Raw genomic sequence first — 144,179 nt, forward strand, 5'->3', positions numbered from 1 at the left:
TCTGCTCGCCTCGGCCTCCCAGAGTACTGGAATTACAGGCATGAGCCACTGTGCCCAGCCTGATTATTATATTATTAAATCTGTAATAGGCCTGGCATGGGTGGCTCGCATCTGTAATACCAAGACTTTGAGAGGCCGAGGTGGGCAGATCAGCTGAGGTTGGGAGTTCAAGACCAGCTTGGTCAACATGGCAAAATCCTGTTTCTTTTCTTTTCTTTTTTTTTTTTTTTTGAGACAGAGTTTCGCTCTTGTTACCCAGGCTGGAGTGCAATGGCGCGATCTCGGCTCACCGCAACCTCCGCCTCCTGGGTTCAGGCAATTCTCCTGCCTCAGCCTCCTGAGTAGCTGAGATTACAGGCACGCGCCACCATGCCCAGCTAATTTTTTATATTTTTAGTAGAGACGGGGTTTCACCATGTTGACCAGGATGGTCTCGATCTCTTGACCTCATGATCCACCCGCCTCGGCCTCCCAAAGTGCTGGGATTACAGGCTTGAGCCACCATGCCCGGCCAAAACCCTGTTTCTAAAAATACAAAAATTAGCCAGGTGTGGTGGTGGCCGCCTGTAATCCCAGTTACCTGAAAGGTAGAGGCAGAAGAATCACTTGAACCCTGGAAGTGAAGGTTGCAGTGAGCCGAGATCATGACACTGGAGTCCAGCCTGGGCAACAGAATGAGACTCCATGTCAAAAAAAAAAAAAAAATCTGTAATAGATTTTTGGTGAAAATAAATAATAATCCTTCAATTTAATACTTGATATGAATACTTACTTTAAAAATAAATTTTGACACAACTATACATTTTTTAAATAGCTACAAAATATGTACCAAGTTTATTTGCCTTTAAATTATACAATCAGAACAAACATGTTAGTCAAAATATTAAATTTTCTTGCATTTTACAGAAGAAAAAGAAACTGAAGTGAAACTGTAGGAAATGCTGAACTTCAGATAAATGTTTCTTCAAAACAAGAGATATTACTTCCTAAAAGATTCTTCTAAAGTTTCAAAAAAAGATTAAGAAAAACAGTAAGCCATTAGGTTATTACATTCTTAAAAAACTACATGTTTCTTAATGGACATATGCTTACATTTACAGATAGTAAACTTAGTTTCCTGTCTCATAAAATTCAGAAGACGCCACTGATGTCTAAACTAAGCAAAACAATAAAAGCCTCTTTTTCATATGAAAAAAACATTAAAACTAAATCTGCCTTAACATTATTTTCCATGAAAACTTAATAAAGAATGGCTAATCTGAAAGCAAAATGCTGTACAAATCAGTTTCAAAAAAGAAATACATTATGAGAGTATGCTTATAGCTAGTGGTATCAATTAAAACCCCAAATGATGACACATGAATTCATAGTATTAGCCGGTCCTCTCCTCCCTCCTGAATTACCTGACCAATGGAAGTTTGGCTTTGCTGTTTCAGAAAGCACTGTTTCTTACATTCCATTAGTTGTTCCAAATCACGCCACATTTTTGCTTGTTTCATATTTGGACCGTGACTTTCTCTCACAGCTTTTTGTTTTTCCCGAAGTTTCTAACATTAAAAGAACCAAGAATAATTAAATCTCAGTTACAGGGATTTGCCTCTATTGCTGTACTCAAAGGAATATGGTACATTTTGTACAGTTGATAAATAATAGCTAAACCACATACTCCTTTAATGTACCAAAACTAAGATTATAAAAGTTAACCAAGGCCAGATGCGGTGGCTCACATCTGTAATCCCAGCACTTTGGGAAGCCAAGGCAGGTGGATCACCTGAGATCATGAATCTGAGACCAGCCTGGTCAGTATGGCCCTTCTCTACTAAAAATACAAAAATTAGCCAGGCGTGTTGGGCACCTGTAATCCTAGCTACTTGGACAGCTGAAGCAGGAGAATCGCTTGAACCTGGGAGGCAGAAGTCGCAGTGAGCGGAAATCACGCCATTGCACTCCAGCATCAGCGACAGAGCAACACTCTGTCCCAAAAAACAACAAAAAAAAGTTAACTAATGTAGGACAGCTTGAAGTTAAAAAGAACACAAAACTGGCTAGGTGCGGTGGCTGACTGACGCCTGTAATCTCAGCACTTTGGGAAGCCAAGGCAGGTGGATCACGAGGTCAAGAGTTTGAGACCAGATTGGCCAAGATGGTGAAATCCTGTCTCTACTAAAAATAAAAAAATTAGCTGGGCACAGTGGCAGGCACCTATAATCCCAGCTACTTGGGAGGCTGAGGAAGGAGAATTGCTTAAACCCGGGAGGTGGAAGTTGCATGAGCGCCACTGCACTCTAGCCTGGGTGACAGAGCAAGACTGTCTCAAAAAAAAAAAACAACCAAAACCAAAACCAAACAAAACAAAAAACATAAAACTATAAAAGGAAGAGAAAGAAAAAGATAATTAGGAAAGTGGAACAGTATCATGGTGTAAAAAGAGGAATGTAGAGTTCGAAAGTCAGAAGTCTTCAGTTTTTTTTTTTTTTTTTTAAAGATGGGTTTTCACCATGATGGCCAGGCTGGTCTTAAACTCCTGACCTCAGGTGATCCACCCACCTCAGCCTCCCAAAGTGCTAGGATTACAGGCGTGAGCCACCGCGCCTGGCAAGTCTTCAGTTTTAATCTGGTTTTGTCTCCTCTAGTGGCAAGCAAGGCACTTAATTTCCTGGGACCCCCATTTTCTCAGTTACTAATTAAGGTTAATAGGCCAAGCATGGTGGCTCACAAGTGTACTTTGGGAGGCTGAGGTGGGCAGATCACTTGAGGTCAGGAGTTCAAGACCAACCTGATCAACATGTGAAACCCTGTCCCTACTAAAAATGCAAAAATTAGCTGGGCATGGTGGTGTCTGCCCATAGTCCCTGCTACTCAGAAGGCTGAGACAGGAGAATGGCTTGAACCGGGAGGTGGAGGTTGCAGTGAGCTGAGACTGTGCCACTATGAGACACTAAGTCAAACTGCTTGCCTTCCTAGTTCTCCAATGAAAACAAGCTTGGAGGATGTACATGACATATTACTCAAGAAGAATTATAGCTCAGACAGCTTTAACATAATAGCTCAGATAGCCTTAAAATAATTCATTTATTAGTGTAAGCCTGAGAAATGTCCACATTTTGTTTTAGAATTTCCATTTACATAAAAATTTCTCAAGAAACCAACAGGCTCAGTATATTCTATATACTAAAACCTAATTCTTATTTATTCAAGATATAATTATGGAGCACCTGTTATATGTCAGGTATGCTTGGAGTTTCAAGTGGAAAACAGAACTCATGCTATATAGTTGGGCGGATCACTTGAGGTCAGTAGTTCGAGACCAGCCTGGCCAACATAGTGAAACCTCATCTCTACTAAAAATACAAAACACAAAAATTAGCCAGACATGGTGGCACGTGCCTGTAATCCCAGCTACTCTGAAGGCTGAGGTGGGAGAACTGCTTGAACCTGGAAGGTGGAGGTTGCAATGAGCTGAGATTGTGCCACTGCACTCCAGCCTGGGCAATAGAGTGAGATTCCGTCTCAAGAAAAAAAAAATTAAGGATAATAATAGCAGGCTGGGGGCTGGTCGAGGTGGCTCACGCCTATAATCCCAGCACTTTGGGAAGCCCAGGCAGGAGGATCGCTTGAGCCTGGAAGTTCAAGGCTAGCCTGGGCAACATAGTGATGCCCTGTCTCTACAAAAATTAAAATTAAAAAAATAGCTGGGCATGGTAGTGGCACATGCCTGTAGTCCTAGCTTGTTGGGAGACTGAGGTGGAAGGATCACTTGAGCCCAGGAATTTGAGGCTGCAGTGAGCTATGATTTCACCACTGCATTCCAGTCTGGACAACAGAGCGAGATCCTGTCTCTTAAAAAAACAAAAACCAAAAACAACAAAAGAAAAAAAACAAGCAAGGCTAATAATAGGGGAAAACAAAAGTATTTACTTGATAAATTATTTTTTCAAATGACATATTGAAATAAGTCATAAATTATCATGTATTTTATATATTCTTGTTATTAAATGTTATATCTATTTGTGTGTGTGTATATATATATATATATATATATATATTTTTTTTTTTTTTTTTTTTTTTTTTTTTGAGACGGAGTCTTGCTCCACTGCCAGGCTGGAGTGCAGTGGTGCGATTTCCACTCACTGCAGTCTTCACTTTCCAGTTCAAGAGATTCTCCTGCCTCAGCCTCCTGAGTAGCTGAGACTACAAGCACATGCCACCATGCCCAGCTAATTTTTTTATATTTTTTTATTTTTAGTAGAGACAGGGTTTCACCATGTTGGCCAGGATGGTCTCCATCTCTTGATCTCGTGATCTGTCTGCCTCAGCCTCCCAAAGTGCTGGGATTACAGGCATTAGCCACTGTGTCCAGCTGTATTATATATATTGTTGTTATTAAATGTTACATATCTTAAAACAGTGTATACTCTATATATGTCCAAATAAATCAAATTGTATGCATATATACTTCAGGGAGAAGGCCCAGTGATTATAAAAATAGTACACTATTAAATAAACCAAAATACTTCTCAGAATTGTTTTTGTTACTAACATCTTGGACGGTCTACTTGCCAAAACTGTTACACTCATTGACTCTAAACTTTTAAACAGGGATAAAAAGATCTTCAATAAATTACAAAAATATAATTTGGTTCTATATTACGGGAGATTGAGGAAGGGTGACTGAAAGCAAGAGTAGATACAAAGTCAGAGACAACAAGTGACAAGGTAAGAAAAAAGAGTGAGAGAATCCAGCCTAGGCAACAAAGTGAGACCCCTGTCTCTACAAAAAATAAAATTTTTTTTTTAACTAGCTGGGTATGGTGGCACATGGCTGTGGTCTCAGCTACTCAGGAGGCTGAGGCAAGAGGACCACCTGAGCCTGGCAAGTCAAGGCTGCAGTGAGCCATGATTGTGCCATTGCACTTCAGCCCAGGTGACAGAGCAAGACTCTATCTCAAAAAAAAAAAAATTCTTCATAATCCCATGCTCTAGAGACAACTACAGTTGACATTTTGGTAGAGAAGGTAATGGTGCACATGGAAGGAAATGCAGCGTGTCAGAAATACCTGTACTGACACCAAGTGTGAGAAAATCACTAAAAGGGACAGAAAAGCAGAGACACAGAGGCAGCGTGCACAGGAGCATCCTCATCCTTTCCTCTTTTAGCAGACGGTCAATGTACTGGCTGATCTAAGACACAAAGGAGAATTCTGGTTGCTGATACTTGCCCAGATAAGAGGATTAACTAAGCTGAGGAGCAGATTCAAGCCACTCTTTAAATACTCCCCACCTGGCTATGCATAATAAAGGCAAAGTTCACAGCAAAAAGGAATAGAAAACAACACAAAATTTAAAAATATATAAATATAACCAGTAACTTTTTTGATGCAATACCTTGCATATTAACATATCGATTTAAGTTTATGTTACCAATAATGTCGCTTAAAACAAATATTTTGTCCTCATAAACTAAAAAGTATTTAGAAAGGCCATTAAGGCAGACCAAGAATTTTCAGACTTCTGCACATGATTGTAAATTAACCTGTAACTTTTCTTATATTATTGGAATAATTTCTTTGTTAAAAAATCCTAACAACCTATAAAAGTTATTTAGAGAACCAAAGACAGGATGTGGGCACTGCGTGTGTCAGAAATATTAAATTGAATTTGCTTTATAACCATGTGTGTTTGAAACCTTTAACTTTATGAGTGCAACTGATACTAATATGCAATATATTTTAAACCTTATTACCATTTAACACACCTTTGTTTACAGTTGCAATGTACAAAAAATACTAATCACAGATTTCATTGTTCTTTAAAGGAGGAGATGTTGGTATAGAAGCGGGGAATCTCAGTTGGCCTGAGGAGGTCTATGGTTGTCCAGTTTATATTGGCTTAGAGGGCTTAGACCAGGCGTCCCCAAACTTTTTACACAGGGGGCCAGTTCACTGTTCCTCAGACCCTTGGAGGGCCGCCACATACTGTGCTCCTCTCACTGACCACCAATGAAAGAGGTGCCCCTTCCTGAAGTGCGGCAGGGGGCCAGATAAATGGCCTCAGGGGGCCGCATGCGGCCCACGGGGCCGTAGTTTGGGGATGCCTGGCTTAGACTATACCATCACTTTAAATGGCTAGGTTCGTTCTGTTTGCTTTGAAAATTTAGACTGACTCTAAAGTTTGAGGATTAAGAAGCTTTGTGTCTTAAATGATATGGACTGACATTTGGGGAATGAGCTAGTCATTGGTTCACTTGCTTAAATATACTTGATGTTATATTGCCACTTTTCCCGATGATCCTGCAGGAAAACATTACAATGGATGAGGGAAAGAATAATCTTTAATCAGATTTGGCAATTAAGTTTGGGTTTTTGAAAGGATTTCAGGTTTGGGAAATCTTTCTGTATGTTCAGCATCCTTCCAGATACTTTAAAAAAAATAGAGAAATGTTTTCATATGAAAAAAGTACATTACTTAACATGAAATCTTTGGATGAAAGTCCATTTTGGGCTGGGTATAGAGGCTCACACCTGTAATCCCAGCACTTTGGGAAGCTAAGGCGGGCAGATCATCTGAGGTCAGGGTTTTGAGACCAGCCTGGCTAACCAGGTAGAAACCCTATCTCTACCAAAAATACATGAGAATCACTTAAACCTGGTAAGTGGAGGTTGCAGTGAACGGAGATCATGCCACTGCACTCCAGCCTGGGTGACTGAGTGAGACTCTATCTCAAAAAAAAAAAAAAAAAAAAAAAAAAAGATCCATTTTGACAATCATAATAAATCCTACAAATCCAAAAACCTCTAGTTAAAGTATTATACAAATGGGCCGGGCGCGGTGGCTCATGCCTGTTATCCCAGCACTTTGGGAGGCCGAGGTGGGTGGATCATGAGGTCAAGAGATCGAGACCATCCTGGTCAACATGGTGAAACCCCGTCTCTACTAAAAATACAAAAAATTAGCTGGGCATGGTGGCGCGTGCCTGTAATCCCAGCTACTCAGGAGGCTGAGGCAGGAGAATTGCCTGAACCCAGGAGGCGGAGGTTGCGGTGAGCCGAGATCGCGCCATTGCACTCCAGCCTGGGTAACGAGAGCGAAACTCCGCCTCAAAAAAAAAAAAAAAAAAAAAGTATTATACAAATGAATGTTTACAACTTGATTCAAATACATGCTTTCAAACATGAAAATTATTTCTATTCTTCTTTTTGAGTATGGCATGTATCCCACAAGTGAAACAAGGTACACAAAATTCACCATTTTTCTGGTAAATGGAGAAATCAGCTTAGAGAAAGCTTCCTTTTATTTTTTATTTATTTTCACTGATATAATAGTCATTTATTAATAAATCACAGGTGAACACTCTTTAGAGAAATGGCTGATTTCAGGTTCGGGACAGAAAGTGTACAGTATGAGATTAGAACACTTTGCCACACCAGAAAACAAAGAAGTCATCAAAGTCTACTAGGGTTTTTTTGAAAGGATTCAAAAGCTGACTCCAAGAGGCTTCCACTGGCCAAATTTGAGTACTAATGGGACTAATAATCGCAGCAGATTGAAACACATCAAGTATATTCAATCTAAAAGTCATAAGATTACTTTCGAAGGACGATAAAAAACCAACTCATCATTTTGAAAACCAGTAGATAAGTGAATCAAGAAGTTATTTTACCTTTCTTATACTAATGTAACTAAGGGAAAGTAAATAGTAGATAAGGAGAAGTTGCTCTTTATAGAATTATTCCAGCCAATAAACTAAGAAGGAATGATAGAATGTTAACACTATGCAACTTCTAATGAATTATGGATCTAGGAAATGCTTATCAATGGCTGCCTACATCATAAGAAGACAGTCTCCTGAGAAAAGCATGTATCACCATCTATGAAGTATTCTTGCCAAATATCAAAACATATTTAATCAAGCTTCTAGATCTATCTACCAATTCACAGGATATACTGGGAACAGAAGAACATGCTAATTGACGCCAACAGCAAAGTTTAAAATGTTGAAAAACCACTAGGACAAATAACCAGTTTTTTTTTTTTCTTTTCAACAAATAAATCTTAAGAAAAAATGATGAGGGAGTAACCTAAAGAAAGAGAGACCAAGAGATATACAAGCTAACAGTAATGTATAGACTCTTATTAGAATCCTGATTCAAACAAATAAACCATGGTAAAGTTTGAATACTGGGTATTGGATGTTATGTAATTATTGTTAAATTCTTTTTGGTAGGATAATGGTACTGTGGTTATGTTCAAAAAGACTGTTTATGATAAATACTGAAATGTGATGAGACAAAAATAATAAAAAGTCTGAGATGTGCTTAAAAATAATTTAGAAAAAAAATAACTGGGGGCAGGTACTGGATGAGACTATAGATAAAACATGGCTGGCCATGAGTTTAATGATTAGAGTTGGATGATGGGTATATATGGATTGATTAAAATATACTTTTGAAAATTTCCATAATAAAGGTTTTTTTTTTTTTTTTTTTGAGATAGAGTTTTGCTCTTGTCACCCAGGCTGGAGTGCTGCAACCTCTGCCTCCTTGGTTCAAGTGATTCTCCTGCCTCAGCCTCTCCAGAAGCTGGGATTACAGGTGCCTGCCAGCTAATTTTTTTGTATTTTTAGTAGAGATGAGGTTTTGCCAGGTTGGCCAGGCTGGTTTCGAATTCTTGACCTCAGCTGATCCACTCACCTCCCAAAGTGCTGGGATTACAGGCATGAGCCACTGCACCCAGTCTGTTTTTTTTGGTTGTTGTTAAGACATAGTTTCACTCTGTTGTACAAGCTGGAGTTCAGTGGCACAATCTTGGCTCACTGCAACTTCTGCCTCCTGGGTTCAGGTGATTCTCATGCCTCAGCCTCACAAGTAGCTAGGATCACAGGCATGTGCCACCATGCGTGGCTAATTTTTGTATTATTAGTAGAGATGAGGTTTTGCCATGTTGGCCAGACTGGTCTCGAGCTCCTGACCTCAAGTGATCTGCCTGGCTCAGCCTCTCAAAGTGCTGGGATTACAGGCGTGAGCCACTGTGCCTGGCCAAATTTTTTTTTTTTTTTTTGACAGAGTTTCACTCTTGTTACCCAGGCTGGAATGCAATGGCATGCTCTTGGCTCACCACAACTTTGCCTCCCAGGTTAAAGCAATTCTCCTGTCTCAGGCTAATGTGCCACCATGCACGGCTAATTTTGTATTTTTAGTAGAGATGGGGTTTCTCCATGTTGGTCAGGCTGGTCTTGAACTCCTGACCCCAGGGGATCCGCCCGCCTTGGCCTCCCAAAGTGCTGGGGTTACAGGTGTGAGCCACCGCACCTGGCCAGTTTTTTTTTTGTTTGTTTGTTTGTTTGTTTTTAAGTAGAGAACATATCACCTTTATTTACCAATTACTCCATTGTTTTCTATACCATTTGCTTTCTGAAGTTTATCTAGAATATTACTTATAGGTTTCTAGGAGCTAATTTATCCCTCAAGTTCAAGCACAGATAGACACACATATGTTTTTAATAATGACTCAAACCAGGAAAATGTAAATAAGACTGAATCACTTTGCCATCACCAAGTTACTGAGTTATACCGATAGCTAAACTATATTAATGCATAAAGGCTGAAATGAAGCCCTATTTTTTCATTTGTATTTTAAGAATGGACAAGTTTTGATAAATATTTAATTTACAGGTTTCAGAATATTTGAAAAATGAAATTAGACATCCATACATATTCAATATTTAAAAAAAAATGCAGCTAATCAATCCCTACCTATGATGCTACAAACCTAGAAAACCTAATAAGGTTGGGCACAGTGGCTAGTGCCTGCAATCCCAGAACTTTGGGAGGCCAAGGTGGATGGACTGCTTGTCTCAGGAGTTTGAGGCCAGTCTGGGCAACATGGCAAAACCCATCTCTACAAAAAATACAAAAAAATTAGCCAGGCATGGTAGTGCACTCCTGTAGTCCCAGCTACCGGAGATGCTGAGGCGGGAGGATTGCTTGAGCCTGGGAGGCAGAAGTTGCACCACCTCACTCTAGCCTGGGTGATAGAGTGAGACTCTTGCCTAATATATTGCCAAAATATAATATATTGCCAAAAAAAGAAAAAAAAAAAAGGAAAACCTAATACAAAGGCCAAGTGTGGTGTCTCATACATGTAATTCCAGCACTTTGGGAGGCTGAGGCAGGCAGATCACTTGAGGTCAGCCTAAGTGGTAGGATCATTTGAGCTCAGGAGTTTGAGAAGACCCTGGGCAATATGGTGAATCCTTGTCTCTACAAAAAATACAAAAATTAGCTGGGCATGGTGGCATGCTTCTGTAGTCTCAGCTATTTAGGAGGTAGAGGTGGGAGGATCACTTGAGCCTGGGGAGGCCAAGGCTGCAGTGAGCCAAGATCATGCCACTGTACTCCAGCCAGCCTAGGTAACAGAGTGAGATTCTTTTTTTTTTTTTTTTTTTTAAAGAAAGATTTTGAACACTAGGTATTGGATGTTACATAATTATTGTTAAATTATTTTTCATATGATGATGGTAAGAAACATTTTTTTTTTTTTCATTCTGTCACCCAAGCTGGCTGGAGTGCAATGGCATGATCTTGGCTCACTGCAGTGTTGGCCTCCCCAGGCTGAAGCAATCCTCCCACCTCAGCCTCCTGAGTAGCTGCAACTACAGGTGCATACCACCTCCCTCAGCTAATTTTTGTATTTTTTGTAGACATGGGGTCTTGCCATGTTGCTCAGGCTCATCTTGAACTTCTCGGTTCAAACAATCCTCCCACCTTAGCCTCCCAAAATGCTGGGATTACGAGCAGGTATGAGCCACTTTGCCTGGCCAGAAAACATAGTTTTCAATAGGGAAATTAAAGAAAAGAAAAAAACGGTGTATAGTGAAACACAGTCTTCACCATGCAATACGGACTTAAAAATCAGTGAAGATGATCTTATAACTCATCTAGGTAATTTAATTTTTAAAATTCTCATCTACCTATTTCAGTTTAAATATGAGGAAATGAGCTCTAAAGTGATTAGAGGGCTTGTTGAGAATCACAAGCCTAGGACTGAAGCCAAGCCACTTGATGACTGGTCATCTTTCCTCTGAATTATTAGTAAGTATAGTTTTTTCCCCTCTATGAATGCAAAGCTGGTGTCTTTGTTAAACTGATTGCTTTATGAAGTCAACTAGAATAACTAATCAGTTGGTCACTTAAGTCCTGATGGTCAAGACCATAACTTACTCTCTACCATTCCTAGTAGTGGCTCAGAGAACTAAGAACAATAACCATACAATCCTATTTCAGTTACCCTCAGATAACTGGCAGGTAGGAGCTGTTTGTATTAAATAAATCAATGTTTGTAAAGGACTTAGACCAGTGCCTAGATCATAATAAGAACTTGTGTTTATTAAATAAAGCAAATGAATAAATTTATACCCATCTCATAAACAGAGATATGTGAGAATATTTTTTTTTTTTTTTTGAGATGGAGTCTGACTCTGTTACCCAGGCTGGAGTGCAATGGAACAATACTGGCTCACTGCAACCTTTGCCTCCCTAGTTAAAGTGATTCTCCTGCCTCAGGCTATTGAGTAGCTGAGATTACTGGTGCCTGCCACCATGTCTGTCTAATTTTTGTATTTTTCATAGAGATGGGGTTTTACAATGTTTGCCAGGCTGGTCTTGAACTCCTGACCTCAACTGATCCACTGGCCTCAGCCTCCCAAAGTGCTGGGATTACAGGCATGAGCCACCAGCCTGAGGATAATGTGAAAACTGTAATGCAGAACATTATCATGAACTCTTTGTGATTTAAAAACAGATAATTTTTTCTTTCAAAAATCCATTGTGCCTTTATTTCTATAAAACTAAATTCTTAAGGAAGTCTTCCATCTTTAAAAAGAATGAACAATTTCCGCCAAAAAACTGTATTATAACCTTTTGAAAAAAATACAGTCATAAACCATGTACAGTACTGAAAGCCTGAATCAGTTAGACACATTTAAAAAAATAATAATAATTCTTACCTTTCCAAGGTTTTCTTGTTCAGCAATATTTTTGGTATACTGTTCCCTAGGGAGTCAACATAATGATTTCCTTTCAATTTACTTCAAATGAATTGCTCATACAAGTAAATTATAAATTAATATATCTATCTAAAATATATTAGGCAATATAGTTAAGGTTACTGGAGTCAGAATGAAACCCATTACCAAATTCTTTCTCTTTCTCCATCTATAGTTAGTTCTTCAAGTAAATAGTAATTTAAGGGGGGAAAAAAAAAAGCAAGCAAAACATTCCATAGGAAAGTAAGAGAATTAAAATGTTAAATACTATTTCTGGTTAATCTACCCTCAAAACAATGGCAACCCATTTACTTAAATTACACATTGTTTTGAAGGGGTTTGTAGAAAGGAGAAAGAATATACTTTTTATTTTTGGAGACGGAGTCTCACTTTATCACCAGGCTGGAGTGTAGAGGCGTGATCTCAGCTCACTGCAACTTCCGCCTCTTGAGTTCAAGCAATTCTCCTGCCTCACCTCCCAAGTAGCTGGGACTACAGGTGCACACCACCATGCCTGGCTAATTTTTATATTTTTAGTAGAGATAAGGTTTCACCATGTTGGCCAGGATGGTCTCAATCTCTTTACCTCATGATCCGCCTGCCTCAGCCTCCCAAAGTGCTGGGATTACAGGTGTGAGCCACTGCGCCTGGTGCTATAGAATTTAATTTCCAAAAATTTTTATTTTTTAAGAACAAATTTAACTTTTCTCATTTCTTATCAGTGGTCATATAGTTTTTTTTTTTGTTTGTTTTTTGTTTTTTTGAGATGGAGTTTTGCTCTTGTTGTCCAGGCTGGAATGCAATGGTTCGATCTTGGCTCACCACAACTCCTGCCTCCTGGGGTTCAAGCAATTCTCCTGCTTCAGCTCCCTGAGTAGCTGGGATTACAGGCATGTGCCACCATGCCTGGCTAATTTTGCATTTTTAGTAGAGATAGGGTTTCTCCATGCTGGTCAGAATGGTCTCGAACTCCTGATCTCAGGTGATCCACCCACCTCAGCCTCCCAAAGTGCTGGTGTTTGGGATTACAGGCATGAGCCACCATGCCCGGCGGCTATATAGTTATATGAACAAAGTTTACATTCAGTGGAAGAAAATGAATAAGTACATTTTTAGTTTAATATGTTGGAGTATTTAGAAAAAACACTGCTCTATTTTTACAACATTTTCAGTCTGGCTTGCATTCTAGTACATTACATTGAAAAAAAATATTCATATTCTGCAAGACACTATTTCTTAGATTCTTTTTTGTTTTTTGAGACAGAGTCTCACTCTGTTGCTCAGGCTGGAGTGCAGTGGTATAATCTCGACTCACTGCAACCCCTGCTTCTGCTGCCTGGGTTCAAGGGATTCCCATGCCTCAGCCTCCTGAGTAGCTGGGACTACAAGGCACCCACCACCACAGCCAGCCTCTTTTTATAACATTAATGTACATGCCACTCAAAATCTCAATGCAATTTAGAATAAATGTGAGTCCTATATTTTATCTGAATTTTTGCTGGATAGTAATAGCAAAACATTTAACATTTGAATTGTGATGAGGGGCAAAGAAAGCCTATCTTGTTCAATTGCTGCATTTTATCACAGCTAGCAATTCAACTATAAACGTATTTTTTTTAGGCAGGATTTATTGCAGTATGCCACAAGCTGGGATTGCAAAAAAATCACCATATAGGGACTAAGCAGTATTTATACATCCTTCTTGTTTTGAAGACTGGCACACGGCAATCACACAGTTTCCAGTTAAAATGTAGTCATCACACTGCACAATTAGCAGGCAGATGACTAAAGTCTAGGCCATATGGGACTTTAAAAAGAGACCAACTTCACTGTTTATGACAAAGCAATTATGAAATTACATATATTCCTGCGTGAAGGGGAATGAAGAATTACTGCTTAATGGTTACAAGCATTTTTGTTTGGGATAATAAAAAATTTTGTAAGCAAACAGTGGCAATGGTTGTACAATGTTGTGAATGTAATCAATGCCAATGAACTGCACACTTAAAAATGGGTAAAGTATACCCCAGAACCGAAAGTGCAATAAAAAAAAAATATATATATATATATATACACATACATAAATTTATTTATATATAGGCGTGAGCCACCTTGCCCAGCCCACTTTACCCATTTTATATATATATACATAAAATGGGTAAAGTGGGCTGGGCAAGGTGGCTCACGCCTATAATCCCAGCACTGTGGGAAGCCGAGGCAGGGGGATCTCCTGAGGTTGGGACTTTGAGACCAGCCTGACCAACATGAAGAAATTTCATCTCTACCGAAAATACAAAGTTAGCCAGGCATGGTGGCGGGTGCCTGTAATGCCAGCTACTTGGGAGGCTGAGGCAGGAGAATCGCTTAAACCCGGGAGGCAGAGGTTGCGGTGACCCAAGATCACGCCACTACACTCCAGCCTGGTGACAGAGCAAGACTACGCCTCAAAAACAAAAAAGAGAGCTTTTGCCGGGCATGGTGGCTCACGCCTGTAATCCCAGCACTTTGGGAGGCCAAGGCGGGTGGATCAGCTGAGGTTGGGAGTTTGAGATCAGCCTGACCAAAATGGAGAAACCCCGTCTCTACTAAAAATACAAAAAATTAGCTGGGTGTGGTGGTGCATGCCTGTAATCTCAGCTACTCGGGAGGCTGAGGCAGGAGAATCACATTACATTGAAAAAAATATTCGTATTCTGCAAGACACTATTGCTTAGATTCTTTTTTGTTTTTTGAGACAGAGTCTTTGAACCTGGGAGGCGGAGGTTGTGGGGAGCCAAGATCATGCCATTGCACTCTAGCCTGGGCAACAAGAGTAAAATTCCACCTCAAAAAAGGCAAAAAAAAGGCCAGGCATGGTGGCTCACGCCTGTAATCCCAGCACTTTGAGAGGCTGAGGGGTGGATCACAAGGTCAGGAGAGTGAGACCATCCTGGCCAACATGGTGAAACCCCGTCTCTACTAAAAATACAAAATTAGCTGGGTGTGGTGGCATGCACCTGTAGTCCCAGCTACTTGGGAGGCTGAGGCTACTTGTAGTCCCAGCTACTTGGGAGAATCGCTTGAACCAGGGAGTTGGACGCTGCAGTGAGCCGAGATCATGCCACTGTACTCCAGCCTGGTGAGAGACGGAGACTCTGTCTCAAAAAAAGAAGAAAAAAAGGGTAAAGTGGCAAATTTTATGTTTCATATATTTTACCACAATCAAAAAGTAAGCAAAAAAGAAATAAAATCTTATGCATTCCTACTTAGCAGGGCTGAAATATCTAGATGTTTCGCAAGATTTAGTACTAAATAATATATTAGTGTCTACTCCCTTACTCTAAATTTGTATAATTCTATCTTATTTATAAAGCTTTCATAGGTGAAAATATGAAGTATCTCAATATAAAAACAACAAAATTACTTGCCTAATTGCCTTTCTTTTTTCTTCTTGATCAGAAGAGATGTATGCCTTCATCTCATCAGTAGCACGACGAAGTTGAACTTCTAGGTTCTAAATAGAAAGACTTAAGTTTTAGGGAAGACTTTGATATAGAAAAAACTTCAGAAACGTTTTCGATCTACTTTGTCTTACCTTAATCATACAATTTGTATAATGGTATCTACTTTCTTCTTGAAGACATTCTTCACGGAGTCTTCTAACTTCCTATAATGTATAATTTTAGACATTATCGAAAGAATGAGACAGATATAGCGGCGATGACTTTAGATGTACAACAATAGACTACCATCGGAGTCATTTTCTCTTTTCTCTTTTTTTTTTTTGAGACAGAGTTCCGCTCCTGTTACCCAGGCTGGAGTGCAATGGCGCGATCTCGGCTCACCGCAACCTCCGCCTCCTGGGTTCAGGCAATTCTCCTGCCTCAGCCTCCTGAGTAGCTGGGATTACAGGCATGCGCCACCATGCCCAGCTAATTTTTTGCATTTTTAGTAGAGACGGGGTTTCACCATGTTGACCAGGATGGTCTTGATCTCTTGACCTCATGATCCACCCGCCTCGGCCTCCCAAAGTGTTGGGATTACAGGCTTGAGCCACCGCGCCCGGCCCAGAGTCATTTTCTCTTCTGTAATTTTAACTTTGTTTATTCTAGCACAATAGGAAATAATCTTTTTCTAGAGAATATTCATATCACCCTTTAACCTGCAAGTTCAATTGTATTTTTTGAGACAGAGTATCGCTTTGTCACTCAGGCTGGAGTGCAGTGGTGCCATCTTGGCTCACTGCAACCTCCTCTTTGCAGGTTCAAGTGATTCTCATGCCCTCAACCTCCTGAGGAGCTGGAACTACGCACGTGCCACCATGCCTGGCTAATTTTTGTGTTTTTAGTAGAGATAGGGTTTTACCATGTTGGTCAGGCTGATCTTGAACTCCTGGCCTCAAGTGATCCTCCCGCCTTGGCCTCTCAAAGTGCTGGGATTACAGGCATGAGCCATTACGCCTGGCCCAATCATACATTTATTTAGTACCTACTGTGTGTCCAGCACTGTCTTAAGTGCTAAGGAGACAGCAGTGAACAGACATGTTCCCTGCTTTCACTTAAGTAGAAGAAACCAACATAAACAAGGAAACACAATGAAGGTTATGTGAGATGGGGATAAGTGCTATGAAGGAAATTCAGCAGTAGAATGTGATAGAGGGACTGGGTGGGCCAGGTTGGGAAGGAGAGTGGGTAACATCAGGTGATGATCACAGATCTCTGAGAGGTGGTGACACTAAGGCTGAGACCTAGTAATGAAAAGGAGAGAGGAAGGCAGAGTTAGGAGCAGAGTGTATAATGCAGAGTGAAGAGCACATGCAAAATCCCACAAGTGAAAAAAGCTTGGCCTGTTTGAAGTTCAGGAAGAGGGTTGGAGTGGCTGAAGCTCGTAAGTTCATAAGGCAGGTGGGGCCTTACAGACCATAGTTTGGAGGACAGATTTTATTTTAAGTGCGACAGGAAGCCAGTGAAGGGTGGCAAAAATTTTAAACAGGTTTCCTAGGCTGCCCTATGAAGAATAAACCTTAGAAGAGCAACAGTAGAAGCAAGAGAACAGGTAAAATGTTACTGTGGGAGGCCAGACAGCAGATAATGAGACATGCACTTTGATGGTAGTGGTACAGATGGAAAATTCAGTGTGTACAAATTAAGTTTAAAGAAATAAAGATCTCTGGAGTTTAGGAGACAGACTTGGGAGATGATGACAAGGATTTGGGAATCTTTTGACATTAATGTAAATGTGTGTACATGGGCAGTATTTAAAACATTTTTTTTTAGAGACAGAGTCTTGCTCTGTTGCCCAGGCTAGAATGCAGTTGTGTGATCATAGCTCACCGTAGCCTCAAACTTGTGGGCTCAAGCGATCCTCCTGTTTCAGCCTCCTGAGTAGCTGGGACTACAGGTGTACACATGGGTAGTTTTTGCTAAATTGTTAAAATAAAAATTCTCTTCTTACCTGTTCTAATTTGGACCGATTGCTTTCGAGGCCTGCTGCACAGCTATCATACTGGGATTTCTTTTCATCACACTCCTGGGTTAGTTCCTGGTAGAAAAAGGGCAAATGATTGAATAAGTGAAAAATAAAGGCCCCAAACACGGCTCTGAAACAATGCATGCCCTTGTCAGTCTTGTAATTTAACTCTAAGCTTCTTGGCATACTTAAGAGTTATTTATACAACAACCAGACATTTGAGAATTATGATAGATGAGGGTGCTGATAAGAATAATAGCTACCATGTATTGAGCTGTGTGCCAGGTTCTTTGTTAGGAGCTGGAGCTGGGGAGACAACAGTGAATAAAACAGCCAAAAATTCTTCCTCTCAAGTAACGTTCAGACAAGTAAACAGGCTGCTGAGAGCTATGATAGGAACACACAAGGTGTTACAGAAGGACTCCCAGGAACCTAATGCAGGCTTGGAGATCAGTGGGGACAACTTCCTGGAGAAACTGATATCTAAGCTAATCACAGAGGATTAGTAAGAACATTTAGGTGGAAAATAAACAAGGGGAAGAGAGTATTTAAAAAAAGGGACACTATGTATAAAGGATTGGAAGCTACAGAGAATAAGAATAATTAAGAAACTTACAAGTAGTTTATTATGCTGGTTTATTTGTTTATTTATTTTGAGATGGATTCTCACTCTATTGCCCAGGCTAGAGTGCAATGGCGCAATCTTGGCTCACTGCAACCTCTGTCTCCCATGTTCAAGTGATTCTCCGGCTTCAGACTCCCAAGTAGCTGGGATTACAGGCATGTGTCATCACACCTGGCTAATTCCTGTATTTTTAGTAGAGATGGGGTTTCACTACGTTGGTCAGGCTGGTCTTTAACTCCTGACCTCAGGTGATCCACCCGCCTTGGCCTCCCAAAGTGCTGGGATTACAAGCATGAGCCACCACGCCTGGCCTATGCTGGTTTATTTCTGGGAAATGGTGAGAGGAGGCTGAAGACGTACGCAGGGGTTTAATTAGAAGAACTTCATAAAGCATTCTAGGGTGTTTAAAATGTACCACTAACAACAACTAAATCTCATAATACCACCATATAATGCTTGGAGAAAGTTCAGGGAGGCCAAGTACCTTGCCAAAGATTATACTGCTAAAAAAAGGTGGTGTCAGAATTTGAGTTCAGATTGTTTAAGTAGTTTCTTTATCAGGAGTGGGTGGGCAGGAAATTTAAATTTTAAGTGTTTCAAAGTTTCTTCTAATGTAATATTTTTAATGAGATAATTTGAAAATCTGCTACAATCACCTAGAAACACTGAAAGTACAGTCATGCATGGCATGATGGTTCAGTCAACAATGGACCACATATATGATGGCAGTTCCATATAATTACAACGGAGCTGAATAATTCCTATCACTTTAGTGATATCATAGGCATCATAAAGCCATAGTGCAACTAATTACTCATGTGTTTGTGCTGATGCTGGTGTAAACCAATCTGTCAATTGCACAGAAGTACAGCAATACAATTATGTACTGTATATAATATTTGACGATGATAATAAACCACTACCGTTACTGGCTTATGTATTTACTATACTATACTTTTTATTGTTATTTTAGAGTGTACTGCTTTTACTTATAAAAAGTAAACTGTAAAACAGCCTCAGGCAAGTCCTTCAGGAGGCATTCAGAAGAAGGTATTGTAATAGGAGATGACAGCTCCATGTATGTTATTGCTCTTGAAGACATTTCAGTGGGACAAGATGTTTCAAGGTGGAAGACAGCGATACTGATTATCCTGATACTGTGTAGGCCTAAGTGTGTGTTTATGTCTTAGTTTTTTAAAAATAAGTTTAAAAAGTGAAAAAAGACTTGGTGCAGTGCCTCACTCCGGTAATTCCAGCACTGTGGGAGGCCAAGGCAGGTGGATCACTTGAGCCTAGGAGTTCGAGACAAGCATAGGCAACAGAGCAAGACCCCACCCCTACAAAATAGATAAATAAATACAAATTAGCCAGGCTTGGTGGTATGTACCTGTGGTCCCAGCTACTCCTTAGGCTGAGGTGAGAGAGCTGCTTGAGACCAGGAGGGTGAGGCTTCTGTGAGCCATGATGTCACCACTGCACTCAGCCTGGGTGAGTAACACCCTGTCTCAAAAAAAAAAAAAAAAAGACCTTTTTTTAACTTTTTTTTTTGGAGACAGAGTTTTGCTCTTGTCAACCAGGTTGAAGTGCAATGATGGGATCTCTGCTCACTACATACAACCTCTGCCTCCCGGTTTCAAGCAATTCTCCTGCCTCAGCCTCCTGAGTAGCTGGGACTATAGATGTGCACCACCATGCCCAGATAATTTTGTATTTTTAGTAGAGACAAAGTTTCACCATGTTGGGTGGTATCAAACTCCTAACTTCAAGTAATCCTCCCATCTTGGTCTCCCAAAGTGCTGGGATTACAGGCATAAGCCATTGCACCTGGCAAAAATGTTTTTTAAATAGAAAAAACGTATAAAAGAAGGATATAAGGAAAGAAAATATTTTCATACTACTATACAACTTGTATTTGAAGCTGTTTTACAAAAAAGTCAATTCTTTTTTTTTTTTTTTTTTTTTTTGAGACAGTGTCTCACTCTGTCACCCAGGCTGGAGTGCAGTGGCGGGATCTCAGCTCACTGCAACCTCCACCTCCCGGGTTCAAGTGATTCTCCTGCCTCAGCCTCTTGAGTAGCTGGGACTACAGCTATGTGCCACCACGCCTGGCTAATTTTTTCTATTTTTAGTAGAGATGGGGTTTCACAGTGTTAGCCAGGATGGTCTTGATTTCCTGACCTCGTTATCTACCCCCCTGGACCTCCCAAAGTGCTGGGATTATAGGGTTGAGCCATCATGCCCAGCCACAAAAGTCAAATATATATATATATATATATATATATATATATATATATATATATATATGTTTTTAATTAAAAGTTTATAAAGAAAGGTTTTTTAAAAATTAAAAAAATTTTTTTTTCAAGACAGAGTCTTGCTCTGTCGCCCAGGCTGGAGTGCAGTAGTGTCATCTCGGCTTACTGTAAACTCCACCTCCCAGGTTCAGGCAATTATCCTGCCACAACCTCCCGAGTAGCTGGGATTACAGGCATGTGCCACCATACCCAGCTAATTTTTTTGTATGTTTTTAGTAGAGACAGGGTTTCACCATGTTGGCCTGGCTGGTCTTGAACTCCTGACCTTGTGAATCTGCCTGCCTTGGCCTCCCAGTGCTAGGATTATAAGCGTGAGCCACCGTGCCTGGCCAAGAAAGCTACAGTAAGTTAAGGTTACTTTATTATTTTATTTTATTTTATTTTATTTATTTATTTATTTATTTATTTTGAGACGGGGTTTCACCATGTTGGCCAGGATAGTCTTGAACTCCTGAACTCAGGTCGTCCGCCCACCTCAGCCTCCCAAAGTGCTGGGATTACAGGTGTGAGCCACCGCACCTGGCTGATTTATTTTATTTTATTTTATTTTATTTTTTTATTTTATTTTATTTTTTTTTTGAGATGGAGTTTCGCTCTTGTTACCCAGGCTGGAGTGCAATGGCGCGATCTCGGCTCACCGCAACCTCCGCCTCCTGGGTTCAGGCAATTCTCCTACCTCAGCCTCCTGAGTAGCTGGGATTACAGGCACGCGCCACCATGCCAGGCTAATTTTTTGTATTTTTAGTAGAGACGGGGTTTCACCTTGTTGACCAGGATGGTCTTGATCTCTCGACCTCGTGATCCACCTGCCTCGGCCTCCCAAAGTGCTGGGATTACAGGCTTGAGCCACCGCGCCCGGCCTTATTTTATTTTTTGAGATGAAGTTTCGCTCTTGTTGCCCAGGCTGGAGTGCAATGGAACGCTCTCAGCTCACCGCACCCTCTGCCTCTCAGGTTCAAGTGATTCTCCTGCCTCGGCCTCCTGAGTAGCTGGGATTACAGGCACCCGCCACCACCCTGGCTAATTTTGTGTTTTCAGTAAAGATGAGGTTTTTCCATGTTGGTCAGGCTGGTCTCAAACTCTCGACCTCAGGTGATCTGCCCACCTCGGCCTCCCAGAGTGCTAGGATTACAGGCATGAGCTACTGTGCCCGACCAGTTAACTTCATTTTTTTAAAAAAAATATTTTGGCCAGGCGTCGTAGCTCATACCTATAATCCCAGCACTCTGGGATGCCGAGGCAGGCAGATCACCTGAGGTCAGAAGCTCAAGGCCAGCATGGCCAACATGGTGAAACCTGAACTCTACTAAAAAATACAAAAATTAGCCAGGTGTAGTGGCATTCACCTGTAATCCCAGCTACTTGGGAGGCTGAGACAGGAGAACTGCTTGAACCTGAGAGGCACAAGTTGCAGTCAGCAGAGATCATGCCATTGCACTCCATCCTGGGCAACAGGGTAAGACTGTCTCAAAAAAAAAATTTCTTTTTACATAAATTTAGAGTAGCCTAAGTATACAGTGTTTCTAAAGTCTATCATAATGCATAGTAATGTCCTAGACCTTCACATTTATTTACCACTCACTCATTGACTCATCCAGAGAAACTCCTAGTTAGGCAAGCTCCATTCATGGTAAGTTCCCTATAAAGGTACACCATTTTAAATCTTTTTTTTGTTTTGTTTTTTTGTTCATTTTAAATCTTTTATACCATAATTTTACAGTACCTTTTCTATGTTTAGATGGGTGTAGATATATAAATACTTACCATCATGTAATAATTGCCTATAGTATTCAGTATAGTCACATACTGTACAGGTTTGTAGCCTAGGAGCAATAGGCTATCTAGTATATAGCCCAAATGTAAGCAAGCTATACCATCTAGGCTGGTGTAATTATTATTATTGTTGTTGTTTGAGATGGTGTTTTGCTCCTGTTGCCCAGGATGGAGTGCAATGGCATGCTCGAGGCTCAACGTAATCTCCGCCTCCCAGGGTGTTTGCACAATGATGAAATCACCCAATTATGCATTTCTTAGAACATATCCTCATCATTAAGTGATGCATGGGTGCATCTACAAATGATTGGTAAGACAGAGCAACATTCTTTCAAATCCAGAGCTGAACCAAACTCTCAAAGAAATAAAAAAAATTAAAAGGACTGTAAACAAAGCATAACATTATGGCTACCCTTGGTGAAAGGAATTGGGAATGGCCAGTCTTGGTAACAGTGATTTTACTGTTCAGGCAGTGCAGATGAAAAGCCTTAGGTCTGTGCAAAGTGGGAAGTTAGAACTGAGGACCACATAGTAAATCCTAAGTTGTTTTCAACCTGCGAACCTGTGAGTAAAGGGTTAACACCATCCTGAGAATGACCTTGCATGGTTTCACACAGCAGTTTCCTTAGAAATACGACAGTTAGGCCGGGCGCGGTGGCTCAAGCCTGTAATCCCAGCACTTTGGGAGGCCGAGGCGGGTGGATCACAAGGTCGAGAGATCGAGACCATCCTGGTCAACATGGTGAAACCCCGTCTCTACTAAAAATACAAAAAAATTAGCTGCGCATGGTGGCACGCACCTGTAATCCCAGCTACTCAGGAGGCTGAGGCAGGAGAATTGCCTGAGCCCAGGAGGCGGAGGTTGCGGTGAGCTGAGATCGCGCCATTGCACTCCAGCCTGGGTAACAAGAGCGAAACTCCGTCTCAAAAAAAAAAAAAAAAAAAGAAATACGACAGTTAGCATAGATGAGTAATGTGTATGCTGCTTTTGTTGTGTGGGACCGCATTGGGGTCACCAGTACAGAATAAAAGATTGCTGGCAGAAAGGGGATGTGGCTTCTATGTATCAAAGTACAGACATCCAAGGCTCTCAAAGGTGACAGTTACATCCAAAGTGGGAAAAGGAGTCACAGAGGCTATGTACTTAGGTGGCTGCTGGTCTCTCAATGATATCAAGATGCTGTAGTTGACAAAAGCCTTTCTTGGTTGCAAGTCTCATGTTCGAATTGATCACTATGCAGCTGTGATAGTGATCGCAGCTGTCCTTAGGCAGCTTTGGAGTTTGAATTTACCCTACCTACTTGGTCTAGGAACTTCCAAGCTGAGAAATTAACTCAATATTAGCTCCAACTTTGTGATATTTCTAAAACACCTGGCAGAAAAACTGCAAAACCACTCTAGAGGGATACACCCTCCATCCTGGCTGCCAGGATTCAAGACACAAAATTCTGTTAATGGAAAGCTCACAGTCCCAAAGTATAAAACATATAAGGGAAAAATCTATTCATTAGGAGTGAGAATCAGAAGACGTAAATAACAGGACTATACCTAAATGAACTTTAGATACTAGAGATAAGCTAAATAAATAAGTATGTTCAAAATAATAAAAATTATAAAGGAGAAACTGAAAACAAAAGATTACAAAAAGTGAGGCCAGGTGCAGTAGCTCACACCTATAATCCCAGCACTTTGGGAGGCCGAGGCAGCCAGTTCACTTGAGGTCAGGAGTTAGAGACCAGCCTGGCCAACATGGTTAAACCCGTCTCTACTAAAAATACAAAAATTAGCCAGGCATGATACGCATACCTGTGGTCCCAGCTACTCAGGAACCTGAGGCAGGAGAATGGCTTTAATCAGAGACACAGAGGTTCCAGTGAGCCGAGTCGCACCATTGCACTCCAGCCTGGGCAACAGAGCAAGACTCTGTCTAAAAAAAAAAAAAAAAGAAGAAGAAGAAAGAAAAAGTGAGAGAGAAAAAAAGACAGCCATTGAAATTAAAAATTAAGTGGCTGGAATAAACATAATATTAGACACCATTAAGGAAATCAAAGAATGAACTAAAACACAGATCTGAAGAAATTATCTAGAATTCAACACAGAAAGACAAAAATATGAAAGTGAGATTAAGTAACAGGGAACAGAATAAAGATCTCTAACATATCTCTAATATGAGTAGTTGGAAAACAGACCACAAAAAATGGGAGAGAAAATATCTGAAGGGATTATGTAGACTTTTTCCAAAATTAATGGAAGACACAAAACTCAAATTCTGGAAAAGTAAATAAAACTAAATATACACTTAAAACATGGTAGTGAAATTTGGACAACACCAAAGAAAAAGATAAAAATATGAAAACCAGTTACAGGGAAGATATTACCTAAAAATAAATGATAAACTGATAGCAGATCCTTCAACAAAATAAAAGAAAGCAATGAAAATATATACATATATATTTTCTGACCAAGCCATTATTTTAGAAGGAAAAAAAGATGGTTTCCTTATCATAATGATTCTTCACTGAGAACAGTAAACATAAACACACACACATGCACACACACAAAACGAGGAAATTGTATTTCAGGAAAAAGAAAACTGAGTCCAGAAGTAAGGAGTAAAATATAAGTAGTGATGGTGAAAAGTGCTAAATATATAGGTAATCCTAAACAGGAAATGATTATATAAAGTTGTAATTATAATGCTAACAACCACCATGACAACTACTTTTTTAGAGATGTAAAAATAAAGAAATAAAATGCCAGAGGATAACAACACACAGGTAAGATAGGAGAGAGTGCTAAATTATTCTAGGTTCCTGTATTGTGGAGATGTTAACAACTTTAGACTTTGTTAAGTGAGGAATATATATGAGATAAAAACCTAAGAGTAAATCATATAGGAATAGAAGATAAAAAGAAAAAAGGGAAAAAAGAGAAAACAAGATTGGTATAATGGACGGTAAAAAAAGAAAAGAAAAGAAAAAATAAACAGCAACAAAAAAAGCCACAGTAAATAGGATGTACAAAATAGAAAAAAATTCAAATGCTTCAAAAATCAGAGTAAACATAAATGGGATTAAACTCACCAATTAAAAGGCAGATTCTCAAACTGGATGTTAAGAAACTAAACCTACATGAAATACATCTACCTACCTACCTACCTAGTACTTACCTGCCTATCTACTTATCTACCTAGGGTCCAGGTCTTGCTTTGTCATCCAGGCTGGAGGCAGTGGTGCTATCATGGCTCACTGTAACCTAGAACTCCTGGGCTCAAGCTATCCTTTTGCCTCAGCCTCCCAAGTAGCTAAGACTATAGGTGCGTGCTACCATGCTCAGCTAATTTTTTTACTTTTTGTCGAGATGGAGTCTCGCTATGTTGCCCAGGCTGGTCTTGAAATCCTGGGCTCAAGAGAGTCTACTACCTTAGCCTCCCAAGGTGTTAGGATTACAGGCACGAGCAACTGCTGCCTGGCCCTATATGCTATTTATGAGATGTATATAAGACAAAAATAAAGACATAGGAAGCTGAAAGTAAACAGAAATAAAAAGCAATACTAAGAAAGCTGGCATATACACTTAGTAGTAGACAAAATAATACTCTAAGGCAAAAAGCCTACTTATTATACCATAATAAGGAATAAAGTTTAAAAATAAAGACAGAACATAAAATTCAACATTTTTTTCTTCTTTCTTTTTTTTTTTAAGAGACAGGGTCTCACTATGTTGCCCAAGCTGGAGTGCAGGGGCTATTCACAGGCACGATCCCACTACTGATCAGCACGGGAGTTTTGACCTGCTCCGTTTCTGACCTAGGCTGGTTCACCCCTCCTTAGACAACCTGGTGGCCCCTCACTCCTGGGAGGTCACCATATTGATGCTGAACTTAGTGTGCACACTCGACTGTTATAGCACACTATAGCCCAGAACTCCTGGGCTCAAGCGATCCTCCTACTTCAGCCTCCTGAGTAGCTGGGACTACAGGCATGTGCCACCACACCCGGCTCTTCTTTCTTTTTTTAAAGACAGGGTTTCACTATGTTGTCCAGGCTGGTCTTGAACTCCTGGGCTCAAGTCATCCTTCTGTTTTGGTCCCCTGAGTAGCTAGGACGATAAGTATGTGCCACTACCCCTGGTGTTTTTGTTTGTTTTTTAATCAGAAAGATTTTGTTTTCTCTTTTTTTGAGATGGAGTCTCACTCTGTTACCCAGGATAGAGTGCAGGGGTGCAATCTGGCTCAATGCAACCTCTGCGTCCCAGGTTCAAGCGATTCTGCCACCTCAGCCTCCCAAGTTGCTGGGACTACAGGTGCCACTACAGCTCACTAATTTTTGTATTTTTTGGTAGAGATGGCGTTTGCCATGTTAACCAGGCTGGTCTCAAACTCCTGATCTCAAGTGATCCAACTGCCTTGGCCTCCCTAAGTGCTGGGATTGCCAGGTGTGAGCCACCGTGCCCGGCCTGTTTTGTTTTTTGGTGTAATAAATACACATAACAAAATTTGGTATTTTAACAATTTTTTTTTTTTTTTTTTTTTTGAGACGGAGTTTCGCTCTTGTTACCCAGGCTGGAGTGCAATGGCGTAGTCTCGGCTCACCGCAACCTCCGCCTCCTGGGTTCAGGCAATTCTCCTGCCTCAGCCTCCTGAGTAGCTGGGATTACAGGCACGCACCACCATGCCCAGCTAACTTTTTGTATTTTTAGTAGAGACGGGGTTTCACCATGTTGACCAGGATGGTCTCGATCTCTTGACCTCGTGATCCACCTGCCTCGGCCTCCCAAAGTGCTGGGATTACAGGCTTGAGCCACCGCGCCCGGCCGGTATTTTAACAATTTTTAAGTGTACAATTTCGTTGGCATTAAGCACATTTGCAATGTTGGGCAACCATTACCATCATCCATCTACACAACTCTTCATCTGAAAAAGTTTCAGCGAAACATTTTACCCATTCACTAGGAAGTTTAGAACACGACTTTCATACGCCTGATTAGATGAACACATGGAGAATTCTATACTGAACAACTAGAAAATAGACATTCTTTTCAAGATCAAGTTACCAAAAAAATTAGATTGGCCTCAGATCTCTCCATAACTACATTTAACCCTAGAAGACTGTGGAGCTACAATTTAAAAAATCCTAAAGGAAAGAAAGCATGATCTAATAGTGAAACGGTTGTTGAAATGTTTAGGCAATAAACTAGAAGATACAATAACTCATCAGGGAATATTGCTCTTATGAGTCTTTTTTGAGGACTCAACTGGAAGACAAGTTCTAGGCAAGCAAAAGAGAAGTGAGACAAAGGGCAGTCAGTGGATTTTTAATGAGCACTGGATCTAGTAATTACAGGTCTAGAGCTGAAAACCAAAGTGAGACATAGAGTAATAAAGGAGAATGTAAATGTTATATGCAGTGACAAGACAGAAATGATACAACAAAGCCTGCAGGAAGGAGAAAGGGAAAAGGAGGTGGAAGGTAGAATAAGTAAGCTGGTTTCCTCATTTTTTTAATTGCTAGGGGTGGGTGGGGGAATGTCAAAGAATATCATTTAAAGCTAACAAGTCATAGTATAAGCACATTCAAAGTATTAACGGCAAACACTAAGACAATACAATCTACTAAAATCAGGTGCTAGAGGAGAGGAGAGGGAGGGAGGAGGAACAAAAAATATACCATTTCATGACTTCTCAAAGTGAGGATTAATAGATGCCATCTAAAGAAATAAATGATGAATAATAGAGTTAAAAGGCTAAAACTAAACCATAAGCTGGCACACACACTCACACACAAGGGAGGAAAGTAGGGGGATGAGTGAGGAGGGGAAAAAGGAGGAGAAGGAGTTTTTTTTTTTTTTTTTTTTTTTTTTTGAGACGGAGTTTCGCTCTTGTTACCCAGGCTGGAGTGCAATGGCGCGATCTTGGCTCACCGCAACCTCCGCCTCCTGGGTTCAGGCAATTCTCCTGCCTCAGCCTCCCGAGTAGCTGGGATGACAGGCACGCACCACCATGCCCAGCTAATTTTTTGTATTTTTAGTAGAGACAGGGTTTCACCATGTTGACCATGGTTGGTCTCGATCTCTCGACCTCGTGATCCACCCGCCTCGGCCTCCCAAAGTGCTGGGATTACAGGCTTGAGCCACCGCGCCCGGCCGAGAAGGAGTTTTTTTACAGGCTTTAGAATTGAAAGTCAAACATGAAGTAATACCACCAAAACCAAATATTTCTGTATAATAATAAATATATAAATTTATCTATTAATATAAACCTTTCAGATGATATCACACAGTAAAACCTAATTCAAGATCTATTCAAGGGACACAACAGCAACAAAATACTTTTTTTTTTGAGATGGAGTTTCACTCTTGTTACGTAGGCTGGAGTGTAATAGCGCGATCTCAGCTCACTGCAACCTCCACCTCCTGGGTTCAAGCAATTCTCCTGCCTTAGCCTCCCAAGCAGCTGGGACTACAGGCATGTGCCACCATGCCCAGCTAATTTTTGTATTTTTAGTAGAAACAGGGTTTACCATGTTGACCAGGATGGTCTCGATCTCTTGACCTTGTGATCCACCCACCTCGGCAAAATACTTTTTTAAAAGTGGAAAATATAAAGTGGGCAAGAAAGGTACAGCAAGCAAATGTCAAAAAAACAAAGGAAGCAGGTATTGTGACTTTGGTATCAGTTAAGGTTGGTTTCAGTTCTCCCACCTCCTGAAAAAAGCCTTTGTTTTTACAAAGTAGAAAAAAAGTGTGGAGAACAAATTTAAGGTAGTTACTAAATAATTATCTGTTCATTAATTCCCAGAAAATTTCTGGAAAATACATATGGAGCTGTTAAGTCATGTGCTGGGGGTGCTGAAAGAAATAATTTTTATTCTTTTCCTTAAGTTTCACTCTTGTTCACTCTTAAGTTTCACTCTTCCTTTTATTCTTTTCCTTAAATAATTCTATATAGTTTTAATTGTTGCTAAGAATATGATTTTACTTTTATATGAAAACATAATCAATAAATAATAGATATTTCAGTGAAACTAAAAATAATCAGATTGCATACTCTAAAATATAAACAGGCTGGGTGTGGAGGCTCACTCCTATAATCCCAGAACTTTGGAAGCCTGAGGTGGGAGGAATGCTTGAGCCCAGGAGTTTGAGACTAGCCTGGGCAACAGTAGACTCCATCTCTACTTAAAAAAATTAAATGAATAAAATAAAATATGAATATTTCAGTTTTTCCTACATATTAGCAATCATATATAATTATTCCATTTAAATACACAGAATTTACAGAACTGCTCCTAAGAAAATAAACATGATACTTTCAAGATGCTATTCTAATTTTAGGTACTATAAAAGATTTAGATAAATATAAGTTAGACATCTTTCATTGTTGATATGGTTTGGATCTGTGTCCCTCCCTGCCTAAATCTCATGTCAAACCATTACCTCCAATATTGGAGGTTGGGCCTGGTGGGAGGTGACTGGATCATGAAGGTGAAATTCTCATGAATGGTTTAGCACCATTCTCTTGGTGCTGTTTTTGTGATAGCGAGTGAGTTCTCACAAGATTTGGTTGTTTAAAAGTGTGAAGTGCCTCTTTCCACCCCCTTGCTGCTCTGGCCATGTGATATGCCTGCTCCCTCTTTGCCTTCTGCCGTGATTGTCAGCTTTCTGAGGCCTCCCTAGAGGTTTAGTAGATGCCTGCATCATGCTTCCTGTATAGTCTATAGAACCATGAACCAATTAAACCTTTTTTCTTTAGAAATTACCCAGTCTCAGGTATTTCTTTACAGCAATGCAAGAATGGACTAATACAGTTGTGATGCTCTAATACTCAAACAGCTGTTAATATTCAAATTTAGAAAAAAATTGCAAGTACCACGTAAAGGAAATATACTAACACTTCCCTATAAAATTTCCTAATAGTTGAGGGTTATCCATTAAAGTTAAGTACTATAAAGTATTTTTAAGTATTCTTGCTCTTTAAAAGTGTCATAATATATTTTTGTAGTTTCAAGTATTAAATATAGTTAAACAAGTTAAAAAAATAAATAGTAATAAAAACAGTGAACAACTGTTAGTGTCAAATGCCACCTGATCTGGATTTGTGGAGTGCATTTATCTTCTGACAATTTATCTTTAAAGCAGTGGTTAGAACTAGCTTCCAAGTAATGGCATTTCATCACTTCTTATAATCTATCATAGTTTGCTGTGCACCATGCCTCTCAGCAAAGCAAGTTCATTAATATAAAGTTAACTTGTCACTACTTGTGGGCAGACTCTGAGGTTTTACCTGGACACAGAAGAATGTGACTTCATATTTATAGCTCTGACATGCATATGCTTTAAAGGAAAAAATCTCCTCTGGCTGAATTTGCTGATTTCAGCTCACACTGCTTTTTCTCTTTCTCCTTTGCCCTCAATAATTTATGGCTAAATAAGCAGCATAAGTTAAACAAAAACCTTTGTAGGTCTTTTTTTTTATTCTTCTTTTTTTGCAGAGACAGGAGTACCGTGGCATAATCATGGCTCACTGCAATCTTGACCTTCTGGGCTCAAGCAATTCTCCCACCTCAGCCTCCGGAGTATCTTGGTGCATGCCACCAAGTTCAGCTAATTTTTTATTTTCTGTAGAGATGAAGTCTTGCTATTACCCAGGCTGGTCTCAAATTCCTGGGTTCAAGTGATCATCCTCCTGTCTCAGCCTCCCAAAGTGCTGGGATTAGAGGCATAAGCCACCACACCTGGTCTGTATGTCATGTTTTAATTCTCTTTTGAAGAATCAAATCAATATGATAATAATAATAGTCTTCCATATTACCCAAGTAAAATAGTCAGGGGTCTAACTAGAGCATCTGAATAAGATAGAATACTAAAGTATCATAAAATCAAATTCACTTACTTGACATTTCTGACGCAACTGTCGTAGCTCTTTTATAACTGAGACAAGAGCTGACTTCTTTTCAGATACCAGTGAATTCAGTTTTTTTACCTGTCATTTAAACAAAAAATATAACAACTAAAAAAAGAATTCAAAAGAAGAAAAATACTACATACATAAAGATATTTAATTCAGTGTTAAATATAAGAGTAAAAAACTATAAGCTACTTCAGTGCCAAACAACAGAGAAGTGCTTTAGTAAATCCTGATTCCTCAGCAAGGTGGAATACTATACTACTTAATCATTTAAAATGTCAGTTCTCGGGCCGGGCGCGGTGGCTCAAGCCTGTAATCCCAGCACTTTGGGAGGCCGAGGCGGGTGGATCACGAGGTCAGGAGATCGAGACCATCCTAGTCAACATGGTGAAACCCCGTCTCTACTAAAAATACAAAAAATTAGCTGGGCATGGTGGCGCGTGCCTGTAATCCCAGCTACTCAGGAGGCTGAGACAGGAGAATTGCCTGAACCCAGGAGGTGGAGGTTGCAGTGAGCCGAGATCGCGCCATTGCACTCCAGCCTCGGTAACAAGAGCGAAACTGTGTCTCAAAAAATAAAATAAAATAAAATAAAATAAAATAAAAAAATAAAAAAATAAAATGTCAGTTCTCAAGACTGTAAATCATTATGGGAAAATCTTTATAATTTCACATTGAATAAATAAAATAAATTACAAAATTGCCTTATACAACTATAATCCTGATGTATTATATAAAAATATATAATTATGTAGGCATACAAAATTACATAAATATAGATGGAGTGATATTCAAAATACTATAGTATGGTCCAAATAGTATTAAGTAATAATCCATCAGAATGGATACCAGTCAGAGAGACGAATGGATCTTTTTTTTTTTTTTTTTTTTTTATTTTGTGAGACAGAGTCTTGCTTGGTTGCCCAGGCTGAAGTGCAGTGGCATAGTCTCAGCTCACTGCAAACTCCGCTTTCCAGGTTCAAGTGATTCTCATGCCTCAGCCTCCTGAGTAGCAGGGACTACAGGCATGAGACACCATGCCTGGGTAATTTTTGTATTTTTAGTAGAGATGGGGTTTCACCAAGTTGGCCAGACAGGTCTTGAACTCCTGACCTCAAGTGATCTGCCTGCCTTGGCCACCCAAAATACTGGGATTACAGGTGTGAGCCACTGTGCCCAGCCTGAATAGGGTCTTAAATGCTAACCTTTTTAGGAGTTAGATTGTGATAAGATCCAGAGGGTTCTGGGGGAATGGCCAATGTGGACAAGGCAACTGGAGGTGGGTACTCTGAGGGTTTGGAACAGCCATTTACCAACAAGTAAGATAAGATTTCAATATTTTAATGCCTGGTGAAAGTGTGCTAGTACATTCTGATTGAATACCAGTCCTAAAAATGGAAAGATACTAAGAATATACACAGAAATGAAATAATTCTATTACGGTGGTATAATCTGGGAAAACTTATTTTCCTTCTTAAATATTTCTTTAATATTCTATAACTTTTGGACATAAAAAAACAGGAAATATATAAACTATTAGAATTTGAACAATCTTACTAGAACGGAAAAAATTCAAGAGACTGATAAAGACATATGAGGCTGGGTGCAGTGGCTCATGCCTGTAATCCTAGCACTTTGGGAGGGCGAGGCAGGTGGAGCACCCAAGGTCGGGAGTTCAAGATCAGCCTAGCCAACATGGTGAAGCCCCATCTCTACTAAAAATACAAAAATTAGCCAGAAATGGCGGCACACACCTGTAGTCCCAGCTACTTGGGAGGCTGAGGCATGAGAATTACTTGAATCCCAGAGATGGATGTTATAGTAAGCCAAGTTTGCACCACTGCACTCTAGCTTGGGCAATAGAGTGAGACTCTGCCTCAAAAAAAAAAAAAAAAAAAAGAAAGAAAAAAATGAAAGAATATAATATAATGTGCAGAAATTAACAGTTGAATGTTTCACAGAAAATAAAACAAACACAAAACACCTGCCTTCTAGCTACACAATAAAAGAAAATTTAAATAAAAGTATAATCACCATTTCAGACATGTCATCCAATGTTCGTCCTTTCATTTCATCAACTTCACTCTTCAGTGCAGATACTCTTTCTAGCTCTTCTTGGGTGTAGCTATATCCAGATACACCCTTTTTCTCCTCCATAGTTTCCTAAAAATAAAAAACAAAAAGGCCACAAAACAGCATCAAAATCTTGCTAGTTCCCATAAGAAATATACAAATTTCATACATAACAAAAAAAGGTAAATAGAATTAATTAGTTTAGAATCCTAAAGGGCAATCTTCATTGACTTCAATTATTTCATTCAATTACATGCCTTTATATATATTATAAACCTACAGTATCTTCAGGTGCATAGGAAGTATTTCTAATTGTAGACTTTATAATAATGTTATGTACTTAGCACAGAACCTAAAATGAAGGATACATTCAATACACATTTGATGAATGAGAATTATCAAGTGATTAGCTGTACTTGCATTTGTTCACTCATCCAATATTTATTATATCTTTAAATGTGCCAAGCACAGTTCTAGGAACCGCACCAGATATACAGCAGTGAATAGAACAGGAAAAAAAAAAAAATCCCTTTCCTCATAGAGCTTACTAGTAGTGGGATAAGTAATATGTAAATAAGCAAATAAATAAACATAAAATAACCACAAGGTAGTTAGAGAAGGTGATCCTGAGAAGATGACATCTGAGCAAAGCCCTGTAGGAAGTGAGGGAATCAGCAAGTGCAAAATCTGGGAGCAAACTTAGCCAGTTCAAGAAACAGTAAGGAGGTACAGTGAGAATAAAGTGGGGGTAAAGAAGGGATTACATGGGACTCAGCTGGTTTGCTAGGTCTCAGTGTACATCTATTGTCCCCTTGCACTCTCAAAAAGTATCCTAGTTTAGATAATAAATTATATTATCTTATTTTTAAGCTGATGAAAGAGCTTTGTCTTATTTAAAATGAGATGGGAGGCTGTCGAAGGGTTCAGAGTAGAGCAATTTTAAAATGATCACTTTAATACCTGTGGTGAGATCAGACTAGGTAGAAGCAGGGAGGCCAATTAGAAGACCACCTCAATAGTTCAAATCAGAGAAAATGATAGCATGAATCAGGGTGGTGGTGACAGTTGTAATGAGAAGTGGTTCTGTATATATTCTGAAGGCAGATCCAACAAGATATTGTGACAAATTAGATATAGGGATATGAAAGAAAGTAAAGGGCAAAGAATGAGTTCAAGGTTTCTGCCTTGAGAGACTAACAAGATGAAGCTTCTATTTGTTGAGATGAAGACCAGTTTGAGGAAGTGGTGCAGATCAGAAGTTTATTTTTGGACATGTTAAAAATTTGAAATACATATTAGATATCTAAACGGAGAGGTCAAGATGCTATATGTGCAAGACCGGAATTAGGCCAGGAGTGGTGGCTCACACCTGTAATCCCAGCACTTTGGGAGGGAAGAGAAGGGGAGGGAAGAGAAGAGAAGGAAGGAAGGAAGGAAGGAAGGAAAGACATAAATAAATAAATAAATAAATATTGGCTGAGAACTTTTCAAAAACAAAGACATCAAGCCACATATTCAAGAAACTTTACAGACCCTAAGCCAGGTGAATAAAATATAAAATCATACCTAGAAAAGTCATAGTAAAACCACTGAACAACCAAACACAGAGAGATCTTAAAAACAACTGGAGAATAACATACTACCTTAAACAAAAAACAAAAAACAAAACCAAGATGTACAGTTGATGTAACAAAATAAATAATGGAAGCCAGATGACAATGGGAATTAAATCTTTAAAGTGCTGAAAGAAAATAGCTGCCAACCAAAAAGTCAACATTCAGTAAAAATATGCTTCAAAATGAAGGTAGAATACGGGTGTCTTAAGAAAAACAAAAACTGAAGATTTCAGCAGACCTGAATTAAAGAAAATATTTAAGGTGAGCTCATTAGACAGAAACCAATAGAAGAGTGATGATGAAGGAAGGAAAGAAGAACAATGAAAAGAGTAAACATGTAGATAATCTAGAATAATATTGAATATAATATCATGCCGTATTTAAATTATATCTAGGCCCAGGCACAGTGGCTCACACCTAGCACTTAGGGAGGCCAAGGTAGAAGGATTGCCTGAGTCCCTGAGTTTGAGGCCAGCCTGGACAATACAGTGAGACTCCATCTCTAAAAAAAAAAAAAAAAAAAAAATATATATATATATACACACACACACACAAAAAAATTAGCTGGGTGTGGTAGTGCACACCTGTAGTCCTAGGTACTTGGGAGGCTGAGGTGGGAGAATCACTTGAGCCCAGGAGATTGAGGCTGCAGTGAGCTGTGATTGTGTATTGTGATCCAATACACTCCAGCCTGGGCAACAGAACAATATCCCTTCTCAAGAAAATTGTATTTAGAATTAAAAAAATATTATCAACAATAACACTAAATATGGGAAGGAGGCAAACAAAGTTAAAGTGTTTTAGGTTCTTGCATTGCCCAGGACACAGCAAAAGTAAAAATTTAGTGAAGACTGTAATCAGTCAAGGGTGTATATCATAATCTTTGGGATAAGCACTAGAGTGTGATCACTCACTGGCCGAATGGAACTAAGGACTCTATCACTGGTGGCAGGTAGAGTACTGATAGTCCCAGGCATGTTGCAGCAATGCAGTTGCAAAGACTTTCACTTGTGGTGAACTGGGGAGGAAGAATACAGGTGGATGGGGATTGTGGTGGCCAAAAAAATGTATGGCTCAGATTGCTTTCAAGAGAATCGGCTGGGAGGAGCAGAGCTGATTGACATTCATAGCTGCTGCCCCTCTGGGCCCATCATCATGTTTGTACCAAAGCTATGCTTCCCTGGAGCTGCTCTCATCCAATGACTGAGCACAGTATTAGTATTATTAGTACTAATATTAGCAGTATTAGTGTTAGCCCAGTCCTGCCTGACAAGGGACTCCTCTAATAGGTGACTGACTCAGGAACTCCCTTTCAACATGACCAAAACTTGCTCAGAGTTGTGTTGAAGTCTGAGGCTATTTCTACCCAATCTTCCTTCCTTTGCCCTCTCCCTTCACAGGTGTCAGACTTCAATCAGAGCCTGAAGGCTTTCCCTGCTTCTCCTACTCCCTTCCCTTTATCCTTCATAAATGTCTCCTTCAATAAATCTCTGTATATGTAATCCCATCTCAGTGTCTGCTTCTTGGAGGATCTGAACTGATACAAAGATGCACTAGATGGTGTAATGTTTTTGACATTTGAGGAGAAACAGTAACTATAAGGACTATGGAATTGGGGTGGCTATCACTAACCTTCTCTGATGGTTGAAGAGATAAAATAACAGGCTCAAATCTATTAATTTGTAATTAAAAGCAAAGTGATCAAATTATAGAATCTCCTTAAGGGCTTTAAAGAAATCCTCATTTCCCATGGCAACAGGGCAGAGGGAGCTGAAAACCAGGTGCAGGACTTAATTTTAAGATTGGCAAAACTCCAGAGAAAGTTGAATTGTTAGCCTAGGCAAATATTCTATGCCAAGGTCAGGGCCCTGACAGAGAAGAAAAAGGGTGGTGAGTCTGGGATGGGGGATCTGGATAGACCCACTTGAGAACCTTGAATCCTCAGATTATCCTGTATCCTCTGGGCAGTGGCAAATGGCTCAGCTTGTCAGTTAAGGGCCTGGAAGATGCAAGACTGCAAGGACAAGGAGGTCTAGGGAAGAGGCATATGGGTGAACCTATGGGAGTAGGCACCAAGTATAAAGATCTTTTCATTACATGGAAACCAGAGAATGTCCACTGCAGAAGAGGCACTAAACAACCAAGTGGAAAGGATGATTTGGCCAGCAGATGTCAGCCAGCCTCTGTCACTGTCCCACACAGTGCTTAGAAATGGACTCAAACAGAATGGCTTTGTTGGTAGAGGTGGAGGTTACATATGAGCCAAATAGCATGGGCTCTCTCTCACCAATGCTCATCTAGCTACTGCCAACATCAAACGTCTGACCTGCCAGCAACAGAGACCAATCCTGAGCTCTGGGTATGGAACCATCCCTTGAGGAAACCAACCCCCTATTTTGTGGCAATTTAATAACATCAGACCCTTTCTGCCTTGAAAAGGGTGAGATTTCATCCTTAATAGGACTGATCCATATTCTAGGTATAAGTTTGCCTTTCTTGCCCATTGAACTTCAGTCAGCATTACTTTACAGCATTCAGTCTACTCATGTGAAATCTCACATAATATCACCTCAAACCAAGGGACACACTTTACAGCAAAGGAAATATGATGGTGTTCATATGATCATATAATTCAGTAATTTTATCACATACTATACTATCTGGAAAGCTGATGGCCTAACAGAATAGTGGAACAGTGTCTCGAAGGCAAAGTCCCAGCTTGGAACTGATGGCCTGTGAAAATGAGTTCTACCATTAGGACACGCTGTACACCTTAAACCAATGCCCATGATACGGTGCTATGTTCTCAATAGAAAGCATAGGTCTCAGAACCATGAGATGAAAGTATAAGTGTCACCACTAACCATGATCCCCAATGATCCATTTTAGGGAATTATGCTTCCCTTCCAGACAACTTTAGGCTCTGTAGGTACAGATGCTCTAGCTGCAAGAGTGGGCATGCTTCCATCAGAAGACACATTAAGAAGCCCTTGACACTTAATGTTCTGACTACCATCTGGTCACTTGGGCTCCTCATGTCAACAGACCAGCAGGCAAAGAAAGCAGGACATCGTAAGGCTATATAGATGCTGCTATATAACAGAGATAGAAAGAAATACATTTGGGACTCAGATAATCCATGAGGGCTTATCTTTGCACTCCCATGCCCAGTTTTAACTATAAATGGGCAAGTACAGCAGTCATGGCCTGGTAAGGGCATGATTACTGGAGTCTCACACTTTTCAAGGATGAGGAACCAGGTCATCCCACCAATTAAGTCATTTAAGCAAGAGGAGGTGCTAGCTGAGGTGAGGGAACTCTAGAATGGATAGTAAAGGAAGGAGATGTTGAGTATCAGTTATGTCCTTGGAACCAAATGTGGAAAGGAGAGTTTCCATTTGTCACACTAATCTTTCTCCTGTAAGTTTTCCTAGAAATTGTGACCAACCAGAATCCTATAGAAGCTATAACTGAGTGGAGTAAATTTAACATGGCAAATAAGTAGAACCTACTAGTTCAAGGGGTGAACTGCAGTAGATGTTGCTGGTGCCCCACTCAGACCTCATTTGCAAACTGTTATGAGTGTTGACTGCTATATAGCTCATAGTTATCCCCTTCTCCAGAGTGCCTTCAGCCAAATGGGAGCTGTCTCACCTAAAAGGTTACACTCGACCACAGCCAAATGACTGACTGCCATGGGGTACAAAAGGCCATCCCCCTTGCATCAAGGTAGAATCAACTCTGTGGTGCAATTTGTTCCAAAGTTGATCATGGGATCAGAATGAAGCCAACTCCAGTTGAGACCATGTCCTTTGTTGCTTGGCTTTTTTCTGCTGCCTCATGAGCTTCCCTTACAGCCCTCCTTCTGAGGGTACTCCCTCAATAAATCACTAGCACTAAGAGTTCCCTTCTTGAGCTCTGCTTCTAGGGACCCAACTTAAAAAAATATATAAAGCAAAAACTGATAGAACTAAAAAAAGCAGCAAAGCAATAATTATAGTTAGAGATTTTTAACACACTTCTTTCAGTAACTGATGGAACAGGCAGACAAAAAATCAACAGGGATATGGAAGATATGTATATCCTAACTAACACACTGACTGAATTGACATACATAAAATACTATTCACAACAACTGCAGAATATACATTCTTTTCATTGCACATGAAATTATTACCAAAACACTGAGCCATAATGTAAGACTACAAATTTCACAGGACTGAAATCATAGTGTGCTCTCTGGTCACAATGGAAACAACCTAGAAATTCATAAGAAAATCCTCCAAATGTTTGATTTTAACCCAAAAGGTCAAAGAAATCACAATGGAAATTAGAAAATATTTTGACGTAAAAAACAATGCAGTTACTATTATCAGTTTTAAAGTTAGTGCTGTTAGAATCTACGTTGATTCACAATAAATTTTCAATCTTAAGTTCCCCAAAAGCAAATAATATTCATCAGCATGAGACAATATGAGACACTTCATATTGCCAGCTAAAAGAAAACACAACTGGTTGACATTTCATTTATCACTATCAGATTACTGTTAGCTGGTAAACCAGCACCCAGATGTAATAGTCTCCCCGTTGGTGAAAGAAAAAAAAAAAAGCCAAATGAAGAAAACCCTGAGGAACTGGCATCCACAATAAGAACAACTTTGCTGTTGGACTACTTTGGGTTTAACTCTTTTCAGACAACCAAGGCACAAACATAAGAAATAAGCCTGGAGGCCGACATCCATATAGCATTTCCCTGGATATTTCTTTCCAAAGCTTCTTGGAAGTGGTTGCTTAGAAATTTCTGCCTAGCAGGCCATGATAAAAAAATATTTTATAGTCACTCATATTAACTAACCAAGTGAAAAAAACCTACTTGGAATTCAACTTCTATTAATAACCCTAAAGTTAGCACACACAAAAAAGCCAGTGCTTCCTGCAACATTAAAAATAAATGAATCAACTTATATGACATCTCTGTAATTAATCAGAGAAAAGTAATACTTTTATGATTTCTCCAGTAAAAACAATGACCTCAGTATAAAGCTGTAACCCATAAACCTCCTAGTATTTGTATTTATAGCAGCCCAAGATAATACCGTATTACCAGTTGTTGTTGAATATTTTCATGACGTTGCTTAAGAAGTTCTTCAGTCCTCTGCAAAAGACCGAATTCAGCTTTAAGTTCAGCTATTATCTGATGCTTCTTTTTGAAAACTGTACTCTTGCTTCGAAGTTTATTGACATATCGTTTGAACTGTAAAAAAAAAAATGTAATCTAATGAGTAGAAAAGTAGTAGCTAAATATCATATATCTGTATAAACTCAATGTATAAAAATTGTCTCCTCGAGATCTAAAATTGACACCCTATCATCAAAATTGAAAGAGCTAGAGGAGCAAGATCAAAAAAACTCAAAACCTCGCAGAAGACAGGAAATAACTAAGATCAGAGCAGAACTGAAGGAAATAGAGACACAAAAAACTCTTCAAAAAATCAATAAATCCAGGACCTGGTTTTTCGAAAAGATCAACAAAATAGACAGACCACTAGCCTGATTAATAAAAAAGAAAAGAGAGAATAACCAAACTGATGCAATAAAAAACGATAAAGGGGATATCACCACAGATTCCACAGAAATCCAAACCATCATCAGAGATTATTACAAACAACTCTTCACGTAAACTAGTAAACCTGGAAGAAATGGATAAATTCCTGGACACCTGCATCCTCCCAAGCCTAAACCCGAAAGAAGCCGAAAGCCTGAATAGACCAATAACAAAGTCTGAAGTCGAGGCAGCAATAAAGAGCCTATCACCCAAAAAAAGCCCAGGTCCAGATGGGTTCACAGCTGAATTCTACCAGACATACAAAGAGGAGTTGGTACCATTCCTTCTGAAACTATTCCAGACAATCCAAAAAGAGGGAATCCTTCCCAAATCATTTTATGAGACAAACATCATCCTGATACCAAAACCCGGCAGAGACTTAACAAGAAAAGAAAATTTCAGGCCAATATCCATGATGAACATAGATGCAAAAATCTTCAATAAAATACTGGCAAACCAATTGCAACAGCATATCAAAAAGTTCATCCACCATGATCAAGTAGGATTCATCCCAGGGATGCAAGGCTGGTTCAACATACGCAAGTCCATAAACGTAATTCACCACATAAACAGAACCAAAGACAAAAACCACAAGATTATCTCAATTGATGCAGAGAAGGCTTTTGACAAAATTCAACAGCCCTTTATGCTAAAAACCCTCAATAAACTAGGTACTGACGGAACGTATCTCAAAACAATAAAAGCTATTTACGACAAACCAAGAGCCAATATCATACTGAATGGGCAAAAACTGGAAGCATTCCCTTTGAAATCTGGCACTAGACAAGGATGCCCTCTCTCACCACTCCTATTCAATATAGTACTGGAAGTTCTAGCCAGAGCAATCAGGCAAGAAAAAGAAATAAAGGGTATTCAAATTGGAAAGGAGGAAATAAAATTGTCTCTATTTGCAGATGACATGATTGTATATCTAGAAGACCCCATCATCTCAGCCCAAAATCTCCTGAAACTGAAAAACAACTTCAGCAAAGTCTCAGGATACAAAATCAACGTGCAAAAATCACAAGCATTCCTATACACCAGTAACAGACTTAAAGAGAGCCAAATCAAGAACCAACTGCCATTCACAATTGCTACAAAGAGAATAAAATACCTAGGAATACAACTAACAAGGAACGTAAAGGACCTCTTCAAGGAGAAGTACAAGCCATTGCTCAACGAAATTAGAGAGGACACAAACAGGTGGACAAACATTCCATGTTCATGGTTAGGAAGAATCAACATCGTGAAAATGGCCATACTGCCCAAAGTAATTTACAGATTCAACGCTATTCCCATCAAGCTACCAATGACCTTCTTCACAGAACTGAAAAAAAACACCTTAAACTTCATATGGAACCAAAAGAGAGCCCGCATAGCCAAGTCAATTCTAAGCAAAAAGAACAAAGCAGGAGGCATCACACTACTGGACTTCAAACTATACTACAAGGCTACAGTAATCAAAACAGCATGGTACTGGTACCAAAACAGAGATATAGACCAATGGAACAGAACAGAGGCCTCACAGGAAATACAACATACCCACAACCATCTGATCTTCGACAAACCTGACAAAAACAAGCAATGGGGAAAGGATTCCCTGTTTAATAAATGGTGTTGGGAAAACGGGCTAGCCATGTGCAGAAAGCAGAAACAGGATCCCTTCCTGACACCTTACAGCAAAATTAACTCCAGATGGATTAAAGACTTAAACATCAGACCTAACACCATAAAAACCCTAGAAGAAAATCTAGGCAAAACCATTCAGGACATAGGCGTAGGCAAGGACTTCATGACCAAAACGCCAAAAGCAATGGCAACAAAAGCCAAAATAGACAAATGGGACCTAATCAAACTCCACAGCTTCTGCACGGCAAAAGAAACAGTCAGCAGAGTGAATCGGCAAACAAAAGAATGGGAAAAAATTTTTGCAGCCTATCCATCTGACAAGGGGCTGATTATCCAGAATTTACAAAGAACTAAAACAGATCTACAAGAAAAAAACAAACAAGCCCATTCAAAAATGGGTGAAGGATATGAACAGATACTTTACAAAAGAAGACATACAGGAGGCCAACAAACATATGAAAAAATGCTCATCATCATTGGTTATTAGAGAAATGCAAATCAAAACCACATTGAGATACCATCTCACACCAGTTAGAATGGCGATCATTAAAAAATCTGGAAACAACAGATGCTGGAGAGGATGTGGAGAAATGTTGGTGGGAATGTAAATTAATTCAACCATTGTGGAAGACAGTGTGGCAATTCCTCAATGACCTAAAAATAGAAATCCCATTCGACCCAGCAATCCCATTACTGGGTATATATCCAAAGGATTATAAATCGTTCTACTATAAGGACACGTGCACACGAATGTTCACTGCAGCACTGTTTACAATAGCAAAGACCTGGAACCAACCCAAATGCCCAACGATGATAGTCTGGATAGGGAAAATGTGGTACATATATACCATGGAATATTACGCAGCCATCAAAAACGATGAGTTCGTGTCCTTTGTAGGGACATGGATGAACCTGGAAACCATCATTCTCAGCAAACTGACACAAGAGCAGAAAATCAAACACCGCATATTCTCACTCATAGGCGGGTGTTGAACAATGAGAACAAATGAACACAGGGAGGGGAGCACTACACACTAGGGTTCGTTGGGGGGAAATGGGGGAGGGACGGGGGAGGTGGGAAGAGATAGCATGGGGAGAAATGACAAGATACAGGCGAGGGGACGGAAGGCAGAAAACCACACTGCCATGTGTGTACCTATGCAACAATCTTGCATGTTCTTCACATGTACCCCAAAACCTAAAATGCAATTAAAAAAAAGTGTAAAAAAATAAATAAATAATTTAAAAAAAAAGAAAAGAAAAAAAAATTGTCTCCTCTACTTCACATGTGTCACACGTATATAGTAACTTAGTTTTATTAGAAACTTGTAAAGACTAATAGCTGAATTAAAATGTTTTGTGTTTTTAATTTTTTGACACATCTAAATATATGTATATATTATATATATCTTATATGTATATATTGTGTATATGTATATGTATACATATAAAATATGCATATATATATATATGTATATATAAAGATAAGGTTTTGCTCTGTTGCCCAGGCTGGAGTGCAGTGGTGCAATCATGGCTCATTGCAGTCCTGACCTCCTGGGCTCAAGCAATTCTCCTGCCTCAGCCTCCTGAATAGGAGGACCACAGGTGGTGCCAGGCTAATTTTTGCATTTTTGTAAAGATAGAGTTTCACTATGTTTCCCAGGCTGGTTTTGAACTCCTGGGCTCCAGTGATCCACCCTCCTTGCCCTCCCAAAGTGCTAGATTACAGGCATGAGTCACTGTGCCTAGCTTTAAACATTCTAAATCCTTATATAAAAGCTATTCATTTTAGACTTTACAAATAAGGATTAGGAAAACAGAAACACAACTTTATAAAATTAAAAAGGTTTAAAAAGAAGAAGAAAGAGTAGGAAATAATGACCACAATTCTGGCTGTAGTTTTATCATGACATATCTCATGTACTGTACTATTTTGGTAGCAGTCCATTGAACTGCTGGGATTAATATAGCCAAACAGAACCATCAACGTTTGCAGCTACTATTTATCACTTAAGAAATGTACTGTGACTATATATTGCTGTCAAGCATCTGAGACACTGAAATGGTACCCATCCCAAATGTTAAAAAGCTAAGAATATCCCAAGTTAGTGAAAACTCATAGTTACCTAATTTATCTATTTATCTACTCATGATATCAAAATTATAACTAATAATGAAAAAAAGTTATAACTCTAGTGGAAAGACCCCATTATTAGGTAATACCAACTAGAGTTTGGAGGAGCAAACAAAGTAAGCATAATATTTAAAGGAATTCAAGACTGGGTGTGGTGGCTCATGCCTGTTATCCCTGAACTTTGGAAGACCCAGGCGGTTGGATCACTTGAGGTCAGGAGTTCGAAACCAGCCTGGCCAACATGGTGAAACCCCGTCTCTACTAACAATACAAAAATTAGCCAAGTGTGATAGTGCTCACCTGTAATCCCAGCTACTCAGGAGGCTGAGGCAGGAGAATCGCTTGAATCCAGAGGCAGAGGTTACAGTGGGCTGAGATCATACCACTGCACCACAGCCTGGACAACAGAGTGAGACTCAGTCTCAATAAACAAGCAAACAAACAAAGGAATTAATTTGGTAAGCATTATTTGTTATCAATTATGTTTTAGGCACTGTGCCAGACACAGAGGATACAATGTATAGAGTTGCTTAGAACAAGACACTCACAGGTCCTGTCCTCATCAAGCTTAAGGAATAGTGGGGAAAACAAATACTGAACTGAAGTTTAAAATGATGGCAAACACTACAAGAACTGAATAGGCCCTGCAATTAAGTAATAGGAGTTTAACCTGGGTAGGGATGAAGACAGAAATGCGGGGGTTGGGAAGTAGAAGAGGTGGGATATGGCAAGCTTCTTGGAATAAAGTATATATAAGCCAAGACCGAAGAAGTAGGAGTGTGTTAGAGAAAGAAAGAAGAGGCAAGGAACTGCATTCTAGGAGGAGGGAACAGCATATGCGAAGGTCCTGTGCTGCAGGCTCAAGGTGAAAGTATAATCATGTGCTGTATAACAATGTCTTGGTCAATGCCGGACTGCATATCCGATGGCGGTCTTATAAGATTACAATACCATGTATATATATTTTTTGAGATAAGAGTCTCACTCTGTCGCCGAGGCAGAAATGCAATGGCATGATCTTGGCTCACTGCAATGTCCACCTCCCAGGTTCAAGCAATTCTCCTATCTCAGCTTCCTGAGTATCTGGGATTATGAACACCTGCCACCATGTCTGACTAATTTTTGTAATTTTAGTAGAGATGGGGTTTCACCATGTTGGCCAGGCTGGTCTTGAACTCTTGGCCTCAAGTAATCCACCCACCTCTGCTTTCCAAAGTGCTGGGATTACAGGCATCAGCCACTGTGCCCAGCCTGTAACAAGATACTTTTACTGTACCTTTTCTAGTTTTAGATACGTTTAGATACACAAATACCTACCACTCTGTTTCAGTTGCCTACAGTATTTAGTATAGTAACATGCTGCACAGGTTTGAAGCCTAGGAGCAATAGGCTATGGCACACAGCCTAGTTGTGTGGTAGGCTGTATCATGTTCACACAACAGCAAAACTGCCTAACAATGCATTTCTCTAAATGTATCCTTGTCATTAAGCAATGCATGACTGTACAGTATTCCTCAATGTGAGAAGCAAACTCCAGAAGCAAATGTCAGAAATTTCTATTTCTGAAACAGAACATAATACTTAAAAAAATCACTTCCTCATATAGATTTTAAATAAGAGTACTAATAATTATCAGATTTTTATACTATATAAAAAATTGTGTCTGGGCAAGGTAGCTCATGCCTATAATCCCAGCACTTTGGGAGGCTGAGGTGGGAGACTGCTTGAGTCTAGGAATTCAAGATCAGCCTAGGCAACATGGCGAGACTAGATCTCTACAAAAAAAATCAAAAAATTAGCAGGATGTGGTGGCATGTGCCTGTGGTCCCAGCTACTTGAGAGGAACACTTGAACCCAGGAGGTCAAGGCTGCAGTGAGCTATAATCACACCACTTTACTCTGGCCTGGGTGACAAAGTGAGACCCTATATCAAAACCATAAAATAATTTTCTCTGCTCTAATAGTCTTTTATTACATTACAAAGAAAATGTCTATAGTAAGAACGTGGCCTACCATATTTAAACATATCACTCCACAACAAAGGGAAGTTTCCATATTACCTAATGTGAGATAATTCTTTAAGAATCTTAGCCTTTTTATGCCCAGTGCATCTTAACGCTAATTTTGGGGGATAGCTAATAAATAATTTTATAAATGATAAAAGTAATGAACATATTGCTGAAATTTTGGAAAACAGAAAAAAGGAAAAATTCACTCAAAGCTGTTAATCCAACACAAGCTCTATTATCATATTGGTATTCTTCTTTTCTTTCTTTTTTTTTTTTTTAGAGACAGGGTCTTGCTATGTTGCCCAGGCTGGAGTGCAGTGGCTATTCACAGGCGCGATCCCACTACTGATCAGCATGGAAGTTCTGACCTGCTCCATTTCTGACCTGGGCTGGTTCACCCCTCCTTAGGCAACCTGGTGGTCCTCCGCTCCTGGGAGGTCACCATATTGATGCTGAACTTAGAGTCAACACCCCATTGGCATAGCACACTATAGCCCAAAACTCATGGACTCAAGCGATCCTTTAGCCTCAGCCTCCTGAGTAGCTGGGACTACAGGCACACGTCACTCTGCCCAGCTTTTCTTTTCTTTTTTTTTTTTGAGATGGAGTCTTGCCCTTGTCACAAAGGCTGGAGTGCAGTGGCACAATCTCCACTCATTGCAACCTCCACCTCCTGGGTTCAAGAGATTCTACTGCCTCAGCCTCTCAAGTAGCTGGGTTTATAGGTACCTGCCACCACATCAGGCTAATTTTTGTATTTTTAGTAGAGATGGGGTTTCACCATGTTGGCCAGGCTGGTCTCGAACTCCTAACCTCAGATGATCCACCCACCTTGGCCTTCCAAAGTGCGTGAGCCACTGTGCTAGGCCCATATTGGCATTTTTCCTTCCAATTTTTTTTTTTTTTTGAGATGGAGTCTCGTTCTGTTGCCCAGGCTGGAGTGCAGTGGTGCAATCTTGGCTCACTGCAACCTCCACTTCCCGGGTTCAAACGATTCTCCTGCCTCAGCCTCCTTAGTAGCTGGGATTACAGGCATGAGCCACCACACCTGCCTAATTTTTGTATTTTTAGTAGAGATTGGGTTTCACCATGTTGGCCAGGCTGGTTTGAACCTCTGACCTTGTGATCCGCCTGCCTTAAGCTCCCAAAGTGTGGGGATTACAGCGTAAGCCACTGTGCCCTGCCCTTCCATTTTAAAATTTTTCTTTGAGATAGTCTCCCTCTGTCACCCAGGCTGGAGTGCAGCAACGAAATCTTGGCTCACTGCACCTACTGCCTCCCAGGTTCCAGCAATTCTCCTGCCTCAGCATCCTGAGTAGCTGGGATTATAGGCACGTGCCACCATGCCCAGCTAATTTTTGTATTTTTAGTAGAGACAGAGTTTCACCATATTGGCCAGGCTGGTCTTGAACTCCTGACCTCAGGTGATTTGCCTGTCTTGGCCTCTCAAAGTGCTAGGGTTATAGGCATGAGCCACTGAGCCCAGCCTTTCCTTCCAACTTTAGAGCAAATTCTAATATCAATAATTCTAAATGATAAAGTAGTAAAATAGAAAGTATAGCATTTTGAAAATTTTTTTTCTAAAATACTTGATTCCTGAGTATACAAAAATTCCTTTAAAATACTAAGATTAAAAATTCTTCACATAAAAATAAACTTCCAATTCCTAGTTTAGACATCTTTTAAAATGTGACTTAAACTTTGAAAGAACTGGTCAGGCACCACTAGTGGCTAATGCCTGTAATCCTAGCACTTTGAGAGGTTGTGGTGGGGCAGATTGCCTGAGCTCAGGAGTTTGAGGCCAGCCTAGGCAACATGGTGAAATCCCATCTCTACTAAAAATACAAAAAATTAGCCAGGCGTGGTGCTGCGTGCCTGTAATCCCAGCTACTCAGGAGGCTAAGGCATAAGAATCGCTTGAATCCAAGAGGCAGAGGTTGCAGTGAGCAGAGACTGCGCCACTGCACTCCAGCCTGGGCAACAGAGTGAGATTCTGTCTCACAAAAAGCAAACAAACAAAACTTTGAAAGAACTGAAGAACACACTGTGGTTTGGAAGAATAAAGTTCAAAATATTTTTCTATACATGATTAAGTTGGTTTTAATACTAAGGAATGCAGCCTTCCCACCACAAATTTTCAATGATTGCATTACAGAAACTTCTTTTTTAAAGAAGTTTTTAAACGAAAAATTTGGCCGGGCGCAGTGGCTCAAGCCTGTAATCCCAGCACTTTGGGAGGCCGAGGCGGGTGGATCACGAGGTCGAGAGATCGAGACCATCCTGGTCAACATGGTGAAACCCCGTCTCTACTAAAAATACAAAAAATTAGCTGGGCATGGTGGCACGTGCCTGTAATCCCAGCTACTCAGGAGGCTGAGGCAGGAGAATTGCCTGAACCCAGGAGGCGGAGGTTGCAGTGAGCCGAGATCACGCCATTGCACTCCAGCCTGGGTAACAAGAGCGAAACTCCGTCTCAAAAAAAAAAAAAAAAAAAAAACCACGAAAAATTTAAGCTGGGTGCAGTGGCTCATGCCTGTAATCCCAGCCCTTTGGGAAGCCAAGGCGGGTGGATCATCTGAGGTTGGGAGTTCGAGACCAGTCTGACCAACATGGAGAAATCCTGACTCTATTAAAAATACAAAAAATTAGCCAGGCATGGTGGCACATGCCTGTAATCCCAGCTGCTTGGGAGGCTGAGACAGGAGAATAGCTTGAACCCAGGAGGCGGAGGTTACAGTGAGCTGAGATTGTGCCATTGCACTCCAGCCTGGGCAACAAGAGTGAAACTCTGTCTTCAAAAATAAATAAATAAATAAATAAATATAAAAATTTAAGTCATAATAATGTACCTGGAGTCTAATAACCTGCAAATTTTTCTTTTAAAGAATAAATGTGTAAGCCTGACATAACCACAGATTCAGAATCCCTAGAGTGACTATATATGCTATTAAAAGTGTCCTGGGCAAAGTGCCCAAAATGAAATCAACCCTGTTCATCTGTTATCCTCTGTAATATAGAGGCCAATTTTCCCCTTCTCTATCTTGCTGTGCTCAACTATTTTTAAAAGCTGAAAGCTATAAATGTTTTTGATGAAAGAACAAACCTACAAATTACTGAGCGTGTTCTATGCTGATTGGTTATTATTTGACATTCTTTATATATAATACATAAGGGAAGAATAGTCTTGATCAGATTAATTACGTTCCATATAATTAAGCAATAGGTGGCCATTAAAGCATTCTAAGGGCTCTACTATTCCAGAATTAATTAGAAAAAAGAAAACATGTTATCAACATTTTTTCTTCCATTGATAGTTTATTCTAATTATCATTTGGATTTTAGGTTATTTCTAAATATTCAATATCATACAAAAACCAAAACTGATGAACATACTGAAGCTGAATCTTCAGACTTATAAAACACAAGTACTCATTCCATTAGGTGGCAGAGCAACGACCTCATCACTTTGAAGCCTCTGGTAAACTCTGCTGTACACTCAGATGAGAGTAAGAATAAAAACTGACCTCCTCTTCCCTTCCATTCCTGGTTCACGGGGGTCAAAATGGTGGCTGGAGAGGTGGGCAGTAGATAGAGCTGCATGGAGGTGCCAGTAAGGCTGGGGAGCTGCATAGAGGCATGGCGGGTTACAGGGTCCAGAGGTCATGGATACTGGGAAGTGAGGGGGCTTGGGAAGCTGTATTAGAAATATGGACCAGGAGGCTGGTGACTGGGGACACAGAATAGTAGGGAATTTAATGGAGGTACAGATCAACAGGCTGAATGGCCGAAGATATGGAATGATGGGGTCAGTGGCTGAGAAACCACACAGAAACATGGGCTAGCGGGCCTGGCAGTTGAGGACACAGAGGGGTGAGTGAGGAGCCATGGAGAACACAGACACAGAGGGTGAAAATGTGGTTGGTGGGTCAGGCACACAGAATTGGTGTGTAGATAAAGAAGCCAGAGTAGTTGATCGATTGCTTAAATTGAGCAAGCAAGCAAGTTAATTGATTGAGCAAATAAATAATTACAATATAGAAGAAGGGAGCCAAATTTCTCAATGCCAGAGAAGATATCTGAAAACAAGCAAAAGAGAAAGCTAGAAAAAACCCCGAGGTGTAGGGTATTAGTTAGAACCCACAGTTGTGTAATAATGTACACAGACAGATACAGAAATAGTTACAGATCCATTATAAGTGCAAATATACGTACACACATGTGTATGTACACATGTCTCTCCATTTTTCTACTGAAGAACTAGCCAATGTAAGGGAAGAAAAAGGCTTGGAAAGAAATAAAATTCTCATTATTTATATTTAATACTATCATCTTTATGAAAAAAATTTTAAATTTAAAGGTAAATTATTATGAGAATTTAGCAAGTTTATTAATTACAAAGTCAATACCAAAAATCAATCACATTTCTATATGCAAACAGCAGTGTTTTTATTTGTTTGTGTTTTTTTTGAGACAGAGTCTTGCTTTCTTGCCCAGGCTGGAGTGCAGTGGTGCAATCTCGGTTCACTACAATTTCCATCCCCATGAGTTGAAGCAATTCTCCTGCCTCAGCCTCCCAAATAGGTAGGATTACAGTTGTGTATCACCATGCCCAGCTAATTTTTATATTTTTAGTAAAGACAGGGTTTCACCATGTTGGCTAGATTGGACTCAAACTCCCAACCTCAGGTGATCCACCCACTTCAGCTTCCCAAAGTGCCGGGATTACAGGCACGAACCATTGTGTCTGGTCAAACAACAGTAAAAAATATAATTTTACAATTATATATAAAAAAGTAAGCCTGAGAATAAAGCCAACAAAAGTTGTATAAAACAGAGAAAGTCATAACTTTCCTCAAAGACCATCTGACAAATTAAGAGCTATCATATTCATGGATCAGAGAATTCAGTAACATACACATGTGAATTCTTCTCAAATTGACCACATTTGACATAATTTGACATTCAAATTCAATGCAATTCTGATAAAAAAAATTCCAACAGGTTTTTGAGCAGAACTTGATAAACTGATTCCAAGATTCATACGCAAGTGCAAAAGACAAGAATAGCCAAGGTACTCCCTAAAGTACAAGGTGGGGACAGGGTGAATATCAGATATCACTATTCGCTATAAAGCTATAGATTTTATGAGAGTAAAGTACAGCCACATAGATAAACAAACTAACCAAAGGAACAAGAGAGCAAGCACAAGTGACACATCTAGAAAACTTGGTTTTTGATAGAGTTATCCCTGCAGATTTAAGGAAAAAGAATGGACTTTTCAGCTGATGGACTCCTTACCTCATAACATAAACATCAATTCCAAGTGACTACAGACTTTCAAATGTGAAATACAAAAATTAAATATTTTTTAGAATATGGGAAAGTATAATTATGATCTTAAGATAGGAAACAATTTCTCTTTTTTTCCTTTTTCTTTTAGAGACAGGGTATCATGTTGCCCAGACTCGACTCGAACTACAGGGCTCATGTAATTCTCCTGCCTCAGCCTCCTGAGTATCTGGAGGCACTGCAGGCACACACCACTCCACCCAGCTACAGAATTTCTTAAGACACAAAAAAACGCACAATCTGAAAAATAGACAATTGATAAACTGGACTAAAATTAAGAACTTTTGTTCATCAAAATATGTATTAAGGAATTACAACTATAAATCACAAGATGGGAGGACATATTGCAACATATTAAACCAACAAAAGACCCAGCCTGTATCTATCCTGGCGCAGTGGCTCCTGCCTGTAATCTCAGCACTTTGGGAGGCTGAGGCGGGTGGATCACCTGAGGTCAGAAGTTTGAGACCAGCCTGGCTAACATGGTGAAATCCCATCTCTACTAAAAAGAAATTTTAAAAAATTAGCTGGGCATGGTGGTGGGCACCTGTAATCCCAACAACTTGGGAGGCTGAGGCAGGAGAATTGCTTGAACCTGGGAGGCAGAGGTTGCAGTGAGCCAAGATCGTGCCATTGCACTCCAGCCTGGGCAACAAAAATGAAACTCCATCTCAAAACAAACAAACAAAAAAAAATTAAAAGATGCTCAACCTTAGTGAGACACCAAGGTAGTAATAAAAATTAAAACAACAATGATATACTATTTTCATACTTACTCAGTTGGCAAAAATAAAAGGTCCTTCAATACCAAGTGTTGGTGATGATGTGGAGGAAACAGGAGGGAGAAATATAATTTAGAGCAACAGTCTGGAAAACAACTTGGCACGTCTACTGAAGTAGACATTGTACATACTCTACGGCTCACCAACTCCACTTCTGTGAGTAGCAGCATTTCTCAAACTATCTGTTAAGGATAAACGACCAGGTTTAAAAAAAATTTCTAAATATTTGTACATTGGATACTTTTGTAAAATAATGAAAATACTGAGGTTTGTCAAGTGACTATAAGGGTTTCTAAATGTTTCCTCTCAATTTATAGGCTGTAGATTAGAAGAAACTAACAGTTTGTGGACTGAAACTAGTCTTCAGACCACACTTTGAGTAGCAATGCTCCAGAGCAGAGCTTCCTAAATGGGGTATGCTCTGGTACATGCACGTGCCACAAATATTGTGGGTGTGCTAAGACATTAATCCACTCAGTTTTTGCAGTAGCTGGGCAAGATATTATAAAGAACTCCCAGCCAGTTATCTTTAGCTATAAAGGAAAAAAATAATTTTTTAAAGGCATAGGAGGTAAACAACAAATCCTTAGAACACTAAGAAAAAGCTTCCTATAGGGTATTATAATAGGTAACTCAAACCAATTTGTCAGTAAAGTGAACTACAAAGCTTGCCACTGGGCAGAAAAGCCCATTATAGCAGCTATTACTAATCATTTGTACCTATATACATTTGTAATCTAAATTAGTCTTCTATGAAAGAGCAGCCATCATTTTAGATGCTGAGATCAAATAAGATGAATACTTTACAGTTTATGCTAGCAGGTGCTGAGACAGTACTCAATTGTGTGAAACTCTAATCTTTATCTCTGTGTGCATTTGGTTTTTGTAATGGACTAATGCTTTATAGTGTTAGCTTCTGGCTTCAGGACCAATTTTAAAGACTTGGCTCCCTTGCGATCAAAGTGGAAATTGACAGATGTTCTTTTTCCTTTTGTCTATTTAATATGCTTTACAACCTTTAAGAGTAATGATCAGAATCTGGGCTAGCTTTTGTAATGGATATTTCTCTAAGAATATAACCATTTGTAAATGCTTTTCAAGCTTATCGGGAACTCAAAAGAATTACTGGATTCTAGGCATCATTCTAGATATTTATGTGAAAAAAGAGTTGCTGCTCCTGCTGCAAATTTTCTCCCTCAATATCTGGCATGGAAATAATTTTCAAAGTAATTAGCTGTGAAGACTTGACAAGACTATCTTATAATAAGTACTTTATATTGTTTAAGAACCATAGAGCCTTTTTTTTTTTGAAATGAAGTCTTACTCTCATCACCTAGGCTGGAGTGCAATGGCACAATCTCGGCTCACTGCAACCTCCACCTCCCAGGCTGAAGCGGTTCTGTAGCCTCAGCCTCCCTAAGCAGTTGGGATTACAGGGGCACCACCATGCCCGGCTAATTTTTGTATTTGTAGTGGAGATGGGGTTTCACCATGTTGGCTGGGCTGGTGTAGAACGCCTGACCTTAGGTGATCCTCCCACCTCAGCCTCCCAAAGTGCTGGGATTACAGATGTAAGCCACCGTACCTGGCCAGAGCCATTTTTTAAAGTAAAAAAGCACTAGGAAACCTATAGATAAATTAATACTACTTACCAAAGTTCAGTAAGTTAGAAAAAATTAGAATGAATACTTTTGTCCTCAAATCCTGTTAGTCCAACATCCATGCTATTTTCCATTTTCTGATTACATCTTTGTCAGTTATTTCATCAAATGATTTATAAGCATAGAAAACTGTAAGAATAGGCCCAAGGGAGTTAGGCATGAGATGAGATAGCACCAACTGCTTAGGAGTGGCATGAATATGCACAAAGGCCATAGTCTTTCTGCTCATTTGTCAGTGTCTTGTGATCTAGACAGAACTTCAGACTTGAAGAAAACCCGAAAAGGCCATCGTGTCATGCTCCAATAAATTATCTGGAATCCATGAAGTCTGGTCTCAGAGTTGCTTTTTGTTTTAAGGCAAGAGAAAATGTTTCAAAGCAGCTTTTGTTATCTGCTAAATGGACAGTCTTTTAAAATTACCCATAATAACTAGTGCCATATAAATATACATAAATAATATTCTAACCTTTTCTAACCTGTTAGTGGAACATTTCCAGCTGTTAATTAGAAAATCTCACCAAGTCAAGCATAAGCAATGTAATTATCTACACATGGTAGTGGCTAGTTTACTGCTCATTCTTTTAAGAAAGTCTGTAATAATCAATATGATATATGTGGGTAAAAATCTGTATTACATGAAATTTGTGACACAGGAAAATCCATCTGTGGAACACAGTTAATCACACCATCCAAGGTCTCTGTGCTTCTATTATAAATCAAATCACTACTACACAGCTGTTACTATCTCTAATGAGTGCTTCGACTGCTGCCCAAGTGTTAATTCTTCAGAAAAAAAATCCATGAAAAGTTTTAAAATTTGGAGTTAAAAGTGTGGCATTACCTAGACTGCATGCATAATACACTATACTTCTATTACAGTGAATTGAGCCAAATTTATTTAATTCTGTTTTGTTCTATCTCCTGGGAAATTTTAGGGGCCTCAGGTCCTGCTATGAACTCTAAAGAGTACAATGTGATTTGAAAGGTTCTAAAAATATCACAGGTTTGCCTGGGCTCACTTAGATGGGTGGATGATTCAATTACAAGTGTCAAAATTTGATTCCTAATTTTTCAGGACCTGACAGCTGCAGCACATCTTGCCAGGATTCCCCTATCTTCACTGTGCTTCTCTTTGAAGTATTTAAAGAAGATTTCATAATCTTTCCAATTTAGCTTTAGGATTTCTGTTGGTAGCTGTAGAATAAATTGGCTGGCCCTTTCTAAAGCTGCTTATAAATATGATTTGTCCAAGCATATTTTAAAAGTAGCTATAACTGCAGAACAGCTGAGCTTCTTGTAATGGTCAGGGGAGAAAAACAATGGACTATCGTACACCATAAACCAGGGGTGATCTTTAATTGCATGAAGTGCCATTGCATAGTTCATTTGTTGCCATTAAAAAATTCAGATCCTAAAGGCATGCACTCATCTGAATGACTGCTCTGGGAAGGGTACTAGTACTATGTATCATTGGGACTGACTTTTTGTTTGCTTTTTCAAATTATGAAAGCAGAGATTCAGAGAAATCAGGTGACTAAGATGGTAGAATCAGTAGCTACTGGCACTACTACAAGAGGCACATGTTCTATTCTTTGTCCTTCCGGTAAGAGAGAGAAAGTCTTCAAGCTTAAATTGCTGCCTATGAAACAGCAAAAAATTATACCAAAAGAAGTAACAGGATGCTACTAGATTAAATGGCAAATTTAAGTTTCTCATCAAGTATTTTAAAAATAACTGTATTTATACAATGAAATAGTAGTTATGGTTAGGATGAAGAGCTGCATATAATTAATTCTTCTTATTAACTGAGGCCTACTAAGAAGTGCCAGGACATTTTTAATATTACCACTTTTCTGATGGAAAAAAATAGAACTACATTAGATAACAAACTTCCATTCATCTTCTGTACTTTACCAAGTACCTGGTACTAAGTAAATGATGGTAAATAAGAGCTATTCCCTGCTGGCTGGGCGCTGTACCCCATGCCTGTAATCCCAGCACTATGGAAGGCTGAGGCGGGTAGATCACCTGAGGTCAGGAGATCGAGGCCAGCCTGGCCAACATGGCAAAACCCCATCTCTACCAAAAATACAAAACTTAGCTGGGCTTGGTGGTGTGTGCCTTTAGTCCCAGCTACTTGGGAGGCTGAGGCAGGAGAATTGTTTAAACCTGGGAGGTGGAAGTTGCAGTGAGCCGAGATTGCACCACTGCATTCCAGCCTGGGCAACAGAGTAAGACTGTCTCAAAAAGAGAGAGAGAGAACTTTAGGAGGCCAAGGCAGGAGGGTTGCTTGAGGCCAGAAGTTCAAGACCAGCCTGGGTAACATAACAAGATCCCATTTATTTTTGTTGTTATTGTTTTGAGAGAGGGTGTCACTTGCTCTGTTGCCTAGGCTGGACTGCAATGCCATGATCTTGGCTTACTACAACCTTCACCTCCCAGGTTCAAGAGATTCTCCTGTCTCAGCCTCCCAAGTAGCTGGAATTATAGGTGAGTGTCACCATCCCTGACCAGCATTTGGTATTTTTAGTAGAGATGGGGTTTCACCATTTTGGCCAGGCTGGTCTCAAACTCCTGGCCTCAAATGTTTCACTGCCTTGGCCTCCCAAAGTGCTGGAATTACAGGTTGAGCCACCATGTCCACCCTCAAGATCTCATTTCTACAAAAAAATTTAAAAATTAGCAGGCCGTGGTGGCAGGTGCTATAGTCCTAGCTACTTAGGAGAACAGATGGGAGAATCACTTGAGCTAATGAGTTTGAGGCTACAGTGAGATCTGATCATTCCACTGCATTCCTGCCTGGATGACAGAGCAAGACCCTGTTTCTAAACCAAACCAAACAAAAAAATATACTGATTGCAACTATCTTTTACTGACAACCTGGATTCGCAATTATGACTATTAACTATTATATTATGCTATAATGTTATATTTTTCTATCTCCTCTCACGCTGAAGTAAGACATTTCTATGTAAAAACTTTGAAAACATTCCAAAATATGCAACAATAAGGTCACTTAATGTTAAAATCCTGTCCCAATATTTGAAGCTATCATAACTTGGAATAATAGTAATAATTAACACATAAAAAAATCCTATGAAACAACCACATGAAGATTCTAACTAGAATCTAATAGCAAATTAACTTAAAAATTAAAATTTGGTTTCTCTTTTTAGGTGATAAAATGCAGAAAAATCATACACACAGATTCACATTCACTCACACGTTTTTGGGCAGTGACTCAATAAATATACAGAAATTATGGGTTTTTAGTGCTTAGGACTCTAGATTGATTGCTCAGTTCAGTGACTTTCAGGTCTTTTTTTAAATGGTGGAATGTTATTTTCAAACAATTTTGAAATTATTACTTGGAACCCCAATTTATAATTCAGATAAAGCAGAACTGATGTGGGTGAATTAAGAGAGGGACCTATGACAGTTCTCAATTGTCCAGTAAGACACTTCTTCAGACTCCGTACTCCTCTCACAATGTGTAGAAACCACTGATAGAACTTTGAGCTTGATGGTAGACTGAACACACACTACAGAATGTCCCTCCTACTCAAAATTCCTTAAAATGAATAGAAAAAAAATGTACACACAACCCCAAATCAACAAACATTTCAGGAGAATCAACAACATGAAGGAATTTTAAACTCAAAGATAACAGTCGTTAAAACTGTTTCCATTATTAAAGCCAACAGAACTACATTAGAATATGTTAAAATACATTTAATTATTATTTTTTTAAAAAGTAAGAACATAGTATATTCAGAAACTATTAAAGCTACATTTGGAAATTAGAAATTTATTCATTGAAATACAATGATTAATAATGGCAAGACAATAGCTAAGAAAGTAAATGAAGCTGGAAGATTATACCAAAACTTATCATTAATAGAATGCAAAAGATCTATCATTTTAAAATCTATTTTTATTTTTTATTTTTTTAAAGATGGAGTTTCACTCTTGTTGCCCAGGCTGGAGAGCAGTGGCATGATCTCATCTCACCACAACTTCTGCCTCCTGGGTTCAAGTAATTCTCCTGCCTCAGCCTCCTGAGTAACTGGGACTACAAGCGCCTACCACCATACCCGGCTAATTTGTTTTTGTATTTTTAGTAAAGATGGGGTTTCACTATGTTGGCCAGGCCAGGTTGGTCTTGAACTCCTGACCTCGTGATCCGCCTGCCTCGGCCTCCGTAAGTGCTGGGATTACAGGCGTGAGCCACCACACCTGGCCAAGATGCATCCTTAATAGAATAAAAAATATGAACAATTAAAAGAAACATGGAAATTACTCAACAAGAACAAAAAAAACTTAGGCTGGGCGCAATGGCTTAACACCTGTGATCCCAACAGTTTGGGAGGCCGAGGTGGGCAGATCATTTGAGGTCAGGAGTTCAAGACCAGACTGGCCAACACTGAGAAACCCTGTCTCTACTAAAAATACAAAAAGAAAATTAGCTGGGTGTGGTGGCAGGCGCCTATAATCCTAGCTATTCAGGGGGCTGAGGCATGAGAATTGCTTGAACTCAAAAGGCAGAGGTTGCAGTGAGCCAAGATAACACCACTGCAGCACTCCAGCCTGGACAATACAGCAAGACTCTATCTCAAACAAACAAAAGAAAGGAAAAAAAAAACAAAAAACACCCAACTTAAAAATAGGCAAAAAACTTGAAAAGACATTTCTCCAAATGAGATATACAAATAGTCAATAAGCACATGAAAAGATGCTCAACATCATTAGTCATTAGGGAAATCAAATCAAAACTACAAGGATACCACTTTACATCCACTAGGCTGGCTGTAATAAAAAGGAAAATAAATGCTGACAAAAATGTGGAGAAATTGAAACCCTGTGCATTGCTGGTTAAAATGTAAAATGATACAGCCACTGTAGAAAAAGGTATGGCAGTTCTTCAAAAAGCTGAACACAGAAATTACCATATGACCCAACAATTCTTCTCTTAGGTATCCAAATAACTGAAAACAGGGACTCAAACAGAACTTGCATATCAATGTTCATAGCAGCATTACTGACAATAGCCCTAAAGTGGAAATAACCCGAGCGTCCGCCAACAGATGAATGAATCAACAAAAGGAACATATACATACAGTGGAATATGATTCAGCCATAAAAAGAGATGAATTCTGATACATAGTTTACAACAAGGATAAACCCTGTATACATTATGCTAAGTGAAATAAGCTGACATAAAGGATAATTTTTTTTTTTTGAGACCGAGTCTCAGCTCACTGCAACCTCCACCTCCCAGCCACAAAAGGATAAATACTGAGTGATACCACTTTACATGAGTTATCTAGGACGTTCAAATTCATACAGATGGAAAGTAGAATAAAGGTTACCAGGGGCTGGGGAAAAGAGAAAATGGGAAGTTATCACTTAATTGGGCAGAGTTTCTTTTTGAGTTTCGGAAATAGTGGTGAACACTACAAAATACTGTGGGTGTGCTTACTGCCACTAAATTGTACACTTATAAATGGCTTAAATAATATATTTTACAATATGTACCTTTTTTTTTTTGAGACAGGGTCTCGCTCTTTCACCCAGGCTGGAGTGCAGTGGCGCAATCTCAGCTCACTCCAACCTCAGCATCCCTGGGTTCAAGTGATTCTCCTGCCTCAGCCTCCCAAGTAGCTAGGACTACAGGTGTGCACTACCAATGCCTGGCTAATTTTTGTATTTTTTTAGTAGAGATGAGGTTTCACTATGTTGGCCAGGCTGGTCTTGAACTTCTGACCTCAAGTGATCCACTCACCTCAGCCTCCCAAAGTGCTGGGATCACAGGTGTGAGCCACCGGGTACGTTTTACTACAAACAAAAAGTTAAATATATCCTAGCATATGATAGCCATTCCACTACTAAATACCCAAGAGAAAACAAAATATATATGTTCATGCAAACACCTGTACAGATGTTTACAGGAACTTTATTTGTAATAGACAAAAACTGGAAGTAGCCCAAATGTTCATTAGCAGGCAAATGGATAAACAAACTGATATATATATATATATATATATATATGATAGAATATTTATCTGCAATAAAAAAGAAGGAACCATTGATATACATAACAAAATAATTATGCTGAGTGAAAGAAGCCAGACAAAAAATAAAATACATTGTGTGATTCCATTTGTGTACTACTCTAGAAAATACAGATCAGTAGTTGATTTGGTGGGAGGCAGGAAGGATGGCAGAAAAGGATGACAAAAGGGCATGAGAAAACTTTCAGGGTTTATAGACGTGTTCACTATCTTTTTTTTTTTTTTTTTTTTTTGAGATGGGTTCTCACTCTGTCACCCAGGCTGGAGTGCCAATGGTACAATCTTGGCTCACTGCAATCTGCACCTCCCAGGTTCAAGCAATCCTCCCACGTCAGCCTCCCAAATAGCTAGGACCACTGGTGTGCACCAACACGCCTGCTTAATTTTTTGTATTTTTGGTAGAGGTGGGGTTTCTCTGTGTTGCCCAGTCTGGTCTCAAACTCCTGAGCTCAAGTGATTCGCCTGCACTGGCCTCCCAAAGTGCTGGGATTACAGGTGTGAGCCACTCCATCTGGCCTCACATTCACTATCTTGATGGTGGTGAGAGTTTCATGGCTGTATTATCAAAGCATACACTTCAATCACATGCATAGTTTAATTATATCTCAATAAATCTGTTTAAACAAAAAAAGGAGTCCCATGTGACAAAAGACGATATACAAAGTTAAGAGGTAAGCGATGAACTAGAAGAAAACACTGCCCATGTTAATATCTAAAATACATGTAAAAATATGGCAAATTGATAAGAAAAACAAGCATCCAATGGATTAGAAAAAAATGAAAAAAGAAAATAAAGAGGCTGGTCAGCCACGGTGGCTCACGTCTGTAATCCCAGCACTTTGGGAGGCTGAGGTAGGAGATTGAGCCCAGGAGTTTGAGATCAGCCTGGGCAACATGGTAAAACTTTATCTTTATTAAATTAAAAAAAGAAGAAGTAAGGTAAATGACATAGAAAGGAAATATAAATGACCAAGCATATATCTGGATAGATGCTCAGTCTCACTAGTAATCAAAAAAATGAATATTAAAACATACTGTCAGAATGATGAAATTTTAAAAACTGAGAGGATAAGTGCTAGTGAAGAATTTTAAGTAACAGAGAAAACAGGTACTCTGGTACACTCTTGGTTGGAATAAATTTAATATATCCATTCTATGAGGGCCGGGCATGGTGGCTCCTGCCTGTAATCCTAGCACTTTGGGAGGTTAAAGTGGGCAGATCACCTGAGGTCAGGAATTTAAGATCAGCCTGGCCAGCATAGAGAAACCCTGTCTCTATTAAAAATACAAAAAAATTAGCTGGGCATGGTGGTGCACACTTGTAGTACCAGCTACTGGGGAGGCTGAGGTGGGAGAATCGCGGGAGAACCCGGGAGGCAGAGGTTGCAGTGAGCCGAGATCCTGCCACTGCACTCCAGTCTGGGCCACAGAGTTAGACTCTGTCTCAAAAAGAAAAAAAAATATGTATATCCATTCTGCAGAATACAATGTAGTAGTTAAATGAAAAGAAGTACATGATAATAATTATTATAACTATAGGTAATATTTATTATTTCCTATAAGCCAGATACTGCTGTGTACTACCTACTTATATTAACTCAGCGCTCTTGATCACCCTATGAGGCGAGTACTATTATTATCCCCACTTTATACAGAAGGGAACTGAGGTGCAGAAGAGGTAGGTAACATGGCAAAGTTGAGCAGCTAACAGATGGCAGAGCAGGGATCTCCACACAGGTGTTCTGGCTCCAGAGCTGATGCTCTTAACCCCTACAGAAGAGACTCTTCATTTACCGACACAAAAAAATCCAAGATGTTAGCAAATTATACAATATACACCGTATAATACACTCATATTTTTAAAAACTCACAAAACAATATTATCTATATCTACCTCTATCTCCAGAGAAAAGAATGAAGGATATATAAAGCAGGTAATAGTGATTTATCTCTGGAAAAGAGAGTGAAGGACTAGACTCGGGGTAGGACACAGTCAAGGGGGACTTTTGCTTCATGTGTATTTCCTAGTTTTTATACTATGAGAAGGTATCCAGGTATTACTTGTATAATTGGTTTTTGTTGTTGTTGTTGTTGTTTTGAGACAGTGTTTTACTCTGTCACCCAGGCTGGGGTGCAGTGGTATGATCACGGCTTACTGCAGCCTCAACTTCCTGGGCTCAGGTGATTATCCCACCTTAGCCTGCTGAGTAGCTGGGACTACAGGTGCATACCACCACACCCAGCTAAGTTTCTGTATTTTTAGCAGAGACTGGGTTTCACCACATTGCCCAGGCTGGTCTTGAACTTCTGGGATCAAGCAATCCCCCTGCCTTGGTCTCCCAAAGTGCTGAGATTAAAGGCATGAACCACTGTGCCTGGCATAATCAGATTTTTTAAGATTAAAAAGCCCAAAATATTGATCCAGCGTTCTTCTACTTAATGCAAACATTACTTCAAAAATGTTCCTTATCTGGGCCAGGTGAGGTGGCTGACACCTGTGATCCCAGCACTTGGGGAGGCTGAGGCAGGCAGATCGCTTGATGTCAGGAGATCAAGACCAGCCTGGCTAACATGGCGAAATCCCCTCTCTATTAAAAATACAAAAACTGCCGGGCGCGGTGGCTCAAGCCTGTAATCCCAGCACTTTGGGAGGCCGAGGCGGGTGGATCACGAGGTCAAGAGATCGAGACCATCCTGGTCAACAAGGTGAAACCCTGTCTCTACTAAAAATACAAAAAAAAACTAGCTGGGCGTGGTGGCGCATGCTTGTAATACCAGCTACTTAGGAGGCTGAGGCAGGAGAATTGCTTGAGCCCAGGAGGTGGAGGTTGTGGTGAGCCGAGATCGCGCCATTGCACTCCAGCCTGGGTAACAAGAGCGAAACTCCGTCTCAAAAAAAAAAAAAAAAAAAAAAAAAAAAAAAAATACAAAAATACAAAAATTAGCCGGGCGTGGTGGTGGGTGCCTGTAATCCAGCTACTTGGGAGGCTGAGGTATGAGAATTGCTTGAACCTGGGAGGTGGAGGTTGCAGTGAGCTATCATGCCAGTGTATTCCAGCCTAAGTGACAGAGAAAAACTCTGTCTCAAAAAAAAGTCCCTGATACAGCCTGTGAGAATATTTTAAATGGTGAAATATTGTACTTTACCAAAGTGTCCTGCTCCATTACTGAAGAAAGCTCAACTGGCAGACATTTTTCCCTAAAGTCAATCAAATATTTCTTTCTATTCATCATTCTTTGGTCCTAATTTGGCTTTCTCATAAACAAACAAATATAACACTAATCCATCTGTGTCAGGGTCCCCAAGACCACGTCCAGATTCAGTGATTCATTGGGAGGACTCACAGCACACAGTCATACTCTTGGCTATGGCTTATTACACTGAATACCCAAGCAACATTAGCAGAGGTAAAAGGCACATGGAGTGGAATTTGGAGGAAACCAGGTGCAAGCTTCTAAAAGTTGTCTCCCAATGCAGTCACAGAGGGCACAATTAATTGCTCCAGCAATGAGTTGTAACAACACGCATGAAATGATCAGGGAGGGTCATTACAGACTTAATTCCCAGGGTTTTTACTAGGATCATCTGGGTTTTTACTGATCATTTAGGCACATTCTGCCTAGTCTGTACCAAAATTCCAGAAAGAAAGAAAGAAAGTAGGAGCTCAACATAAACCACATTTTTCATATGCTTTAGGCAAGGTGAGCCATTCTTACTGCGAATGGCAGGAATCCATCAAAGAACCAAGTTCCCCAAGATGCCAGCCAAGGGCCAACTTGGCAAGCAGACCTTTCTAGGGACAGCTGTCTCAGGCTTGCATGTTAGTTTCTTTTCTGAACACCATCTTTTCCATAATCCTTTATTTATTATGTCTTTCTTCAGTCCTTCGTTCCTCAGTTAATACATAATCAATTCCCACTGTGTCTTTCTCTAGTCTTTTGTTTCAGTTAATACATAATCAATTATATATATGAAAGTTTCCAGACTTTTCATTCATTTTAGTCACCTCTTAGTCACCCTCATGTGGGACTCTGGCATGACTGTCTTTTAAAACATGAAGCCAGGCCGGGCGTGGTGGCTCAAGCTTGTAATCCCAGCACTTTGGGAGGCCGAGGCGGGCGGATCACGAGGTCAAGAGATTGAGACCATCCTGGTCAACAAGGTGAAACCCCGTCTCTACTAAAAATACAAAAAATTAGCTGGGCATGGTGGCACGTGCCTGTAATCCCAGCTATTCAGGAGGCTGAGGCAGGAGAATTGCCTGAACCCAGGAGGCGGAGGATGCGGTGAGCCGAGATCACGCCATTGCACTCCAGCCTGGGTAACAAGAGCAAAAACTCCGTCTCAAAAAAAAAAAAAAAAAAAACCATGAAGCCAAAAATATAAAATAATACTGCAGGCATAATTTGACCATAAATAGGATACTATTTTTTATTAACATAGTAAAACAGTTTATGCATTTTTATGTAGTATAATAATTTATGCTGCTATGTTATGTAGTATAATAATTTATGCTGCTATAGTATAATAATTTTTAAAGCTGCATTAGTAATAGATGATGTAATGAATTGGCAGACAAAACCTGAATTCTATCATATTATATTTATTATAATCCCATCAATGGCATTTTGTTTAAGCACAGTGCCTCTATCTACCAAGATGATTCTGAATTATAATTGCATCATCTGTTTCAGGTTGACTATTTCTTCTAGCTTTCTGTCATGCGCAAATTATTGATGGCTCTAAAGCCAGACTGCTAAATCCAAATCCTGGTTCTACTATGTACTTACTAGCAATGGGATGTCAGGCAAGTCAGCTTAAACACTCTATGTGACCGGGTGCCATAGGCCATAAAAAAATAAAACAAAATAAAATGAAACCCTCTGTGCATCTCAGATCCTTTACCTGTAAAAACTGGTAATAGTAATTACAGCCAGGCACAGGCTCTTGTCTGTAATTCTAACATTTCAGGAGGCTGAAGTGGGAGTATTGTTTGAGGCCAGGAGTTCAAGAGCAGCCTGGGCAACATAGTGAGACCACATCTCTATTTAAAAAAAAAAAAAGAGGCTGGGTGCAGTGGCTCACACCTGTAATCCCAGCACTTTGGGAGGCCAAGGTGGGTAGATCACGAGGTCAAGAGATTGAGACCATTCTGGCCAACATGATGAAACCCTGTCTCTACTAAAAATACAAAAATCATCTGGGCGTGGTGGCACGCTCCTGTGGTCCCAGCTACTCGGGAGGCTGAGGCGGAAGAATTGCGTGAACCCAGGAGGCGGAAGTTTTAGTGAGCCGAGATTGCGCCACTGCACTCCAGCCTGGCGACAGAGCAAGACTCTGTCTCAAAACAAAAACAAAAACAAAAACACAAACACGAAAGAAAGAAAATTAGCTGAGCATGGTGGCTCATGTCTATAGTCCCAACTTCTCAGGAGGCTGAGGTGGGAGGATCACTTGAGCCTAGGGGTTTCGGGCTGTAGTGAGCCATGATTACACCACTGCATTCCAGCCTGGGTGACAGATTGAGATCCTGTCTCTAGGAAAAACAACAAGAACAACAAACACTAAATAAAAAAATTGTACTTATAGAGTTGTACAGTGAAATAAATGATATAATGCATATAAGAAACCTAGTATGGCCGGGCGCGGTGGCTCAAGCCTGTAATCCCAGCACTTTGGGAGGCCGAGGCGGGTGGATCACGAGGTCGAGAGATCGAGACCAACCATGGTCAACATGGTGAAACCCCGTCTCTACTAAAAATACAAAAGATTAGCCGGGCATAGTGGCGTGTGCCTGTAATCCCAGCTACTCAGGAGGCTGAGGCAGGAGAATTGCCTGAACCCAGGAGGCGGAGGTTGCGGTGAGCCGAGATCGCGCCATTGCACTCCAGCCTGAGTAACAAGAGCAAAACTCCGTCTCAAAAAAAAAAAAAAAAAAAGAAACCTAGTATGGTGTCTGGCACATTGTAACTGGATAATTTAAAAAATGAATATTATAGTATTAATAATAACAATAAACAAATCAGGATAAAGGGCATATCTCCCTGGCATTTTTATGTGTACATTTCCTAAGAGATGACAGCAATCAAAATATTTTGATTATCAATTCAACCAGATTTATATTAAGATGTACTTAAAATCCAAGAGAAAAAACAAAAGAAAAAGAAAACAAAACAACAAAAAAAAGATGTACTTAAAATCCAATATAAAAACCTTTGAGATATAAAAACAGCGAAACATTCATTAGTATTCATTTTCAGTTATGTTAGCAGGGTGTTAGTTTAATAGAACGTAGTTTCTATCATCTTTGAAATATTGGTATGAAGAGAAAGAAATCAAGATTGACTGGATGGGCAGGAAAATGTACCTTTATCACTGAGAAGATAATTTCAACTGTTCAAACAATTCCTACTTATGTCAGAACTCTGGCAGAATAAGAGATAAATACACGCCTGTGCTTATTCCTTTGTACTGCCTTACTTTATAAAAATAAAATGTTAAAATGATAAAGGACAATAGAGGGAAGCACTTTTAGACACTTCATCTTTTACTAATAAGGAAAACCAATGAAATACTAATAAAAAGGCCTAGTAAAGAAAAAGTGCCTGTAGCATCTGCAATCAGAAGAGCTAAAACTCTTAGACAATATGTAGTATCTGGAATATTAACTTTAATGGCAGTAGGAAGCATCAAAATGCATGCTTCACCAACAAACTAAAAACTACTAATGGACCTCTAAAAAGAAAATGACAAACAAATATAAATCACTGCATATGTCTAGAACTTGCTACATTTATGCTTAACACATTATGTTCCTAAATTTTTCCAAGATAAGAACAATCAAACAACAACATATAGACAATCAAGGATAAAGTTTTACATCCAAACAAATGGCGTCACATAATTTCTAGCAAACTAACACTTCCAATTAATGATTGTTCACAGTGCAGTCCTCTTTAGAGTCAAATATGCATCTTAAAATTTACCCATTCTAATAGTGCATTGGAGATGGCACTACTAGAATGGGTAAATTTTAGAATTCATATTTGATGGAAATCAAATATTGCCATTTAGGATGGCTATATTCTCTTACATGCTAACTGTGTGACTTTGGACAAATTATTTCAATTTCTCTGTTTCCTAAGTTATAAAATAGAGGTAATACTTACTTCAGAGGCTTACTGAGAGGACGAATTAGTGTATACTGTGAGATAACAAAATTTACCACTCTTACCACTAAGTATACAGTTCTGTGGCTCTAAGTACATTCACATTGCTGTTGTATAACCATCATTAAAGCTATATTTTTTAAGTGCTCAAGACTGCACATATAGTAACTGCTCAGTGAGTGGCAGCTAAAATTACTCTCATTAGTGCTATCTTATTCCATCTTAAATTTGTGTAAATTACTTATTCCTAAACAGAAACTATTTCATATTTATTGCTACTAAATTGCTCCCAGTCTGGGAAATACTAGTTTCAACTTTTAAGCTGTAAACTACATTTCTAGCTTTCAAATTCTTCATTCAAGTGAATCACAAAAATAGGCAAATTATTAAGAACTAACACACTGAGCATTTACTATGTGCCTAGTGCTGTTCTAAGCATGTTCAATTAATCCTCAAAATAATTCTAGGAGGTATATACTACAAACATTCACATTTTACAGCTGAGTATAAAGAGGGTAAGGAACTTGTCCAAGGTCGGCCAGCTGGTAAGTGGCAAAACCAGGATTTGTATTCAAACAATCCAGTTCTAGAGCCACTTTTTTTTTTTTTTTTCTTTTTTCTTTTTTGAGCTCTTGTTGCCCAGGCTGGAATACAATGGTGTGATCTCGGCTCACTGTAACCTCCACCTCCTGGGTTCAAGCAATTCTCCTGCCTCAGCCCCCTGAGTGGCTGGGATTACAGGCATGCACCACCATGCCTGGCTAATTTTGTATTTTTAGTAGAGACAGGGTTTCTCCATGTTGGTCAGGCTGGTGTCTAACTCCCCACCTTAGGTGATCCACCCACCTCAGCCTCCCAAACTGCTAGGATTACAGGCGTGAGCCACCATGCCTGGCCTCTAGAGCCACTCTTAATCACTCCACCATGCTGCCTCTCACATGCATAGTAACATACCACTCATGGGAATCATCAGCTTCACATGTCAGGTGTTAAATGTTGACTGAGCCTTTGATTTTCTCAGAAGCTTTAGCATCTATTATTTCGTGTCCCTTTCCTAGAGATAATAAAGAACAATCAGCCCCATTTTACAGATAGAGAAGCCTCAGGGAAGTCAAGTAATTTGTTCAAGGTCAACAGACCTTGGAGAGGTCCTGGCTCCTAGTTCGGCCACTTACTAGCTGTGTGAATCTGCAATCTCCTTGAGCATCACTCAACTGTAAAAGGAAAATGACAACACCTTTTGCAAGAAGTAAAAATGTAGCTGTTTGCAAAGTACCTGGCACAGAGCTTTGTATAAAAAGTGCTCAATAGGCCGGGCGTGGTGGCTCACGCCTGTAATCCCAGCACTTTGGGAGGCCAAGGTGTGCTGATCACCTGAGGTCAGGCATTCTAGACCAGCCTAGCAAGGTAAAACCTTGTCGCTACTAAAAATATAAAAATTAGCCAGGCAGCCGGGCGCGGTGGCTCAAGCCTGTAATCCCAGAACTTTGGGAGGCCGAGGCGGGTGGATCACGAGGTCGAGAGATTGAGACCATCCTGGTCAGCATGGTGAAACCCCGTCTCTACTAAAAATACAAAAAATTAGCTGGGCATGGTGGCACGTGCCTGTAATCCCAGCTACTCAGGAGGCTGAAGCAGGAGAATTGCCTGAACCCAGGGAGCGGAGGTTGCGGTGAGCCAAGATTGCGCCATTGCACTCCAGCCCGGGTAACAAGAAGCGAAACTCCCTCTCAAAAAAAAAAAAAAAAAAAAAAAAAAAAAAAAAATTAGCCAGGCATAGTGGTGGGCGCCTGTAATCCCAGCTACTCAGGAGGCTGAGACAGGAAAATTGCTTGAACCCGGGAGGTGGAGGTTGTAGTGAGCCAAGATCGTGCCATTGCAATCCAGACTGGGTGACAAAGCGAGACTCATCTCAAAAAACAAAAAGTGCTCAATAAATGTGAGTCCCCCTTTCCTCCTTTTGTATGTAATTGCTGGCATAGTGTTCTTTCCAAACACCATGTCTCTAATTCTCAATACCTTCTCACCAACTGTGTTAACAGATGGGGGGCAGAGGATATGATTTTCTGGAGATTACTATGTGATATCAAACCAGAAACCTCAGTGAACCATGTGATACCAAATCAGGCACCTCAGTGAATTATACCTCCAGCTGTATTATATAATTTTAAATATAATAAACTTCTCTTTTGTCCATATGGCCTATCACTTCAACAAAGTAGAAAATAAAATTGATCTACCGAGATTTGTTCTTTATAAAATTATGCTTAATGTTCCCCAATATCTTCTGTTCTTTTAGGTAACTGACAAATACCTTACTTGATTTGTTCTGTTTCTGACCAGACATTGTTCAAAATTAAGTTGTTATCATTTCCAAATTATATCTTTTTCCTCTTAAAAAAAAAGAATGCTTTTTTCTCCCTTGTCATTAGATCCTCCTTCTATTCACCATGATTTCTCAAAAATAAAGGCTAATAACTTGGCACTAGGTTTTTTCCCTCGTATTTGCATAGAGGGAACATCTAACACTGAATTATAAGTACTATTCATGCCAAATATGGCCAGAACAATTAGTATTTCCTGTCATTTGGGCAGCATCTTCTTAAGATAAAAATGCTAGGAGGTGGCATGGTCTCTTGTAACGTGAAATTGCTGCATAATTAATCTTTTTTTTTCCTCCCAGACAGCAAGGATGTCATAAAGCACACACTGTTGACTTCCAAATATCATTTAAAACACTCCCATGTCTTAAAAACAATTTGAAGTGGATGTTAAAAGCAAGGAAATTTTTCAATCACATGTTGACTTCCTGAATCTACTATTTCCCCAACAAGCTAAAAGGCACATTGGGAGGGTACAAGCAGAACCACTACAGAGAAAAGTGGTACTATGGGAGCAATTCGTTTGTTTGGCACAGTGAAGGTTCACTGCCAATTTGTACCAGTATGGATTCAATAACTTTTCAAAGCCAAAAATGAGGTTTGGACAAGAGTAGCTTTTCATAGAAGCTTTTGCTGAGATCTAGCAGCTAATACAAATTTTAAAGCCTGTAAAAATTAGTAAAATATGGGCAATGTTTAGGAATTAAAATATGACCTATCACTTTATTTTCCTAAAAAAGCACCAAGCTAAAATAAAATATTTGACTGCATTCATTCATTCTTTCTTGAGCTAATTTTATTAAAAAAGGACGGAAAATATATTTTTTGCACTTAAGTTCAGTCATCTATAAAAAATATTATTTGTCCTACTAATCTTATGAGTCTGACAGAAGGATAAATGAAATAAAGGCTGTTAAAGCATTCTTTAAAATTTAAAGCACATAGCAATGTGAGACACAATTGTATTTTTTTAAATCTATATATTTTATTGCACTTCAGGTTCTGGGGTACGCAGGCAGACCATGCAGAATTGTTGCATAGGTACATACATGGCAATGTGGTTTGCTGCCTCCATCCCCCATCACCTATATCTGGCATTTCTCCTCATGTTATGCCTCCCCAACTTCCCTACTCTCTGCTGTCCCTCCCCTATGCCCCACCAACAGACCCCAGTGTGTGATGCTCCCCTCCCTGTGTCCATGTGTTCTCATCGTTCAACACCCGCCTATGAGTGAGAACATGCAGTGTTTGATTTTCTGTTCTTGTGTCAGTTTGCTGAGAATGATGGTTTCCAGATTCATCCACGTCCCTACAAAGGACATAAACTCACTGTTTTCTATGGCTGTGTCGTATTCCATTGGTGTATATGTGCCACATTTTCCTTGCCCAGTCTATCATCGATGGGCATTTGGGTTGCTTCCAGGTCTTTGCTATTGTAAACAGTGCCACAATGAACATACATGTGCATGTGTCTTTATAATAGAACGATTTATAATCCTTTGGATATATACCCAGTATAGGATTGCTGGGTCAAATGGAATTTCTATTTCTAGGTCCTTTAGGAATCCCCACACTGTCTTCCACAATGGTTGAACTTATTTACACTCCCACCAACAGTGTAAAAGTGTTCCCATTTCTCCACATCCTCTCCAGCATCTGTTGTCTCCAGATTTTTTAATAATTGCCATTATATCTGGCGTGAGATGGTATCTCAATGTGGTTTTGATTTGCATTTCTCTAATGACCAGTGATGATGAGCATTTTTTCATATGTTTGTTGGCCCCATATATATCTTCTTTTGAAAAGTGTCTGTTCATGTCCTGCACCCACTTTTGAATGGGTTTTTTTTTTTTTTTTTTCTTGTAAATCTGTTTTAGTTCTTCCTAGATTAGGTATTAGCCCTTTGTCAGATGGGTAGACTGCAAAAATTTTTTCCCATTCTGTTGGTTGCTGGTTCACTTTAGTGATTATTTCTTTTGCTGTATAGAAGCTCTGGAGTTTAATTAGATTCCATTTGTCTATTTTGGCTTTTGTTGCCAATGCTTTTGGTGTTTTAATCACGAAGTCCTTACCTAACTCTATGTCCTGAATGGTTTTGCCTAGGTTTTATTCTAGGGTTTTGATGGTGTTGGATCTTATGTTTAAGTCTTTAATTCATCTGGAGTTAATTTTAGTGTAAGGTGTCAGGAAGGGGTCCAGTTTCTGCTTTCTGCACATGGCTAGTCAGTTTTCCCAACACTATTTATTAAAAAGGGAATCCTTTCCCCATTGCTTGTTTTTGTCAGGCTTGTCAAAGATCAGATGGTTGTAGATGTGTGGTATTGCTTCCAAGGCCTGTTTTGTTCCATAGGTTTATATCTCTGTTTTGGTACCAGTACCATGCTGTTTTCATTACTGTAGCCTCGTAGTATAGTTTGAAATCAGGTAGCGTGATGCCTCCAGCTTTGTTCTTTTCGCTTGGGATTGTCTTGGCTATACAGTCTTTCTTTTGGTTCCATATGAAGTTTAAGGTGGTTTTTTCCAGTTCTTTGAAGAGGGTCATAGGTAGCTTGATGGGGATAGCATGGAATCTATAAATTACCTTGGGCAGAATGGCCATTTTCACAATATTGATTCTTCCTGACCATGAGCATGGAATGTTTTTCCATCTGTTTGTGTTCTCTCTTATTTCCTTGAGCAGTGGTTTCTAGTTCTCCTTGAAGAGGTCCTTTGCATCCTTTGTTAGTTGTATTCCTAGGTATTTTATTCTCTTTGTGGCAATTGTGAATGGCAGTTGGTTCTTGATTTGGCTCTCTTTAAGTCTTTTATTGGTGTATAGGAATGCTTGTGATTTCTGCACATTGATTTTGTGTCCTGAGACTTTGCTCAAGTTGCTTATCAGTTTCAGGAGATTTTGAGCTGAGACGATGGGGTCTTCTAAATATATAATCATGTCATCTGCAAATAGAGACAATTTGACTTCCTCCTTTCCAAATTAAGTACCCTTTATTTCTTTTTCTTGCCTGATTGCTCTGGCTAGAACTTCCAATACTATATTGAATAGGAGTGGTGAGAAAGGGCATCCTTGTCTAGTGCCAGATTTCAAAGGGAATGCTTCCAGTTTTTGCCCATTCAGTATGATATTGGCTGTGGGTTTGTTGTAAATAGCTTTTATTATTTTGAGATACGTTCCGTCGATACCTAGTTTATTGAGAGTTTTTAGCATAAAGGGTTGCTGAATTTTGTCGAAGGCCTTCTCTGCATCTATTGAGATAATCATGTGGTTTTTGTCTTTGGTTCTGTTTATGTGGTGGATTACGTTTACAGACTTGCATATGTTGAACCAGCCTTGCATCCCTGGGATGCAGCTTACTTGATCGTGATGGATAAGCTTTTTGATGTGCTGTTGCAATCAGTTTGCCAGTATTTTATTGAAGATTTTTGCATCTATGTTCATCATGGATATTGGCCTGAAGTTTTCTTTTTTTGTTGAGTCTCTGCTGGGTTTTGGTATCAGGATGATGCTTGTCTCATAAAATGATTTGGGAAGCATTCCCTCTTTTTGGATTGTGTGGAATAGTTTCAGAAGGAGTGGTACTAGCTCCTTTTTTGTATGTCTGGTAGAATCCAGCTGTGAACCCATCTGGACCTGGGCTTTTTTTGGTTGGCAGGCCATTCATTGCTCCCTCAACTTCAGCTCTTGTTATTGGTCTATTCAGGGTTTCAAATTCTTCCTGGTTTAGGCTTGGGAGAATGCAAGTGTCCAGGAATTTATCCATTTCTTCCAGGTTTACTGGTTTATGTGCATAGAGTTGTTTGTAGCAATCTCTGATGGTAGTTTGTATTTCTGTGGAATCAATAGCGATATCCTCTTTATTTTTTTTTATTGCATCTATTTGATTCTTCTCTCTTTTCTTTTTTTATTAATCCGGCTAACAGTCTATTTTGTTGATCTTTTCAAAAAACCAGCTCCTGGATTTATTGATTTTTTTGAAGTTTTTTTTGTGTCTCTATCTCCTTCAGTTCTGCTCTGATCTTAGTTATTTCTTGTCTTCTGCTAGCTTTTGAGTTTTTTTGATCTTGCGCCTCTAGCTCTTTCAATTTTTATGATAGGGTATTGATTTTAGATCTTTCCTTGCTTCTTATGTGGGCATTTATTGTTATAAATTTTCCTCTAGACACTGCTTTAAATGTGTCCCAGAGACTCTGGCATTTTGTGTCTTCATTCTCGTTGGTTTTGAAGAACATCTTTATTTCTGCCTTCATTTCATTGTTTATCCAGTCAACATCCAAGAGCCAGTTGTTCAGTTTCCATGAAGTTGTGCTCTTCTGAGTTAGTTTTTTAATCCTGAATTCTAATTTGATTGCACTGTGGTCTGAGAGACTGTTTGTTATTTCCATGCTTTTGCATTTGCTGAGGAGTGATTTACTTCTAATTATGTGGTCAATTTTAGAGTAGGTGTGATGTAGTGCTGCAAAGAATGTATGCTCTGTGGATTTGGGTGGAGAGTTCTGTAAATGTCTATTAGGTTTGCTTGGTCCAGATCTGAGTTCAAGTCCTGGATATCCTTGTTAATTTTCTGGCTTGTTGATCTGTCTAATATTGACAGCGGAGTAATAAAATCTCCTACTATTACTGTGTGGGAGTCTAAGCCTCTTTGTAGGTTGTTAAGAACTTGCTTTATGTATCTCGGTGCTCCTGTATTGGGTGCGTATATATTTAGGATCCTTAGCTCTTCTTGTTGCATTGATCCTTTTACCATTATATACTGCTCTTCTTTGTCTCTTTTGATATTTGTTGGTTTAAAGTCTATTTTATCAGAGATTAGGATTGCAACTCCTGCTTTTTTCGGCTCTCCATTTGCTTGGTAAATCTTCCCCCATCCCTTTATTTTCAGCCTATCTGTGTCCTTGCATGTGAGATGGGGTTCCTGAATACAGCACACTTACGGGTTTTGACTTTTTATCCAATTTGCCAGTCTGTGTCTTTTGATTGGGGCATTTAGCCCATTTACATTTAAGATTAATATTGTTATATGTGAATTTGATCCTGCCATTTTGATGCTAGCTAGTTGTTTTTTCCATTAGTTAACACAGTTTCTTCATTGTGTTGATGCTCTTTACCATTTGGTATGTTTTTGGAGTGGCTGGTACTGGTTGTTCCTTTCTGTTTAGTGCTTCTTTCAGGAGCTCTTGTAAGGCAGGCCTGGTGGTGACAAAATCTTTCAGGAATTGAGCTCATAAAGGATTTTATTTCTCCTTTGCTTATGAAGCTTAAGTTTGGCTGAATATGAAATTCTAGGCTGAAAGTTCTTTTCTTTAAGGATGTTGAATATTGGCCCCCACTGTCTTCTGGCTTGCAGGGTTTCTGCCGAGAGATCTGCTGTGAGTCTGATGGGCTTCCCTTTGCGGGTAACAGGACCTTTCTCTCTGGCTGCCCTTAGCATTTTTTTCCTTCATTTCAACCCTGGTGAATCTGACGATTATGTGCCTTGGGGTTGCTCTTCTTGAGAAATATCTTTGTGGTGTTCTCTGTATTTTCTGGACTTTAATATTGGCCTGCCTTGCTAGGTTGGGGAAGTTCTCCTAGATAATATTCTGAAGAGTGTTTTCCAGCTTGGATTCATTCTCTCCATCACATTCAGGTACACCTATCAAATGTAGATCAGGTCTTTTCACACAATCCCATATTTCTTGGAGGTTTGTTCATTTCTTTTCACTCTTTTTTCTCTAATCTTGCCTACTTGTTTTATTTCATTGAGTTGATCTTCAATCTCTGATATCCTTTCTTCTGCTTGGTTGATTCAGCTACTGAAACTTGTATATGCTTTGCGAAGTTCTTGTGTTGTGTTTTTCAGCTCCATCAAGTCATTTATAATCTTCTCTAAGCTGTTTATTTTTATTAGCATTTAGTCAAACCTTTTTTCAAGGTTCTTAGTTTCTCTGCATTGGGTTAGAATATGTTCTTTTAGCTCAGAGAAGTTTGTTATTACCCACCTTCTGAAGCCTGTTTCTGTAAATTCATCAGACTCATTCTCTATCCAGCTTTGTTCCCTTCCTGGTGGGGAGTTGTGATCCCTTGGAATAGGAGAGGCATTCTGGTTTTCGGTGTTTTCATCTTTTTACACTGGTTTCTTCCCATCTTTGTGGATTTATCTACCTATGGTCTTTGTAGTTAGTGACTTTCAGATGGGGTCTCTGAGTAGATGTCCTTTTTGTTGATGCTGAAGTTATTTCTTTCCATTTTTTAGTTTTCCTTCTAACCATCAGGTCCCTCTGCTATAGGCCTGCTGGAGTTCCACTCCAGACCCTGCTTGCCTGGGGATCACCTGCATTGTTCTTGCTGGGAACCGCACTCCAGAGCTGTTCCTATTCAGCCATCACAATTATATTTTTTTAAACTTGTAAGCCTCTAATGATAAGGTTGGCCTCACCAGACAAGTATGTATTACTGACAAAATAACTTTGTGATATTTTCTTAGCCCTTTATGGAAATGCATTTATCAACAAATATAAATTTTTATATTATCTGTTTGCTCATACTGTTTTTCACTTTTATAATTTAATATTTATAATACTTAAATCCAATATAAATTCACTTAACTAAAAAGAGAAAATTTGGAACATAGTATCTCGTAAAATCACTAACATATCTGCAACTTTACATCAAAATGGCCAGGTGCAATGGCTCACATCTCAGTATGGCCAGGTGCAGTGGCTCACACATGTAATCTCAGCACTTTGGGGGGCTGAGGTGGGTGGATCACTCAAGGTCAGGTGTTTGAGACCAGCCTGGTCAACATGGTAAAACCCTGTCTCTAATAAAAATACAAAAATTAGCTGGGTGTGGTGGCTGGCACCTGTAATCCCAGCTACTCAGGAGGCTGAGACAGGAGAATAACTTGAACCCGGAAGGCAGAGGTTGCAGTGAGCCAAGATGACGCCATTGCACTCCAGCCTGGGCAACAAGAGTGAAACTCCATCTCAAAACAAACAAACAAAAAAAAGAGTACCTCAGTATTATTGCAAAAAGACTATTTGGTTTTAAATAACTTTTATAAAATAAGATTAACTGCCCAATATTAACATTCAAACTAAGAAAGTCAAACACACTAATAGTTTCACATAAAAAACAATACTCCTCCCCTTGTCCCATGAGATGGCTCAGCTTACCTCATCTCCCTTTAAAACTTCAGTACCATCGAATTCACGAGTCTGATTTCTCTTTACTGATGCTTCTCTCTCTAGGCTGGCTAACTTCTCCTTGGCCTCCTGAAGTTCTTCAGCTTTGGCTTCTTTTTTACGGGAAATGATAGATGCCTAATTGAGCATTAAATATGAATGTATTAAGATATAAAATCAACTTTCAATTATCTTGTGAAATTATCTATTTTTTAGATTTTACCAAGTTATATTTTCAATGTTAGCCTGGCCTCTCCTAATCAATACCCCCTGCCCTACTACTCATCATTACTAATTATAATATTTAATATGAACATACAATGTATATTAAGTACCAACCTACAAACATTTTGGAAGACAAAGCTCTGAAAATATAAGACATATCAGCAGATAAATAAAAATGTGCTAATGAGAAAAATATTAAAAGTCTTTTCAAATAATACTCAAAGGCTAATGAAAATACATCCCAGGTAAGTCAATAGAAGGTAACACCAAGTCTACTGTATTTTTACATGGTAGGTTTCCCTTCATTGGAAGAAAAAAAAAATGCTTTATTCTCAAAACTATAACACAGGTCATCTTATGAAATTCAATATCTGCACATTTATAGTGAAATGTTAAAACATTTATTATATTTGGAGCATTCTAATAAATAAAATGCAGGTTCAAAATCAAACATCTGACTCACCAGAATTAGGCAAATGTTTACAAAATGCAAATGGCTACTCTTAGCAGCATTTTATATTCTAGTAACTCTTGGGAGATTTCCTTAAATGAACCATATCTGTACTAGTTTAAGAAAAATATTAGCCAAACTGTCTTAAGTGAAATGACACCAATAATTTTTCAAGCAAATTTGACAGGAGAGTGGAATGTCTAGCACAAACCCTTAGAAAATTCTATTTTTCTTCTTGTTTAAAAAAAAATGAAAAGACAGGTGATGATGAAGGAATGTTTCACTCTATAGAACTATTCTAGCTTAAAAAATGAAGGAGGCTGGGTGCAGTGGCTCAGGTCTGTAATCCCAGCACTTTGAGAGGCCAAGGTGGGAGGATCACTTGAGCCCAGGAGTTCAAGACCAGCCTAGGCAACATAGTGAGACCCTGACTCTATAAAAAATAAAATAAAATAGCTGGATGTGGTGACGCACACGTGTAGTCCCAGCTACTTGACAGGGTGAGGTGGCAGGATCACTTGAGCCTGGGAGGTTGAGGCTGCAGTGAGCCATGACCATGCCACTGCAATCTAGCCTGGATGACAGAGACCCTGTCTCAAAAAAAAAAAAAAAAAAAAAGAAAAGAAAAAGAAAGAAAAAAAGAAAAAAAGAAAAAAAAGTGGGTCAGGCGTGGTGGCTCATGCTTGTAATCATAGCACTCTGGGAGGCTGAGGTAGGCGGATCACCTGAGGTCAGGAGTTCAAGATCAGCTTGGCCAACATGGTAAAACCCAGTTTCTATTAAAAATACAAAAATTAGCCAAACATGGTAGGGTGTGCCTGTAGTCCCAGCTACTTGGGAGGCAGAAGCAGGAGAACTGCTTAAACCTGGGAGGTGGAGGCTGCAGTGAGCCAAGACTGTGCCACTGCATTCTAGCCTGAGTGAGAGAGACTCCATCTCAAAAGAAAAAAAACCCCAAAGTGGTGAAGAAGGAATGGTAGAGTACAAGACTGTATAAGAATTGATAGTATAGCCGGGCGCGGTGGCTCATGCCTGTAATCCCAGCACTTTGGGAGGCCGAGGCGGGTGGATCACGAGGTCAAGAGATCGAGACCATCCTGGTCAACACGGTGAAACCCCGTCTCTACTAAAAACACAAAAATTAACTGGGCATGGTGGTGTGTGCCTGTAATCCTAGCTACTTAGGAGGCTGAGGCAGGAGAATTGCCTGAACCCAGGAGGCAGAGGTTGCGGTGAGCCGAGATTGTGCCATTGTACTCCAGCCTGGGTAACAAGAGCGACACTCTGTCTCAAAAAAAAAAAAAAAAAAAAAGAATTGATAGTACATGGCAATAATAAAATAAGTAACATGATAAAATAAACTTCATCTCCAAACCAGGATCTTATTTAATAGAAAAATATGAGGGTATTGCCCTCTAAAGTCAGGAACAAGAAGAAAATGCCCACTACCTTTACTACAATTTAATTACAGTGTTGAAAGTACTTGCTAACAGGCATAAGAAAGCAATTAGAAGCATAAAAATTGGAAAGGAAAAATTGGAATTTGCATGTTATATAATTATGTGCCCCAAAAGATCAAAAGAATCAATGGAAAAACTACAGAAAACGAATCAATAGCTTTCATAGACAAAATCAGTCAGAAGACATAAGGAAAGAAAAGCCCTCATTGATAAAAGCAAAAATATGTGTGATGGTTAATATTAGGTATCAACTTGACTGGATTGAGGGATGCCTAGGCGGCTGGTAAATAATTTTTTCTGGGTGTGTCTGTAAGGGTGTTGCCAGAGGATACTAACATTTGAATCAGTGGACTGGGACACAAAGACCCACTCTCAATGTGGTAGGCACCATTCAATCAGCTGCCAGTGCTGCTAGAACAAGGCAGGGCGAGGAAGGTGGGATAGCTTTGCTCACTGAGTCTACTGGCTCTCTTTTTTTCTTCCTATGTTAGATGTTTCCTCTCCTCCTGTCCTTGGACATCAGATTCCAGGTTTTTCAGCCTTTGGACTCTGGGACACCAACAGCCTCCTGGGGCTCTTGGCCTTTCGGCTGCAGACTGAAGGCTGCAATGTTGTCTTCCCTAGTTTTGAGGCTTTTGGCCTTGGACTGAGCCACTACTGGCTTTTCTCTTTCTCCAGCTTGCAGATGGCCTATCATGGGACTTTGCCTTGTAATTGTGTGAGCCAATTATCCATAATAAAGTCTCTTTTATATATACATATATCCTATTGGTTAGTCAGAACCAATGACTCCCTCATTTTTCAAGCTAGAATAGCTCTATAGAGTGAAACATCCTTCATTGGTTCTGACTAACCAATAGGATATATGGTTTGAGGGAATATGTTCTCTTTCTGGGTCCACAAAGGGGCATAGTTTTAAGGGCAAGAACTTCCCAGTGCCATGCCCCCCTCCCATGCCTCTCCATCCAGGAGACTTAATAGTTTCTGTTCAAATTTTCATGTGCGCGGGAAGAACCAAAGGTCAATTGCTCCAGTGGAAGTTTAAAGGAACTCTTTTCATTGGCCAGGGGGCTTGGAGAAGGTGGAAATTCCTCCTAGGTTAAAAGTATCCTTCTTCCACATCCCTCTGGATTCCATACTTGGGTCACCTTCCACTCTCCCTTTGTGGAAGCTGTATTTCTTCTGGAAAGCTTGTGGAAGCTTGTCTTCCCCTCCTAAACTCCATCTCTCTCTCTCAATTCCCTTCCACTTGGTGCGGAAGCTGCTTTCCTCTCCTGGATTCCATCTTTCTGGATTCTCTCACTCAGTGTGAGAGGAGCTTTCCTTCTCTGGTTTTCTCCCTCTGGGAACCCTTCTCACTCAGTGTGAGAGCGGCTTGTCTTTCTCTCACTCAGTGTGAGAGCTAGCTGCTTCTTTCTCTCTCCTTCTCCTTTTTCTCTCTCTGCCTAAATAAATCACTTTTCTACAAAAACTTTTTGGGTCCAGTATTTACTTTACAAGCACACCCGCTGTGGTCCTTTCTCCCATTCTTGGGAGAGAGAGAGACCAAGAGTCTGGAGTCCACTGAGTACTTCCCTGCACCCCAAAATCCAGGAACAGGTTGATTAGGAGAACCCTGACCAATACAATATTTACACATAAATTTTACAAAAAGAGTTTCAAAATCGTTTGAAGAGGTGAGATTCCCTGGTGCAGCTTGAACACAGCTTGCTGGAGCAAGGGTGAACAGAAAGGACCTACTCCTCCAGTACTGGGGATCTATGCACTGAGTGCTGCTTCTGATCACAGAAGTGCAGACAAAGAGAGGGAGGCCACTGTTGCATCTTGCACGATTGTTGCAAGTCCCTCCCGCTCTGACTGAAGTGACTTCTAGAGGATTTATAGGTCTAGATCCTTTTTTTTTCTCCCTTTGATTCTTCTCATTTTCCCCTTTTGGAAGCCAGACATTTAAGACTAAGACATTAAAAAACAACTGCATATATGGGGAAATCTAGAAAGTGACCACACATGCCCAGGGAAGGGCACTGGCTCAGAAAAGACCTGAGATAATTAAAAAAAATTTTTTTTTTAAATTTGAGACAGGGTTTGGTTCTGTCACTTAGGCTGGAATGCAATGGTGCAATCTGGGCTCACTGAAACCTCCGCCTCCTGAGCTCAAGCAATCTACCCACCTCAGCCTCCAGATTAGATGAGACCACAGGCACATACCATGACACCCAGCTACCTTTCTGTATTTTCAATAGTGACAGGGACTTGCTGTTGCCCAGGTTAGTATCAAACTCCTGAGTTCAAACAGTCCACTTGTCTTGGCCTCCCAAAGTGTTGAGATTATAGGCATAAGCCACTGAGCCCAGCCTATCTTAACTTTACATTTTAGCCTATTCTTTGGGACAGTCTACACCAAATAAAAACAGTAAAAAACAGTAAACCCTGGGAAAAGAGAGAATCTAATTTTCAGAGTTACTACATTATTAGATTCAAATATCTACTTTTCAACCAAAAGAATCACAAAGCATACAAAAAAAAAAAAAAAAAAAAAACAATAAAATAGGATACATCTAAAGGAAAAATATGAGGCCAGGCACAGTGACTCACACCTATAATCCCAACACTTTGGGAGGCCAAGGCAGAAGGATCCCTTGAGGCCGGGAGTTTGAGACCAGCCTGAGCAGCATAACGAGACCCTGTTTCTATTTTTTAGAATATAATTTTTTTAAAAAAAATTTTAAAACATGCCAGACATGGTGGCTCATGCCTGTAATCCCAGTACTTTGGGAGGCCGAGGCAGGGGGATTACTCCAGGTCAGGAGTTCTGAGATCAGTCTGGCAAAGATGGTGAAACCTGTCTCTGCCAAAAATACAAAAATCAGCTGGGTGTGATGGTGTACACCTGTAATCCCAGCTACTTAGGAGGCTGAGGCAAGAGAATTACATGAACCCAGGAGGCGGAGGTTAAAGTGAGCTGAGATCATGCCACTGCACTCCAGCTTCGGCAATGGAATGAGAATCTGTCTCAAAAATAAATAAACAAAATCTAAAAAAAAGGAAAAAAATGAATCAATAGAAATTCTCTGATGGCAGATCAAGTGATAAAGATTTTAAAACTACTGTCTTAAAGATGCTCAAAGAACTCACAGCAGATGAGACTATCAAGAAAACAATGTAGGCTGGGTGCGGTGGCTCACGCCTGTAATCTCAGCACTTTGGGAGGATAAAGTGGGCAGATCATGAGGTCAGGAGATCGAGACCATCCTGGCTAACACGGTGAAACCCCGTCTCTACTAAAAATACATAAAATTAGCTGGGCATGGTGACACACGCCTGTAGTCCCAGCTACTCAGGAGGCTGAGGCAGGAGAATCACTTGATCCTGGGAGGCAGAGGTTGCAGTGAGCCAAGATCGAGATGACACCACTGCACTCCAGCCTGAGTGACAAGAGTGAGACTCTGTCTCAACAAAACAAAGCAAAACAAAACAAAACAAAAAACAATGTATTAACAAAATGGAAATATCAATACAGAGAAAACCTAAAAAGAAAGCAAAAAGAAATTCTGGAACTAAAAAGTACAATATTGAAATTAAAAATTCACTAGAGGGGCCTGGCACAGTGGCCCACACCTGTAATTCCAGCACTTTGGGAGGCTGAGGTAGGCGGATCACAAGATCAGCAGTTTAAGACCAGCCTGGCTAACATGGTGAAACCCTCTCTACTAAAAATACAAAAATTAGCTGGACATGGTGGTGCGTGCCTGTAATCCCAGCTACATGAGGCAGAAGAATTGTTTGAACTGGGACCTGGGAGGCTGATCACACCACTGTACTCCAGCCTGGGCTACAGAGCAAGACTCTGTCTCAAAAAAAAAAAAAAAAAAATTCACCAGAGGGATTTAAAAGCAGATTTGGGGAGGCAGAAAAAAGAATCTGTGAACTTGAAAACAAGACAATGGAAATTATCAACTCTGAGAAATAGAGGAAAATATTGAAGAAAATTGAACAGCGCCTAAGGGACATGTGGGACACCATTAAGTAGACCAATACATTCATTGTGGGAGTCCCAAAGAAAAAGACAAAGTGAAAGATGGAATATGTGAAGAAACAATGTCTTGAAAACTTCATCAATTTGATGAAATAAAACACCTAAAAATCAGAACAAACTCCAAGAAAGATGAACTGAAAGAGACATACACTGAGACACATTAAAATCAAACTGTTGGCACTTGACTTTCTTTCTTTAACCTTCATGTGCCCACTTGGGTCTTTTCCAAGTGCGCTTCCTTTTTTTTTCTGTTCTAAAGCCTTTTATTATTATTATTATTATCATTTTGAGATGGAGTCTCAGTCTGTTGCCCAAGCTGGAGTGCACTGGTACGATCTTGGCTCACTGCAACCTCTTCCTCTTAGGTTTAAGCAATTCTCCTGTCTCAGCTTCCTGAATAGCTAGGACTACAGGCACATACCACCATGCCTAGCTAATTTTTGTATTTTTAAATAGAGACACAGTTTCACCATATTAGCCACGCTAGTCTTGAACTCCTGACCTCGAGATCTGACTGCCTTGGCCTCCCGAAGTGCTGAGATTATAGGTGTGAGCCACTGCACCTGGCATCTAAGGCCTTTTAAAATAAACTTCTATACCTGCTCCAAAAATAAATAAATAAATAAATAAATAAATAAAACTGTCAAAGCCAAAGGCAAACTGTAAAAGCATTGAAAGACTGACTAGTCACATATAACAGATCCTCAATAAGATCATCAGCAAATTTCTAATCAGAAACTTTGGAGGCCAGAAAGCAATGGGATAATATATTAAGATGCTAAAAGAAAGAACTGTCAGCCAGGTGTGGTGGCTCACTCCTGTAATCCCAGCACTTTGGGAGGCTGAGGTGAGCAGACTGCCTGAGCTCAGGAAATTGAGACCATGCTGGCCAACTTGGTATAAAACCCTGTCTCTACTAAAAACACAAAAATTAGCCAGGTGTGGTGGCAGTCACCTGTCGTCCCAGCTACTCAGGAGGCTGAGGTAGGAGAATCGCTTGAACCCAGGAGGCAGAGGTTTCAGTGAGCTGAGATCGTGTCACTGCACTCCAGTCTGGGCAACAGAGTGAGACTCCGGGCAACAGAGTGAGACTCCATTTAAAAAACAAAACAAAACAAAAAAAACTGTCAACCAAGAATCCCATATCTGGCAAAACTGTCCTTCAAAAGTAAGGAATAGGCCAGGTGTGGTGGCTCACACCTGTAAGCCCAGCACTTTGGGAGGCTGGGGCAGGCAGATCACTTGAGGTCAGAAGTTCAAGACCAGCCTGGCCAACATGGCGAAACCCCATCTCTACTAAAAATACAAAAATTAGCTGAGTGTGCTGGTGGACACCTGTAGTCCCAGCTACTCAGGATGTTGAGGCAGAAGAATCGTTTGAACCCAGTAGGTAGAAGTTGTAGTACGAGTGGAGATCATGCCACTGCACTCCATCTCCCCCCTTAAAAAAAAAGTAAGGAAGAAATTAAGACATTCCCAGATAAACAAAAGGTACATTCCCAGATAGGCAAAAGCTAAGGGAGTTTGTAACAACTAGACCTGCCTTGCAAGAAATGCCCAAATAAGTCCTGCAAGGTGAAATAAAAAGATACTAAATGTATAAGAAAGAAAGAACTCAATAAGGGCAAATACATAAGCAATTATGAAAGCCAGTATTAGTGTAACAATGGTTTGTAAATCCACTTTTTGTTTGCAACATAATTTAAGAGACTATACATTTAAAATAATATAATTATTATTAATAGCTGAATGGCTAGTATTATTGTAATTTCGGTTTATAATTCCACATTTGTTTTGTACATAATTTAAGAGATTAATGCATTTAAAATAATTATTAGTTTATGTTTTGGGGCACACAATGTGTAAAGATGTAATTTTGTGACATGAACAACTGAAAGGGATAGGGATCGAGCTGTAATAGAGCAGAGTTTTTGTATGTTATTGAAGCTAAACTTGTATAACTTCAAATTACAGTGATATAACTTTAAGATGTTAAATGTAATCCCCCTGGTAGCCACAAAGAAAATAGCTGTAGAATATACACAAAGGAAATGAGAAAAGAATTTAAACATTTCACTATAAAAAATCTACTAAACACAAAAGACAGTAAAGCAGGAAATGAGGGACAAAAAAGCTATAATGCATATAGAAAACAAATAGTAAAATGACAGAAGTAATTACTTTAAATATAAATAGACTGAATATCCAATTAAAAGACAGTGATTTGCAGAATGGATAAAAAACATGTGAATCAAGTAATGTTGTCTACAGGAGACTCATTTTAGATCCAAAGATATAAATAAATTGAAAGTGAAAGGACGGAAAAAGATATTCCATTCAAATAGTAAACAAAAGACAACAGGGTGACTATATTAATATTACATGAAATAACGTTAAATTTTAAAAGTGTACAAGACACAAAGGATATTATCTATTAGTAAAAGATTCAATACAGCAAGATTATAAACAATTACAAACATTTTCACACCTATTGACAGACCATCAAAATATCTGAGGCAAAAACTGATAGAATTCTTGAATTAATTCCTTTAAAAAAAATTAAAAAAAAAAAAACAATTGAACACAGAAAAAGAAAATTATATAACAACAGTCTGAGACTTCAACATTCAGTCTCAATAATGGATAGAACAATGTAAGTTAGAAAATACAGGACTAGCCGGGCGCGGTGGCTCAAGCCTGTAATCCCAGCACTTTGGGAGGCCGAGGCGGGTGGATCACAAGGTCAAGAGATCGAGACCAGCCTGGTCAATATGGTGAAACCCCGTCTCTACTAAAAATAGAAAAAAATTAGCTGGGCATGGTGGCGCATGCCTGTAATCCCAGCTGCTCAGGAGGCTGAGGCAGGAGAGTTGCCTGAACCCAGGGGGCGGAGGTTGCGGTGAGCCGAGATCGCGCCATTGCACTCCAACCTGGGTAACAAGAGCGAAACTCCGTCTCACACACAAAAAAAAAAAAAGAAAAAAAAAGAAAATACAGGACTTAACAAAATAGACCAACTAGATCTAGTAGACATACAGAGAACTGAGACATATAGAGGCTGAGATCTCGCCACTGCACTCTAGCCTGGGTGATGGAGTGAGACTCTGTCTCAAAAACAAAACAAAACAAAACAAAAACAGTTTTAATAGATTTTAAAAGATATCATAATATCATACAGAGTACCTTATTTAACTACAGCAGGATGAAGCTAGAAATCATTAACAGAAACAAAACTGGTAAATTCACAAATTTGTGGACATTAAAAATACATTTTTTTCTTTTCTTCGTGTAAGTCTTGCAATGTCATCCAGGCTGTAAAACAGAGGTGCAATCTTGGTTAACTGCAACCTCTGCCTTCCAGGTTTGATTTTTCCACCTCAGCCTCCTGAGAAGCTGGGATTACAGACATACACATACACCACCATGCTTAGCTAATTTTTCCTTTTTTTTTTTTTTTTTTTTTTAAAAAAAGACAGGGTTTCACCATATTGGTCAGGCTGGTCTCGAACTCCTGACCTCAGGTGATCCGCCTGCCTCAGCATCCCAAAGTGTTGGGATTACAAGCGTGAGCCACCATGCCCGGCATGCTTGGCGAATTTTTGCACTTTTAACAGATACGGGGTTTTGCCATGTTGGCCAGGCTGGTCTTGAACTCCTGGCCTTATGTCATCTTCCTGCCTCAGCCTCCCAAAGTGCTGAGATTACAGGAATGAGCCACCACACTGGCCAAAAATACATTTTTATTGTATTTTTTTAGGAGTAGGAGGTTTAACAGGCAAAACAAAGAGAAAATGAAAGGAAAACAGCTCTCTCGCTAGTGAGAGAGAGGGGACTTCCAAGAGCAAAAAGACCCCCATTTAAGTAGCCAATAGATAAAGAATCGATCACAAAAGAAACTAGAAAATACTTACAAATAAATGAAAATAAAAATACATATATCAAAACTTATGGGACACAGTGAAAACAGTGCTAAGGGAGAAATTTAAAGCTATAAACACATTACAAAACAAGAAAGATCTTAAATCATCAACCTAATGTTACAACTGAACTAGAAAGAAGGCCGGGTGTGGTGGCTCACGCCTGTAATCCCAGCACTTTGGGAGACTGAGGCAGGGGGGATCACTTTAGGTCAGGAGTTTGAGACGAGCCTGGACAATATGGTGAAACCCTGTCTCTACCAAAAAATCCAAAAATTAGCCTGTAGTCCCAGCTGCTCTGGAGGCTGAGGTGAGGGACTCGCCTGAACCTAGGTTGCGGAGGTTGCAGTGAGCCAACACTGCGCCACTGCACTCCAGCCTGGGTGACAGAGTGAGACCCTGTCTCATTTAAAAAAAAAACCAACACCAGGCACGGTGGCTCACTCCGGTATTCCAGCATTTTGGGAGGCCAAGACAGGCAGATTACAAGGTCAGGAGATTGAGACTATCCTGGCTGACATGATGAAATCCCATCTCTACTAAAAATACAAAAAAAATTAGCTGGGTGTGGTGGCACATGCCTGTAGTCCCAGCTACTTGGGAGCTGAGGCAGGAGAACTGTTTGAAACATGGGAGGCAGAGGTTGCAGTGAGCTGAGATTGTGCCATTGCACTGCAGCCTGGGCAACGAGAGCAAGATGAAAGAAAGGAAAGAAAAGAGGAAGGAAGAAAGAAAGGAAAAAGAAAAATAGAGAAAATCATTAAAATCAAAGTCAGTTCTTTGAAAAGATCAACAAAATTGACAAACTTTTAGCTAGCTGGATTACGAAAAAAAGACTAAAATTACTAAACTCAAATAAAGTAGGGACATTACTACCGATACTACAGAAATAAAAAGAATTATAAGTGAACAGCATGAACAACTGCACACCAATATACTGGATAACCTAGATGAAACGGACAAATTCCTAGAAACACAATAATAATCAAGACTAAATCACAAAGAAATAGAAAAACTGAAAAGACCTGTAGCTAGTAAGGAGATTGAAAGAGTCATCAAAAATCTTCCAACGATGAGTACAAAAAATAATTAGAAGGAATAAATAATGCCTAGTATTTGATAGCACAACAGGGTGACTATAGTCAATAATAATTTAACTGTACATTTATAAGTGACTAAAAGAGTGTAACTGGATTTTTTTGTAACACAAAGGATAAATGCTTGAGGATGGATATCCCATTCCCCATGATGTGATTCTTACATACTGCATCCCTGTATCAAAATATATCATGTACCCCATACATATATACACCTTCTATGTACCCACAAAAGTTAAAAATTAAAATCATTTAAAAAATTGGTTTAACTTAAAAAAAGAAAAAAATCTCCCAACAAAGAAAAGCCCTGGACCTGATGGCCTCACTGGTGAATTCCACCCAACACTTAAATAACAAATACCAAATCCTTCTCAAACTTTTCCAAAAAATTCAAGAGAAGGGTAAATTCCTACCTCATTCTTTGATACTGTTAGGGAACAGCATAAGGCCATTATAAGAAAACATAAGGCAAACATTTCACAACACTGAATTTAGCAATAATTTCTTGGATATGACACCAAAAGCACAGGCAATGAAAGAAAAAAATTAGACCAACTGGACTTCATGAGAGTTAAAAACCTGTGCATCAAAAAGACACTGTCAACAGAGTAAAAAGGCAACATACAGAATGGGAGAAAATATTTACAAATCATCTATCTGATAAGGGATTAACATCGTGAATAAGCCAGGCACGGTGGCTGACGCCTGTAATCCCAGTACTTTGGGAGGCAAAGGTGGGAGGATCTCTTGAAGGGTTCCCAGACCAGACTGGACAACATAGAAAGCATCTCTACAAAAAATTACCTAGGTGCAGTGGCAGGTACCTGTAGTCTCAGCTACTTGGGAGGCTGAGGAGGGAGGATCACTTGGGCCCAGGAGTTCAAGGCTGCAGTGGGCTATGATGGCACACTCCAGCCTGGGCAACAGAGTGAGACCCTATCTCTAAGAAAAAAAAAATCCAGAATATACAGAAAACTCCTAAAATCCAGCAACAAAAAACCAAACAACCCAATTCAAAAATGAGATTACTATCCAAAATATATAAGGAACTCAACTCAATAGCAAGAAAATAGATAAACTGATTAAACAATGAATGGGCTGAGAACCTACAAAGACACTTATAAGATCTACAAGGCTGGGCACGGTGGCTCATGCCTGTAATCCCAGTGTGGGAGGCCGAGGCAGACAGATCATGAGGTCAGGCGTTCAAGACCAGCCTGGCCAACATAGTGAAATCTGGTCTCTACTAAAAATACAAAAATCAGCTGGGCGTGGTGGTACGCGCCTGTAGTCCTAACTACTTAGGAGGCTGAGGCAAAAGAACCACCTGAACCCGGGAGGCAGAGGTTGCAGTGATCCAAGATTGAGCCACTGTACTCCAGCCTGGGTGACAGAGTGAGACTCTGCCTCAAAAAAAAACAAAAAAAAAAACAAAAAAATTATATACACACACACATACACACACACACACACAAATGGCCAATGGGTATACGAAAAAATGTTCAACATCCCTAATCATCAAGGAAATGTAAGTTTTAAAATGAGTTATCACCTCACACCTGTTAGAATGGCTATTATCAAACGACACACAATAATAAGTGGTAGTGAGGGTGTGAAGAAAAGGGATCTCTGGTACACTGTTGTTGGGAATGTAAATTAGTATAGCCACTATAGAAAATTTTTTAGGTTCCTCAAAAATTAAAATAGAACTAGCATATAATCTAGCAATCCCACTAGTGTGTATATATCCAAGAGAAATAAAAATCAGTATATTAAAGAGATATCTGCATTTACATGGTCATTGCAGCATTAATTTCAATGTCCAACATATGGAATCAATTCATGTGTCCATCAATGAATGACTGAAGAAAGAAAATGTGGTATATGCATAATGGAATACTATTCAGCCTTAAAAAAGAAGGAAATCTTGTCATTAATAACAACGTAGATGAGACTGAGGGACATTATGTTAAGTGAAATAAGCCAGGCACAGAAAGACAAATACTACATGATCTCACTCATATGTGGAATCTTAAAAAGTTGAACTCATGGAAGCAGAAGAGTAGAATGGTGGTTATCAGGGATTGGGGAGGCATACAGATTGGAAAGATACTGGACAAAGGATACAAAATTTCAGTTAGGGGGAATAAATTCAAGAAATCTTTGTATAATATCATGATTATAGTTAATGTATCTTACACTTGAAAATTGTTAAGAGGGTAGATGTTAATTGTTCTCACCACAAAAAATAAGTATGTGAGGTAATGCATGTTTATTAGTTTGATTTAGCCATTCCATGATGGATACATATTTTAAAACATCATGTTATATACCATAAATATAAACAATTTGTATTTGTCGATTTAAAAACTAATTTTAGAATCCCATATGTCCACACAAAAACTTGCATAAGAATGTTCAAAGAAAAATTTTTTAAAATGTTCATAGAAGCATTATTCGTAATAGCCAAAAAGTGAAAACAATCTAAATGTCCATCAACCAATGAATAGATAAACACAATGTAGCCATACAACGGAATATTATTCAGCAATAAAAAGGAATGACATACTGATATATATACTACAACCTGGATGAACTTTAAAAACATTATGCTAAGTGAAACAAGTCAATGACAAAGAATAACAGTAAAAGATTCCATTTACATGAAATGTTCATGACAGGCAAAAATCTACAGAAACTGATTTGGTCTCAAATCAGTTGAGGCTGGGGGTTTAGGGGAAAAATGGAAAGTGGGTGCTTATCGGTTTGGTATTTCTTTTAGGGATGATAAAATTGTTTTAAAATTGTTTGTGGTGCTGGTTGCACAAACTCTATAAATACACTAAAATACCACTGAAGTGCATACTTTAAATGGGTGAATTGTATGGTATGTGAATTACATCTCAATAAACTTATTTTTAAAAAGGAATAGTTTTTCTACTATGAAATGATCACCAGCATATATTAAGAAGAAAAAATGCAAGAAGAAGAAGAGTGTGTTTAATATGTTCTTCTTTCCCTAAGAGTGAGATATGAGTATATATGTCTATATTATAATATTTCTAATGAAATAATAAAATGTGAAAATAAAAAAAAATTGCCTATGTGGAAAGGAAAGAATAGGGTGGAAGCACAGGGACAGACACTAGAAACTTCTTTGAATACACATCCCAAGAACAAAATGAACTAAAAATCAATTTTCTGTAGTAATTATATTTTTGATGGTATTAGAAGTACTTTTATTGTGAGACTGTTCTGTTTAAAATGTGGATTAATATTAAACAAGCGATGAATTATGTTGGTTCCACTGGACAAAAGCAAATGATGAATTACATTATGTTGATGTTACTAAGAACCAAGATTTTCATTGTGGGAAAAGGAAAAACACGTGAGATTGATGAGGCTAAGTAAAATCAAGTAGTCCTGAATCTGAACTTGGAAGGATGAGTATGCACTGATGGTGTACTTTATGAAAGAGAAAGACAAAGAAATCCCTCCTGGCTTGGTCCACTGAAAAGACCTAAAAACAATGGCTATTAAAAAACATAGCTGGGTGTGATGGGTCACACCTATAATCCCAGCACTTTGGGAGGCCAAGGCAGGTGGATCACTTGAGGTCAGGAGTTTGAGACCAGTCTGACCAACACGGTGAAACCCCATCTCTACTAAAAATGCAAAATTAGCTGGGCGTGGTGGCACACACCTATAATCCCAGCTACTTGGGAGGGTGAGACAGGAGAATTGCTTGAACCTGGAAGGTGGAGGTTGCAGTAAGCCGAGATCACACCATTGCACTGCAGCCTGGGCAACAAGAACATAACTTTGTCCAAAAAAAAGAAAAGAAAACAAACAAACAAAAAACCAATGAGAACTCCTAACACCCAGACTGGTTTTGATACGGAAGTGGGGCAGGGAAGTGCTGGGTAGAGGAGGGCATGGTCCCTGGTGAGGGCTCCACCCCGGGTCTATGCCCATGGACCTAGGTGAGGACAGGCACTCCTGCCTTTGTGCCCAAACGTTGCATTTCCCAAAACCACCCTGGCCTGCCATGCCCCATTTTGCGCCTATAAAAACCCGAGACCCTAGCAGATAGACACGCAAGTGGGTGGACGTCAAGAGGAGCAGATCAGTGGAAGAAGGCACAAGTGGCTCAACATCGACAGACACCGACAGGCACTGGCAAGCCATTGACCAACCTAGGCCATTGACTGGCAGAACAACGCAGAGTCTGGCTGGGGCAGTGGGAGAAGAGTCAGGGTAATCTGAGAAGAATTGGGCCACTCGGTGGCCTGACTCCAGGGGAAAATCATCTCCCTTCTGGCTCCCCCATCTGCTGAAAGCTACTTCCACTCGATAAAACCTTGCACTTGCGGGGGCGGTGGCTCAAGCCTGTAATCCCAGCACTTTGGGAGGCCGAGGCGGGTGGATCACGAGGTCGAGAGATCGAGACCATCCTGGTCAACATGGTGAAACCCCGTCTCTACTTAAAAATACAAAAATTAGCTGGGCATGGTGGCGCATGCCTGTAATCCCAGCTACTCAGGAGGCTGAGGCAGGAGAATTGCTTGAACCCAGGAGGCGGAGGTTGCGGTGAGCCGAGATCGCGCCATTGCACTCCAGCCTGGGTAACAAGAGCGAAACTTTGTCTCAAAAAAAAAAAAAAAAAAAAAAACCTTGCACTCATTCTCCAAGCCCACATGTGATCTGATTCTTCAGTACACCAAGGCAAGAACCCCAGAATACAGAAAGCCCTCTGGCCTTGCAATAAGGCAGGGGTCTAATTGAACTGACTAACATAAGCCGCCTACGGATGGCTAAACTAAAAGAGCACACTGTAATACATACCCACTGGGGTTTCAGCTGTGAACATTCACCCCTGGATACTGACGTGGGGACAGAGGCGACAACCTGCCTGTCAATATGCTCTCCTAGAGGTTTGAACAGTGGGGTACTAAAGAAGGGAGTCACTCCCCCTGTAGGATGCCCTGCGATGGAAACAAGGGAACTTTTCTCGTTTCAGTTTCTAAATACCGTTTCCCTTAAAACAAATCAGGTTCACAGAAGAAAGTCTAATTCCAGGTCTAGAGTAGGAAATATAAACGATGGATGAGCCTAGAAATCTCTTTAATAATCCAGAAAGCAAAGAAATTATCAAATACCACTAAAATCTGAAAAAAACTCAAAAGTTAATTTGAAAAGCCTCCCATTAGCCAAAACTGGGACAATTTGAGCATCATTAAGAATAATGTTTGAAACTTATAATATCTAGGATTCATAAAGACATTAAATAAACAAAAACAACAACAACAACAAATAGCCCTAATTGATCACTTCACTGTTGGTGGATGCAAATGAGTTAGAAGAAACAAATCCATTATGAAAACTGATAAATGATAAAAATGAAGCATGTAACCTGCCTATTCTATATGAACTACAGCTCAGGATAACCAAATAGTTGAGGGGTTTCTCTTTATAAAAGTAGTTCACCTAATAAATGAAGAAGGAATCAAAATGTGAACATTTTATAATTTGTAATAAAATTAATGGATAAGCAATGATAGTAAATAGTTGCTTATGTCACAGTAAGAGACAACCAAGCATTATCACTTCCAAATAAAAGTAGGTAATATCACCTAGAAAGTTTTATTGTCAGGAGGTTGAGGCAGGAGAATCGCTTGAACCCAGGAGGCAGAGGTTGCAGTGAGCCACTGCACTCCTGCACTCCAGCACTCCAGCACTCCAGCCTGGGCAACAGAGCGAGACTCCATTTCAAAAAAAAAAAAAACAACAGGCTGGGCACAGTGGCTCACGCCTATAATCCCAGCACTTTGGGAGGCCAAGGTGGGTGGATCATGAGGTCAAGAGATTGAGACCATCCTGGTCAACATGGTGAAACCTCATCTCTACTAAAAATACAAAAATTAGCTAGGCATGGTGGCTCATGCCTGTAGTCCCAGCTACTCGGGAGGCTGAGGCAGGAGAATTGCTTGAACCCAGGAGGCGGAGGATGCGGTGAGCGGAGATCGCACCATTGCACTACAGCCTGGGTAACAAGAATGAAACTCCATCTCAGAAAAAAACAAAACAAAACAAAACAAAAACCAACAGTTTTCTTGCCCAAAAAAATTTCAAACCAGAATCTGTTGAAGCTTCTAGTTCTAATTTATAGGAAATACAGGAAACAAATGAACATGATAAAACAACATCATCAGGTTGCAATCAGTGAAATACAAACTGTCCAGCTGGGCGTTGTGGTGGGCACCTACAATCTGAGTTAGTCAGGAGGCTGAGGCATGAGAATTGCTTGAAACCAGGAGGCAGAGGTTTCAGTGAGCCAAGATCGTACCACTGCACCTCAGCCTGGACAACAAAGCAAAACTCTGTCTCAAAAAAAAAATACAAACTGTGGGAAATATCGTGGGAAAAATGAACCAGTTTTGCCAACACATACATTGTCAAAAAGCATTAAATAGATAAATGGGTGAGAAGAGAATATATGGATTAAAAGAGACAAACTTTCTAGGACAGACAGGTGACAGCAAAAAACAAAACAAAAACAAAAAACTTATCAGCCAAATGCAATATATGAATCCTATATGGATCTTAACTGAAAAAAAGAAAAAAGAGAGACAAGGAAATGTGATTGATTTTCTGGCTATTTTTTGATATTAAGGAATTATTAAAATTTTCAGATGTGGTACGTTGCGGTTAAGTTTTTAAAAAGCCTTTATCTTTTAGAGATATATTCTGAAACATTAACAGATGAAATGATATGAAGAAGTCTAAAATATGCTTCAAAATAATACCGCTGGGGTTGGTAGTATAGAGGAAACAAGAATGGCCATGAACCCTGTAGCTCAGGGACACATGAGGGTTTACTGAACAATCTGCCTCTACCTTTGTAATTGATTGAAAATTTCCATTATAAAGGTTTTTAAAAAATTCTAATGTCCTTAAATAATGCTTTGTTATGTAGCTTAGTATTTTCTGAGGTTACAGAATGCTTTTCACACTAAAATCCTCCTGTCTGGGTTCTTTCTTTGTAGATAAGAAATGGCTTTCACTTGAATCTTTGATAGAAACATAAAACAAGATAAGTACTCTCAAAAAGTAAGTGACAATTTAGTTGTGGATAAAATACTAAATGCTTTAGCACTAAAATTTAGTTTATTCTACACTTGCAAACTAACGTTAGACCTGAAAAAGCATACTGTTATTAACTCATTAAAAATTATAAATATTGGCCAGGCACAGTGGCTCACACCTGTAATCCCAGTACTTTGGGAGGCCAAGGTGGGCAGATCACTTGAGGTCAGGATTTTGAGACCAGCCTGGCCAACATGGTGAAACCCCATCTCTACTAAAAATACAAAAAATTAGCTGGGTGTGGTAGCAGGTGCCTGCAATCCCAGCTACTCGAGAAGCTGAGGCAGGGGAATTGCTTGAACCCAGGAGGCAGAGGTTACAGTGAGCTGAGATCGTGTCACTACACTCCAGCCTGGGCAACAGAGTGAGACTCTGTCTCAAAAAAAATTAAAAAAATTATAAATATTTTTATTTATACCACCTAAGGTAAGTTTTCATTTTAAAAATAAAATTCCACAGTCACAGATAAAAACAGAAACAGCTCTATTACCACAGTCTGTACATGTTAAGGAAACTAAGTATTTTTTTTTTTTGAAAGAAAAAAAGAATAATAAGAAAATGAATAAAGAAGAGGAAGAAAGAGAAAGAGGAACAGGGAGAGAGAATGGGGGTATTGCTTTATTGCCCAGGCTAGAATGCAGTCTAAATATGGGTATGCCTATAATTGTGCTTAATAATAGAGACATGAAAGAAAATGAGGGAAGACAATAACAAACAAGGAGCCAACCAATATTTCATTTAAACTTCTAAGTTGATATGATGTGGTACTGATAAGAGTGTATATTTTTTGTGTATTTAAAGTGGAGAGTTCTATAAATGTTAACTAAGTTTACTTGTTCCAGATCTGAGTTCAAGTCCTGGATATCGTTGTTAATTTTCTGTCTCATTGATCTGCCTAATATTAATGTTGAAGTCTCCCACTATTATTGTGTGGGAGTCTAAGTCTCTTTATAAGTCTTGTATGTCTGGGTATTCCTGTATTGGGTGCGTATATATTTAGGATCTTTAGCTCTTCTTGTTGTTGCACTGATCCTTTTATCATTATATAATGTCCTTCTTTGCTTCTTTTGATCTTTGTTGCTTTAACGACTATTTTATCAGAGGCAAAAATTGTAACTTCTGCTTTTTATTTATTTATTTTTGCTCTCCGTTTGGTTGGTTAATCTTTCTCCATCTCTTTGTTTTGAGTCTTTGTGTATCCTTGAATGTGAGATGGGTCTGGATGCAGCATATCGATGGGTTTTAGTTTTTTATTCAAATTGCCTGTCTGTCTTTGGAGTGGGGGATTTAGTCACTTTAAATTTAGAATTAATAATGATATATGTGAGTTTAATACTGCCATTTAATATTAGCTGGCTGTTTTGCCCATTAGTTGATGTAAATTCTTCATTATATTGATGCTCTTTACTTTTTGATATTTTTTTTAGAAAGGCTGATACTGTTTGTTCCTTTCTATGTGCAGTGGTTCTTTCAGAAGCTCTTGTAAAGCAGGCCTGGTGGTGATGAAATCTGAGTGCTTGCTTGTTCACAAAAAACTTTATTTTTCCTTCACTTATGAAGCTTAGTTTGGCTGGATGTGAAATTCTTGGTTGAAAGTTCCTTTCTTTAAGGATGTTGAATATTGGTCCCCACTCTCTTCTGGCTTGTAGGGTTTCTGCTGAGACATCTGCTGTAAGTCTGATAGGCTTCCCTTTGTGGGTAACCTGACCTTTCTCTCTGGCTGCCCTTAGTATTTTCTCCTTCATTTCAACCCTGGTGAATCTGACGATTATGTGCCTTGGAGTTGCTCTTCTTGAGGAATATCTTTGTGGTGTTCTCTGTATTACCTGGAGTTGAATATTATGCTGCCTTACTAGGTTGGGAAAATTTTCCTGAATAATATCCTGAAGCATATTTTCCAGCTTGGATTCATTCTCTTTGTCACATTCAGGTACACCTATCAAGCGCAGATTAGGTCTTTTCACATAGTCCCATATTTCTTGGAGACTTTGCTCGTTCCTTTTTATCCTTTTTTCTCTAATCTTGTCTTCTCGTTTTATTTCATTGAGTTGGTCTTTGACCTCTGATACCCCTTCTTCTGCTTGATCAATTCAGCTGTTAAAACTTGTGCATACTTCACTACTTCTTGTATTGTGTTTTTCAGCTCCATCAATTCACTTATATTCCTCTCTAAATTGTGTATTCTTGTTAACATTTCATGAAACCTTTTTTCAAAGTTCTTAGTTTCTTTGGATTGGGTTAGAACAAGTTCTTTTAATTCACAGAAGTTTCTTATTATCCACATGTTGAAGCCTGCTTCTGTAATTGGAACACACTCGTTCTCCATCAGGCCTTGTTCCGTTGCTGATGAGGAACTGTGATCCCCTGCTGAGGGAGAGGCGTTCTGATCTTGGGTATTCTCAGCCTTTTTTGGCCGTTTTCTTCCTTTTGTTGTAGATTTATCCATCTGTGGTCTTTATAATTACCGTCTTTGTAATTGGGTTTCTGAGTGGACGTCCAACTTATTGATTCTCAGCGCCGAAATCTGAGCAACCCACTACGCTGACTAAAACAGCGGTGTTAAGATTGATGGTGCTTTTCTGACTCTGCCCCAAGAACCGACACTCCAAGGCACCGGCAAAACCGCCTCGCCGGTCACAAGAGTCGCGCTGGCGACCCGTGGGGCTCCTCCACTGAAAATCTCCTGGTGCGTGAGCAACAAGAATTCATCTGAAAGTGTGGCGTCCTCTCATTCTCTGCGCTTTCACTGGGAGCTACAATCCCGAGCTGCTAGTGATCAGCCATCTTGGATCTCTCTCTCCATTTCCCCGGAAACTAAGTATTTTTAAGAGTATCAAATTTCAAACTTGAATAAGCATCTTTTGTAGCTTTTCCACTAATTATTTGTTATACTCTGGAGATTAGCAGTGACAGAGTAACAATTATTCTCTACTTCCTTCTCACTTTAAGACTATAGATAACACAGCCAGTGGTTCACAAATATGCTTACAGATCTAAATATCTGAGCCAAAAGAATGTTCTTACCTGTTGCCTATACAGTGAGAGTTTGCCTTCAATGGGCTCATTTCTCATCACTTTCTTTTCAATCAACTGATTAACTTCTGTGTTTATTTCATTTATCTAAAACAGTATGAAAGCAAAAAAAAAAAAAAAGTTAAAACTCTCCCTACAAGTACACAAATGGCCAAACCAGGTTTGAATTTATAGTTTTTTTTTTTCTTTTAAGAGACAAGGTCTCAGTCTATCACCCAGACTAGACTATTATTATTATTATTATTTCTATTATTTTTAGAGATGGGATCTTGCTATGTTGCTCACACTGGTTTTGAATTCCTGGACACAAGTGATCCTCCCACCTTGGCCTCCCAAAGTGCTGAGACTACAAACATTAGCCATGGCACCCAGCCTGAATTTACAGTTCTTTTTTTTTTTTTTTCTGAGATGGAGTTTTACTCTTATTGCCCAGGGTGGAATGCAATGGCTCCATCTCAGCTCACTGCAACCTCCATCTCCCGGGTTTAAGTGATTCTCCTGCCTCAGCCTCCTGAGTAGCTGGGATTACAGGCATGTGCCACCATGCCTGGCTAAGTATGTATTTTTAACAGAAATGGGGTTTCTCCATGTTGGTCAGGCTGGTCTCAAACTCCTGACCTCAGGTGATCCACCAGCCTCCCAAAGTGCTGGGATTACAGGCATGAACCACCGTGCCTGGCCTTTGGTTCTTAACATTGTCTCTGTTGAGAAAAACAGTTCCATTAATGTTATGAGTAGCTTGTTACGATTACTTTTAGAAACAATTTACATTTCATGATATATAGTTACACAATTTGATTACTTACATAGATTTAATTATGTCTAAATTATTCTAAAGTATTTTACATGAAATATTCATACATTATTACCCCAAAGATGCTTTCTAAAAATCTGAAGTTACCCCTACACTTTCGTTGTGACTTCAAGTCACTGCAAGTGATAAGGCAACTGTGAACAAACATGCACCAGGAATTATTACGAGGATTCATAAACCCAGCTGAGAGTTAACAGGGATGATGCCCTTCTTGTGTTAATGATCTATGATTCTTCAATAGCTATCATTTACCCTAATCATTAATCTAAATCTTTCCAAAACATAATAAAACTGAATAAATCCAACAGAAGCATACAGTTCCTCAACAAATCAAAACAAAAAACATGGTTTTCAGTGTATCTATCCTTTTAAAGATTAGAGTTATCTCTATCCTTAACTCTAATTCTGTGACATTAAATTTTAGCCGGGTGCAGGCGCAGTGGCTCATGCCTGTAATCCTAGCACTTTGGGAGGCCAAGGTGGGCAGATCATCTGAGGTCAGGAGGTTAAGACCAGCCTGGCCAACATGGAGAAACCCTGTCTCTACTAAAAATACAAAAAATTAGCCACGCATGGTGGCATGTGCCTGTAGTCCCGTCTACTCTGGGGGCTGAGACAGGAGAATCACTTGAACCTAGGAGGTGCAGATTGCAGTGAGCAGAGATCCCACCACTGCACTCCAGCCTGGGCAACAGATTGAGACTCTATCTCAAAAACAAAACAAAATAAAAAAATTTTAGCCAGATCTGACTTGGACATGTAATTTCTCTAAGTAAATTAAAAGAACAAAACAGCCAGAATTATGTATTTAATTCTAGTGGTTATTAACCACATATTAAGCACACTAAAGAATTAGCAAGTCAAAACCTTTCAATTAAGCTGGGTGCAATGGCTCACACCTGTAATTCCCACACTTTGGGAGGCTGAGGCACACAGAGGCAGGTGGATCTCTTGAGTTTGGGAGATCAAGACCATGCTGGCAACATGGCCAGATCCTGTCTCTACAAAAAACACAAAAATCAGCCAGGCCTGGTGGCATGCACCTTGCAGTCCCAGCTACTTGGGAAGCTGTGGTGGGAGGATCACTTGAGCCTGGAAGATTGAGGCTGCAGTGAGCCGTGATCATGTCACTGCACTCCAGCCTAGGCGACAATGTGAGACTCTGTTTCAAAAAAAAAAAAAAAAAATTAGCTGGGCGTGGTGGTGCCCACCTGAAATGCCAGTTAGTCGGGAGGCCACCGCAGAAAAATAGCTTGTACCCAGGAGGTAGAGGTTGCTGAGAGCCAAGATTGTGTCACTGCTCTCTAGCCTGGGCAACAGAGCAAGTTCTGTCTCAAGAAAAAAAAGAAAAAAGGCACAGCACCTGGCCTAGTGTTTTAATTCTAGGGAACAAAAATGGTATAATCAGGCCAGGCGCAGTGGCTCATGCCATAATCCCAGTAATTTGAGAGGCTGAGGCAAGCAGATCACCTGAGGTAAGGAGTTCAAGACTAGCCTGGCCAACATGGCAAAACCCCATCTCTACTAAAAATACAAAAATTAGCCAGGCGTGGTGGCGCATGTCTGTACTCCCAGCTACTTGGGAGGCTGAGGGAGAATAGCTTGAACCCTGGAGGCAGAAATTGCAGGGAGCCGAGATCTCACCATTGCACTCCAGCCTAGGTGACAGAGTGAGACTCTGTCTCAAGAAATAAAACAAAATGAAACAAAAAATTAGCTGGGCATGGTGGCTTGTGCCTGTAATCCCAGCTAGTTGGGAGGCTGAGGCAGGAGAATCACTTGAACCTAGGAGGCAGAGGCTGCAGTGAGCTAAGATCATGCCACTGCACTCTAGCCTGGGCAACAGAGCAAGTACTGCCATTAAAAAAAAAAAAAAAAAAAAAAAAAAAGACGGCCGGGCGTGGTGGCTCACGCCTGTAATCCCAGCACTTTGGGAGGCTGAGGCGGGAGGATCACGAGAGCAGGTGATTCAAGACCATTTTGATCAACACAGTGAAACCTGTCTCTACTAAAAACACAAAAAATTAGCCAGGTGTGCTGGTGGGTGCCTGTCCCAGCTATTTGGGAGGCTGAGGAAGAAGAACTGCTTGAACCTGGGAGGCAGAGGTTACAGTGAGTCAAGATTGTGCCACTGCACTCCAGCCTGGGCAACAGAGCAAGACTCCATCTCAAAAAAAAAAAAAAGGGATAACATGATACCAGCTTTCAATAAGCATTACAACATTTAGTAATTCCAAGGCAGGTATAAAAGGTTAATAAAAATATTAGCTTTAAATAAAAAATTGTTATAATATTATGCTTGAAAATGAAAATAATTAAAATATTTTTAAACATCCCATCTAGATGTTTATATAATGAAGACATAAACCCACTGGTCAACTTATTATTTATATGTTTAAGTTACTTCATTTACTAATCAATTTACTATGTTTTCATAACATCATGTGGATTAATTAACAGCATAACATTCTGTAATCCTCATAAAGTACAATATCTCATAAGAGTTGTCAACTCTTAAAAAAAAACAAAACAAACAAAACAAAAAACAAAAAGAGTTGTCAACTCTTAGCACAGGTTAATTTAAGAGTTAATAGTGGGATGCTACAGAAAGCAGTTCACATAATTTTACAGGACTGGGGATCAGATAAAATTGAGAGCTATAAAAAGATGATTCTCACTTACTTTAGATTCAAGTTCAAGAAGATCAGAATGGCCCATAGCTGGCTCAGAAACTACTTTTTGTAAAAAATGTAATTCCTTTTTCTTGTTTTCTATTTCTTTAGGAAATTTTTCAGTTACCATATATAAATTAAATTTTATCTCCTCCTCTAGCCTCTTCATTAAACCTTTAAAAATAAAATAAATAAATATTCAGCCCAAAAGAGTAGGTACAGTGATATTCTGTATACTATTTTAAATATAAGGCCTGGATAGGACATATATGTTGAAAATAATCTGTATAATATCTAGCATAGTACATTAAAAGATTGACCACTAAAATATTTTATTATTAATTAGAATGAAGAAACACAATTTGCATGGAAGAATATCTAAATAATCATAGAAAAAGTATTAGTATGAGTATTAGTATTAGTATAATTTTCAAATTATAACCTAATTATTTTATATTCCACAATACACAAAAATAACATTTGTGGAGCCAGATATATTGTTGGGTCATATTTTATCTTCTAAGTATTTAAGAAATCCATGAACCATGCCAGGCACTGTGGCTCACACCTGTAAATCCCAGCACTTCAGGAGGCTGAGGTGGGTGGATCATGAGGTCAGGAGTTTGAGACCAGCCTGGCCAATATGGTGAAACCCAGTCTCTGCTAAAAATACGAAAAATTACCTGGGCGTGGTGGCATGGGCCTGTAGTCCCAGCTGCTCAGGAGGCTGAGGCAAGAGAATTGCTTGAACCCAGGAGGTGGAGGTTGCAATGAGCTGAGATTACACCACTGCACTCCAGCCTGGGCAACAGAGCAAGACTCGGCATCTCAAAAAAAAAAAAAAAAAAAAAGAAAAAGAAATCTCTGAACCAAATGATAACACAAATAAAATCTAACCCAGGTGCTCTTTTATACAGATGATCATGTATTTTTTTTCTTTTGATGCAGTATATATATATATATACATGTGCGTGTGTGTGTGTAGTATGTATATTGTGTATACATACACAATACTATATAGTATATATATACACAATATATAGTATATTTAGTATTGTGTATATATATAATATATACGCTATATATAGTATACTATGTATTGTGTATATATATATACTATATATAGCGTATATATTATATATAGTATATATGTGTGTATATATAGTGTATATATATTATATATACACTATATTTATACATATATATACACACATATATATATATATATATAATTTTTTTTTTTTTGAGACAGTCTTGCTCTGTTACCCGGGCTAGAGTGCAGTGGCACTATCTCAGCTCACTACAACCTAAACCTTCACAGCTCAAGTGATCCTCCCACTTTAGCCTCCTGAGCAGCTAAAAGTAGCTGGTACCACAAGTGTATGTCACCAAGCCCAGGTAATTTTTGTATTTTCTTTTGTAGAGACAAGGTTTTGCCATGTTGCCCAGGCTGGTCTCTAACTCCTGGGCTTGAGCAATCACCTGCCTCAGCCTCTCAAAGTGCTGGGATTACAGGTGTGAGCCATTGCACCAAGTGCAATTTACATTTCTATTTTAACAGTTCATAAATGGTAATTCATTATCATTTGTCAGCTTCAAGCCAATGAAGACATTACTAAAAGTAACATAAGTTAAAATCTAAAAAAGAGAAATAGGTCAGGCGGATGGCTGGCACCTGTAATCCCAGCAGTCTGGGAGGCCAAGGTGGGTGGATCACCTAGGTGAAGAGCTTGCAAGCAGCCTGGGCAACATGGCGAAACCCCATCTCTACCAAAATCACAAAAATTAGCCAGGCATGGTGGCACATGCCTGTAGTCTCACCTACTTGGGAGGCTGAGGAAAAAAGAATCGCTTGAACCCAGGAGGTAGAGGATGCAGTGAACGGAGACCGCATCACTGCATTCCAGCCTGGGCAACAGAGGAAGACTGTCTCAAAAAAAGAAAAGAAAAAAGAAACAAAGTATCTATCAACACATAAATGTTTTAGGTTTTCCATGTTTTGGCATTTTTTATTTTATAAAGTATTATTAGTTTACAGTTAAAAAGCAATTTATATTAAGATTTTAGTTTATTTTTGCAGATGGACAACCATACACACAGATTTTCAGTGAATGATGGTTTTGTTATAAATTCCCAGCCTAGTGAGATTTACAAAATTTATTTCAGATCTTTCCACTTACACATTTACAAATTCTGACTTGAATTTTTTTTTTTTTTTTTTTTTTTTTTTGAGACAAAGTCTCGCTTTGTCATTCAGGCTGGAGTGTAGTGGTGCATTCTGGGTTCACTGCATTCTCTGCCTCTGGGATTCAAGTGATTCTCCTGCCTCAGCCTCCTGAGTAGCTGGAATTAATTGCACACAACCAGTCTGGCTAATTTTTTGTATTTTCAGTAGAGACAGATTTCACCATGTTGTCCAGGCTGGTCTCAAACTCTTGACCTCAAGTGATCCACCTGCCTCGGCCTCCCAAAGTGCTGGGATTAAAAGCATGACCCGGCCAGGTGCGGTGGCTCTTAAATAATGTTTTCTCTATTTAAAAAAAGTTTCTAATTCTAGAAAATATAAACTGGTTTACAGTGACAGAAAGCAAATCCATGGTTGCCTGGGGAGGGACAGAGAGGCAGAAGGGGCAAGAGTGAGACATTAAAAAGAATCAATGAAAATGTTTAGGAGTGACGGATAAGTTTGTGATCTTGATTAAAAGCTGATGGTTTCACCAGTGTATAGGTATGTCAAAATTAATCAAGAATATGCTTTATTGTGGGGAGGAGGGAAGGGAAGGGAGAACATTCAGACAAATACCTAATGCATGTGGAGCTTAAAACCTAGATGACAGGTTGATGGGTGAAGCAAACCACCACAGCACATGTATACCTATGTAACAAACCTGCATGTTTAGAACATGTAAACCAAAACTTAAAACTTAAAAAGATTTTTTTTAAAAAGAATACACTTAAAATATATACTATTTGTTTACTGAGACAAGGTCTTGCTTTGTCATCTAGGCTGGAGTGCAGTGGCACAATCACAGCTCACTTTAACCTTGAACTCTTGAGCTCAAGTGATCCTCCTGCCTCAGCCTCCAGGATAGCTAGGATTATAGGCATGTACCATCATGCCCACTTAATTTTTTATTTTTTGTAGAGGTGGGGTCTTGATATGTTGCCCAAGGTGGTCTCAAACTCCTGGGCTCAAGAAACCCTCTTACCTTGGCCTCCTGAAGGGGTAGGATTATAGGCGTGAGTCACTGAACCACCACAAATATGTGAAGCTTTTACTTTTCTTTTTCTTTTTTTTTGAGACAGTCTCCCTCTGTTGCTCAGGCTAGAGTGCAGTGGCACAATCTCAGTTCACTGCAACCTCCACCACCCGGGCTCAAGTGATCCTCCACCTCAGCCTTTCAAAGTAAGGGGCTAGGACTACAAGTGTGCACCACCACACCTGGCTAATTTTTTTGTACTTTTAGTAGAAACAGGGTTTCATCATGTTGGCCAGGCTGATCTCAAACTCCTGATCTCAAGTGATCCACCCACCTCATCCTCCCAAAGTGTGGGTGTGAGGCACCACCCCAGTCATGCTAAATCCTTTATATAAGTACAAACCAGACAGCCTCCCTCTACAATTGTTATTATTATCTTCAGTCTTTGACAGGAAAAACTGGTTAGGATATTTTTGTTGTTGTTGTTGAGATGGAGTCTCACTCTGCTGTCCAGGCTGGAGTGCAGTGGCGTGATCTCAGCTCACTGCAACCTCCAGCTCCCAGATTCAAGTGATTCTCCTGCCTCAGCCTCCTGAGTAGATGGGATTACAGATGCCTGCCACCACACCCAGCTAATTTTTGTATTTTTAGTAGAGACAGGGTTTCACCATGTTGGCCAGGCTAGTCTCGAACTCCTGACCTCAAGTGATCCGGCCACCCCGGCCTCCCAGAGGGCTGGGATTGCAGCCATTAGCCACTGCACCCGGCCATCTGGTTAGGAATTTTTAAAAACACCAGGTCCCCAAGTATGTCTTCATCAGGACTCTCTTTCTCCAGCTAGGAAATCATGCTCCAAAATGCTGAGACATCACTTGATGATAATTAATTCCCACAAACTGATTTTTTAGGAAGATCTTTATTTAAATTAAAATTTTCTAATCACCCATACCATATAATAATTTCCACTTACTTTCAGGCTTTGCATCTGCTGCAGTTTGGCGCATGCCTTTCAGTTGGTTTTGTACTCTTTGCAATCTCTGCACTGCATGAAATAGCTTTAAAATACAATTAAATCAATTACTTGCTTAGTCTATTGAAGCTTACCTCTCATTTAGGCAAGCAATGGAAAATACTAGTTCCATATAATTCTTATGATATAAAAGGAACAAATAAGAACTCAGAAAATTCCCACATTAAACCCAAAATGTAACTGGTTCTCTCAATACCTTTTCACTTAAATTTTTTAAAGAAGTTTTCAGAAATTTTTATTTATTCAATTTGCAGATTAAGTAAAAATACTTATCAAAGAAACACAGGCACCAGGTTTTTCTTGTTATACATGGTTTTCTTAATGCTAAGTAATGTTAACATTCTCACAGAGATGTTTCAGAATCACAAGCAGATGCCAAGTAACCATTCAGGGCTTACTGCTGCAGTGAAACTACTTCAATGCCAAGTCAAGTGCCAGCAGAGCCAAACATCTAAACTGCTGATTTAGTAGTAAATGATGCTTATGTGAATATATTTTTAATGTATAAGTCTACTCAGATTTTAAGATAGATTTTTAATAAAGTAGTAATTTCTGAGTAAATTATTTTTTCTTTAAGGCAAAGTTTAAAAACATGGAGTGTAGGTGATTTTGAGCCTTTTCAGGACTTACTTGCCATTGCAGTAAATTGCAGAGGGTACTATGCTCAATGGAATAAAAAGAATAGTCTCATAGCCCTGGAATCTAAAGGTATCCTCTAGAGATTCTAGAAATTTTATTAGCAGTTAATCTTACTGTTAACACTACAATGACTCTTTTGTAATGTTGGAGCAACATGAGGTAAGCATAGGCCAAAAGACAATGTATAGATACAATTCAGAGTGTAAAACCCAAAAAGTAGTATTGTTGCTGCTGTTGGTGTCACAAAATATTTATCTTTTTTTTTTTTTTTTTTTTTTGAGGCGGAGTTTCGCTCTTGTTACCCAGGCTGGAGTGCAATGGCGCGATCTCGGCTCACCGCAACCTCCGCCTCCTGGGTTCAGGCAATTCTCCTGCCTCAGCCTCCTGAGTAGCTGGGATTACAGGCACGTGCCACCATGCCAGCTCATTTTTTGGATTTTTAGTAGAAATGGGGTTTCACCATGTTGACCAGGATGGTCTCGATCTCTTGACCTCGTGATCCACCCACCTCGGCCTCCCAAAGTGCTGGGATTACAGGCTTGAGCCACCGCACCCGGCCTAAAATATTTATCTTAATTAAAAGAGTATTCCGTTATGTTAGCAAAAGGAATGTTAACATCTACAACTCTAAAACTCTTTTCTTTACATTTGGATTGTCAGAAGGAACTATTTCTTTCCTATTGAGAATATAAACGTTTATGTGGATACCTGATTCTTTTGTTCCTGTTTCTGTTGTGCAAGATATTCTTCTCTCTCTTTTTCAACTCGAAGTTGTCGTGCTATTTTAAGCATCCATTGATGATTCTGAGCTGTCTCCACCTACAGTAAGGGAATAAGTAGTGCATGTTACTGTCAGGTTTGAGGAAAAAAATTAGCATGTCATGTGACTCAGACATCCACTTATCATTTCTTTTTGGTAAACAGTACTCCCTAGAGATGACAGTAAAGATCTAGACTCCAGGTCCTTGAAAGTGTTGGGCTACTGCCTAGGGAGATTCCCTTTCCGTCAGTGTTATTTGAGTTCATCCTCAGATGTACACTCATGCTTGGCTGAATCTTTATTTGCATTCCTAAATCTTTGCAAGTTCTTGAGACTTGGGGCCAAAGTCTTACAGGGCTAATTCTGCCTTACCCTTTTCTTCAAATGTTCAACTCTCTTAATGAGCTGATCCTTTTCTTCTTCCATTGCACTGATATCCTAAAAAGTGGGAAAGAAGACATTATAAGAAAAAGTATTCTCAATCTGTAGGATACAGATAAGGTTTTATTTTGATTATGCATTTAACATTTTCATCATTTATAACCAGAGCATGGACAACCAAGATCCTCTTTTGGATGAAGGTCATTTATATTTTTCCCCCAGGGCTCTTTATGCAGGGTAACTTTTTTGGCAGCTTGGCGTTCATCTAGAAATGCAACAAAAATCAGTTATAATGCAGCAAGATACAGCTGCCAACCAGCACATTTGTGTTCCGATTCCAAATATGGGCACATGATTTTTGAAAAATCTTCTATAATGGAAAGTGTGCAGGTCTAAATACATGAGCAACAGCTGCTGACATCCCATCTGCTCTGTTAAATATCAAAGCATACAGTCTGCCAATTTTCCATCAAAATTATTTTTAAGGCTATGGTATTTTCAAGACATAAATCTGTGCCTGGTTTTGCCAATTAACCAATTCCCTCTCTGAAAATAAAGACTTCAAAAACAAACTTCCTTCCTGTTAACCAGCTTCATAGTATTTTGTTATGAAAACAAACAAATAGGTCAGGCTCATGCCTGTGGTGGCTCATGCCTGTGATCCCAGCACTTTGGGAGGCCGAGGTGGGTGGATCATGAGGTCAGGAGATTGAGACTATCCTGGCTAACGTGGTGAAACCCTGTCTCTAACAAAAATACAAAACAATTAGCCAGGCATGGTGGCACACGTCTGTAGTCCCAGCTACTTGGGAGGCTGAGGCAGGAGAATCACTTGAACCCAGGAAGCAGAGGTTGCAGTGAGCCGAGATTGCACCACTGCACTCCAGCCTGGGCAACAGAGCAAGACTCCATCTCAAAGAAATAAAAAATAATAAAATAAATAAAAATTTAAAAACTCCTTCCTAAATCTAAAAAACTAATAGTGTAACTATCACAGTAATACTAAAGGTAAAATAAAATATATGTGGTAGCCAGTATTGATAGAATTTGGAAAAATGGGCACTCTTACTCATTCCTGATAGCATTGTACTGAAAAACAGTATCAAAAGTCTTAAAATACAGCCAGACCAACATGGTGAAACTTCATCTCTACTAAAAATACAAAATTAGCTGGGCATGATGGTGAGTGCCTGTAATCCCAGCTACTTGGGAGGCTGAGGCAGAAGAATCACTTGAACCTGGCAATTGGCAGTTGCAGTGAGCCAAGATCACTCCACTGCACTCCAGCCTGGGCAACAGAGTGCAACTCTGTCTCATAAAAAAAAAAAAAGTCTTAAAACAAATGTTCATCCCTTCTAGCCCAATAATTTTATTATCTGGTGATTTGTCCCAATAAAACATTCATGAAAAGTCATCATCTATAAAGATTCTCATTAATGCAAGTTATGTTTAAAATTTGGAAACAACAAAAATGTATGAAGATTGATAAATAAATCACAGCATAATACAAAAGCAATTAAAAATTATGCAGAAGAATGTTTAATGACATGAGTAAAAGTGCTAATATGACATTACTTGAAAGAAGCAGATTACATTTATCTATAGAATACCAAGAAAAAGATTTAAATATATTTATCAAAATGTCAACCATAGTTGTCTCTAAAGCATAAGATTATGAGTGAATTATTTTTTCTTCTCTTTTTTATTTTTTTGAGACAAGGTCTCACTCTGTCACCCAGCTAGAGTACAGTGGTACAACCACAGCTCACTGCAGCCTTGAACTCCCAGGCTCAAGTGATCCTTCTGCCTCAGCTTCCTGTGGGACTATAGGCGTGTACCACCAAGCCTGGCTAATTGCGTGTGTGTGTGTGTGTGTGTGTGTGTGTGTGTGTGTAGACAGGGTCTTGCCTGGGCTGGTCTCAAACTCTTGGGCTCAAGTAATCCTCCAGCCTCAGCCAACCAAAGTGTTGGTATCACAGGCATGAGCTACCACGTCTGGCCTACTAAAGTATTCTTGAACATATAATTTGCAGAAAATTTAGAAAATATGATTAAACAAGAAATAGAGGGTAGGTGCAGCAGTGGCTCATGCCTATAATCCCAGCACTTTGAAAGGCCAAGGTGGGAGGATAGATTGAGCCCAGGAGTTCAAGACCAGCCTGGTCAGATGGTGAAATCCCAGCTCTACAAAAAAATATAAAAATTAGCTGGGCATAGTGGTGTGTTCCTGTAGTCCCAACTATGCAGGAAGCTCAGGCAGGTGGATCATTTTAGCCTGGGAGGTCAAGACTGCAGTAAGCTGTGATCACACCACTGTGTACTCCAGTCTGGGTGACAGAGTGAGACCCTGTCTCTTAAAAAAAAAAAAAAAAAAAAAAGACTCTAGGCTATTTTTATTATCCTGGTTTACTTACAGGATATAATGGAGGAATAGTAGATGGACATCTATCACTCTTCTTCCATACTATAAGTAACTACTCATTGTGACTTTACCACAGTCTCACCAATTTCTTCAGTAAGGAACTACCAAAGGTCCCACAAAATAAAATGTGCCATTTGCTATCACTAGTCTCCATACAGTCTTGAGACTCATACTGAATTAGGCAAAAACAAAAATGCTAAATCCAATATTATTCAAATCCCAAAAATTTGTTACCATGTTTTCTTTCCTTTACCTTTCTTATTTCTGCTGTAGAAAATCCAGATGTCTTGAGCTGCTCATATTCTTTATGCAGAGTTTTAAAGGTTTCCATTAACTCTTCATACTAAAAGAATAAGTTAATAAATTATAAGCTAGTAACTAGATCCAGTTGAGTTTTCTTAATCAGGTTATCTACTAACTCACAGTGATTATTCAAGTCACTGTAAGAACAGCATTAAAAATACAAAAACACATCCTTAAACATTTACATAGCATACAAAAAAGTACATCTCTACCATTACAACACTAAATACTTCTCGATCTCATTTCTGGTTACTTTCTCACCTCAAACTCTACATTCTAGGTATGTTGATGTCTGAGTCCCTGAACATTCCCTGTTCTTGCCTCCAGCTTATATATCTATGACTCCCTCACCTGTAACTGAAGCAACTTCTATTCATCCTTCAGGTCTTAACGTACATTCCACTATTCTCAGAGAAGCCTTCTCTGGCCCTGTATCTATCCTATCAGAGTAGATATCATGGATGATTATAACTATTATAATTTCCTGTCTGTCTCCCTCCATTATATTGTGAGAGCCAAGAGGAAAAGAATCATATTCATTGTGTACAAACCTGTATCCCTGGGGCCTACCACAGTGCATAACCCATGCAGGTGTTTAATATAAGGTAGTTGAATGGGCCAGGCATGGTGGCTCACACCTGTAATCCTAGCACTTTGGGAGGCCAAGGTAGATGGATCACTCGAGGCCAGGAGATTAAGACCAGCCTAGCCAACATGGTGAAACCCTGTCTCTACCAAAAATACAGAAAATTAGCCGGGCAGGTGGCACACACCTGTAATCCTAGCTACTCAGGAGACTGAGGCAGGAGAATTTCTTGAACCTGGTAAGCAGAGGTTACAGTGAGCTGAGATCATGTCACTGTACTCCAGACTGAGGAACAGAGCGAGACTCAGTCTCAAAAAAAAAAAAAAAAAAAAAGTAGTTAAATGAATGAAAAAAATCCTGTTATCTAAAAATTTTTAAAAATAGTTTTGTTGTTTTTGAGACAGGATCTCACTCTGTCACCCTGGCTGGAGGGCAGTGGTACCATCACAGCTCACTGAAGCCTCGACCTTCCTGGGCTTGCTTAGGTGATCCTCCCACCTCAGCTTCCCAAGTAGTTGGGACTACAAGCTTATGCCATCACGTTGGGCTAATTTTTGTATTTTTTGTAGAGATGGGTTTCAGCATGTTGCCCAGGCTGGTCTTGAACTCCTGAGCTCAAGCAATCTGTCTGCCTTGACCTCCCAAAGTGCTAGGATTACAGGTATGAGACACTGTGCCTGGCCAAAAAGTGATCTTGATGGGGAATGACAAGAATAATATTTTTCTTGATCATATCTTATAAATCTACAAATTATTAATTCTACAATTCTTCCTTCAGAAAGATAATACACATTTTTATTAGGATCCCTGAAATGACTGGCTAAATCATTATATATTACAAATCACTGTGTGTGTATCTCTCTCTCTCTCTTTCTCTCCATATATATATATATATATATGGAGAGAAAGAGAGAGATACCCACCATATATGCTTCAGGATGTCTTTATTATCATTAATTCTTTCATTAATTAGCTAAGCATATTTAGCAAAAACTTAATCAGGCAGGGTGGTTCACGCCTGTAATTCCAGCACTTTGGGAGGCAGAAGTGGGTGGATCACAAGGTCAGGAGTTCAAGACCAGCCTGGCGAACATGGTGAAACCCCATCTCTACCAAAAATTAGCTGTGCATGGTGGCAAGCACCTGTAATCCCAGCTGCTTGGGAGGCTGAGGCAGGAGAATTACTTGAACCCGGGAGGCAGAGGTTGCAGTGAGTCAAGATGGCGCCCATGCACTTCATGCAGCCTGGGCAACAGAGCAAGACTCTGTCTCAGAAGAAAAAAAAAAAAAGACTTAATCAACTTCCTCTAGATAAATTAGTTTTTATCAGATTTATCAATGGTGGGAGCCTAGGAAGGAGAAAGTACACATTTACACTTTTCTATTTCCCACATTATGTAAAATATTAAAAGGTAAGGACAAGTAGACAAGTGGTCTCATTCTGCTATGCTTCTCCATGGCAACTACTGTGACATCTGACATAATTATTTGCAAATATACTGCCTTAAGAGATCAATATTGACCTATTCTGAGTTACTGCCATGTTCACCCAAAATAGCACAACATATGGATAAAAATAAAAATAATCGGTTATTGTGACTCAATCCAAATACTGAGTTCACGTTAGAAGTGACTATACAAAATCTGGAAGAAAATAAAGATAGATAAGACATGACACCTGTCTCCATGGACCTCAGAATATAATTATTGGGAAAGACAGACTGACAAACTATTGACAACAATTTGGCAGAAATCAGTCCATGTAAGTGCTATGGAATAAAAGTGTGAAACATTAAACAGAAGCATTTTTTTTAAAAAAAAATCAAAGTCCTTTTAAATCTAAGCCTAGTTTCTTTCTCCCTACAGTCTTTGGCCAAAAATGTGCTTAGGGATCTCAGGATCAGAAGCCAGATAGCTAGAATCCTCAGTACTCAAGAGCTTTAAGACCTTATCCCAGAGCAGAGTGTTGTTCCAAAACTCTGGTGAGAAAGGTGCACTAAAATTTCAAACTCCGGAATCTATCTCCACCCTCTGTCTGACTGGGAAGTCCTTTGAGATTGCAAGCCTAGCTTCTTTGCCTGCTTCTTTCCAGGGGCTCACATGTTCCAATTTGCCTGGGATAGTGTCAATTTAAACCATTTGTCTTGGTGTAATTGTTACGATAGTCTGTTTCTAATTTGGATAACAAACTATATAGTCACTTTATTGATGAATAAAGTACTATGTAGACTTAACCCAGTATCATATCTACCCACAATTGCTAAATAATAAATTATTCTAAAACCTGATTATCAGGGTTTTTTTCTATTCACATACTCCTATTACTGAAATGATATTTGTGTGCAAAAGCCATTATCTTGAGATGTGGCCACAGCTGAACATTGCAACTATTACAAGCTCTCAGTGATGTTCTGGCTGAGATTGACCCAAAGGTCAATCTTTTTATCTTCTTGTGCCACTTGGAACTACAAAGACAGCAAATAAGAAAGATTAACATGTATCTGAATAGTACACCTTGAAATCTATTACAGTTTCACTGCACTATTTATGCATTGTTTACCTGTTTATTGGTGTCAGCCACAGTTTCATCCTGAAGAAACTCAGTTGGTACCTCAAGTTTTATTAAAAAACGAGCTAAATACGCTCTTTTCTTCAGTTCATTAGGCCTCTGAAGAAGCCAGTGGAGCACTGGGTAAATTACAGGTTTACTTCCAATCACCAAACCCTGACGAAAAGTACTCCTAAGACAGAGAAACACACACACACACTTAACGGTAAACTTTGAAGAGAGATAGCATTTGCTCAAAATGCTATCTGATTTGCAATTCCAAATTGCTTTCTATAACGTTCTTAAAAGATAAATTCAAGGCTTTTTTTTTTTTTTTTTTTTGAGACAGAGTCTCACTTTATTGCCCAAGCTGGGGTATAGTGGCACAATCACAGGTCACCACAGCCTTAACCTCCTGTCTCAGGTGATCCTCCCACCCTAGCCTCCCAAGTAGCTGGGACTAGAGGCATCAACTATCATGTCCAACTGATTTTTTTTTTTTGTATTTTTTGTAGAGACAGCGTTTTGCCATGTTGTCCAGGCTGGTCTCAAAGCCCTGAGCTCAAGCAGTCCTCCTACCTTGACCTCTCAAAGTGCTAGGATTAAAGGCGTGAGCTACCATGCCTGGCCCCAAGGTTATTCTAAAGTCAGTCTGTACGTTAGTTAGAAAATAAGAAAAATGGCTGGGTGCGGTGGCTCATGCCTGTAATCCCAGCACTTTGGGAGGCCGAGGCAGGTGGATCACGAGGTCAAGAGATTGAGACCATCCTGGTCAACATGGTGAAACCCTGTCTCTACTAAAAATACAAAAAATTAGCTGGGCATGGTGGTGCGTGCCTATAATCCCAGCTACTCAGGAGGCTGAGACAGGAGAATTGCCTGAACCCAGGAGGCGGAGGTTGTGGTGAGCCGAGACCATGCCATTGCACTCCAGCCTGGGTAACAAGAGCAAAACTCCATCTCAAAAAAAAAAAAAAAAGAAAAGAAGAAAAATTAGGCCCGCAATCTGTCATTGGCATATCCAAGAAAGTTGCGTTTAAGCCATTTTTATCTAGGTTGGCAGATAAATGATAGAATGGTATGGTGGATTTACCAGACAGTTTGATTAGGGGAAGGAACTGACTTCTAAGTTTGGTTATAGATGGTTTAAAATTATTTTGAAACTTGGTGATGTTCTCAGGCCATCAAATTAGGAAAACCAGGTATTACCTAAAAAGATTGATTGCAGTATATGAAAGTTTGGATATCAAAGCATAATTTAAAAAACTCAATATACGATCAGATTCTTACATGTCTGTGGCATTTCCTGAAGGTTTGTATTTAAGAATACCAAGAAGGTTCAACATTCGTTTGGCTGTTTGTTCTGGCATCTCCTCTCTAATATCCACAAGTTGCTAACAAAGAAATTGAAAAAATATGTTATTGTTGTATATGTAACAAAGGACAATATTTAAACTCACTGACAAAATTGTTCTGCTAGAGCTTAACAGCACAATGGTCTCTTCATAAAACAGATTAAGGATGGAGGGCCCCAGATTCCAAGTGAGGGTGCACCCAAGTCAGATCAAGATTCATATTAAGAATGTTAAGTTTCAAAAAAAGTATCCAGTGGAATGGACCAGTATATGAGAGACATGAGCTAACTTGCAACACAATAAAACCTTCTGTAAAAGCATTTTCATTCCCTAACCAAATCTATTTATGTCTGGAAGTAGAGAAATAATTTCTAAATAAGGTACTAGTAGATAATTTAATTTTTGAGCGATCAGAGAAACATTATGGATCATTTACTACTACTTTACAGACATGGAAAATAAGGCCGAGAGAGGTTAAATAATTTGCCCAAGACACACAGTTATTTAGAGGCCGAAACTGGCTTTCTGCTACCCATTAAAAAGAAAGAGAAAACTCTTACCTTTGGGTCAATCTCAGCCAGAACATCACTGAGAACTTGTAATAGTTGCATTGGCTCCAAGGAATCAAACGTGATTAAATTATAGTTCTTCCTAAAAGGCTCCTTATTGAGACTGTCCACAATGAATTTAATTTGATCACTCATAATTAGGTCTTATAATTTTAACTAAAGAGTAAAAATAGAAAAAAAATTCCTCAATACTGGTAACAAAAGTTCTGGGAAAAAATCAGAATTAAGTTCATATAACCTAGGCATGAAAAGTATAATTCTACATGGCATATGAAAAAGGTTTTGTTGAAAGAATTCCAAGTATAACAGCTTCATTATGAAAACTGTAGTATATACTGTTAATTTTAACATCAAATGCTTTGTATATGCATCTGGTGTAACAGTCATTATCTGAGTTAATGCGGACAGATGAATAATAAATCCTACCTACATTAATACCTCTCCCACGCAGCTGCATAATTTCTGCCCAGGAATTAAACATCTGTTAGGCTGTAGACATGCAGGTAAGATGCTTCCCCCAAATCTCCCAAAAAACACTGGGAGATTTTTACTTTAAAATTCAGATTTCCAGTTTCTCTTGAAAATCAGATCTGGCAACTGTGGGCTCCCGTTTGTGCATGGCCACAAGCAACTGCAGCTGAGGAGAGGCTGCACACTTCAAGTGCTCTTCGTCCATTTCTGTTATTGGTGTGGCCCATACGAACCCACTCTGCTGCCCTAGAGTCATTCAGGCCCCTTCATTTCCTTTGGCCCTCAACGAGGCACCAGCCTCCTGTTGTCTGATCTCCACCTCTCCCCATTCCAAATCATCTGTAGGCTCCTTATTGCACATAAAATACAGTTAAAACTTTTTGGATTTCGAGACTCTTTATGATCTGGCACAACTTATCCTTTTTCAACTTTATTTCCAAATTGTCACCTTTCTATTCCTTCAAATTTCAGCGTGTAGAAACAGTCACTGCTCCTTAGTTTTTCCATCACTTTGCCTTTAGTTAATGTTACTTTCTCTGTCTAAAATGATGGCTCATCCTTCCTTCATCTTCAGAGTACCAAACCCCTCAACCATTTTTCAAGCCGTGCCCACCAAATGCCAGTTCCCCCAGGAAGTCTTTCTCAAGCTAGCCCCCAAGTTCTGCAGCAGAGTGACAACACCTGTCCTCCATAGCTGACCGCACTTTATCTGCACTTCTCTCCTAGCATTACTTTTGAAATTGTGCTATTCTTTAGGTACGAAACTCTTCTTCCTTGCTAAACTGTAAATTCCGTATCTGTGTCCAATTCCATTTTGAACATCCACTATGTCTAAAACAGTGACTTCTTTCATTAGATGGAATGAACTTGTTGACGGGCCCAAGGCCAGAAACAACATAAGCCTAAATCTAAAGGAAATCAGGCTGGCAGTGAGAAAGATCATAACTTTTTTTAAAAATTGAGTATCTGATTTCTTAATTGCTGAAATAGCCTTACCTAGGTAAATGCTTTAAGGATTAAAAATTAATTAAAAGGTCGGGCGTGGTGGCTCACACCTGTAATCCCAGCACTTTGGGAGGCCGAAGCAGGTGGATCATTTGAGGTCAGAATTAAAAAATGAATTGCTGCCAGGTGCTGTCTCTCACGCCTGTAATCCCAGCACTTTGGGAGGATGAGACGGGAGGATCACTTGAGGTCAGGTGTTCGAGATCAGCCTGGCCAACATGGTGAAACCCTGTCTCTACTAAAAATACAAAAATTAGCTGAGTGTGGTGGCGAATGCCTGTAATCCCAGCTACTCTGGAGGCTGAGGCAGGATAATCGCTTGAACCTGGGAGGCAGAGATCGTGCCACTGCACTCCAACCTGAGCAAAAGAGTGAGACTCCATCTCAAAAAAAAAAAAAAAGAGAGAGAGAAATATGATCATTTATCCACAACGATGAAAAATTATGCACAAATATTATTTCTAAGAAATAATCAAAAGATGATAGGACAACCAACATGGCTTATAATAAATCTGAGGTTTCCTTTAAGCTATAAAAAGAAAATCTTTACATAAGTTTTTTTCAAAATCCACATTAGGAAGTGTTACTTTTCCACTGTTTAAAGTATTTTAAGTAAAAGTCCACGTCATAACCTTTGCCTGCAGAAACATGTATTTCATTTTAAATGATTTAGAAATTATTCTCTTTTCCCTTAAAAAAAAAAAAAAAAAAAAAACCAGTAAAATGTTCCCAGGAAGGCAAAGAAACTTGTTGGGTTCCCCGCAAGTCGCCCGCCAGCCAGCAATGGTCACTCGCTAAGGACAAAGATGTACCGAACAGGTAGGCTATCCGAGCCCAGCGGCTCTGCGCTCTAAAATTAGCAAAAGCAATTACTGTTCCTCTTCCAGCGCGAAGTCGCCGCGCTAATTTCCAAGCCCTCACCCACAAACGAGCCGCAAGGGGCGGGGAGCAATGAAAACCAGGACGTGCGTGTTCTCTGGCACAATTTGGGACAGAAACCGTGCTGCCCGGGTCCCAGGCTGGCACGAGCGTCGACCCGCAGCCTCCGGGGAGTCCCAGAAATAGTGTCCCCCACGCCCCCCCCCCCGCGCAAGGCTCGGGACAGAGGACAGGGGACCCCACACCTGCCCAGGCCTCTCGCGGGAGCTGCCCTGGACCCCTGGACGGTTCATCCCGCCAGGAAGCGGCCTGGATCCGCACTAAGCCCAGTAAGGGCCCGATCCCCTAACTGGGGGCTTAACCGCGACGACTCCTTCCCCCTGCGAGGTGCTACATCAGAACCAAGAGGGGGACAACAGCTCTCTCCTAGTTCGGGTTCAGGGGAATTTCCGACCGCGAATTGGCGAGGTTACCTCAAATTCTCCTCAGGAAACCGTTTCCCCACCCCCCAGGAGGCACTCGGGCTCTAGAGGGCTCCTAGAGACGAGCTCCTTGGCAACGGTTGCTAGGCCGTGGCGTTGCATCACTTCCGGGGGAGCGCGCGCGCGCTGGGGGCGGGGCTTCAGGCGGAGCTGGGCGGAGGGGCGCCGGCCTTATTTGCACAGCGGAGCCACAAGCTGAGCCACTGCGGAGAACTGAGGGTGTTATGGGGCTCTTAATCCGACCTATACGCGCTACAATAACCTTTCCGAAAGTCGTGCACTTTGCAGTTTACAAAATACTGTCCACATGATTAACTTTATGCTAAATGCCTGTGCTGTTACATTCATTCATGCGCCAAACGTGGGTGATGACTTTTTTTTTGTTTTTGAGGCAGGGCTGGGTGGCAGGGGGGTTGAGATGAGCAAGCATTTGGCCTGAGTTTCAAATTTAGGTTTTTGACGTAAGTATCTCCAAATTAGGTTATGCTTAGGAACAATTGTAGTGAGACTCTGGCAGGATTAAAAGGAGACACATTCATCATAGAGATTTCAGCTTCTGTGTCACATTACTGGGCCACATTGCCTGTACTGGGAATTAATTTTTTTTAAACCCAGTAATTTTTTAATATGCTGAGAGCCTGAGAGGGGGTGCAGGAGAAGTAAGTGCCCTATGGTTCTTTTGGTTTCTGAGTGGGCTTTCTTAAGCACCTGCAGAAGAAATAAATTCTCCTTGTGGTCTTCATGGAGTTCACATCCCGTGCAGGAGTCAGGGAAATCTTTGTGCCCAGTCACTGATGAGATTTAAAAGTCTACTGGAATTTGCTCTAGCTGGTTTATGGGAGACCTTAGTTGGCAAATGGTATTTTAAACCAACCCTTATTAGCCTAGAGACCTCAATACTTTGTGATATCAGCTGGTAGTGAAAGAAAGAGAAGGAGGAAAAAAAGTCAAATTCTTGGTATCTTGAAAACTTAGTTGCCTGCTCAAACAGCAAAGATGAAACCAACTATAGCTTTAGCATCAGACTTAACCACACACAAAAGTAACAGATTACATATTAGGCATTTCCTATATACCCTGTACTATGCGGACGCTGGGAATGCAGAAAAGCAGGACTTACCTGCCTCTGCCCTCATGGAGCTGATACTCTAGTGCTGGCAGAGGTTATGAAAGGAGCAACACCAATGTAACTGAGAAAAATGCTATAACAAAAAGACCCAATGACTGGGAGCCAAGATTAAGGGCCTCAAGTTTATCTGGGGAGGGAGGTACCAAAGGGGCCATACCACCAGTAAAGTTTCTGTCAAATTGAGTGACGTTTAAGGATCAGTAAAAATTAGATCTGGCACAGTGGCTCACACCTGTAATCCCAGCACTTTGAGAGGCCAAGGCAACAAGATAACTTTGAGCCCAGGAGTTCAAGACCAGCCTGGACAACAGAGCAAGACACTTTCTCTACAAAAAATTAAAAGTAAAAATTGGCCAGGGGTGGCACCACTGCACTCCAGGCTGAGCAACAGAGTGAGACCCCCCCCCTTCTCTTAAAAAGGATCAGTAAAAATTAACCAAATAGGAAAAGGGAGAATGTTTTGGGCAGGGGCAAGACAACATTCTGAGACCAGTTCCATTGTTGGCTGCCCTCTGACTGTTGAAATATCAAGTGTAGGTTCCCTTCAGGGCTCTTGGAGAGAAACTAAAACTGGCCCCAGCCCACAGAATGTTCACAACCAGTTACAGGAGGCAACACTTAAAACCTCAAAAAATTAAATAACTTACGTAATCCTGAGAGAAACAATACAAGATTTATAGAAGGGATTATATAATTCATTGGTTCTGTTGGGTGTGTTAGGAGACACCCCTGGCTACCTGAGTTTGAATTCTGCATCTTCCATTGTGTACCCTCACTTCATCTTGCTGCACTTTCCTCATCTGTAAAATGTGGCTATAATAAAACCTTCCTCAGTAGAGTTGACGTGAGAATTAAGTGAGTTGAAAACAAGTGATGAACAGTGCCTGATAGCTGGGAAGCACTGAAGACATTTATGTTTCTTCTTTTTTAAAAAATGAGGCTGGACATGGTGGCTCATGCCTATAATCTCAGCACTTTGGGAGGCTGAGGTGGGAGGATAGCCTGAGCCCAGGAGTTCAAGTCCAGCCTGAGCAACATAATGATACCCCACCTTAAAAAAAAAAAAAGAAAGAAAGAAAGAAAAAGTAAACATTTTTTAAAGATAAAAATTTAAAAGTAAGATGGTTTACCATGCACCATGGCTCATGCCTGTAATCCCACCATTTTGGGAGCTGAGGTGGGTGGATCACTTGAGGTCAGGAGTTGGAGACCAGCCTGGCCGACATGGTGAAAACTCATCTGTATTAAAAATACAAAAATTAGCTGGGCGAAGTGGCACACACCTGTAATCCCAACTACTCGGGAGGCTGAAGCAGGAGAATCACTTGAACTTGGGAGGCGGAGGTTGCAGTGAACCAAGATCACACCATTGCACTCTAGCCTGGGCAACAGAGTAAGAGTCCATCTAGGAAAAAAAAAAAAAAGGTTAGTTTTGTACCTTCTATAGGGTTTATGGGTATAGGCTATAGAAGTCCTAGATAGGAGTGGTTTCTCTGCACTCAAACTTGAATAGATTTTATGCTTAATACGGTTGTTCTGGAACACAGGGAAAAATTTGAAGCCAGTCAGCATGCTTCCTGTAATCTGTATATTGAAAATGTATGTTCTGACTCACAGCAAAAAATACAGCTGCATATATTGGGTCCCCTAGGCCAAAGGAAGATTAGCTACCACCCCCTGATTCTGTGTGTGTGTGTGTGTGTGTGTGTGTGTGTGTGTGTGTGTGTGTGTAGACAGAGTCTCACTCTGTCACCCAGGCTGGAGTGCAGTAGCACCATCTCGGCTCATTTCAGCCTCCACCTCCTGGGCTCAAGCAATTCTCCTGTCTCAGCCTCCCACAGTGCTGGGATTACAGGTGTGAGCCACCATGCCGAGCCAGTCCCCTGAAACATTTAAGATAAAACTTTGGTTGGATTCACTGAAGGGTCTAAGCGGAAATTCTCAGCAGCAGTTTCACAGCAACAGAGGCATTGCTGATCTCATCCCAACTGAGCCACCCATGAAGATTTTTTTCTACTCAAATGCTATGTTGAGTCTTCTCTGTAAGCTCCCAACAATGCCTTTTGGCTGAACTATATTTGACATTTTTAATAGAGGGAGGGAATTTCCAACCATATGTGACAGCCTTTCTGAAAGCTTCCCACTCCTTCCTCACTCTCTTTTTGAAGCAGCTTTATTAAGATATAATTCACATACATACAGTTCACTCATTTAAAGTGTACAATTCAGGCTGGGCATGGTGGCTCACACTTGTAATGCCAGCACTTTGGGAGGATGAGGTGGGAGGATCACCTGAGGCCAGGAGTTCAAGACCAGCCTGAAATATGGTGAAACCTCGTCTCTACTAAAAATACACACACACACATACACACACACACACACACACACACACACACAAATTAACTGGGCATGGTGGTGGGCACCTGTAATCCCAGCTACTCAGGAAGCTGAGGCAAGAGAATCACTTGAGCCCAGGAGGCAGAGGCTGAAGTGAGCCAAGATCGTGCCACTGCACTCAAGCCTAGAAGACAGAGCAAGACTCTGTCTCAGGGCAAAAAAAAAAAAAAAAAAAAAAAAAAAAGTGTACAATTTAATGGCTTTTAGCATATTCACAAAGTTATGTAATCATCACCACTATCTAATCCCAAAACATGTTTATTAAACCAAAAGGAAACCCTGTACCCTTCAGCCATCACCGCCACAATGAAAAGCTCCCCACTTCACAGCCCTGGGTAACCACTAATTTACTTTTCATCTCTATGGATTGGCCTTTTCTGGACATTTCATATAAATGAAATAATACAAAATGTGATCTTTTTTATCTGGCTTCTTTTGCTTAGTATAATGTTTTTAAGGTTCATTCATACTGTAGCATAGATCATTGCCTTTGTTTGTTTGTTTGTTTGTTTGTTTGTTTGTTTAAGATGGAGTCTCCCTCTGTTGCCCAGGCTGGAGCGTAGTGGCACGATCTTGGCTCACTGCAACCACCGCCTCCTGGGTTCAAGCGATTCTTCTGGCTCAGCCTCCTGAGTAGCTGGGACTACAGGTATGTGCCACCACGCCTGGCTAATTTTTTGTATTTTTAGTAGATATGGGATTTTGCCATGTTGACCAGGCTGATCTTGAACTCCTGGCCTCAAGTGATCCACCCACCTCAGCCTCCCAAAGTGCTGGGATTACAGGTGTGAGCCACCATTCCTGGCCCATCATTCCCTTTTATGGCCAAATAATTCCATCGTATGGATAGACCACATTTTGTTTATGCATCTTCTATTCCTGAACATTTGAGTTGTTTCCACTTTTTTGCTATTATAAATAATCCTGCTATGAACATTAGTATTCATACTTTTACCCCCTTATGAAGAAGGATTCCATTGCCTAATTCAGGTGAGCAGGGTATATATATCAGGGGGATGGAAGAGAGGATTCATTCTTACAGTGTCTCTTCCTTTCAATTTTTGTTAATTTTTAGCCTGTTGGGTACACATAGTTGTAGATTACAGGACCCAAGATGTGGAGCCTTTAGTAGTTTTTGTATATAACGTAAGGGACCTGTTACTGAAACCTACTCATCCCTTGCTACCAAAGCACTAGAATTCCCAATCTGTTTCTTACCAGAAGCCCTCTGATCAGAAGATGTGCTTATCAGATGTGGATGGGCCTCAAATGTTCACTATCTTCCAGTGGAGGAGAGGGTGAGGCGAGGTGAGGAGGAGGTTAGAAATACTTGAAGCTGCCCCTTCTTATCTCCTTATTTAACTGTGTAGATAATAAGGGATATCTGCAGTTTCAAAGCTTTGGTTTGATTATTCAGAGGGGGAAATTACTCCTGATAAAGTGTATTTTTTAAAGCCTCAGTTTGGTTACAAGATAAAAAATGAGAAGAGATTTTATCTCGTAATTATGAAGTTGTTCTGGGGTGGGCAGGCCTATGGAAACCTACTCCCAAGGTCTGAGGAAGCTGGGAAGTGAAAAGAAGAGGCTGACAAACCCATCTTCTTAGAAAGAGACATTTAGGCTGTGCACAGTGGCTCACACCTTTAATCCTAGCACTTTGAGAGGCCAAGGTGGGAGGAACACTCGAGGTAAGGAGTTCGATACCAGCCTGACCAACATGGTGAAACCCCATCTCTAGAAAAAATACAAAAATTAGCCAGGCATGGTGGCTTGTGCCTGTAATCCCAGCTACTTGGGAGGCTGAGGCAGGAGAATCACTTGAACCCATGAGGCAGAGGTTGTAGTGAGCCAAGATCATACCACTGCACTCCAGCCTGGGCGTCAGAGCAAGACTACTCTGTCAAAAAAGAAAAAAGAGAAAGAGAGACATTTAAGAAGGACTTAGAAATGGCGGCCATGTCTGTGTCTCAGGTGATGGTGAGACAAGGTGGTGGATCCCAGCACCATTACCTCCCAGACCTACAGCTCATATATCATAGGGAAAGGGTATAGGTGCTTCAGAAGGGATGTGTAGTACAAATGCTAAGGGTAGGATTTATGATAAGTATAATAACATCAAGGTTGCTTTGGCCTAATGGCAGGATTTACAGTGAGTATGTGCTCTTACACAACGAACAATAGATAAACAATAGAGAGACTTGGAATCTTAGAGGCCTTCCTGGAACAGAGGCTAATGAGAAGTCAACATACTGGATTAGCATCCAGTATTAGCTTTGGCTGCCACAGAAGTCTAAGGATGTTACTACCTTCAGGTATGGCTTGACCTAGGAGCTCAATGATATCATCTGGATAGTCTTTCTCCCTCCATCTCTGTCTCTCACCCCTACTTTCTCTGAATGAGCTGCTAGTAGCAATAGGCTTGTGTTCTACCAGCCTAGCAGTCTCTGTAGTAGAACCTTGGCCATGTGCAGGGTGGTTCACCCCTGAATTCCAGCACTTTGAGAGGCCGAGGTGGGAGGATCACTTGTGTGTAAGAGTTTGAGACTAGCCTGGCCAACATAGCATGACTCTATCTATACAAAAAATTTTTAAAATTAGCTGAGCATGGTGGAGTGCACCTGTGGTCGCAGCTGCTCAGGAAGCTTAGGTGGGAGGATCACTTGAGCCCAGGAGGCCCAGGCAGCAAACCATGATCACCTCACCACACTCCAGCCTGGATGACAGAGTGAAAACCTGTCTCAAAAAAAAAAAAAAAAAAAAAAAAAAAAAAAAAAAAAAAGGAGAGAAAAGAAAAAGAAAGAAAGAAAAGAAAAAAGGTAGAACTTTTAATCCAATAGTGGCAGCGAATTCCCAGGGCCCACTCTCACTGGTCTGAAGTGTGTCAGACCATTCTTAAACCAAAGGAAAGGCTGGATCCCCTTATTGGAGGTAGAGATGCTATGCAAACAAGACCACCAGATTTCTCACACAGGTGGTCAGGGAAGGCTGTTAAATCTGGAAAGCTGTATAAGAAAAACCAGAAGAGGAATAAGCCTGTACTTGCGGCAGAGAGCATCTATATCAATGAGAACCTTCTCCCTGATTTCCTTCCAGGAATTATCTTTCTTCAATGTGGTCTTCCACTGTGGGCCAAATGAAGTCTTAGGATAATAGCAGACCCCTCCAGATATCCACAAACATCTGAGGTTGTCCATGAACATAATGTGTCCAACCCCTTCTCATTTCAGAACTTCCAAACAAGAACTTTCCTGTGCAGAGTACAGGGAAGCCAAGCCAATTTTCTGTTTTTGGTATTAAATTTAGACCTTTCATCCTGACCATGAGATATTTCTGGATTCTGCACGAGTATTCAGCGAGTGCCAGGATTCAAGATGCTATCCCATCTGGGGCTATTCTGCAGGCTGCCCACTTTCTCTCATTCTTTTAAAACAAGGAAAAATGACCCAGACGCAGGAACAAATTCAGAAGTGGGTTATTCTGTTATCCATTAATTGTCATTTAATGCCTTTGCCATCTAGGTTACTCGGAGAGGAAAGAAATTAAATTTGAACGGAAACCTGAATTGCATTTTGCAGATATCCTAAATTGTCTCTGTTCTGGCAATTTAATCTTGTGGGTATGTAAGAAGATAAATAATACGTGAAACACTCAAATGGATGAGATTCTGGAGGTCTTCTTAAATGTGTGCCTGGTATGATATTTTTCTCAGATGGCTTTTTTAAAATGGGTTTTGTATTTATAAATGTGCTATGGTTCACAAAGACTGAAAATCGCTGATGGGCAATGTACAATAGCCAAAATAATAGGCAATTCATATTAACTGCTTAGTTATCAGTAGGATTGAACTACAGGATGCATCTAACCTTTTTTGTTTTTCAGTGTCAGAGTGTCACTCTGTCACCCAGGGTGGAGTGTAGTGGCACGATCATAACTCACTGCAGCCTCTACCTCCTGGCCTCAGCCCCCTGAAAAGCTGGGACTACAGGTGGTGCCACCATATCCAGCTAATTTTTTTTGGGGGGGGGATAGAGATGGGGTCTCACTGTGTTGCTCAGGCTGGTCTCAAACTCCTGACCGCAAGTGATCCACCTGCCTCGGCCTCCCAAAGTGCTGAGATGACAGGTGTGAGCCACCGTGCCTAGCCAGGATGCATCTAACATTCTTAGTGGGCTGAAATTATCATTATATCATCACTTATTGAGTGCTTCCTATATGTCAGAAACTTTGCTAAATACTTCAAATATGTATCAGAATTTATTCACATCTTAATTTATGTGTGTACACCTTCTGTTTCTTGTCCTCTTGAAACAATTTTTATTGTCTTAACTTTTGCAGGTTGAAAATGCAGCTGTACTTCGCTTAGTCATCTGTGCTTCCTACAGATGCTGTAGGCCTGTGAAGAACTAAAGTGTTTGGGGGAGATTGTATTGGTTGTCCTCATGTGGGGAGTGGAGAGAGGAGTTCCTTCAAGAGTAAGATGGGTGTGGTGGTTGAGGCCTGTAATTTCAGCACTTTGGGAGGCCAAGGTGGGAGGATCACTTGAGTCCAAGGATTTGAGACCAGCCTGGGCAACACAGTGAGACCCCTATCTGTACAAAAAATAAAAAGTTAGCCAGGCATGGTGGCATCCACCTGTAGTCTAAGCTAGTGGGGAGGCTGAGGCTGGAGGATGTCTTGAGCCTAGGAAGTTGAGGCTGCAGTGAGCCAGGATTGTGCCACTGCACTTCAGCCTGGGCAACAGAGGGCGACCCTGTCCCAAAACAACATGAAACAGAACAAAACAAAATGAGACAAAACAAGAGTAAGAAGAGAAAAGACAGATGCTATGGAGAGTGGGAAGGCTCACAAGTTGATAAGTCCAGAGCAGCTCCTCGAAAGGAAGAAATACTTTAAGGAGGCCACACCGTAAGTACAGTGCCTTCCAGTCTGACCGAAGCTTTCTTTGTCCCCGGTCTGACAGGGAAGGATCAATGCCATTAGACCTGAAAGGACATGCAGCCTGGGAGGATGGGTGACCAAGCAGTCACTAGGGTGGGCCACTGGCAGAAGACTGCAGGTGTTGCCCAGAGTGACATCACTGCAAAGAGACCAGGGACTTGACATCTCCCAGGATGTGTGTCAGGGGACAAGGGGATGCTTAAAATGAGATTACATTTCTCTCCAACCTCGCAGAATGGGGGCTCAGAATTGGGTTTCAGTTGGTTATAAAATAATGTCCTTCCTCTTGCAAATCTGCATCGTGGACTAAAACTGATAACCTCTGTATGAGTCAGCATCCTGGCAGGATAAAGATGGCACATGCTGGGCAATTGAGGATAGCTTAATAAAGGGCTATTTATAAAGGTGTGGACAGCATTTAGGGCAACCGAGACCAGCAGCAAAAGCAGTCATTGCTGCCCTAAGCCTGAAGCAGGAAGAGAAGAGGTCAAGCACCAAAAGCCAGACTGGTCAGCCCTGCAGAGACAGTTGCCTAACAAGAGCCTCTGATGCAGCCAGTCCCGATCCCCATCTCTTTTTTTTTTTTTGAGACAGAGTTTCGCTCTTGTTACCCAGGCTGGAGTGCAATGGCGCGATCTCGGCTCACTGCAACCTCCGCCTCCTGGGCTCAGGCAATTCTCCTGCCCCAGCCTCCTAAGTAGCTGGGATTACAGGCACACGCCACCATGCCCAGCTAGTTTCTTGTATTTGTAGTAGAGACGGGGTTTCACCATGTTGACCAGGATGGTCTCGATCTCTCGACCTTGTGATCCACCCGCCTCGGCCTCCCAAAGTGCTGGGATTACAGGCATGAGCCACCGCGCCCGGCCCTGATCCCCATCTCTTATCCTCTAATCTCCTCTTGCCTGGCTCCTGACTAGCTACACCCAACAGAGAGCCAAAGAGCAAGGGAGCTCCCCTGAGGTCATCGATGCAGATGCTCCTCCCTGGGCAAAGATGGGGAAGCAGATGGCAGCAGGGGGGCCAGGCATGGTGGCTTATGCCTGTCATCCTAGCACTTTGGGATGCTGAGGTGGGGAGATCACTTGAGGTCAGGAATTCAAGACCAGCCTGACCAATGTGACGAAACCCTATCTCTACTGAAAGTACAAAAATTAGCTGGGTGTGGTGGCACATGCCTGTAACCCCAGCTCCTTGGGAGTCTGAGGCATGAGAATCACTTGAGCCTAGGAGATGGAGGTTGCAGTGAGCCAAGATTGCACCACTGCACTCCAGCCTGGGTGACAGAGTGAGACTCTGTCTCAAAAAAAAAAAAAAAAAAAAAAAAAAAAAAAAAAAAAATAGTGGGGGGACAGTAGTGTGGATCTGGAGGGGCAGACTAACCTTATAAATAAAATCACACAGTCAAAATGATGGGCAGTCAGGCCTTGTGGGGTCAGCCAATTCAGCCCCATGTCTTCCAAGATGCCCTTGCTCTCTTGTAGCGGAAGTTCCAGGCATTATGTGAGTTAGGCCTAATTTCATTTCGGCACACTGCCTGCACCTACATAATCTCATTTAATCTTCACAACAAGTCTGCAAGGACAGTTTTTTGTTGTTCTTTTTTTAGACAGAGTCTCACTTTGTTGCCCAGGCTGGAGCGCAGTGGTGTGATCATGGCTCACTGCAGCCTTGATCTCCTGGGCTCAAGAGATCCTCCCGCCTCAGCCTCCTGAGCAGCTGGGACTACAAGCAAGCACAACCATACCTGGCTAATTTTTGCATTTCCCTTTAGGGATAGGGTCTTACTATGTTGCCCAAGCTGGCCTTGAACTCCTGGGCTCAAGCAATTCTACCGCCCTGGCCTCCCAAGGTGCTGGGATTACAGGCGTGAGCCACCACACCCAGCCACAGTATTATTTTTTCCCCATTTTATGAGTAAGGAAATTGAGCCCTAGAGAGTTAATAGAGGCTGAAGGTTGCAGAGCTGGTAGCTGGCTGAGACAAGATTCAAACATAGGTCTGCCTGATTCCAAAGCCATTTTCTTCCACCTTCTAAATTGGCTTCAAGCCGGCCCAGCACAGACCGAGGCGGGAGGCGCAGGGATTTTCTGTGTGGGAGGGACCACATCAACACAGCGCCTGAGCTTCTCTGCCTAGAAGGGCTTTGCCAAGGAAGCTCTTCTCTCTCCCAGGTAGAGAGCTAATGGTTGGAAATCCAAGCTCTTATCCCTGAATTAAAGAGGGGGAAGATGGAGAGAAAACACTTGGCCAATGCTGGGAAAAAAAGTATATTTTCATTTCAGATGCCTTTCAAGTTCCTTTTCTCCCAGCTGAATGTTTGGTGTATTTATAGAATTCAGGGGGAGTATTTAAGGGTAACCGGCAGTGGAGCTGCATTTTTGGGCCATCAGGAAGCTGGGAATCATGCCGGAGAAGATTGGTGGGAAGGGACATGAGCAGCAGGGCACAAACTGGCTTCGCCCTTCATGTTGCCAAGACCTTCTCATCCTCCTGCGGCTGATGATGTCAAATCGAGGTCTATGACAGCGCTGCAGATGAAAATGATCGACTCAAAATGATGGGCGAATGGGTGAATAGATAAACAAATTGTGGTATATACATACAGTAGAATATTATTCAGCCATAAAAAGAAATGAAGTACTGGTCTGTGCTATAGCATATATGAACCTCGAAAACATAGTGCTGAGCAAAATAAGCCAGATGCAAGAGGCTACGTGTTGTATGACTCCTGTTATATGAAATACTCAGAATAGGCAAATCCCTAAAGACAGAATGTAGACTGGTGGTTGCCAGGGGCTGGGCAGAGGGGAGAATGCAAAGCAAGTGCTTAATGGGTACAGAATTTCCTTTTGAGGCCAGACACAGGGGCTCATGCCTGTAATTTCAGCACTTTGGGAGGCTGAGGCGGGTGGATCACTTAAGGTCAGGAGTTCAAAACCAGCCTGGCCAACGTGGCGAAACCCCTGTCTCTACTAAAAATACTATATATATATGTATACACATAACCATCAGATCTCAATTAAAAAAAAAAAAAATACAAACAATAGCTGGGTGTGGTGGGACAGGCCTGTAATCCCAGCTACTTGGAGGCTAAGGCAGGAGAATCACTTGAACCTGGGAGGTGGAGGTTGCAGTGAGCCCAGATTGCACCGCCGCCCTCCATCCTGGGCGATAGGGCAAGATTCTGTCTCCAAAAAAAAAAAGAGAATTGCCTTTTGAAGTGATTAAAATGTTCTGGAAATACATGGAGGTGGTGCTTGCATGATATATGTTAATGTACTAATTACCATGGAATTGTTCCCTTTAAAATGGTTGGTTTTAGGTTATGTGAATCTCATCTCAATTATTTATTTATTTATATAAATATATTTATATAAATATATTTTTATATATTTATATAAAAATTCCCTTCTTCTCTTCCTTTTTTTTTTCTTGGGAGTATTCCAAGTAATTCTCTTCATTTATTTCCTTCCTTCCTTCCTTCCTTCCTCTCTCTCTTTCTTTTCTTCCTTTTTTTTTTTTTTTTTTTTGACAAGGGCCTTGCCAAGCTGGAGTGCAGTGTCATGATCATGGCTCACTGCAGCCTTGACCTCCTGGACTCAAGTGATCCTCCTCAACTCCCTGAGTAGCTGGGACTACACTCACCACCATGCCCAGCTAATTGTTAATTTTTCATAGAGACATGGTCCTGCTATGTTGCCCAGGCTGGTCTCAAACTCAGGGGCTCAAATGATCCTCCTGCCTTGGCCTCCCAAAGCTCTGGGATTTTATAGGCATGAGGCACCCTGCCCAGCCAGCAAGGTCTTTTCTGTCCCTCTTACTTAAAGTAACCAACCTATCAGTCACCCTCCATCACTGTGTTTTTCAGACTGTTGGTCATGGTCTACTAGAGGGAACTGAAATCAATTTTGTGGGTCTCAATTAACAGTTTTTAAAATGCAATGAAATAAAACAGAAAATATCACACAAGGATAAAGGTAAATATTACTTTGTCAGAAATATTTTTTTCTTTCTTTTTCTTTTTTTTTGAGATGGAGTCTCCCTCTTTGGCCCAGGCTAGAGTCCTGTGGTGCAATCTCGGCTCACTGTAGCCTCCACCTCCCAGGTTCAATGATTCTCCTGCCTCAACCTCCTGAGCAGCTGGGATTACAAGCATGAGCCACCATGCCCAGCTAACTTTTTTGTATTTTTAGTAGAGATGGGGGTTTGCCATGTTGGCCAGGTTGGTCTCTAACTCCTGACCTCAAGTGATCCGCCTGCCTCAGCCTCCTAAAGTGCTGAGATTACAGCCACTGTCCCAGCCTATTTTTTGCTTCTTAATAAACCACTCTAAATGTATTGATATCCAGCCATTTTTTCCCACAAGTCTGTGAGTTAGCTGGGCTCAGCTGGGCAGTTCTGCTCCACGTGGTATCTGCTGGGATCACTCATATGGCTGAATCCAGCTGGAGGTCCACGTGGGGCTAGAACATCCAATGCAGTGTCCCTCCTGTCTGGACGTTATTGTTGGTGGCCACTTCTCTTTCACATGGAAGCTCTCCTTCTCCTGTGGCTTCTCATCATTCAGTTGTCTGACTTGAGCTTCCTTTCACAGCTCTGGGTACCAAGAGCACAAAAGTGGAAGCTGCCAGTCCCTTTAAAGCTGAAGCCCAGCAACAGGCACAGAGTTGTTTCTATTCTATCCTATTGACCAAAGCAAATCACAAGAGCCACCCAGATTTAAGGGAAGGAAGAGGCCGGGTGTGGTGGTTCATGCCTGTAGTCCCAGAACTTTGGGAAGCTGAGGCAGGAGGACAGCTTGAGCCCAGGAGTTCAAGACCAGCCTGGGCAACACAGAGAGACCCCATCTCTACAAAAAAATTAGCTGGTGTGGTTGCACATGCCTATAGTCCTAGCTCCTCAGGAGGCTGATGCAGAGTGTTACCAAAACATCAGGGGTTTGGACTAGGTCCTGCTGCTTGCTGCACAGAAAGCCAACCACTGACATGGCAAGTATTGCCAAGGAAGAAGGCTTTAATCCGGTGCTGCAGCTGAAGAGATGGGAACTCATTCTCAAATCTATCTCCCTGACCAACTAAAATTAGGGGTTTATATAGCAGGGAAGAAATGTAACAACGTGTGGGTAAACTGAAACTAGAGAGGGGCAAGAAGGCATCTGATGGCCTGATCTGGTGAGTTTCAGTTCTTTGGTACCTGGTTTTGAGAGGCCTGAAGGTCCTCAGATAAAACAAATACAGCTTTAATAGCAGAAGAGTCAATGTCTACATTTGTCCAAATGACAGTCTAGGGGAGTGTTGGGCTGGTTTCAGGGAGATCACTTGAGCCTAGGAGTTCAAGGCTTCACTGAGCTATGATCACACCACTGCACTCCAGTTTGGGTGACTAAGACTCCATTTCTAAAACAAACTAGCTAACTAACAAACAAATAAACAGAAACAGGGAAGGGGAAGCTGGCCTCACCTTTTTTATGTTTTTTTTTCGTAGAGATGGAGGTTCATTGTGTTACCAAGGTGGGGCTCAAACTCCTAGCCTCAAACAATCTTCCAGCCTTGGTCTCCCCCTGGGTTTATAGGTGTGAGCCCCTGCAGCGGGTCTTGACTCCACTTCTTTTTCTTTTTGAAGCAGAATCTTGCTCTGTCACCCAAGCTGGTGTACAGTAGTGCGATGTCAGCTCACTGCAACCTCTGCCCCCCGGGTTCAAGTGATTCTCCTGCCTCGGCCTCCAAGTAGCTGGGATTACAAGCATGTGCCACCACACCTGGCTAATTTTTGCATTTTTAGTAGAAACAGGGCTTCACCATGTTGGCCAGGCTGTTCTCAAACTCCTGACCTCGTGATCCACCCACCTCAGCCTCCTAAAGTGCTGGGATTACAGGCATGAGCCACCGCACCCTGCCTTGACTCCACCTCTTCATGGCGGAGTAACGTGTGCATTCTAGGAATGAGAGAAGTTGTTGGCAGATGTTGGTGCAGACAGTCTACCACGGTTGTTTTTTTTTTTTCCTTTTAATAAACATGCATGCGTGTGCATTGGTTCACATGATAAACATATTGCTTGCTGTGAGTCACAGTCAAAAGGTTGGAAAAAACACACTTCTATGTCCTTTAAAAAATTTCTTTCATAGCCCTTAGTACTCTCTGACCTTAGCTTACTTTATTATAGATCTCTGCCATTCAAATGTAAGCTCCCTGAGGGCATGGGCCTTGTCTGTCTTATCTGCTGCTGTGTACTCAGCACCTAATAGGGTCTGGCTGTTAAGATGTGCTTAATAAATATCTGTTGTCATTGAGAAGAGTATTATTGAATCAGCTCTCATTTCATGGGTGCTGAGCACTTAAAAGCATTATCTCATTTAATTTGCTCAGCACATAGTTGAGCACCTACTGTGTGCCAGGCAGTATTTGAGGTGATGGTGAAACCACAGGAAACAAAATAGACAATACCTGCCCTCAGGGAGTGTATTTTCACCATGATACCAGAATAGTAGAGAACAGATTCACTGATACTATTTTGACAAAGAAGGAAACTGAGAGTCAGAGAGGTCAGACAATTTGCCCAAAGTCACACAGATGTTAATTTCACCCTGACACCTGGCTCTTCTCCACGTTCCTGTAGATGTTGGATTTTGCCCAGAGATGGGCTTAGGTGTTTACAGATCTCAATTTCTGCAATTGTTTCCCTGAAGGATCAAACTTATTTTTCTAGGAGTCAGACACAGGGCAGTGGGAACAGGTGAGTCCCATGACCTCAGAGTTCCTGGTTCCCCCCCCAACCCTTAGCTCCCCCGACTCTGTGACGAGGCTCACACCTGGGGTGTTGCAGATTTGAGCCACAGGTCTCAGTCACCCCCACTGTCTTATCTGCATGTGACATTCCCAAGTGGCTGGGGCCTGCAGGCTGGGCAAAGAATGCAGCCTGAACAAAAATAAACCTGTTACATTCCTTGGCAGCCCCCTACCCCTTCCTGCTCTCCAGCCATCCATCCTCGCAGCAGAGTCTGCCAGGGAAGGCAGAGAGAGGGCAAACAGGGTGGAGGAAGTCAGCGCTGCTACCCGGAGAGAGGGAGAGAGAAAGACAGGGAGAGAAAGGGAAGGGCCAAGACAGTGAGGAAAGGAGAGGGGAGAGAGAGAGAGAGAGAGAGATCACCTTATATGGGAACGTGCACAGACAATATGTGGCAATGGCTTAAAGGGCAGCAGAGGTCAGATACCAGACAGATGGAAGAAATTAAACATGGGACAGAGCGTGTTCCTGGGCCCTGAAAACAGCTCTTGTTTCACAGCAAGTTCGCACAAAGCCTGGCCCATTTTCCTTTTCTGCCTAAGCCCTGCAAGATGTGTGTCCTAACCTCTCCGTGACTCTGAGTCAGGCCCCTCGACTCCAACTCTGTGGGTTGGCAGCAGTCTCAATCCTTTAAAGTAATTTCTTTGATGAACAAAATTCCTCATTGCAAATAAAAAGGAAAAGGCCAGGCCTATTTCTCAAGAGTTTCCAATATCTCTCTAAAGCACACAGATTAGTAGTTAATGAGTAAATAATCCTTCATTTCTCATGCATTCATTCAACAAAGATTGAGGACCTGTTACGCCTCAGGCACTGAGCCAGGGGCTGGAAAGATGGCAACGGTGACGAAGATGATGACAATTAACATTGGTTGATTTGCACGCATTTGATGAATATTTCAACAATTAATAATTTACTTTGTACCTTCTATGTTCCAGTCATTAATGATATAGAACATTGATCTAGCCTCACCTGGTTCCTGCCCTTGTGGAGTTTACAAGGAGGGCGAGGGATATTGAATACATAATCCCACTGGGTCCTCACAATAGTTCTTTGAATCAGCTTACTATTATCATCCTCATTTAACATGGAATTTTCCAACCTCCACACTGTGGACATTTTGGGTTGGATAATCTTTGTTGTGGAACGGCTCCTCTTGCATTGTAGGAGATTTAGCAGTGTTTCTGGCCTTCTACCCAACTAGATGCCAGTTACAACCATTCCTCTCCCCTAAGTTGTGACAATCAAAAAATGTCCCCACACATTGCAAAATGTCGCAGAGGAATCAAAATTGCTCCCAGCAATGGGCGCGGTGGCTCACACCTGTAATCCCAGCACTTTGGGAGGCCGAGGTGGGTGGATCATGAGGTCGATATCGAGACCATCCTGGTCAACATGGTGAAACCTCGTCTCTACTAAAAAAAAAAAAAAATACAAAAAATCAGCTGGGCATGGTGGCACGTGCCTGTAATTCCAGCTACTCAGGAAGCTGAGGCAAGAGAATTGCCCGAACCCAGGAGGCAGAGGTTGCGGTGAGCTGAGATCGCGCCATTGCACTCCAGTCTGGGTAAAGGGTAAAGAGAGCGAAATTCCATCTAAAAACAAAACAAAACAAAACAAAATTATCCCAGCTATCAATCACTGATTCAGTGGATGAGGAAATAGAGGGTCAGGGCAGGCTGAGACATTTCCTAAAGGTCATACTGCTGGTGGGTAGGACTCACACCCTGGTCTACCCAAAGCCCATCGTCCTTACCATTGCAGTGTGAAACTGTTTCCGTGACAGCAGATGATTGTGAGTTTGGATGGTTGTAGACTTCATTACCTCATCCTACGAAATGGAAGTTATCTGTGTTAATTCGGATCCTCTGGGAAGTAGATGCCAAGACAGGCTCAGACTTGCAGGGGATTTATCAAGGGAATGCCTGTAAAAGATAAAGAGCAGACATCTTCAGACTGGGATGCTGGGCTAACACTTGGGGAAAGAGAGGGGGAAGGAGTGAGTGGGAGGAGCTTCAGGCAGCAGTGTAGGTCTCAGAAAGTTTTGGCTGGACTGATGGGGGCTTCCTGAACGAAGTCACCGGTAGGATGAATCTCAGGTCAGCAGCAGTGGGGTTGTGCTGTCACCCCGGCTGCGCTCAGTCACTGGCTAGGCCCATCCGAGGAAATATGGCCTTGACATGAACTTGGTGGATCCAGAGGAGTGGGAATGAGGACTGAGTCAACTGTGCTCTCCGTGCAGACTCACTCTCTCTCACTCTCTCTCTCTCTCTTTCTCTCTCTCTCTTTTTTAAAGACGGGGTCTCACTCTGTCGCCCAGGCTGGAGCACAGTGGCATGATCGCAACTCACTGCAGCCTCAACCTCCCAGGTTCAAGTGGTTCTCATGCCTCAGCCTCCTGAGTAGCTGGGACCACAGGTGCATGCCACCATGCCTGGATAATTTTTGTATTTTTAAGTAGAGCCAGGTTTTCACCATGTTGGCCAGGCTGGTCTCGAACTCCCGACCTCAAGTGAGCTTCAAGTGATTTCAGCCTCCCAAAGGGCTGGGATTATAGGTGTGAGCCACTGCGCCTGGCTGTGCAGACTCTCGAGAGGGAGATGCGAGCAGTGCACTCCATGGCTGCTACATTATCAAAGTGGTGCCCATTGGTTACATTCACCTTAAGGCAAGGAGACTTGAAAGGCATCAGTGGTGCAGTGCGGAACAAAGTCAGGTCGGCCTTCTTTAAGCAAAAGTGTTCATTTTCCTTGCATGGTCTTGAGCTTCTTAGTGATCTTCAAGGTCAGCTCTGACTTAAGTTCCATCAGTGAGGAGGTAAAGAGTACAACCTTGAGGGGCTACTGGTTAGCTGGTGTCTGGGCCTTGGTTTCTCCATTTGCATGATGGAGTTAACCTGCCCTAACTCACAGGGTTGATGTGAGGATTTAATAAACGTCTAATTTTGGCTTTTGTTGCCATTGCTTTTGGCGTTTTGGTCATGAAGTCCTTGCCTACACCTATGTCCTGAATGGTTTTGCCTAGATTTTCTTCTAAGGTTTTTATGGTATTAGGTCTGATATTTAAGTCTTTAATCCATCTGGAGTTAATTTTGGTGTAAGGTGTCAGGAAGGGGTCCTGTGCACATGAATGTTCATTGCAGCACTGTTTACAATAGCAAAGACCTGGAACCAACCCAAATGCCCAACGATGATAGACTGGATAGGGAAAATGTGGTACATATACACCATGGAATATTACGCAGCCATCAAAAACGATGAGTTCACGTCCTTTGTAGGGACATGGATGAACCTGGAAACCATCATTCTCAGCAAACTGACACAAGAGCAGAAAATCAAACACCGTATATTCTCACTCATAGGCGGGTGATGAACAATGAGAACACATGGACACAGGGAGGGGAGCACTACACACTGGGGTCCGTTGGGGGGAAATGGGGGAGGGGCGGGGGTGGGGAGGTGGGAAGAGATAGCATGGGGAGAAATGACAGATACAGGTGAGGGGACGGAAGGCAGCAAACCACACTGCCATGTGTGTACCTATGCAACAATCTTGCATGTTCATCACATGTACCCCAAAACCTAAAATGCAATAAAAAAATAAAAAATAAAATAAATAAATAAATAAATAAATAATAAAAATAAAAATAAAAATAAACGTCTAAGAAAGTTTATGGAATTGCTACACATTTGTTTTTAGAAGAGGATGGAATAACCCTCTGCCTGTTTCTTGTTTTTGTAAGGATGTCTCGGCCGGGCGCGGTGGCTCAAGCCTGTAATCCCAGCACTTTGGGAGGCCGAGGCAGGTGGATCACGAGGTCAAGAGATCGAGACCATCCTGGTCAACGTGGTGAAACCCCGTCTCTACTAAAAATACAAAAAATTAGCTGGGCATGGTGGCACGTGCCTGTAATCCCAGCTGCTCAGGAGGCTGAGGCAGGAGAATTGCCTGAACCCAGGAGGCGGAGGTTGCGGTGAGCCGAGATCGCGCCATTGCACTCCAGCCTGGGTAACAAGAGCGAAACTCTGTCTCAAAAAAAAAAAAAAAAAAGGATAAAGGATGTCTCCCTGCCAGCCACCCTCTCATTCTCCTAAGATCCATCTCTGCATCTACACAGGGGACCACAAACTAGCTAAATTGTACTAAATTGTAACTAGATAAGCTGTACTTGGTTCATTCAGGATTTTAAGAAAATAACCAATATTTAAAATTAAGGTATTCTGGGGAGGCCAAAGTGGGGAGATCACCTGAGGTCAGGAGTTTGAGATCAGCCCTGCCAACATGGTGAAACTCCATCTCTGGCCGGCAGTGGTGGCTCGTGCCTGTAATCTCAGCACTTTGGTAGGCTGAGGTGGGTGAATCATCTGAGGTCAGGAGTTTGAACCAGCCTGATCAATATGGTGAAACCCCGTCTCTACTAAAATTAGCCTGGTGTGGTGTTATGCGCCTGTAGTCCCAGCTGCTCAGGAGGCTGAGGCAGGAGAATTGCTTGAACCCTGGAGACAGAGGTTGCAGAGAGCCGAGATTGAGCCATTACACTCTAGCCTGGGCAACAGAGTGAGACTCTGTCTCAGAATAATAATAATAACAACAAAACAAAATAAAATAAATAAATGAAACTGAGACCTTTTACATAAAAATCTGGATTTCTAGGCTGCCTTGAAAAATTACTTTTTCCAGTTTCTGGTTTGCGACCCTGGTGTGAACTCGCAACCTAGTGTGGACTCGTGGTGGGGTTCAGGAGATTTCTGTGCTTCTCAAACTCCAAACTCCATATTGCTTGGCATCCCACAGGAGGTGGATGAGGGGCTGGGACCAGTGTAAATTCTAATGGGTAGAGGAACAAAAGCTCTGCCACTGCGTGGGTTGGGTTGGGAAGGGCCAGCCTAACTGCTTAATAAATCAGAGTGAATGCAGGGGAAACTGACTGGAAGTCTGGAGGTCTGGCCTCTGGGTTCAGATCTTTAGGCTTCATTTCTAAATTTGTGAAATGAACACAGCTGGACATAGATCTAAAGATGTCTGTGCTTGCATATTTCTGTGAACTGATGAAAGGAATGCCGATTTCAGTAACAACAGTTTTGATATGCAATGTAAAAACTGCAGCACCCTGAGAAATGTTGAGAATTTTTGATTAGGTAATACTACTTCTAAGAATAAACCTGAGGAAGTAATATTTAAATTATACACATCTGTGATCTTCAAGCTCACTGCAGCAATTACAAAGAAAATTCTCAAAGAACCATGATGGCAAAAGCTAAGAAAATGGCTAAATAAACATGGTTAACTTCATAAAAATAATATTTTTAAACTAGATTTATGTTAATAAGGGAGCCTATATTCCTTTATTATATTATTGTGTTAAGTAAAAAAGATGAAAAATCTGGCCAGGTATGGTGGCTCACATCTGTAATCCTAGCACTTTGGGAGGGCAAGGCAGGCATATCACTTGATGTCAGGAGTTCGAGACCAGCCTGGCCAATATGGTGAAACGCCATCTCTACTAAAAATACAAAAAATAAAAAATAAAAAAAATTAGCCAGGTGTGATGGCACATGCCTGCAGTCCCAGCTACTCAGGAGCCTGAGGCAGGAAAATTGCTTGAACCCAGAGGCAGAGGTTGCAGTGAGCCAAGATCACACCACTACACTCCAGCCTGGGCAACACAGAAGACTCTGTCTCAAAAAGAAAAAAAAAAAAAAAAAGGAAAACTTTAAGAAAATACTCAAACATTAAAAGATATTCCCCACTTTCTTATTAAAAAAAAAAAAGAAAATAATTAAAAAAAGAAAAATTAGAAAATCTGGTCATACTGTGTGGCACAGATTGGCTGGAGCTGAGGAAGTCTGCTTGCTTGCAATGGGGCATGCACTGGCCAGTCTGCCACAGTCCCCACCACTCCCTATTGTCTCTGATCCTAAAGCCAGTGTCAGTTGACTGTGAGCATCACGTTTGTGCTGCCATTTTTCTTACAGTAATATTCCTTTGTCTCATGTATTTATCAAAGAGGAAAGGAAAGAGTAGAACAGAAAGGCCTATGATCTTCCTTATACCTACCTCCATTTCACAGGCTTCCGTCACCACCTGGTTTCTACAGCATCCAAGTTTACCTTGGAGCCTGCCATCCTTTTAAGCTCATCTGAAACCTCTTTCCTAAAATTATCTCTGCCATTTCATAAGAACCCCTTGCATTTGTATTTCTCTTCACGTTCACAAAGCACTGCCAGCCACAGGAGATCATTCAGTTTTTCAGCCACACAAGAGGAAAATATTATTTCCTCCATTCTAGAGAATTGATTCTGGAAGATGAAGTGATTTACCCAAGGACACAGCTGGTTAATGGCAGAGCAAAGTCCTTCTTGACTCTGAGTCCATTTTTCCATTACTCTAGGAAATAAAGAATGTTTGAACTTTCAGTTGCAAAAGACAGAAAGTTAACTGAAACTGGCTTAAGCCAAAAAAGGCCATTGATTGGATTATGTGACTGGAAACCCATGGAAGCCAAGGACTTCAATACAACTGGCGGGAGAGGCTCCAAGGTTTCCCTCAGGGTGGTCACTCTTCCTCCATCTCTCAGCTCTTCTCTTCACTGTGTTGGCTTTCTTGCTCCTGATAGCAAAATAGCCACAGGCAGCTCCAGGCTTCATCCCAATAGATCCAAATAGATAACAGAAGGATAGAGAGAGAGCTTTGCTTTCTAGACAGGCCCCATAGATGGAACAGTCTCCTTGGTCTTGATTGGCTTGATCTAGTCATGTGCCCAGCCATGAGCCAATCACTGGCAGGAGGAATTGACCAGAGTTGTGTTATGTGATCACCTGGAACCCGGGGATAGGGTTAGCTAAACCCAAGCAGTAGCTGAGAGTTGACGGGGAGGAAGGAATGACTCCTCCAAAGGAAAGCCGGGTGTTCTTCCCAAAAGTGGGGAATGAGGCCGGGAATGGTGGCTCACCCCGTTAATCTCAGCACTTTGGGAGGCCAAGGTGGGCAGATCACTTGAGGTCAGTAGTTCGAGACCAGGCTGGCCAACATGTTAAAACCCCATCTTTACTAAAAATACAAGAATTAGCCGGGCATGGTGGCGCACGCCTTCCCAGCTACTTAGGAGGCTAAGGCATGAGAATCACTAGAACCCCGGAGGCTGAGGTTGCAGTGAGCTGAGATCGTGCCACTGCCCTCCAGCCTGGGTGACAGAGTGAGAGTTCGTCTCAAAAAAAAAATAAATAAATAAAATAAAATAAAAAAAGAAAGAAAAAAGAAAAGAAAAGAAGTGGGGAACGGTTGCTGAGTAAGTCAAAGAACCAGATATCGACAATACCTGGAATCTTCCTGGTGCAGGCCTTTCTGCTCCGTGGAAGCCATCCTATTCCCTCTTTCTTCATTCAGATTGCCCCAATCAAGCCTCCCAGATCCAACTGCTCTGAACTCCAGCGAACTTATTCTTCTGGGAACTCCCAGGGCATGAGAATCCGAACCACGCACACCAGCACTCAGCTCTATAGCTGTGGACTGAATGAAAGATTGAAGAGATAATTTGTGTGGATTGTGACAATTGGAAAACAGTTCCAAGTTTGGAAGGAAACAAACAAAAAAATGTTATTGTGGCTCTCTCTGAGTGGTAGCAGTATGAGCGATTCTGGCTTTGTTTCTGTATTCCTTTCTGTATTTTCCACCATGAGGTGATACTATACATGATAGTAGCAAAAAGGAAGTAATACCATCAGTTTAAACAGCTGGTCTATAAGCAATGTGAGGGCAAGGGCCGAGTGTTGACTCTGTGCTATTCCTACCTCCCAGCATCAGGGCACACGGTGTCAGAGCTGCTTAGAGCCTGCTGGGAGCTGAATTCACAGAACAAGAGACTGTTGGTCCCCTTCCCTAAAGCCAGCCCCTACCTTGCTTCTTTCAAATTCTCTGAACCTCCATTTTGTGTGTTGTCCTCCCTCCCCCTTGCAGTTATGTGCTTCATGGAGGGCAGATACCAGCCCCAAGCCCTGCACTAGAGAGACAATCCTCTAGTGAATCGGTCTATGCCAAGGTTTCTCAACTTCAGCACTGCTGACATTTTAGGCCAGATAAGGTCAGGGGCTCACGCCCAGATTCACAGCACTTTGGAAGGCCAAGATAAAAGGATTGCTTGAGGCCAGGCATTCAACACCAGCCTGGGCAATATAGCCAGACCCCTGTCTCACATAAAATATTAAAAAAAAAAAAAAAAAAAAAAAAAAAAAAAAAAAAAGGCCAGCTAATTCTGTGCTGTGGGGCTGTCCTACATCGGAATATTTTAGCATCTCTGGTACTGTACTGAGTAGAGTAGAGGCATCCTGCCCTCAGTTGTGGCAATCCAAAATATGAGCAGACAGCACCAAATGTCCCCTCCAGGATAAAATCACCACTGGTTGAGAACCAGAGGCCTAAGCCTTCATGTTCATCTCATTCCTTTCATGTTAATCTCATTCCCTGACTGGTTTAAGCAGGGCCATGGGATCCGTTTCTGGCCAGTGAGATGTGCGAGCAAATCTGCTTGGGCGGGTGGTTCCTTTTATAAAGAGACACAAGGAAGAGGCCTTTTATCTTCCTTTGGGTGCTGCCCCCTTTGGCTGCCGCCCCCTTTGGCTGCCATGCTTGGGAATGCAGTTGCCATCTTGCACCCAGGAGGGGGACTCATACTCAAGGGCATTTTTGCCTTCATGATAAAAGTGAAAAAATGGAGAGAAGCTGCTGATGTTGTTCAGTGGCTACCTTAGCTACCTTGCAGTTTACTTGTTAGGTGAATTAAATTTTCCCAACATTTACATGTTTAAGGTTTTTTTTTGTGTGTTTTTTTTTTTTTTTTTTTTTTTGAGGCGGAGTTTCACTCTTGTTACCCAGCCTGGAGTGCAATGGCACCATCTTGGCTCACCACAACCTCCGCCTCCCGGGTTCAGGCAATTCTCCTGCCTCGGCCTCCTGAGTAGCTGGGATTACAGGCACGCGCCACCATGCCCAGCTAATTTTTTGTATTTTTAGTAGAGATGGGGTTTCACCATGTTGACCAGGATGGTCTCGCTCACTTGACCTTGTGATCCGCCTCCCAAAGTGCTGGGATTACAGGCTTGAGCCACCGCGCCCAGCCACTGTTTGTTAAGTTAATTTAAGTCACGCTTTTCTGTTACAGCATCTTATCCAACCCAAGAGTCTGTTGACATAGCACACAAAAACATCAAAACAACAAACAAGGCGCGGTGGCTCACACCTATAATCCCAGCACTTTGAGAGGCTGAGGCAGGTGGATCACCTGAGGTTAGGAGTTCCAGACCAGCCTGGCCAACATAGTGAAACCTCATCTCTACTAAAAATACAAAAATTAGCCAGGTGTGGTGGCACATGCTTGTAATCCCAGCTACTTGGGAGGCCAAGGCAGGAGAATTGCTTGAACCCAGGAGGCAGAGGTTGCAGTGAGCCACGTTCACGCTACTGCATCCCAGCGCTCCAGCCTGGGCAACAAGAGGGGAAACTATGTCTCAAAAAAAAAAAAAAAGTTTATGGTGGTGCATGCCTGTAGTCCAGCTACTTGGGAGGCTGAAGCAGGAGAATCACTTGAATCTGGGAGGTGAAGGATGCAGCGAGCCGAGATCATACCACTGCATTCCAGCCTGGACAACACAGCAAGACTCCATCTGAAAACAAAAACAAAAAACAATAGCAAACAAACAACAACATCGAAAGACCATCAGAAACAGTAATTGGATGGTTGGAGTGTGGATATCAGAATCTGGAGCTGGGGACAGGTGTGTCATTTGATAGTCCTTTTTGAGAACCACTGTCTATGTACAGCTATTCCAGTTTCCTATGGGATTGCTAATAACTGGTGTGGCTGCTGAGACAGGGAAAGGAGCTTAATTCCTTTTACAAAACAAGGAGCAATATTTGGATGAGAACTCACTGTATTTTATCACAGAAAAACTGCAAAATGCAAGGCTGGACATGGTGGCTTACACCTGTAATCCCAGCATTTTGGGAGGCCAAGATGGGCAGATCACAAGGTCAGCAGTTCAAGACCAGCCTGGTCAATATAATGAAACCCTGTCTCTATTGAAAATACAAAAATTAGCTGGGCATGGTGGTGGGCTGTAATCCCAGCTACTCGGGAGGCTGAGGCAGGAGAATCCCTTGAACCCAGGAGGCAGAGGTTGCAGTGAGCAGAGATTGGGCCATTGCATTCCAGCCTGGTCAACAGAGTGAGCCTCCATCTAAACAACAACAACAAAACTGCAAAATGCCAGATTCTGTGGTTGTTGAGCTAATATTTCTGGGAGTTAATCAAATAGTCTCTAAGATGGAGCTGATTGTGAATATGCTAGTGCCAGGTGCAGTGGCTCACTCTTGTAATCCCAGCTACTTGAGAGGTCAAGGTGGAAGAATCACTTGAAGCTAGGAGCTCGAGGCCAGCCTGGGCAACATAGTGAGACCTTGTTGCTAAAATAAATAAATAAAACCTGGAGAGGCTGGGTGTGGTGGCTTACACCTGTAATCCCAGCACTTTGGGAGGCTGAGGCAGCTGAATCACCTGATGTCAGGAGTTTGAGACAAGCCTGGCCAACATGGTGAAACCCCATCTCTACTAAAAATACAAAAATTAGCCAGGTGTGGTGGTGCACGCCTGTAACCCCACCTACTTGGGAGGCTGAGGCAGGAGAATCATTTGAACCTGG

The 144,179-nt window shown here is 40.6% G+C and overlaps 1 protein-coding gene across 4 annotated transcripts; it reads right to left on the bottom strand.

The window, feature by feature from the left end:
- Nucleotides 1-201: 201 nt before the first annotated feature.
- Nucleotides 202-118,317, bottom strand: IFT81 (intraflagellar transport 81). 4 transcript variants are annotated; one of them, XM_003932259.2, is made up of 19 exons: nt 118,226-118,317; nt 115,389-115,553; nt 114,764-114,867; nt 113,486-113,666; nt 110,290-110,379; nt 107,606-107,671; nt 107,182-107,292; nt 105,775-105,859; nt 101,615-101,778; nt 98,110-98,205; nt 76,745-76,891; nt 39,906-40,055; nt 33,147-33,275; nt 31,098-31,187; nt 17,477-17,563; nt 15,618-15,689; nt 15,451-15,536; nt 12,005-12,050; nt 202-1,547 (listed from the first exon to the last, which is right to left on the bottom strand). In XM_003932259.2, the coding sequence occupies exons 2-19, from the start codon at nt 115,530-115,532 to the stop codon at nt 1,365-1,367; spliced, it is 2,031 nt and encodes a 676-aa protein (XP_003932308.1). In that variant the 5' UTR covers nt 115,533-115,553; nt 118,226-118,317; the 3' UTR covers nt 202-1,364. The 4 variants fall into 4 exon arrangements, 3 of the variants coding, with proteins under 3 accessions (XP_003932308.1, XP_039328343.1, XP_074258358.1); XM_074402257.1 differs by lacking the exon at nt 202-1,547 and adding an exon at nt 1,556-5,181; XM_039472409.2 differs by lacking the exon at nt 101,615-101,778.
- Nucleotides 118,318-144,179: the final 25,862 nt, after the last annotated feature.

Source organism: Saimiri boliviensis, chromosome 7 (assembly GCF_048565385.1).
Source record: "Saimiri boliviensis isolate mSaiBol1 chromosome 7, mSaiBol1.pri, whole genome shotgun sequence".
In the NCBI taxonomy this organism is placed as follows: Eukaryota; Metazoa; Chordata; class Mammalia; order Primates; family Cebidae; genus Saimiri; species Saimiri boliviensis.

What these genes read in the sequence shown, in the direction of transcription:
- IFT81 (XM_074402257.1), bottom strand. Translation starts at nt 115,532, where the DNA reads ATGAGTGATCAAATTAAATTCATTGTGGACAGTCTCAATAAGGAGCCT. An exon ending in AAGTTTTAAAGGGAGATGAG is followed by an intron (nt 40,056 to 76,744) that starts GTAAGCTGAGCC and finishes TTTTTTTTACAG; the next exon opens with TTCAAACGATATGTCAATAA. An exon ending in TGGATGACATGTCTGAAATG is followed by an intron (nt 31,188 to 33,146) that starts GTGATTATACTT and finishes TTTAAATGACAG; the next exon opens with GTAAAAAAACTGAATTCACT.